The sequence below is a fragment of the Vigna umbellata genome, chromosome 2 (assembly GCF_029865625.1).
Source record: "Vigna umbellata cultivar VRB3 chromosome 2, Vumbellata_1.0, whole genome shotgun sequence".
Classification (NCBI taxonomy): domain Eukaryota; kingdom Viridiplantae; phylum Streptophyta; class Magnoliopsida; order Fabales; family Fabaceae; genus Vigna; species Vigna umbellata.
The window spans coordinates 9,310,904-9,455,082 of NC_142166.1; the positions used below are offsets into that span (position 1 = coordinate 9,310,904).

General features: G+C 31.7%; 9 protein-coding genes, 1 long non-coding RNA gene, 1 other non-coding gene and 3 pseudogenes across 18 annotated transcripts; 9 read left to right on the forward strand and 5 right to left on the reverse strand.

The window, feature by feature from the left end:
• The first annotated feature begins 14,226 nt into the window (after positions 1-14,226).
• On the forward strand, positions 14,227-14,298 carry TRNAD-GUC (transfer RNA aspartic acid (anticodon GUC)). Its single transcript has one exon. It is a non-coding gene; the product is annotated as a tRNA-Asp (tRNA).
• Positions 14,299-19,984: 5,686 nt separating this feature from the next.
• LOC124840037 (UDP-arabinopyranose mutase 3-like) lies at positions 19,985-23,316 on the reverse strand. Its single transcript, XM_047316021.2, has 4 exons — positions 21,192-23,316; positions 20,852-21,102; positions 20,594-20,762; positions 19,985-20,517 (listed from the first exon to the last, which is right to left on the reverse strand). The coding sequence occupies exons 1-4, from the start codon at positions 21,507-21,509 to the stop codon at positions 20,173-20,175; spliced, it is 1,083 nt and encodes a 360-aa protein (XP_047171977.1). The 5' UTR covers positions 21,510-23,316; the 3' UTR covers positions 19,985-20,172.
• Positions 23,317-23,641: 325 nt separating this feature from the next.
• Positions 23,642-24,642, forward strand: LOC124840032 (uncharacterized). The gene is made up of 2 exons (XM_088107588.1): positions 23,642-24,172; positions 24,298-24,642. Exons 1-2 carry the CDS (start codon positions 23,642-23,644, stop codon positions 24,640-24,642), a joined length of 876 nt encoding a protein of 291 aa, XP_087963714.1.
• A 5,606-nt stretch (positions 24,643-30,248) lies between these two features.
• LOC148203349 (uncharacterized) lies at positions 30,249-33,303 on the reverse strand. 2 transcript variants are annotated; one of them, XR_015784084.1, is made up of 3 exons: positions 32,256-33,303; positions 30,737-30,797; positions 30,249-30,502 (listed from the first exon to the last, which is right to left on the reverse strand). It is a non-coding gene; the product is annotated as an uncharacterized LOC148203349 (long non-coding RNA). The 2 variants fall into 2 exon arrangements; XR_015784085.1 differs by having other exon boundaries at positions 32,398-33,296.
• A 1,370-nt stretch (positions 33,304-34,673) lies between these two features.
• LOC124840036 (COBRA-like protein 4) lies at positions 34,674-37,138 on the forward strand. Its single transcript, XM_047316020.2, has 6 exons — positions 34,674-34,809; positions 34,916-34,995; positions 35,113-35,569; positions 36,076-36,223; positions 36,313-36,599; positions 36,700-37,138. The coding sequence occupies exons 1-6, from the start codon at positions 34,710-34,712 to the stop codon at positions 36,996-36,998; spliced, it is 1,371 nt and encodes a 456-aa protein (XP_047171976.2). The 5' UTR covers positions 34,674-34,709; the 3' UTR covers positions 36,999-37,138.
• Positions 37,139-37,402: 264 nt separating this feature from the next.
• LOC124840034 (protein COBRA-like) lies at positions 37,403-40,864 on the reverse strand. Its single transcript, XM_047316017.2, has 6 exons — positions 40,594-40,864; positions 39,886-39,965; positions 39,055-39,511; positions 38,518-38,674; positions 38,103-38,380; positions 37,403-38,010 (listed from the first exon to the last, which is right to left on the reverse strand). The coding sequence occupies exons 1-6, from the start codon at positions 40,694-40,696 to the stop codon at positions 37,727-37,729; spliced, it is 1,359 nt and encodes a 452-aa protein (XP_047171973.1). The 5' UTR covers positions 40,697-40,864; the 3' UTR covers positions 37,403-37,726.
• A 2,774-nt stretch (positions 40,865-43,638) lies between these two features.
• Positions 43,639-48,362, forward strand: LOC124840035 (Transducin/WD40 repeat-like superfamily protein). Its single transcript, XM_047316018.2, has 14 exons — positions 43,639-43,891; positions 44,013-44,096; positions 44,391-44,479; positions 44,656-44,728; positions 44,829-44,912; positions 44,997-45,083; positions 45,919-45,989; positions 46,102-46,153; positions 46,236-46,293; positions 46,363-46,463; positions 46,551-46,705; positions 47,167-47,275; positions 47,621-47,677; positions 47,779-48,362. The coding sequence occupies exons 1-14, from the start codon at positions 43,790-43,792 to the stop codon at positions 47,932-47,934; spliced, it is 1,278 nt and encodes a 425-aa protein (XP_047171974.1). The 5' UTR covers positions 43,639-43,789; the 3' UTR covers positions 47,935-48,362.
• Positions 48,363-49,700: 1,338 nt separating this feature from the next.
• Positions 49,701-52,097, reverse strand: LOC148203350 (transcription termination factor MTERF15, mitochondrial pseudogene; annotated as a pseudogene). The gene is made up of 2 exons (XR_015784184.1): positions 50,079-52,097; positions 49,701-49,995 (listed from the first exon to the last, which is right to left on the reverse strand). The product of XR_015784184.1 is annotated as a transcription termination factor MTERF15, mitochondrial pseudogene (transcript).
• A 9,508-nt stretch (positions 52,098-61,605) lies between these two features.
• Positions 61,606-67,661, forward strand: LOC148203351 (uncharacterized; annotated as a pseudogene). The gene is made up of 11 exons (XR_015784086.1): positions 61,606-61,930; positions 62,319-62,468; positions 62,645-62,812; positions 63,188-63,340; positions 63,452-63,604; positions 63,754-63,918; positions 64,040-64,210; positions 64,647-64,830; positions 64,918-65,128; positions 65,872-66,137; positions 67,233-67,661. The product of XR_015784086.1 is annotated as an uncharacterized LOC148203351 (transcript).
• Positions 67,662-71,466: 3,805 nt separating this feature from the next.
• On the forward strand, positions 71,467-82,603 carry LOC148203352 (uncharacterized). The gene is given in 8 exon segments (XM_088106028.1): positions 71,467-71,814; positions 72,018-73,224; positions 73,226-73,271; positions 76,267-76,461; positions 77,356-78,262; positions 78,703-81,036; positions 81,038-81,272; positions 82,055-82,603. Coding segments are annotated over 7 exon segments (4,866 nt in total). The 5' UTR covers positions 71,467-71,814; positions 72,018-72,105; the 3' UTR covers positions 82,085-82,603.
• A 10,277-nt stretch (positions 82,604-92,880) lies between these two features.
• Positions 92,881-98,399, forward strand: LOC124842253 (uncharacterized). 2 transcript variants are annotated; one of them, XM_088106030.1, is made up of 9 exons: positions 92,881-93,244; positions 93,620-94,218; positions 94,333-95,928; positions 96,009-96,371; positions 96,464-96,545; positions 96,679-96,745; positions 97,485-97,670; positions 97,755-97,815; positions 97,917-98,399. In XM_088106030.1, the coding sequence occupies exons 2-9, from the start codon at positions 94,122-94,124 to the stop codon at positions 98,096-98,098; spliced, it is 2,634 nt and encodes an 877-aa protein (XP_087962156.1). In that variant the 5' UTR covers positions 92,881-93,244; positions 93,620-94,121; the 3' UTR covers positions 98,099-98,399. The 2 variants fall into 2 exon arrangements, with proteins under 2 accessions (XP_087962156.1, XP_087962155.1); XM_088106029.1 differs by having other exon boundaries at positions 93,844-94,218.
• A 15,228-nt stretch (positions 98,400-113,627) lies between these two features.
• Positions 113,628-119,459, forward strand: LOC148203353 (protein LONGIFOLIA 1-like; annotated as a pseudogene). The gene is made up of 5 exons (XR_015784087.1): positions 113,628-114,642; positions 115,175-115,245; positions 115,639-117,750; positions 117,878-118,028; positions 118,519-119,459. The product of XR_015784087.1 is annotated as a protein LONGIFOLIA 1-like (transcript).
• Positions 119,460-125,360: 5,901 nt separating this feature from the next.
• LOC124840038 (transcription termination factor MTERF15, mitochondrial) lies at positions 125,361-127,705 on the reverse strand. Its single transcript, XM_047316022.2, has 2 exons — positions 125,617-127,705; positions 125,361-125,533 (listed from the first exon to the last, which is right to left on the reverse strand). The coding sequence occupies exon 1, from the start codon at positions 127,569-127,571 to the stop codon at positions 126,273-126,275; it is 1,299 nt and encodes a 432-aa protein (XP_047171978.2). The 5' UTR covers positions 127,572-127,705; the 3' UTR covers positions 125,361-125,533; positions 125,617-126,272.
• An 8,850-nt stretch (positions 127,706-136,555) lies between these two features.
• On the forward strand, positions 136,556-142,833 carry LOC124822815 (uncharacterized). 3 transcript variants are annotated; one of them, XM_088106031.1, is made up of 12 exons: positions 136,556-136,676; positions 136,871-137,127; positions 137,516-137,665; positions 137,842-138,009; positions 138,386-138,538; positions 138,650-138,802; positions 138,952-139,116; positions 139,238-139,408; positions 139,845-140,028; positions 140,116-140,326; positions 141,040-141,304; positions 142,405-142,833. In XM_088106031.1, the coding sequence occupies exons 2-12, from the start codon at positions 136,971-136,973 to the stop codon at positions 142,467-142,469; spliced, it is 1,842 nt and encodes a 613-aa protein (XP_087962157.1). In that variant the 5' UTR covers positions 136,556-136,676; positions 136,871-136,970; the 3' UTR covers positions 142,470-142,833. The 3 variants fall into 3 exon arrangements, with proteins under 3 accessions (XP_087962157.1, XP_087962159.1, XP_087962158.1); XM_088106033.1 differs by lacking the exon at positions 136,556-136,676 and having other exon boundaries at positions 136,805-137,127; positions 141,221-141,304; XM_088106032.1 differs by lacking the exons at positions 136,556-136,676; positions 137,516-137,665 and having other exon boundaries at positions 136,805-137,127.
• Positions 142,834-144,179: the final 1,346 nt, after the last annotated feature.

The window sequence follows — 144,179 nt, forward strand, 5'->3', positions numbered from 1 at the left end:
ACACATGTTTATAAAAATACAAGAAAAATTAAAATAGATATTTGGACTTGGACCCAAGTCATCACACGTTATAATAAAAATTATCGTCATTGATATTCGAAGATTAAATCTATGAGTTTTTATAAGGAGAGAATGAAAATGAATCAAAATTTAAAAAATAGACTAAATAAAAAACACATTAAGACAAATATTTAATCCTATAAATAAATTAAAAACTAGTTTAAACATTACTTTCTTCTTAATTAAAAGTAAATGTGTAAGTTGAATAAAACGTCTCTACCTGTTCTTATTTGTGAACACAAAAACCAACACTTATAACATACTTATAGAAAACTCTTTTAAACACACTATTGTAAACTAAAATAGACTCCTTTATTAACATTTGATAACAGTTATTGGTACCTCTTTTCTACAACATTTTCCCAGAAACCATTAAATCTCCAAATATCACGGGTGGTATTGTTTTCCTTTATGCATAAAAGACACATAGCGCTGTGGCACCTAAGAGTACACATGTACGGAGATGTTGTCGTGTCCAAAAGAGGCAAACGGTCTTACAGCAACTCATAAACAAACACCAACATACACACAAGAAGAGTGAAGACATGGAGAGAAAGGTGTTGCATTATTTTAATGACTCGTAGTTTTCTTTGCTGTGATTGCAGCTCAATAGTGCAATATTTTCCAACAAGAACAAGTTAAGGTAATAATATCGTTGAGGCTCTGTATTCATTGACTCATAGGTACATACATGGGTGAGTAGCTAGACTCCATAATGAGAAAACCGTGTAGAGAATGCATAAATTAGGTCTCACGTCTTTTTCATTTCAACATTCACCACTTTGATTGGCCAAATTGGGTATGAAAAGAAAAGGGTAAAAAGTAAAGGCAAAAATCTTGCTTATCCAAATCCCAAAAGAGAATATTCAAAACAATTAAAGAAAAAAGAAAAGACAAAAAAAATAAAATAATGAAATGGTGTTTATGAATGGGAGGAGATCGAGAGAGAAGAAGAGAAAGAGGCATTTTCGACCATTAAGAGGGAAAAAAATAAAAAAATATATATAGAAAATTTCTAAGTATAAAATCTAAACTATTTTCCTTTTTCACGTACATTTATATATATATATATATATATATATATATATATATATATATATATATATATATGAACCTTTACTATTAAAAGAAAATGAATTAAAAAATAAAAATAAGCCATCTTATATAAGTTTTCAATGTAAACAAAAGTATGCGAGTCATCAAATTCCATCACATTTAAACCTTTTTCACTTCTAAGCAAAAGAAAACACTAAGAAAGGTCACTAAAGATTAAAACAAGAAAAAAAAGTTGTAATAGATCCTAAAAGAAAAATGTTGTGAGAAAAAGAGAAAATAAATCATATATACTCATACTTTGCAGCTAAGACCTTTGGTCTGCAGCTTGAGGACTTAAACCCTAAATTGTAAGCTAGGGTGCTTATGTTAAGGGGGAGAAAATGAAAAAGAAAGAGAATAAGACAAAGAAATACTTGAAGAAGTTTCATTTTATTTTGTACAATATGTATAACATTTATGTAGTTTGATTCTTGTTATGTTTCTTTTAGTGAAATTGTTCTCAAACGTATTAAGATTATATCTTATTCATATGATCTAATATAATGAAATTCAGTGTGTTCAAAAGTTTAAAATTTTATAAAACTTGTGTCTTATGATAAGTATTTGTTAGTTTGTATGTCATTTTTCAAAATTTGTTATCTTGTCTAATGAAATTCATTGTGTTGAAAAGTTTGAAATTTTATAAAACTTGTGTTTTATGATGAGTATTCGTTAGTTTGAATGTCATTTTTTCAAAATTTGTTATCTTATCTAATGATATTCATTGTGTTGAAAAGTTTGAAATTTCATAAAACTTGTGTTTTACGATGAGTATTCATTAGTTTGTATGTCATTTTTTAAAATTTGTTTTGTGAAAATTTGATTCATTGATTTTCTTTATGAAAATTGTTGTTCAAACTTTATTGCTAAGCACGAGCAAAAAGGAGGAAATTATTAGAAAAAGGAAACAATCCAACCTTATTTCTTTTGATTAAGTGTCTTTAAACATCCAAGGATAAAACATGAATATGGTTCATATGTAAAACGTAAGATTTATATAAAATCATTTGAGACTTGATATGATTGGTTTGATAGGCCATACAAGACATGTGTTCTCTTTACTTCATCTAATAAGCAACGTACTCATTAAACGATATGCACGCACATGGTGTTTTATGTTTTAAGCTAACATTGCAACTAACAAAAAATTTTATGAACTTATTTTTTGTTTTGAAAAATGTTCTCATCTTCACATCTATTGAGAAGATCATGCAAAGCCCACGTCAATGTCAAACATCTTTGAAAGAACAAGCCAAAGTTGTATACACCAACGCACATTATGATACATCTTATGTCAATTCTAGATGGACTATCTACCTTGTATGGTCTTATTCTTTTCTTCAATTTGGTTGAAAGCTTTCTAATGAAGCCTGATAAGTCATGTTATCAGGATGCTTAAATAATAGGCAAATATTTAATATCTCTTAAAGGGCTTTAATGCACCTTTATGTTCATGTTGAACAGACAAAACTCCAAACATGAAGATTTGAAGTAGAGAATCTAAACATGAAGAAAAAGATTTACAACAAATCTTTTCTAAGTTTTGAATTTAAAGAAATCTTCCAAGTTTCCAAAAATGTTGTCAATTTCATTGGTTAAAGCTTTTAGTGCCCAAATCTCCACAAGAACATTATTATAGAAAAAATCACTTTGAATTAATTTTATTACTCGTTTATAGTAGTATAAATATACAAATTGATAACGTAAATTGGAAAGAGTCAAGGGAACAAACTCCACCAATTTAGTACTAACAATTAACCTAAATAAAGGGAAAGCAAATATACAAAAGCTGACCAATAAAAACTAATTATTATAATTTAAAACTAATTATTATAATTGATATCCTCCCACAAGTTGGACGATCTAGAAGAGAGATGCAATTTGGACAATAATGAGTCAAACCGAGGCCGAAGCATATGCTTTGTGAGTATATAAGCAAGTTGATCATCATAGACACAAAGGACACCCGAAACTTACCTTTTTGAACATTTTCTCGAACAAAATGATAAGTTAAGGCTATATGTTTCATCCGAGAGTGGAAAACAGGATTAGCGCAGAGAGTTGTGGCACCAAGATTGTCACAATAGATAATTGGATTGGTTGTGGGCATGTGACCAAGTTCACTGAACAAGGATAGGACCCATAGAAGCTCAATGGTCGTGTCAGCCAAGGCTTTGTATTCTTCTTCAATTGAGGATCGAGCAACAGAGCGTTGTTTTTGGGAGCTCCAGGAGATGGGAGTGCTATCGAGATACAACAAATAACCAGTGGTGGAGATATAATCATCCTTATAACCTGGCCAATGTGCATCGGAGTAAGCATGAAAAGTTAGAGGAGCAATTTCCGAGATGAAGATGCCTTTGTTGTAAGAGCCCGCCAAATAACGGTGCACCCGTTTGAGGGCAGACCAATGCACCATTCTGGGGTTTTGCATGAACTGCGCAAGTTTGTTGGTGTTGAAGGCAATGTTCGGGCGAGTAAGACTTAAGTATTGAAGACTTGCCACGAGTGTGCGATACTCAGTTGGGGAAGGTAGGAGATCACCAGAATCCTTGAGTAATTGAGCATTGACGGACAAGGGAGTGGATGTTGATTTTTTGTTAGCCATGCTTGATTTATGGAGTAGATTAGTGATGTATTTCCTTTGCGAAAGAAATAGCCCTATAGCGGAAGGAATTACTTCGACGCCCAAGAAATAGTTAAGACAGCCAAGGTCTTCCAGCGAAAACCGAGCAGCAAGGGTGGAAATAAGGTTGGACAACTCTGTAGAGGAACTCCTAGTGACAATGATATCATCAACATATATTAATAAATATAGTGTGAAACCTGATTTTTGGTAGATGAAGAGAGATGCATCCGCAGTTGAATTGACAAAGCCAAGAGAAAGTAGAAACACTCGAAGCACTGTATACCAAGTGCGGGGTGCTTGCTTTAGCCCATATAGTGCCTTTTTGAGGCGACAAACATGATCAGGGAAAATTTTGTTGACAAAACCAGGGGACTGGAGCATGAAAACTTCCTCTTTGAGCATCCCTTGAAGAAACGCATTGTTGACATCAAGTTGGCGGATGGACCATCCTTGATGAACTACAAGTGTGAGGACAATGCGAATGGTGACCTGTTTAACAGCCTGACTGAATTTCTTTATATAATTCCAACCAGGGCGTTGGTAAAAACCTTTGGCGACTAGCCGAGCCTTGTATCGATCAATCAAGCCATCCGAGTGTCTTTTGATTCGAAAAACCCATTTGTAGCCAACCAAATTCGGGTAGAGGACCGACTGACAAGTTCCCAAGTGTTATTGCAGTGTAAGGCGTCAAACTCAGCTTGCATAACTGAGCGCCTATCAGGGTCGTGAAGAGCTTGAGTGATGGTGTTGGGCTTGAGTGGAGAAGAGGGTTGGATATGGAGGTTAAGCTTCTTGAGGGGTTTGACAAAGTTGATTTTAGACCGGGTAATGATGCCACCACCATTGGTTTGGGGTCTCCTATTGGGGTTGACATCGGGTTGGGATGGTGACACAGAACATTGTGGGGATGGTGTTAAGGTTGGAGGTGAGGGAGCGAATTCGGAGTGTCCAGTGGAGGGTTGGGCCTAAGGCAAGGAGTTGGGGAAGGATAAAGTTGAAGGGGCAGCCGAGACCTCCTCCGGTGGGTGTAGAGTGGTACCAACCATGGGTTGGTTTATGGGATGGAGTATGGAGAGCTGAAGTGGGCCTTGTGATTGCTCTACACTCGGACTTGCTTGAGGTGCTAAGGAGCTGTACGGGAATTCAAATTCAACGAACTTTACATGGCGAGAGGTGTAGATCTTTCCTGTGGTTGGATCGAGACACAAGTATGCATGTTAATCAGCCGAGTAACCTATAAAAACACATAGCAGACTTTGGTGCAAGTTTATGGTTAGCATATGGTTTAATCCAGGAAAAACACAAACAACCAAAACACTTTAGCTTATGATAATTCAGGCTAATTTTGAGTAATTTGGAATAGGGTGATTGGTACCCAATAATTGGTGTTGGGAGACGATTTATGAGATAGGCGGTTGTTGTCATGGTGTGAGGCCAATATGTGAGGGGCAAACCCAAGTGGTGGAGAAGAGAGACCAGTTTCAGCAATGTGCCGATTCCAACGTTCGAAAATTCCATTGTGTTCAGGTGTATGAGGTGGGGTGGTGTGATGACTTATTCCATGAGTGCTTCAAAAAGGACGAAGACCAATATATTCGCTACCATTATCCGTATAAAGAATTTTGATGTTGTGATGAAAGAATTTTTCAACAAGCGATTTAAATTTGGGAAACAAGTTTGCACATCAGATTTATGTTTTATCGAATATAGTCAAATATAGCGAGTAAAATGATCAACAAACATGCAATAGTAGCGAAGACCATCAATTGATAAAACAAGAGAAGTCCATACATCAGAGAAAATTATTTCCAAAGGATAAGATGATTTAAGAGTGGATTCATGGAAAGGAAGTTTATGACTTTTGCTAATTTGATATGAGTTGCAATCTGATTGCTGGAATTTATTTGAACCCAAAGAAAAATGTTGCTGAATAAATGTGAAGATACAAGAGGAGGAATGCCCAAGTCTATGGTGCCATGAAGCAGAGGAGTCTGTGCGGACAGAGTGGACAAACGGGGAGTTGGTAAGCCAAAGATAGAGTTCATCCACACACGAGCCCTTATGTGTTGTTTGACCCGTATGCAAGTTTTTCACATGAAAAGAGTTTGGCAAGAAAACAACAACAAAGTTAGTTTGTTTGGTCAACTGAAAGACATAAAGGATTTTCTATTGTATGGAAGGAACGCACAAAGTATGTGAGAGGGATAAATCATTAAGTAAAAGTGTTTCAGAATGAGAGATGTTTAAACCTGAATCATTATCCATAAACAATGAGTCTGGACCCGTGTACGGATGATGAAGTGCTAGATTGGCAAGATCATTGGTCACGTGATGCGTCGCTCCACTGTAGCAGTTGCAGTATGGACCTGAACCTATCCAGGGTTAGCAAAAGAGGAATGAGGAGGCAACATGACACTAGGGTGTTATTGTTTGAAGGTGTGACACTGAGACAGAACATGGCCCTTGACATTGCATCACTGACAGTGACCAAAAAACAGTTTGCGATTGTTAAGGCGTGAAGTTGATGATGCAGAAAATTGCCCAAACCGAGTTTTGTCATAATGGTTGGATCGAGCCTGTGCATTCAAGGCTGTCATGGGAGTATGAACCTATCGTTGAGCAGCAACAAGGGAGAGTTCTTGAATGAGAAGCTTCTCGAGGAGGTCATAAAAAAGAATGGTAGTGTCCCTTGCATTGACGCCGTCAATGACAACAATATAGTTGTCGTCAAGGCCACGCGAGACATGGTCAATCATGTCTTCAACGGAGATAGGAGAGCCAAGTGAGGCAAGGAGATCTGCATTTTGCTTTAGAGAATGCATGTAGGTTGTGATGGATTGGGTACCTTTGGACGCCGTGTGGAGACGCTCCTTTAACTGCTTGAGGTGGCTGCGAGATGCCTTGGCATAGGTGCGCTGGAGAAGAGTCCAGAGATCATGTGATGTCGTTGTTTGAGACACTAGGGATGCCACTTTAGGGGAGAGAGTGGTGAGGAGAGTATCGTATATGAGGCGGTTCTGTCAACGCTAGGGTTGATAAGTAGGATTCGGATTTATCACCGGAGGTTCAACGGTGGTGGAGACCGTCATCGCCGACGCAGGAAAGGATCCATCTGGATATTTGAGAAGATCATAACCATCAAGGAGAGCTTCAATTTGAAGTTTCCAGGTGAGGTAATTGGAAGGAAGAAGCTTGGTGACACTACTGAGGGTGATGCAAGTGAAGGGTTTTGATGGTTCATGAGGGTTGCTAATAGATGAAGAGTTGTCGTTGGTCATGGGAGGCAAAAAGAAAGGAAGGAGCGGTGTCCTATGTTGGAGAAAAAAAAAGAAGGAAGGAGAGGATCGTGTATTAGTCTAATACCATATAGAAAAAATCACTTTGAATTAATTTTATTACTCGTTTAGAGTAGTATAAACATACATTTTGATAACGTAAATTAGAAAGAGTCAAGGGAACAAACTCCACCAGTTTAGCACTAACAATTAACCTAAATAAAGGGAAAGCACATATACAAAAGCTGACTAATAAAAACAAATTATTATAATTTAAAACTAATTATTATAATTGATAGTTATTTGGGTTCAAACAGAAACTAGTAGAGTGCGTAAACCTTGTATACATCATAAGATGTCGCCTCTCTCTATCTAGGTGTCCGAAAATTGTGATATTTTATATCATTTCCTTTATTCAAAAAATTCTTAGCTAGGAGTAATTATTTTTCAAACAATAGTCACGTTTAGCTAAGAGTGATTGTGTTTCAAAGAATACTTTGTGTTTTTAACCATGAGTGCTTATTTTTTAATGAACACTCGACTTTAGTTAAGAGTGGTGTAATTTTAGCTGGAAATGTGGTTGTATTCCAAAGAATACTTAGTTTTAGCCAAGATTGCATGTATTTGAACAGTGCTCACTAGGTTATGTAAGAGTAGTTGATGTTCAAACAATACTTGAGCTTTTAGTAAAAAATGATTACATTTCAAACTATATTATGATTTTTAGCTAGTAATGGTTGCATCTTTAAATATTACTTAGGTTGTGTTAGCCATTAGTGGTTAAGGTATAAATAATACTCATTTGAATCTTTGCACTATTAGTCTTCTCAGTGGAACTCGATAAAAATTTGGGTGTAGTATGTTTACAAACAAACCAATACTAAAATAACTAGGATAAATATTTCTTAACAAGCTTTGAAAAGTCTTTTTCATAATGCTTTTGACAAACTTAAAAAGTGTCTAATTATCTTCATTAGATGATATTCTTAACAAAACTACTTGGCAGATTGTCTATCAAATATAAATTTTGTTTGTTCATGTCTATCAAATAAACCTTTGTAAAAATATTTCCAAAATTTTAAAAATATTATTCAATCCTCACTTTTTGATTTTACTTGTTTTCACAAATATAACGTAAAATTTATTTGCAATAAGTTTTAGAACACAAACACAAATTTGGCTTTTATATATAAATAAATATATATATATATATATATAAAAATAAATAAATAAATAAATAAATATATATATATATATATATATATATATATATATATATATATATATAATCTCTTTACTCGAAGGACTTCGTCGTCAACCTGCCATTGCCTTTCCTTCCTTTCCAAATTACAATGTGTACAAATTTATATCATATTTTTCATTTTTCATACTAAATTTTAACAACAATCACTACTAAAAAAATAACAACAACAAAATTTGACATGTAATGCACGTCATCGTTATTGTCATACTAAACATCATTGTAGAAACTAAAATCTTATAAATATAACATGGTGTTAAGTGTGAAAGGAATTATTGTGGCAATAATAAGTTAGTTTATTGAAGGTTAAAAAATTGAATTTATTATAAATGATATAATATTATGGCACATAGGATTGTTATTAATTTTTTTTATAATAGATATAAACTTCTTATGTTTAAAGTTATATAGCTTCTTTTGATAAAAAATTGGTATGTATTCTTTTTACATGAATTTTGTTTGGTCTTTATGTTTTTTGTTGTTACTTTTTTAACAATATTTTTCATGTGGTAAGAAATAATAATTAGTATGCTTTTAAATGCTAGTTTAGATGAGATGTCATGATAAATAGTGATACCTAAGATAAGTTTTATAAAAAAAAATAAACACAAGTTTCATTTTATTTAATAAATTATAATATCTATCACAAATAAATTTATTACCTTATATAATATTTAAAATATATTTCAACACTAGAATTTATATTTATTTACTTTCGGAGAACCTAAGATATTAACAATTTATTAATTACATATTAATTTTATTTTTAATTTATATTAATAATCTAATATAAAAAATTAATGAATTTCAAATTAATATTCATTTATTCAATTTTTAAACGTATTTTTATTTTTATCATATGAAACTATTTATATTATTCTTAGTTTTTATTATTATTTAAACATATTCATATATTATTATTTTCATTAATATATTTTATTTTTTTTAAACTACTATAAATCATGAGTTTAAATATGTAATTATTTTATTTTGCATCATTTTTAAAATTTCTATTTATATATAAAATATTTATTCTTAATTTCTTTTAATTAGTTTCAGGTATTAAATTGTTTTATTTTATTATTTAAGTTATTTTTAATTCAATTATTATTATTTAAAAACTCGAAAACAAAATAAAAAAAGTCTACGTATATTTTTGTTATTTATTTTCACTTTTATGAATTCTTCATTAAATTATTTATTTTCTTATTCTTTTTAAGAAAAATCACAGGTCAGAACTTGATTCCTGAAAAATTAAATTTAAACCTGTTTTTCGACAATGATGGATTCCAACGAAAATCATAATTCTTCCCCTAAAATCGAAATTCTAATAATTAATAATAAATATGTTTACTTTGATAAATAAAATAGGCTTGGATGTTTTTGAGAAGTTAAAAAAAGAAATCATTCAAATATACCTTCTGTCAAAAAGCGTGTAACAATAGAAGAAAAGACATCACTGGAGAATTTTATTTCATCCAGTGACAAATTAAAGGTGAACAAAAATTAACTTTAAGAAGTTTCCATATGGAAATAACTTTTCTAACACTCAAATTTTAAGGGGCACTTGATAAATATTACAGAGATCAATATAAAAATATTAATAATTTCCTCATATGAAATATTAATTATTTGTATAAAAACATTTTACATAAAAATATATTTTAATTTAATTTTAATCCAAAGATAATAAAATTAGGTTAGAAAAGTATCAAGGATATATTTTCGTTATGTAAGTATACAATCATTCTTCACACAATCTTTTTTGGTTTGAGTTTGAAATTTATAGTCTTCTATCATAATTAAGAAAATTATTTGAATTTATTTTAATTTTGATTACATTAACTAAATATCAATATAAGTATAGATAATACATATTTAATTTTGAAATTAAATATAAGCATAAGCATGTATATATTTGTTTTATTCAGTTCTCATTCTCATTATAATACTTGTTTCCATTCTTACTTGTTCATACTTCAAATTATTAAAACAGATTCAAATTATTAAGTAATCTAAAAGATTTAAATATATATATATATATATATATATATATATATATATTTTTTTTTCGTAATTTATTTTAAAACACAGATTTAATATTTTTACTCTCTTTTATATAACTATTTTTAAATTTTATTATTATTCGATATTTATTAATTATAACTTTTTTATAATTAACATTAAATAATATTTACCATTTTAATATTTAATCCTTGATAATATAATGTTTTATTTGATATGATTTTTATTTTTCATAAAAAAATAATATTTAATTAACATTTAAAACACTAAAAGAACATGTAGTCGAATAGTTTTTCGATAAAACTAAGAATAAAAGAAAATTTCCTATTCAATATATTATAAAAACAAAAATAAAAATAAACTCTTACTTTAAGATGACATGATATAACCACATTCACCTCACCCATTATCAATACACAATACCATTCTACCTTCTATCATTTACAGTTTCCATAGAATAAAAAAAATAAAATAAAATAAAAAAGCTTGGTGTCCCTTTCATAAGAGACTTATATGAGTTATTTTTTATGACTGGAGTCACTTGTTTTTGTTTCTTTTATCTTGAAATAAAGAAAGTTACCTGTTGTTTATCTCATGTCACCAATAATTAAGACAATGGAAATTTTCCTTTACGAAACATGAGTTGAACTGGGAAATTATTGTCTCCTACATGCAGTCGTGTCGAACAACAATTGTTTTCTGAAAAAGTGGTAAATAAATATGATGATGTTTTCTTATAAATTATGCTTCCAACCTTTCTTATATCCAATAAAATATTCGTATCTAATTCCAAAAATTGTTCATGATGTTTCGCTTGGTCGGTCTAATTAACCTCGTCTGGATTCTGTCATTGCTTCCTAATACATATTCTCTATTTGCATGATAGATTCCTTGTGTCTCATCTAAGATCTATCATAACAGCAGCAAAAATGTTCATCATTTATGCATATTTATTGGCTTTTTACTCTAGGGTTTGTCCCCTTATAGTTATCATCAACTTCAACCCATCTTCTTCATGTCAGTATCTCAGAGAACAAGTTGAGTGAGAGGTTAAAGAGATTAACATCTGTCTTAATTATAGCCGATGTTTACCAAAATTATTTTGATTAGCTAGGGCATACAAGATAAGGTTTGATTCCACTAAATGAAAGCATAAAGGAATGCTTTTTACTTTGTTTTACTGAAATTTTGACAAATATATGTGTAATGATTTATGGGAAAGAAAAAAAAATACAGTAAACATCTCTAAAAATTAATAGTATAGTTTATACGAACTTTAATTTTAGAAGTTTTCTCATATACTTTTTAAGATTTTGATTTTTTTTTTTGTAATATGTGTATAGACTAATTTATAATTTTGAAAAATCCTTATTTTCATATTTTTCCATCTAAAAGTTTTCATAGAAGAAGAGTTTGTTTAGACAAAGTTTTTCGTAAGTCTTTTCATAATAGAAAAAAAGAAGAGATGAAGTGAAATTAACTTTTATATGAGGTGAAATTAGTTTATGTTAAAAAAATATGATAAAATGTTTATAAATCAGATTATATATATAAGTTAAATACAAATAAATATTAATTTATTTTATTTTATTGCTGTGTTTATGAAAAAATGTTTGTTAACACAATTCCTTTGTTATCTTGAAAATTTGAAAAAGGGTTTGGTAGGGGAAATTATCGAACTTTTTTTGCTTCTCACATAACATAGTGTATGATAACTTTTTTTGTGTTCGTACGTAGCAGGCTCCTCAGAATTCCATGATTTGCATGTGGTAGGTAGAAGACAAGTTTGAAAATGGGGGCAACATGTTTTTCTCAACTATAAACGTGGGTTTACTTTTTATATTTTACGAAAATAACGTTGTATTATTCAAAAGAAGGTTTAATTAAATTAAAATCTCACATGCTTCAAAAATAGGTTAGTGTATTCATACTAAGGTGGCACCTTATTCAACTAAAGTTATTTAATAATATAATAACTGATATATTTTAATTACTATATCATTTGTTTCTTGGGTTGAGAATATCAGCATACACTGTAAACTGTAATTACAAAAAATTACTAATTTATTTTGCTAATGTTTTCCAACTAAAAAACAATGACGAGTATGTCTTAGAAGGATGGTATAATGTGGTTTATTCAACCTGCTTTGTTTTCTCGTGTTTGAGATGAAATACAGATTTATTATGTTGGCTCATCTTATAATTGACAAAAAGAAAAAGTAAAAGGTAAAAGGTAAAAGATTCATTTCAAGATTAATTACGTATTAACCGTAATATTCCATTTAACTAACACATTCGACAATTATTAAATATCAAATGCATATTCAATTACCTCAATCATTATTGAAGTTTACATAAAATTAACGAAACTAAAGGTTTAATACTAAATGTAATCTCTTTTTTCTGTATTAAAAATGTCAAATATTTTTTTTCCTAAACACTATTTATCCAAATTTACTAAATAAACATAAGATTAGTGTTTACATCAAATCAATATGTCAAAATTAAATTATTCGTGAATAAAGAAACATTAAAAAAATATATTATATAAACTACTTAAAAACTATAATAATTAATAATCATCTTGACTTCAAAAGTATCATTGTCCATTCTTTCATTCAGATACATTGGATGCAGCCATAAAAGAACTCATCTCTCACTTTTTTTATGATTATAATTTTGCTTACTATCATCATTTGCATAATTTGAATAATGAATAATGAACATGAATGAATAGGACAATAAAAATAGAATAAATTAAAATAATTACATTATCCTCAGAAAATCCATACTTCCAACTAAAAACACAAATAATTGCTTTAAAAATTTTAGACAATTGATGATTTCCTACTTGTTAAAGACATGGAAACCAATACTAAATGTGTATTCAAAGGCAATATTGACAATAATGCTCAAGAAATCTCTAACCATTAACTCAATATCTAAAAAAAATCCTTATTCTTCCACCATTCTAACACATTTATTTGCTTCAAAACATTACAAAAGAAAAACTGAAATTATCTACTGATATTTATATACGAATTTTAATCCATATGTAATATAGGTATTATTACATACAAATTCAGAAAAATGAATCACATACGAATTTTACATACAGATTTTTACCTACCGATAATTCGTATGTAAATAAAGCGCATTGTGGCGAGAAAGTTTTCTAAAGACTAAATTTGTATGTAATGAGCTTCAATCTATATGTAATTGGAAATGAATGTTTTCTATCGAAATTACATACAAATCTGTAAAAGATTTTATTAAAAAATATAATAATGAGGTATTTGTCTTACGAAACATTTTCTCCCATTTTAATAACTTCATTTACTCTGCTCTCTCAACGAAGAACTTTCTTGATGGAAGACGTGGAGAAGACCGAGGAGATCGAATCGAACATAGTTTGGATTCTTTGAAGCTTTCTCTACGAGTAAACGCAGTGTGTAAGAACAACCGTAAACAACGAAACGACAATCAATTCGATGAAAAAAGTTAACAAGAGACTCGAAAGAGGAGGAACACACCTACAAAACCCTAAATTCGTGATAATAATCCAGGAGCATAAAAGATTCGAATTGGAGTAAAAAATAAATAAAAAAATCCATATGTTACTCAAAACATATGAAAGTTACTCAAAACATTTATGTAAAAAAATGTTACATTATCTCTACTAAAAAAATACAAAGTTTTATGAAAATAATAAAACTTTTTATTTTATTCATTTCCGCTACCATATAATCCAAGCTTTTAGAGATTTGACTACGAGGTTATGTCTACTTTAATTAATTTTTAAAAACAGAAAAAAAATTTATTATATTTTAGTAATTTTGATTCTCTATTTATTTAATTTTATAACTACCTTAAACATGCAAGTCGTTGTAGTATAGTGGTGAGTATTCCCGCCTGTCACGCGGGTGACCCGGGTTCGATCCCCGGCAGCGGCGCATTTTCGGCAAATATTTTTTCTAATTTACGGCTAATATTTTTTCTAATTTACGGCCCATAATTTCTGGGCTTTTCCTAAAGTGTAAGCTAAAACCCAAAATGAAAGACCGCACAACAAACAATTCCCATAGTTCCTGACTAAAATGTAAGATATCTTAAATTATTGAAATAGATTGATGACAAAACAATCTTTCAAATAACATTTGCTTTTATCTATTGTTTCATAGTATTAAATATAATATTTTTTCTAATTTATTTATGATATTTAAATATATGATTTTAATTCTTATAGAGGTTGGACTCATATTAATGTGTTATCTTTTAAGTGATTTTTTCATAAAAGACTCATCATTAACAAAAAAAAAGTATACTATAAGATATTGAAGGGACTTATTAAACATGTTAAAAGAAAATACATATGAAATAATATTTTTTGTATAAAATTTCAGTTTAAAATGTTAGTTTCGGCCGACTTTCTCGTTATGGTATTCGACGGCACAAGGAAATGCAGATGGAAACGTTGAAAACGCCAAAAAGAAAAGCTGGTTGTGATCATTCACAAACACAAGAAAAACTCTTTAACAATGTCACGTTCACGTTCACTCCAACCATCCAAACATAACGCTAACATTTTCCCTAACTTTTCCTTTTCCTCACAATTTTTTGTTTCGGTAAATATTATTCTTTTAGTAATTTGTATAATTTCTGTCAATTATAATCTCACTCCAGAAGCTTTTGAATATGTACATTGAGATGTATAGGTCTAAATAAATAATGAAATAAACACTTAAAATTAGTTTATATAGAAAAGTTATTTTTCTCTAATTTTTCTCTTTTAGAAATGTTTATAAAAAAAGTTCATATAATGGTGAAATATATAATAAGTATATAATACAAATACCAACTTATAACGCTAAAAAGGTTTTAAGTATTTGTGAAAAAAACAAAAGTATTACGGTGCCGCTTTTGCTTTTAAAATCGTTATATATGTTTTCGTTTTAAAGCAAACGAAATATATAAAAAGCTAGTGATTTTAAAAATTTATAAACTTGGATTGTTAAAAAAACCTAAGCTTATTGGTCTATATGTTAGGATTGTTAAAGAATTGAAGTCTATAAGTTTGTAAAGTTTTTAAAATTGTGATTTAAAAAAAATATTTTATCTAAGAACAGAGGAATATGTTTCAGGTTTTAGAGAATCAAAATCTATAGAATATATATGCTTTAATTGCTAAACAACCGATGCCTAAAAGGAGTTTCAGGCTTTAATTTTTCTAATATTAATTTTCGCGAAAGTTACATATGTGTCCAACTTCATTTTTTAAGTTTTTTATTTTTTCCTTTACTTTCGTTTGTGCTCAGTCGTAATGTCGAAGAGGTCTTCGTTGCCCACTGTCATTACTAAACAGTTCTCGAGGACCTCTATTTCTGTCGCCATTCAACGTTGCTGCTGAATAGTTTTTTGGTTTTATTTTTTGCATTTTTTGGTTGAGTTTATGTCTTCCTTGTGTTCTTTGTTCATTTTTTATAGAATTTGGGGTTTTTTTCTGCCATTTTGTCTTATTATGGTGGAATTCTGTAATTTTTCAAAACGTGTTTAGGATGCTTACGTTTAGGTTCTTATTATTATTTTCAAAATTTATTTTTAATAGCCTATAGTTAATTTATGTAATGGAAAAATTTATTTTTTATATGTTAGATATGTAATCAATAATATGCTTAAATACATTGATTTATTTTGTTTGATTTGAGATTGTTGTTGCATTGAATTAATCTTAGTTTTCTATTTGAAACTCATTACAAAAATTATTTATTATCTTCAAGTTTTTTTGAAAAAATTGTATTTTTTAAAAATTAATATAAAAGGAGACAATACTAATAATTTATAGGTATTGAATCTTGAGTTGTCTAATTAGACAGTTTAAGAAGATTAATCATTTTTTTATAGTTTAGTAATTCATATATAATATATTTTAATATACATGTCTTAAAATTTATGAATATTTGTCAAATGTATTTTGTATTGATCTTTGTATGTATATTTGATTACGATTGATAATCACTTTCATTTCATGTAACCTACAAGGCCAAAGCTAAATGCCGGCAAAATTTCATAAAATTTAATATATGTTGTTAAAAGTTGATATGCACAATAAACTAAAACAAGTTAATCTTCTTGAATGGGATAGGTTCATACCTTGAAAACCAAAGTGAGATCAACATTCATTTAAATATTCAAATGTATGGATCGAGATTAGATTAATTCACCGCGCATTACTGTTAAGTATGAAAGAGAAGTACAAGAATTTATACAATTTGCACAGTGTAATGAGGATAGAAGTGATGATGAAGTGAAATTTAGGTGTCATTGTATCAACTGCTTGAATGGAAAAAAGTTGAATGCAACCGAAATTAGGAAACATTTTATCTATGTTGGTTTCTTTCGAAGTTATACAACATGAACATGGCATGGAGAATTAATAGACTTCTCAACTTCCTCCTGAATTGAACATGTTGATTCCACCATGGAATATTGATGGGAAGAAGACAAATTAGAGGACATGATCTATGATGTTGGAACATAAGCTTTTGTCCAAGCGCATGAGTATAAGACAATGTCTACTAATGCAGAGACTTCATTGTATGTCAGTTCAACTAAATTCACAGGTTGTTAGTAGTATTAAGGCTCATGAATTTGAAGGGGACCAATAGGTGGACCACTAAGGGTTCACAAAATTGTTAGTATTGTTGAATGAAATGCTTCTAGATGAAAATACATTATGCACTTGTAATTGTGATGTCAATAAACTTTTTGTTTGATAGGTATGGACTATAAAAAATACATGCATGTCATAATGATTGCATATTATACAGAAAAGAATTTAAAGGTTTGAAAACATGTTTGAAGTGTGGGTTATCATGGTACAAGTAGAAAACCAATAGCGAAGATAGTGGGCAAATAGAAAACGATGGTCTTGCTTTGAAAGTAGTTTCGTACCTTCCAATCATGCCCATACTCAAGCGTTTGTTTGCGAATCCAAAAGACACTAAAAACCTTAGATAACATGTAGATGAGAGAATATGTGACAAACTACTTTGTCATCTGGTTGATTCAATGCAATTGAAAAATATTGATAATGAATTCCCTTAGTTAGTCAAGAATGTAGAAATCTTCAGTTTGGTTTAGCTACCGATGGAATGAATCAATTTAGTAATTTAAGTGAAAACCATAGTTGTTAGCTTGTTATATTATTCATTTACAACTTATCTCCTAGATTTTGCATGAAGAGAAAGTACATGATATTGTCTGCGATTATATCTCATCTAAGGCAACCCTTAAATGAGATAAATGTTTATCTCAGTCCACTAGTTGAAGACTTGAAGTTGTTATGGATTTATGGGATTGAAATACTTGATGCTTTTGCTTATAAAACTTTCATGATTCATGTAGTGTTATTTTTCACCATTAATGACTTCTCAACCTATGATAATTTGTCAGGGTACAATGTCAAGAGTCATAAAACATGTTCTATATGTGAAGAAAACACTTTAACCCATCAATTGAAACATGAGAGGAAGCGAGTATATTTGCACGATAGAAGATTTTTACAACCTAATCATCATTATCGAAGGTTGAAAAAGCATTCAATAGACATAAAGAGAATGACTATGCACCAATCCCATTAATTGGCCTTTAAATTCATGAAAAAGTTAATAAAGTCAATAATGCATGTAGAGAAGATTGTGTGATAGCTTGATTGATACACTACTTAATATTTAGGGAAAGACAAAAGATAAAATAAATGCTTATTTGGATGTGCTTGAAATGAAGATTTGAGAAGACTTGGCACCATAGGAGGTTTGTAAGTGTACTTATTTTCCCCCTACATGTTACATTGTGTCTAGACAAGAGAAGATGTGTTTTTTCCTTTGTCTAAAGAGTGTCAAGGTACCATAAGGATAATCTTCTCATATTAAGAGTTTAATGTCGATGCAAGACTTGAAGTTTGTTGGTCTGAAGTCTCATGATTGTCACATCTTAATGCAACAATTATTACCGGTGGCTATTCGTGGAATTTTACCCAAAAATGTTAGACAAACTATAATTTGCATGTCTTTATTTTTCTCTTGAATTTGTAGTAAATCCATTGATCCTATAAAATTATATGAACTTCAAGGAGAGATTGTTATCATCTTGTCTCAGTTGGAAATGTTTTTCCCTCCATCCTTTTTTGATATCATGGTACATTTACTTTTTCATTTGGAAAGAAAAATTAAGTTATGTGGACCAATATATCTAAGATGAATGTATCCTATTGAATGTTATATGAAGATTTTGAAAGGATATGTGAAAAATCACTATCACTTAGAAGCTTCAGTGATTGAAAGATATATTGCTAAATAAAGTATTGAGTTTTGTTAAGATTACATGATAAAATAAATCTGATAGGAGTTCCTTGCAGATCATGGTTGAACAAGTGTTTTATAAGTAAAAGCATATGAGGTGTAAATGTGGTAATCAAATGTCTCAAAGAACTGTTGCAAGTACATATGTACATATTGAACAACACAAATGAGGTGATCCTTTACTTATTTACACATAAAACCATTGAAAATTCACCAATAAAAATGTTATTACTGACAAAATTTCAAAGTTACCAATGAAAGTGAGTGTTAGTAATACATCATTTTTTTGTAGTGATTAGGTTTTGGTTATAACCAAAACTGAAACACAAAGGAAATATTAGGTTTTAATACTAGTAGTAACTAAAGATTAATCCTTTTAGGATTTAAAATATTATTTAATTATAAGAATATTAGGTTTCATTCTTGTAATAACTATATTGAAAATTCTATATCAACTAAAGATAAAACTAATTTAAAGTATATAAGTGGATGTAAACCTCACCTTACAAACTAGTTTTGTAAGATTGAGTTAGACTTAAAATTCACTTCTTAACAAACCGAAACATAGTTTTTTTTTTCATTATTTATTTATGTTTATGTTTTCATTACTAAAAGAACTAAAACATAATTGTTTTTTATTTATTATTTTTTTATATGTTTCAATTCTTCTATAATCAAAGTATAATATGGAATTATAGGTTTCCGTTCGTCACTCAAGTCAAAAGAAGTCACCTGATTTATCTTTTGATTGTTGATTCAAACTATAATATCCAAAATAACCAATGTAAAGAACTCTTTCCTATATTTATAAATAGGCGTACCTCACTTTGCATGCAACCTCCCTTTCTAAATTTAGTATAAAGATTAGAATATCATATTTTAAATAAATCAAATATTTAAATATGTAACTTTATAGTCAATATTTAATTATTCGTTTATAATTGGGGCCGATTTTTTTTTTTATAGGTGTGTGGATCGCGCTAAAACTTATATGCAACTTTTAAGTAATCAATTACGTTCTTATGGAACCCCTGCAAAATAATTTGTAGAAGAAAAATGTGTCATATGTTCCTCTTCACTAAAGACGGAAAGCATCACAGTAATGATAATATAAAAAAATATATTATTATTATTATATTATATCAATCATTATAAAAATTATTTAATAATAATTTAAATTAATATATACACAATATTTTAATAATTTATTATTATTTAGTACTTTTATTATTAATAATAGAAATAAGAGTGCAGAAAAAAGGAAAGTGCAAATGGCAGGAATTAGAAGACATTACCAAGAGCAATAACCTGGCTGCCAAATTTCAAAGTTTAGTAAGAAGCTACATTTCAAAGTGATGAAGAAAACATTAAAAAATATACGTTGAGGAGGCAGTGATGAAATTTTATTGTTCTATGGAAAGAGAAAAGAAAAATGAAGACTACAAGCATATCCTAGTGATGAAGAAGTTACTTGGCAGAGCCATTGGGCAATGCATCAGATTTTGGTGCCACAGAAGGGTTTAGTTCCTCCCAAGCTTCAATCCAAGTTACCATGTTATCTGCAAGCTTGTTGAAATACTCATCAACCTTCCCAAGTTTTGCCTTCACTTGTTTCGATAGTTCAACGTAGCATTTCTGAGCAGTAGTGCATTCCTTGGGAAGAGAAACAGATTGGAAAAATGGAATCAGCTCTTCTTGCCAGTAAATTCCTTTGTACTCCTTCTTAAGGTTTACAAATGGGTTGCTCGCTTTGCTGTGCCAGACGTAAGGCAAACCTGTCTTCACCCCGAATCCCAGATGATCACTTATCACCTACAACATGAGAAATTAATCAAACAATCTTCTACAAAAATCTCCCCTTTTCAACATGATGTTTGGAATACAATACCTTCATGCACCAACCAGCCCACATGTCATCATAGCGTCCGATAGGTTGACCATCACCCATGAGTCCAAAGTACATTACAGGACCGATTAATTCACGGTTGAATGCCAGATTCATTCCACACATGGGAAACAGGGTTCCCTTTGGTATGGTCATTACTGCATCCACATACCTTAAATACAAAAACCAATATATTCTAACAAATTTAAGTATTTTTTTCAACTTTTCTTCAAAAAAATTTGACCTAAACATTCATCGTACCTGGTGTTCCTCTCCAGAGGTTTGACAAGCTGAGTTGGGGCATCATAATCAGGAATGTTGAGCCAGAGGCCATGAGAAGCAGCTGTAGGGACACCTTCACGCAGACTAAACGGGTATCCACGGACAAAATCTGTACCCTCTCTAAACGGATCGTAGAGGGTGTTGAAGAAAAACGGGGTTGATGGAGTCAGAAGATTCTTCAGATGCTGTTCCAGGGCGTTTATTTCTTTCCCAGATGGATCTTTTGCAACCTGAAACAGGAGAAAAGAAAATAAAGACTATATATCATTTTTCAAGAAGAATGAGTATGATGAAATCTAAGAAAAAGTGTGATACTGACAAAGCAATCATCGTCGATGGTGAAGATGTACTTCTTCTTGGAGAGCAAGAAGCCGAAGCAGCGGCATGCAGAGTCCTTGAAGGAAATGCAATGGCTCTTGGAGCCCAGAATGCGGTTGATGTCGTTACGGTTGTAGAGTTCGTAGTCGAAGCCTTCGGGGACCTTGATGCCCTTAGAAGGGTCACCGTCCTGCACTATTATGAGGTGGTAAGGCTCAAAGAACGCTCTCCACTTCTCCAAGAACTCCAGGTTCCTTATTGTGGGGATAACTATGTCCACCTCCTCCTTCAGAATCGCCGTCGCTCCTGTTTCCGACATACCTCTCCGATAAACCACAACGTTGTTTCGAGGATGGAGTGGTGGTGGTCTTTGTTTCCAATGCTTTGGATTCAAGGGGTTTTTGTAGACCAAATTAAATTTATTTTATATAAAAGGAAATCCCTATAATTAAATAATTCACTTGCTAATTACTTATAATTACGAGAAGAATTCCTTGTGGTATACGTCATACACAATGTCAACATTGTCTAGGAGAAACCAATTAACGTTAGTGTTCATTAGCTAGCTGGACGTGTGCCTATGTTGTCAGCAACATATTTCTATGAAGATTCTCTCTGACCAATTTCTTAATTGACACTGTAAGCAGATGCGTAAAAGGTTAAATGACCACGTAAAACTTGTATGGTATGATTAACTTAATGGGCAATTATACGTTAATACATATTTTTTAACAATATTTAGATACAACATATGCGTTATTTTTATATTGGGTTTAAAATATATCAATACAATAATAAATAAATAATATATATCCTATTAAAATATTGTAAAAGAATCTATATCAAAATTTTTTTTTTTAATTTTATTATAGTCGAAAGATGACAAATTTTATGCTTATTGCTTAACCAATAACTTTTTTATTTATTTATTTTGAAGGTTTAAGGAATAAATTTTAAAATAAGGTAAGTTGTTGAAAGTTGGCCTGTAGTCAGAAAGTCCCTGATTATGGGCTCACTATGAAGCCCACATACTTGATACCACACAGGTATCTTAAAAGAGATACTTGTAAGATAAGTATCTGTACATGTCAAGGCATCGACGTACGTGACATTAGTATTTCATAGATTATTGGTTAAGTTTAAACAAGACAGAAACAATAGTTATAAATATCCTGTGTTTGGATACAACTTGTTATTTAGTAAGTATTTATAAAAAAAATTATAGCGATTGAAATATAATTATACTATTGAGATTTGATTATATATTTAATAAATATTTTTGTGAATATTTAGGCTAATAACATTGATTGAGTTTTGTTGGAGTTATGTTATTATCCAAGTAACTTGATTGTCGTGTTTGTGAGCATAATTTATTGTCCAGGTAATTTGGATGTTGGTAATTTGGGTGTTGTGTTTGTGAGCATAACTTATGTTACCGAATAGGTAACTTGGGTGTTATGCTTTTGGACTTATTCCTATCTTGATAACTTGGGTATCTTCTTTGTAGACTTATGTTATCATCTAAATAACTCGAGTGTCACATTTATGAATTTAACTAATGTTATCATTTAGTTAACTATGCAGGCTTGATTTGCATTACCATTTAGGTAGGCTTTGTATGTGTTGGTGTTTTAGGCAAGATTTTTATAGTAGAGGTTTGTTTGTGTGTGTGTTGGTGCCTAAGGAAGGAAACCCCATTTATGCTTGTTGTCTTCTTCCTTCTTACAAGTCTTTTCATCTTGTGACTTTTTTTTTATGGTTATTTTTTGCTTGGTTTAATATTGTCCAAGGCGCGCAAATAATCAATTATCACTTTTTCGAAAACCCCATAGCGATCGCAAATAATCAATTATCATTGACAGTTGGGAGCAGATTTTTCAATTTTTGACCCGTAGGCTATATATACACCTTCCTAAACCTCTGAGAGGCTAACTAAGCCACTTGAGAATATAGAAAAGTTCTAAAGAAGTTCTCAAGTCTAAGAATTCATGTCAAGTCTTGTGAATAGGAAAACCTTGCGTTTAATTCATCTAAAGTCGAAGCGGATTTGTTCAAGTTGATTGAGCCAAGTTCTTCCATCGTGTGTCGAAGGAAGGTGTTCTTTGTCTTTTAATCTTTGTATCAATCTGATTGTAATCTGAAACGATGTTTTTGTGAAAAAAGGTTAATCACTCTTTATAGTAATTAACGATTGGACGTAGAATCTTTTAATTCGAACGAAGATAAAATTCTTTTGTGTTGATTTTCTTTGAATCTATTTGATAAAAGTTCTAAAAGAAAATCACCCCTCCACTCTTGGTTATTGACCTTAACACACTCTCTAAAACATTTGCACTACGTGATACCAATCTCAACATTTTGATTTATTATATAAAAATGAATATGTTATGTTGTTTTTTTATTAGTTAAATTTTAATATTTATTATTGTAGGTTGTATTCAATATTATAATATGGATAACTATCCATTTCTCGATTCTCAAATAAATTTTGATTTCATGTCCGAATTTTCTTCTTTCCTAAATGAAGTGGCTAAGGGTGATTACACATATAAGTTTTCCACTGATCAAATCTTCCCCTCACGAGCCGAGTTAATTGAATGGGTTCGAAAGATTGCATTCGACCTTGGCTTTGCTGTTGTGATTATAAGATCTGACACAACAACTGGTGAACCAGAAAGAAAGACATTCATTTTGTTAGGCTGTGAAAGGAGTGAGAAGTATAAGCCAGATGTTCAGCCTAGTGTATCTGGCACAAGAAAATGTGAGTGTCCGTTTAGATTGAGGGGTAAACCTAAAGGACAGAGTTGGGTGTTCAAGGTTATGTGCGGTTATCACAATCATGAATTAGCAGAGACTTTGTATGGTCATCCTTTTGTGGGGAGGTTAAATGTTGTTGAACAATCAATTCTTGTTGACATGACTAAGAGTCAAGTAAAGCCCTCAAATATTCTTTTGACTCTCAATGAACATAATGAAGCTAATGTGAGTAGAGATAAATACATTTAATGGAGTAGATCTTTGGACAATTCTAGCGTGGTAAGTGACATGTTCTGGACACATCCCGATTCAGTGCACTTGCTGAATTCATTTAATATTGTTCCCTAAAGGATACCACGTACAAGACGAACAAATATCGTCTTCTGTTGCTTGAGATTGTTAGAGTCACATCAATTGGTTTGACATTCATAGCCGTCTTTGCATTTTTTTCAAGTGAACGCCAAAATAATTTCACTTGGGCATTGGAAAGGTTCAAAGGATTACTATTGACATCAAAGGGCGGTCCACGCGTTGTTGTCACTGACAGAGACCTTACTTTAATGAATGTCATTGACAATGTATTTCCTGAGACATATCAGATGCTCTATACATTCCACATTATGAAAAATGTCAAAGCGAAATGCAATATGTTAGTAGATAATGTTGAGGCATGGGATGTCTTGATGGAAGTGTGACAAAATGTGATGGACTGTGACGACCAATCGAAGTTTGGTGCTTATGTTCATCGTCTTGAGTATGCCTCTACTGCATGGTCTCTATTTTTTTATTATGTGAACCATACTTGGATCATTTCGTGCAAGACATATTTCGTCAAGGCATGGACGAACAGAGTGATGCATCTAGGCAACTTGGATCTACGTCTGTATACCTCCCCAACACTTGCCTCTTTCCCATGCTAGGAAGGGGCCCATATATCCAACTCTACAAAACATTACTTAAATGATTTTATACATTTGTAAAATATATGAAAATAAATTTGTAAAACTAAAATGTACCTGTAGAATAGTGGAATATCCAGCTACCTGCCTAACATCAGTAAAGCTAACATCTCCTAGTTGCTCATAAGTATGTGTCAGTGTCGTTGCTCCCCTAGCATATCTCGCACGGGCATTCAAGTCTTGCAAGAGAAGGATGTTTGAGACTCGAATCAGAGTGTCACTCTTATTCGTAAAAATTGTACATCCAAGCATATGAAACAAGTAGGCCCGAGCAGTGCACTCCCAAAGCTCTTACTCAATGCACTCCTGGTAACCTCCCGCAGCCAGCTCAGCCAAACTTTTTGGACCGCGTGTCTGTTTCATCTCAGTTGTAGCTTTGGCACGATCTACGCCAAGCAGCTTCATAATATGAGATCGAGTCTCCTTGTACTTTAACTCATCGCCCTCACAAAATTGACCCATGATGGGTAGGTAGAGCACATCGTGGATGTCATCTAATGTGACGTTCATCTCACCTACTAGGAGGTGGAAAGTATTCTTGTCCAGGTGCCACCTTTTTGCAAGGGCAGCAATCAATCCATGATCGGCATACTTATATGATAGGTTCACTAAGAAACCCAACTCCGACATGGAGATATAAGACTCAATAGTCTCATGGTACATTCCAAAATATTTTAGTTTTTTCTCATGGGAGATCACCTTGATCTCCCTTTGATCTTACATAACAACACAAAAATTATATCACAAAAAAAAAACAATTAATGAACAATTAACATTTAGGTTTATGACTAACTTAGTCTTGTCATATGACAAATGCAACGTGCTAGGTATAATGGATAATAAGAAAGAAGATGTCATGTGAACCTCTTGGGAAATTAAGGAGGTGTTTTGCTTAAGGTCCAGCCTTAACCACAATTCGTGTGTTAATTTATTTTGAATTTGTTGTGTTTTTGTTATAATTTATAATTCTTTATATATTATTTATTATGTATTTGTTTTTGTTTAATTTTATTTTATTTGTTTTTGAATTTGTTTTGAATCTGTAATGCATTTGAAACTATTTATTTATTTAAATAATAATTATTATGCCTAAAAATTTTGTTTACTTATTAATTTGTTACTTAATTTATTTTTAATTTTTTAATGTTTTTGTCATAATTTGTAATTATTTAAGTATTATTTATTAAGTAATTATTTTTTTATTTTTTTGTATTTCTTTGTTAGTTTATTATTAATCTTTAATTTTATTATTTATTATTTGTTTCAATATTTATTATTATGTAATTATTTGTTGTTTTTTTTGTTTGTTATTATATTTTTAATATAATTTATTTTCTATATAATTGATTAATAGAAATGGATAAAACTAGAGGTGCATCATCTTTTCGTGGTGAGCCTTCATCTTCATCACATGATGAAAGGAGAAGACCTACGACATCTACTCGTAGAACACGCATTGAAGAATATCGTGTGGATGTCATTCATGAGCATGAGCATGTTGAGCAGGAGGATGTTCAGCAGCTCAATGTTGGTGAGGAAGAAGATGAAGGTGGTGGATTCCTAGGAGGTCCACATGACACCTCCTTACTTACCTATTATACCCAGCACGTTGCATTTGTCATATAACAAGGCCAAGTTAGTCATCAACCTAAATGTTAATTGTTCCTTAATTGTTTATTTATGTTTGTTGTATAATTTTGTGTTATTATGTAGGATCGAAGGGAGATCAAGATGATCTTCCATGAAAAAAAACTAAAACATTTTGGAATGTACCATGAGGCTATTGAGCCTTATATCTCCATGTCGAAGTTGAGTTCCTTAGTGAACCTACCATACGAGTATGCCGATCATGGATTGATCATTTCCCTTGCGGAGAGGTCACACCTGAAGACGAATATTTTTCACCTCCCAATAGGTGAGATGAGCGTCATATTAGATGACATACATAATCTACTCCACCTACCCATCATGGATCAATTTTGTGAGGTCGATGAGTTAGAGTTGAGGAGGCTCGATCTCATATTATGGAGCTGCTTGGCGTGGACTGCGTCAAAGCTACAATTGAGATGAAACAGACACGCGGTTCAAAAGTTAGGTTGAGCTGGCTGCGGGAGGTCTACCAGGAGTGCATTGAGTAGGAGCTTTGGGAGTGCGTTGCTCGGGCCTACTTGTTGCATATGCTTGGATGCACAATTTTTACAAATAAGAGTGACACTCTGATTCGAGTCTCATACCTCCTTCTATTACAAGACTTAAATGCCCCCGTGCGAGATATGCTTGGGGAGCAGCGACACTAGCACATACTTATGAGCAACGGCACTGGCACATACTTATGAGCACCGACACTGGCACATACTTATAGGCAACTAAGAGATGCTAGCTTTACTGATGTAAGGCAGATAGTTGGATATTTCACTCTTCTACAGGTACATTTTAGTTTTAGAAATTTATTTTCATATATTTTAGGAATGTATAAAACAATTTAAGTAATGTTTTTGTAGAGTTGGATATATGAGCACCTTCCTAGCATAGGAAGGAAGCAAGTGTCGGGAAGATACACAGATTTCGATCCAAGTTTCCTAGATGCATCACTTTGTTCGTCCACGCCTTAACAAAGTATGTCTTGCACGGAATGATCAAAGTATGGCTCACATAATCAAAAAATAGAAGTAATAAAAGAGAGGCATACTCAAGACAATGAACATAAGCACCAAACATCAATTGGTTGTCATAGTCCATCACATTTTGCCACACTTCCATCAAGACATCACATGCCTCAACATTATCCACTAACATTTTTCATTTGGCTTTGAGATTTTTATAATGTGAAATGTACAAAGCATCTTATACGCTTTAGGAAATACATTGTCAATATCAAAACAAGGTCTCTATTAGTGACAATAACGCGTGGACCACCACTAATGTCAATAGTAATCATTTGAACATTTCCAATGTCCAAGTGAAATTATTTTGGCATTCACTTGAAAGCAATGCAAAGGAGGCTATGAATGTTAAATCAGTTGATGTGACTTCAACAATCTCAAGCAACGAAAAATAATATTTGTTCGTCTTGTACGTGGTATCCATTAAGAAAACAATATTAAAGTAATTCAACAAGTGCCCTGAATCAGAATGTGTCCAAAACAGGTCACTTACCATATCAGAATCGTCCAAATATCTACTTCATTGGATCTATTTATCTCCATCTAACAACATCATCAAGTGTTGCATATCAGTTCTCGACTCTCTCAAAGATCGTTTGTAAGTGTACATCGTGTTATATATTTGCTTTATAGTGGTCACAATAGTTTCATTATGTTCATTAAAAGTCAAAAAATTATTTGAGGGCTTTACTTGACTCTTAATCATGTCAACAAGAATTGATTGTTCAATAACATTTAACTTCCCCGCGAAAGAATGATCATACAAAGTCTATGCTAATTCATGGTTGTGATAACCACACATAACATTTAACACAACCCTGTTCTTTAGGTGTACCCCTCAACCTAAACGGATACTCACATTTTCTTGTGTCAAATACACTAGGTTGAACATCTGGCTTATACTTCATATACTTCTCACTCTTTTCACAGTCTAACAAAATAAATGTCTTTCTTCCAGCTTCACTAGTTGTTATGTCAGATCTTATAATCACGACAACAAATCCAAGGTCGAATGCAATCTTTCGAACACATTCAATTAAATCGGCATATGAGAGAAAGATTTGATCAATGGAAAAACTTATTTGTGTAATCACCATTAGCACTTCATTTAAAAAATAAAAAAAATTCAAACATAAAACCAAAATTTATTTGAGAATCGAGAAATGGATAATTATTCATCTTATAATATTAAATACAACCTACAATAAACATTAAAATATTAAAATTTAACTACTAAAAAAACAACATAACATATTCAACTACATATTAAATCAAAAAACATATATTATAAACATTACGATATAAATTATCAATTAAATAAAAAAACAACAAAAAATAATATCAATGATATTATAATTAAAAAATTTAACAAATTATCAATTAAATTAAATTCTAAAAATATTATTACATATTACAAATTAAGTAATAAATAACAAATAAGAAAATATTTTAAAATTTAAATAAAAATTACCAAATATAAACATATTATAAATTAAATCAAAAGTTAAAAAAATTAACACATAAAAAAAAGTATACAATAAATACAAAATAACAAAAAATACTTTAAACTAGTTTAGGTGAATTCCCAATTTCTCACCTTTTTAGTTCACTTTTTAAGATTTTAAGTAGTCAAATTTTGAGTTTTAGGTACTTGATCCAATTTGAGTTGTTTCTTAGCTTCATTTAATTAGTTTAAACTTGTTAGGATATGAATATTATATATTGTTAGGCTAGTTTAGGTGAATTCTTAATTTCTCACCTTTTTAGTTCACTTTTTAAGGTTTTAAGTTGTCTAATTTTAAGTTTTAGGTACTTGATCCAATCTGAGTTGTTTCTTAGCTACATTTAACTAGTTAAAAGTAGTTAGGATATGAATATTACATATTGTTATACTAGTTTAGGTGAATTCCCAGTTTCTCACCTTTTTTCGTTCATTTTTTAAGGTTTTAATGGCAAATTTTGAGTTTTAGGTACTTGATCCAATTTGAGTTGTTTCTTAGCTTCATTTAACTAGTTTAAACTTGTTAGGATATGAATATTACATATTGTTAGGCTAGTTTAGATGAATTCTCAATTTTTCACCTTTTTAGTTCACTTTTTAAGGTTTTAAGTAGTCTAATTTTAAGTTTTAGGTACTTGATTTAATTTGAGTTGTTTCTTAGATTCATTTAACTAGTTTAAACTTGTCTGGATATGAATATTACATTTTGTTAGGCTAGTTTAGGTGAATTTCCAATTTCTCACCTTTTTAGTTCACTTTTTAAGGTTTTAATTAGTCCAATTTTGAGTTTTAGATACTTAATCCAATTTGAGTTGTTTCTTAGCTTCATTTAACTAGTTCAAACATGTTTGATATGAAAGCAATCTAGTTCAAACATGTTTGATATGAAAGCAATCGGGGAAAATTGTTCATTTGATGTACTATAATTGCTAATCAAAATGACACCGAGAAAAAATTATGGGACACGTATTGTTTGTAGTTTTGAGACATGACCTCTACATCCTGTAGGGAGGAAGGAAGACAGGCTTCCTTGAACGTGTTTCTACATTCTTGTCTTGTCAAAAATCAACAGGGAAAAATTCTTTGGTGTTTCATGGTTGATTTACGTGTCTGTTTTTAAATTAGGAGACAAATCAAGGTTTCTTGTTACCAACTATCATTCATATTTAATCTCATCCTAATGCATAAATAAGAAACACTTTATATATATTCATCCTTATGTTGCATGCAATTAATAATTAACAACATGAATGAACACTATATCAATACATGTAAACCAAGTTCATCAAAGACCAAAGACCAGAGTAAGGAAAAATGTCGTCAAGCACATGCTATCTTTCTGACAAATCTTACAACTAAAACACAATAATTCCAAGTGTATGACAATATTGGCCACAAAAAGAAAGCAGCACAAACTGAGATTAATTACTACCTGGAACACAAAGAGTAAATTTCAGAGGTATGCTTGATCTTTTGGATCTATTCACAAAACTTTTAGTTATAGTCAACTGCATTCGCTTGTGATGATATATCCAAACTATTTTGAGAAGGTAAGTAGAAAATAACTACACTTCAAGCACAAACTCAGAAGCATTAACATCATATGCAATATCAGATGCACCAAAAGTTACTAAGTTGTGACAAACAACAATTTAAGTAATCTAACCTTTTAAATTGAATCAAAATCCAGCGGAAGCAAAAAGAAATAATTCAAGCAACTCCACCAACTGCAATAACAATTACAAGTATCACTTCTAAATGCTTAAGAAACAGTAATAAAACTCAGTTTCAAATTTGAGTTAGAAAGTATTGGGGCTTTATAAAATGTGAGGTAGTTCTCTGTGTAAACATTGATAGCACAATTTTGGTGTTCTGATACATATTGCATGTCTAACTGGGGAGGTAGATTCATATCACGCAAATACTTTTATTTCAATTTTTTCATGCTATCGCTAAGTGGCTGTTATGAAGGTGACAGATGCTGCATTGAAGGCTGCTAAAAAAGGGCTTCCAAATGCTGCAATGAGCAGCAATAAAGGGACACATTGAAGGTGCCGCATGCTGCAATTAAAGCAGCAAGGAAGGGGCACAAATTAGTGAAAGTTCCAAATAAGTGGTTCTTTTGAAAGAGAAATCCAAATATCAAACAAGGTCAAAACGAAGGAGCAAGAGAAAAACAGTAGCAATTGTTTGTTAACAAACAAAATAAGATCATCATTGTACGACATGACAAGAGGAAATTAAAGTAAAACTCCACATCTTAGGGAGCTATGGGGCAAGTCAAAGTGTTTACTATTGAACACACTCGACCATTATTTGTACTAACTTAAATGTCATTCTTACTAACTCTTAAATTACCTAAAATTAGAGAGTGGCTATTTTTTTATCATTTTTTTGACTTAATAAAGTTTTTTAATAGGCTTTATTTAAAGTTATCTTGTATTTATGATAGACAACATAAACCTAACGAAAATAATATATTTGTGGTCTGTGTGTGATTCATGAGTAGAATCTATAATTGGACTAATGAAAAAGCGTGAGAAACATTTCCAAGTGCATAAATAGACCTGAGTCTGGTCAGCATTTTCATTATCAATAACTGGAGTAGTAGGTGTGACTCATGCTCTCTGCCCTATTCTAATGTTCATCCTCCAAACTAACCCATTTTACACTCTAAATTTACCTACTCTTTATCCCTCCCTCATCATTGATTCAAAGTCTGTTTTTAATTCGGTTCAACACCAATCATTGATTGGCCTTTTGACTTTCAAGGGGCAGGGAACACCAATTTTAGTAGCTAAGTAATAGAAATACACAGACATTATTTGAGCTCATTAATAGCTTGCATGTCTGATTTGATTAGTACAGAATAGTAACAGAAAGAACACACAGTAGTTTAGCTTCCACATCAATTAACACACAAAACAAAACCAAACTTGTGAGTTGATAATGAAGCACCAGAATCAGGTTTTGGATATTCACAACTGCCTGTTACAGTGAAGCTAGGAAAATTCGTCCGCAGGCATTAATTTTAAGATTTTAATGTATAAATTAAGTGTAGTAATCACTTTAATAATTTTATTGTTAAGATTAGTAATATTATTTAAACATTATGTAATGAAACACAGTCCAAGAATCCAATATGTTCAGATGTAGTGATTATATAATGCAATACATGGGCAAACCTGAAATTTCAAATGTCGGACTCAAGTCTAGACCTTATAATTGGATCGTCACAAGCAAAGCATAGAGACCTCACACTAGTGTATATAAGAACATTCTCTCAAGGAATACAACCCATTGACACGAACACAGCACAACACTGACCTTGCATAAATCCCTAAACGCACCACGGCAGCGTCAACAGCCTCCCTCCACCACGGCAGCGGCAAAAAGTGCATCAATCACCGTCCACCAACATTCCCTCAACCGCAGCACCAACCCTTGCGAAAATCCCTCAACGCACCTCGAACGGTTACCAACCCAACGTCCTCACACCGTCAATGGGGTGCGCTCAACCACCTGAACACCAGGACCGAAAGAAGCACCTCAACCTTGGCTGGGAAGAACCAATGCTGCAGCTGCGGGCCAATGCTGCAGCTGCGGCTGGGAACCACCGCGACACCAGGGGGAGAGGATTCGCGAGCGAGAAGGGGGAAATAGGGTTCTTGCTCGACCAAATCGAAATAGGGGAAACAAATCCCAATTTTTGGCCTTTATTGCCATAGATCAGTTGGTATTCAAATTTACCAATGCATTACGGACGATAATTGCTCCGGGTTGTTTTCTCTCCGGAGCTGCATGCGGAAGTGATGCCTCCACACAACAACTACAGCAATAGCTCCCAAGCGTGGTGGAGAAGCTTCGATTCTTGCTACAAAGAAGCTTTAAGAGGGTTACAAACCCGTTTTTCAAGAAGCGTCCGAAACAATTAGGAAGAGGAGGAGCGTTGCCAAATCCCTAACCTAAAAACGAAGTAGCTCGCGCCTTCTCCTTCTTTGATCCTCGTCGTTGTCCCAGCCACCTTGCCCAGCACATGCCTCTGTCTCCCTCGCCGCCTCGCCGCCACCATTCCAGCGCCTACAAACTCTTCGGCTCGGCTGGCGGCGCTGCCTCCTTATGGCACGCTATAATGCCCAGCAGCGGTGATGGATTCCGTCGTGGCGTTGTGGGCCGCATGATATTTTTCCTAATATATTTCTACTATGTTTTCAAATTATACTTATTTTAGTATGTATTTTTAATATATTTTAAAATATTAAAATTAATATAACGTAGATGCACGTTGGAGAGATAATACAAAAATTAAAAAAAAATTACTCACTTTATTGTCCCTTATTTAGTTTTTCTATTTCTTTCTTAATCCCTTATGCTTTATTCACGTATGAAAAGTATGCATTAATAAAGAAAAGTGATTTTAATGGTTGGAGAATTAGAAAATGGGGTCGAAACGAGAGAACAAGATAGTGAACTATGCAAAAAGTTTCCCATCAGGAGGATTTAGGTAAAAAGTGACGAAACAATGTGCAATTTCTCTATTTTAACCTCATTTATAAAATGAAAAGAAAAATTATGGCTCTCGGAACCAAATATATCTTTAATAAAATATTATTATTGGTTTAATTATTATTTTTTCCTCAATATTTTAAGTTATAATATTTGTTTTAGGTTTAATCAAGTCGTATAATGTATCAAATTAATTTAATGTTATTTCTTTCGTTAAATTGATATTAATTTTATTTCAAAGCTGATCATATCTCAATCCTAATTAGTAATTTGGTTTCTATATTTTAGTTGTTAAGTGTTTAAAAAAATTTGAAGTTGGACAAGTTGTACCATCCAGATTATACAATCCAGACATGATAAAACTGGAATTTTCTTATATCGGGTGCAAGAAAAAATGAACGTGCAGGAAGAAGCTGTCCATCTGAGTTGAGTGATAGATAATCAGGTTTGAAGACTATGGCCCAATAACTTGAACTAAGACACATGGGCTACATTTGATTTGTTCAATGTATCAGTTTGATTTTTAAATGTGTTGCGTTGCACCATTATTCGGCTTGTATTAGGATGGTTCCGTTGGGCACATTATATTTGTTTTCAATCCATCGCAAGATGGTAACTCTATACCATATTCTCTAAGGCTGATTGCCATGTTTTATAACAGTGAAAACAGATGATATAGCTATTTGTTCTGTAAACATGAACAATTTATATTCATAGATGTTGATGTTTAGCTCCAGACACAAACTATATCCAGATAAACAACTATTTTAAGATGTAATGTTAATAATCCCAGAGTATAAACAAAATCATAAAAGATCTCCTGCCATAAATCATTCATCAATTTGAGGCAAGTCGTTTAAAGAATGAAAAGTAAGTGAAAACTGGCCAACCCCTTATGTATCCTGAGGCAAACTGAAAAGATATTGGAGTAGAGCTAGTTGCATGCAAACAATTGATAAGAGAGATGCAGACATAACATTTCTTTTGAATGTGATATCACATGGACCTAACAACCACTATGTGATAACATATTCTGCAAATCAGTTCAACAAATGTTATAAATGCACTAGTACATCTGCACTCTTAGCAAGTTGTGTGCCACACCTGAACTAGTGATTCTGTGAACTTCAGACATGGAATCTGACAGTGGTAAACAGCAGCAAAAGGACACATTTGGATGCTTCAAGTTGGTTGCCTTAATTGCTCTATGCTTTGTTTTAGTTTCTCCAGCAGGTAAATTACACAACTATATATGCAAAACACAGGGAAGTTAGAGTTGTAGATATAGTTTTGTTGCTCAGGGATTCATTGTAAGTTATTGATCTTGTTGTGATTGTAGAATCATTTGATCCATTGGATCCAACTGGGAATGTGACAATAAGATGGGATATCATGTCCTGGACATCAGATGGATATTTGGTAACTTCTGATCATTCTATCATAATATGCATGGATTCTATGTTTATGAATATGAAAATGTCTCCAAAAGAATGATCAAATCATGCATAAACTGATCAGTTGTGTTAAATTTTGTAGGCTACTGTGACATTGTTTAACTTCCAATTGTACCGCAATATTATGAATCCTGGGTGGACTCTGGGGTGGACATGGGCAAAGAAAGAAATAATCTGGGCCATGATGGGGGCTCAAGCCACAGAGCAAGGAAACTGTGCCAAGTTCAAGTTGAAGATTCCTCATAGCTGCAAGAGGGACCCTCAAGTGGTTGACTTGCTACCCGGAGCTCCTTTCAACATGCAGTTCACCAATTGCTGCAGGGGTGGTGTGCTTACATCTTGGGGACAGAACCCTTCAGGTGCAGTATCTTCATTTCAGATAGGTGTGGGGCTCTCTGGCACCTCCAACAAGACAGTCAAATTGCCTAAGAACTTCAAATTGTTGGGACCTGGACCAGGATATTCTTGTGGCCCTGCTAAGGTTGTTCCATCCACTGCAATCCTCACAGATGATCGAAGGCGAAAAATGCAGGCATTGAGTATGTGCATACATTACTAATTCCCTTCATTCACTGTATCTCTGATTACTCATGCATTGCTATTATTACAAATGAGTTTAATTTTCACACACAGTTAGCTTAAAAAATTTACACCCAACTAAATCAATCTGTATATGACATTAAAGTATTCAAAAACTAACAATCTTATCATTCATGACAATCTATGATTAGATGACTTGCTAGAAATCCCACATAAAGTAGAAATAAGACCACCGTATGTATATATTTGGACGCAAATTTTGTCTTATAAGTTGGTTTTATGAGGTTGAATTAGACTTAAAATTTATCTTTTTACATAGTATAAGAGTCATAAATTAGAGTCCATTTTAACCAAATTTATTTTTTGTTGAGTTTATTGTTCTATTCATTATCGGTCTGGTGTGAGACCACCCATTATGTATATCTCGGTGTGAGAATGCTTTATACTTAGAATTAGAATTCTAATTGAATGCTTCGATGATTCTATCTTATGGTTTTCTATGCAGTGTCTTGGAATGTGACGTGCACTTATTCACAGTTTCTTGCCTCCAAGAACCCAAGCTGTTGTGTTTCTTTGTCATCTTTCTACAGTGACAAAATCACAGGTTGTCCACCTTGTGCTTGTGGGTGCCAGAATAACGATACCTGTGTCACGTAAGCCGCCCTTGTAATTTTACTTTAGTCTTTTCTCCTTCTAATTAGTACTGACATACAATTTTTATCTTACAATGATGGGCATGCAGGAGAGACTCAAAGATCCTGCAAGAGAATGTCACCTCAACTCATCGAAAATCAGACATCACACCAAAACCATTGTTACAATGCACACACCACCTGTGTCATGTCCGGGTGCACTGGCATTTGAAAGACAACTATCAGGACTATTGGCGAGTCAAGATTGCCATTATCAACTTCAACTATCGATTGAATTTCACCGATTGGTCTCTTGTTGTGCAGCACCCCAATCTCAATAATGTAACCCAAGTCTATAGCTTTGAATACATGCCACTCCTTCCCTATGAGTCCATAAGTGAGTTCTTAGAAATGGACTGCAAATGGTTGAGTATTTTCTGTACTAGTGCTTTAGAAGAGGTTTCCTTGATACTCTGCTTGCTGTTTTGTATATGCAGATGACACAGGCATGTTCTATGGTTTGAAATATTACAATGATCTGTTGATGGAAGCTGGGCCTAAAGGGAATGTTCAGTCTGAGGTGCTCATGAAGAAGGATAAGAACACATTTACTCTCAAGCAGGGTTGGGCGTTTCCTAGAAGGGTCTACTTTAATGGTGATGAATGCATGCTGCCACCTCCTGATTCATATCCTATGTTGCCAAACTCTGCCCACAAACCACCAACAACTATTACATTCATTGCAACCTATGTGGTTTTCACATTATTTTTTCATTTGATTGTAACACATTTTTGAGGTATAAGAGAGGCTCTTTTTAGTTTGAAGCTTACAGCTTAGAGAGAGGAATTAGCTGGCAGATATGCAAAATGGAATTTCTTGTGAACTCTTATACATATCAAATGAATATATTCACTCATAAGGTGACATTTTCTCTTCGGATTGTTAGTCATTCTTTAATTGGAAGAGTAAGGATGAGAACAAACTAACGAGTATATCAACCCTTACTGCAGAGTATATCCACAAATCGATTTTCCTTTGTATATTCAAAGAACTGTTCTTTTTTGCATAGTACTTTTTACATTCAATGTAAACCCATCTGCATATGTTTTGGGATTGTAAAAATGTGAAAATGAGTATTTAACAAATGACTTCAGAAACGTAAGAAGTGATACCTATAATTTCATCTTGGAATCATCATATCAACTCAACACTAAAAATAAATTGGATATTCTATAATCTGAAAAAATAATTATCATCCAAGCAAGTAATTTATAATAATTATACAAATCAAAAGCTGAAAAGATGTGTCACTTATACTGGGTAAAATGCAATCCCCACGGTGAATAAAGGACAGAATTCTTGTGGCAAGCATTTATGCATCTGTGATACTTTTTATTGCCTTGGTAGCAGCCTCTATGCCTTTTTGACAATGGGGATGACTTTATCTTTCACAAGCTGGTGCAGAAGAGAGAGATACAACGCTCCAAGAGAGTAGATGGTTCCTCTATATTCTCTATGATTGATTAAATAACACTTAACAAAGAAGCTAAAGTGGCTATGAGTGTACTTAGCACAGAGAAAACTAGTTTAGGACTTGCATTTGGCAGCCAAGGGTAGGCATCTGGAGGAGGCATAACACAGTTATCCCCGTTGAAATAAATCCTTCTGGGGAATGCCCATCCCTTATCAAATGTGAAGGTTGATTTGTCTTTTCTAAGTAAGATTTCTGATTGAACGTTACCAAGAGGTCCAGCTGAAGAAAGAAAATCATTGTAGAACTTGATTCCCCACAGCATACTTGTATCATCTGAAAACCCATGTCCCAAATCAATTACATAAGACTGGGATGTTTTCTTCACAATATCATCTAGAAATATGTGTATGAAAGAGAGAACTTACTCAAGCCCTCATAGGGTGTAAGTGACTTGTACTGAAAACTGAAGAGCTGGGTAATATTATCTAAATTGGGATGCTGCACAACAAGGTTCCACTGAGAGTAGTTCATTCTGTAGTTGAAATTAGTAATTGTGACCTTCACCCTCCAGTACTCTTTGTAATTGAGTTTCACATGCCAATGCACTCGAATAGGACACATGTGGCTGGTGCACTGAACTAGAGGTGTGTTTGCAGCTTTGCCTGATGCTGATACAACTGAAGCTAAATGCGGTGAATTTGGTCTGTAAGACAATCAGAAAGATAAATCATAAGAATGGGGAATGGTGAAAAAAACTACTCAGGAAAATACTTTGAAGAACTACTACACACAAGAAAGGAAGGTTTCAAATATGTAGGAATAGATAAATTGTATACTTACTCTACGCAGCTGCCAGATTCTGTTTTGTTTTGGCAGCCACAGGTGCAGGTTGGGCAGTTTACTACTGTGTCATTGTAGAAGGATGAGAGGGAAACACAACAACTTGGAGTCTTTTGAGCCAGGAATTGAGAATAAGTGCAGGTAATATTCCAAGTCACTGCCACAAAATATTCAAGTTTAGTTGAAGAGAAGTAAGAATTTGGATTTCTTACTCTGAATAATGTACAAAGCATAAATTATTATTCAGTACATGACTACCAACTATTTATTTCACCAAAATAATATCCATTACATTTCCAGAAGCAATGATGCTAACATGAAAAATGAAAATGAAACGTTGAAAGTGAAAAACATGGATAGAATAAACTTCCGAGACTAAAAGTAATAACAAAAGTTCAAAAGAAACTTCAATAGAACAAGGGCCTGTATGTACATATCTTATATCTATCTAGAAGCTTGTCTTAGAAGAAAGTTTAGAAAGACAAACGAATATAAGAAGGATTTTGATTAATTCAGTGTAATTTTCAACTAACTTACTCATGGCTTGGGTGGTTCTCCTCTTGTCACTGGTAATAAATGTAGTTGGTTTCACAACCTTTGCAGGACCACAAGTGTAGCCAGGTCCTGGTGCTTTGAGGGTAAAATTTTTAGGCAGTTTGACCGTTCTGTTTGTGGTTCCAGCAGAACCAACACTAATCTGGAAAGAACTTACTGCACTACTGGGGTCCTGACCCCATGAATTTAGGACACCCCCTTTGCAACAATTTGCAATCTGCTGGTTGTAAGGAGTTCCTGGCAGTAAATCCACCACTGTTGGATCCTTCTTACAACAATGAGGAATACCTGCTTTGAACTTTGAACAGTCCCCTTGCTCTGTGGTTTGGCTTCCCATCATGTTCCAAATTACTTCTTTTTTAGCCCATGTCCACCCTAATGACCATCCAGGGGACTGAATGTGGCGATATTGTTGAAAGTTGTACATTGTAACAACAGCCTGCTCAAGCCATACAACAAGGTTCAATATGTTTCAAGAAGCAGAAACAGATCACAGAAGCCTAATTTCACTCAAAATCAAATCTAAAAAAATTGGTTTCTGCTTCTTTGACACGTGACGTAATTCATTATCTCAATGAAGTAAGAGGTGAATACAAAATGTCAAAATAGTAATAACCAATTAACCATAGTAAAATTTACCCGCTCAGACAAACTTTTGAGTCCTGTTCAAACAAAGTATGTGCGATTGAGAAGATCCATCAAGTTACAAATAAGTCCAGTCTTACATAGTTCTCATTGATTTTAGAAAAAATTTCAAGGTACGAGTTATACTGAATATGTTTAATATACATTCAAAAATCTGTGGTCACTTACAAGATAGCCATCTGGAGTCCAGCTAATGACATCCCATTTGATTGTTATATTGCCAGTTGGATCAAGCGGATCATAGGCTTCTGTAAATGAACAAGCAATAAATATTGATGAATTTTAAATTAATCTGAAAATTTTTCCAACAAAATACATCTGACTCAATTGCTTTCGAGCTGGAGATTAGAGATTTTAACAGATATAGTAAAACACTAAAACAAAAAATAGATAAAAGTGTAATTTGTATCCATGAGCAACCTCACTTTCTCCAAGTTCAATAAAGAAACGGTCTACTTATCTAAAGTAGTTATCAGATGGGTGTAACTGTACTAATCTATAGTTCTATTAATAGAAACCAGATCACTAATATGCAACAGCTAAGTGCTTAAAATGTAATAGAAAATTCATTTAAAAAGAAATATATTGATTCCATCTTTCACTTTCTTTGATCGGTTAAAGTGCCAAACAAAAAACTATGAACCGACACAAAGAAGTGAGAATCCAAATTGACTTGGACCCGTCAACTAATATACAGATCAATGCAATAAAATGTCCTTCAACTTCCTCGATCACAGTTCTAGCAAAAGAACCAAACTTTTGAGAAAATGGGAACTCGGTAACTCAGAAATAGAAACAGAACCAGAAACCAAATTATCAATGTACATGTAGGAACTAAATTTGAGCTCCATGCAAACAATGAGAGAAAGCCAATACCTGTAGAACTGAATGAGGAGAAAAAGAAGAGCAGCAGGAGCAAGACTGCAAAAGCACCACGAGGGACAACAGATCCAACGGCAGGTAACATTTTGTGTTCCATTTCTTGATGCAGATTTTATATGACAATGTTGCTCAAGTTCAAGATCTGCACCAAAAGGGAGTGAGAGCAAAGTGTAGACCTCTCAGCTCTCTAGTTCCATCACAAAGCAGAAGCTTTTGGTTTAGAAATGAACTGAGTCTGTCATGAAACTTCATGTAATCACTGTCTTTATTGTATAACTGTAACAAAACTGTTTGGAAGATCTGATACAAACAGTCATCACCAAATATCTAGTTTGCCCTTTAATGACAGTTAATCTATTGAACAAAAATGGTTAATTTTTTACAGAGTTAGGTAATAGTGTCTCTTATATTTACAGTAGGCTTTGTTGATTTAGTGCAGAGTTATATTTGTCAGTCAAAAATTAATTAAATAAAAATTAAAAATTTAATATTTAATATACAAATGCATTTGTTTTGTTGAAATTTTAACTGTTAAATTTTCGAACCAAGATGTTGTTTTTTCTCCGTGGCACTTAAATTTGAAAACTTTTTTAGGTCCCATTTGAATACTGAGGTGATTGTTGCACCCTATTTATTTAGGGATATTATGGGAATAAGAAAAGATACCGACAGCAAGAGGAACATGTGAAGGAAAGACAGATGCATGGGTTTAAATAATTAAAAGGAAAAGTTGAAAAATCTCCTTAAACTTGTCGGTGAGATGTTTGCTACAATGTTTTACATTATAACTCTACAACTTGTTCTCAAGGTAGATCCATCCCTCACAGGACCAGAAAACTACATGAGATTACTGAGTCATTGATTGATTAGATAGCAGTTAGCTATGTTTTTGTTTTTTCTGAACATTATTTTAAGACCCCATCCCGTCTCAAGCAATTATACATTACCACTTTTGTACGGACCACATTTGTTTTATGTTTCTCTTAACACTCTTGATTATATAATTAATAGTTTTGTTGTCTAAACTGTGAAGTTGTGACAACTACATGTTTCTTTTTAATGTGCATATAGCTCCTTGGATGAGTCGGCTGTATATTCATCATATTAATAGTAACTGCAAAATGTGGAAATGAGAAATATGTTCGTTTTAAAATTATATATTTTTCATAATTGTTTTATTTATGTTGGAGAGTTTTTGTTTGAGGTAAAAGTCCTAATAATTCTTCACCCATAAATATCTAATTTTTTTTTCCATAGTTTAGGATTATTTATTGATGTAGAATATGAGTAATGTCAACTTTTTTTTTCTTTTCTTTTTTAAAAAATTAAATCTTATTGAAAAAAGTTATGTCAATCAAGGTTCATTGAAGGTGTGATCTCACTCTAAACCTATATTTATTTTAAATGATAATTTTTTTTAAGAAAATATAATATTAACGAGATTTGGATCTAGCTAATACAAAGAATTAATACTACTTTCAACCTAAAATATTAAAACTTTAGATTAAAAATGCCGTTAATTTCTCTGACATTACTCAGATGTGTTTTATTGATTTGGAAAGAATAACCAAATATATAGACTATACAAAGTATCTAGACTCTTAAGGAAAAAAATATATCAATTATTCAAGACATAATCAATTTTACAGAAGTTAAATAAGGTAACTTACAATCAAATATGTTATTTCTTATCACTCGGGTTTTATTAATGTTAAATTTATCTGATGAATCTTCAACTTCTATAAGACTCATCATTTATATAAGACATACTAAATTTTCTTTGACTTTAAAGGTAAAATACTTGAAAGGAAGATTAGAAAAATACTGTCACTTTTGAGACTGTGTAACATTTCAAAATGATGTTTTAGGAACATAATTTCATTTGACACGTTGCTTGTCATCAAGTATATGGTTGTGTCATTAATACCATTTAATTGCCTCTCGCACTAATTCCCCATTTAAAACTCTCTACAGGCACTATTTGCTCTACAAATTTCCTAGGTAAGACATTAACCCTATGCTTAAAATTAATCCATGCATAGTGAATGTACATTGGTTTAGTTAATTGTTATATGTTTAGTCTTTTGGGGTGAATCTACCTATTTAATGTTAATGGTTTGTTTGAAGTTTCGGATAACCAATAACTCCTCTAAGATATCGTTTGCAATTTATTTTAATATCGTGGGTTGTTGTGTAATCCTTCATATAATGTTTCTAAAAATTCTATGCATCATAATAATATGATTGAATTTTTTGTTTGAAGTTTTTTAGCAATCAAAAGGCCTATTAAAGGGTTTAGCACACTATTCAAGTTATTTGGGAGATGCATGACGTGTGATGGATTAAAATAAACAAAGATGGGTTATTAAAGGGTGTTTGGGTTTTTCTATTTGTGGAGGTACTTTTAGGAGTCATTAGGATAACTACATTGTCAGCTTCACTTCTTTTTTGGATTTTAAGTGGTTTAATTCTCTTCCTTTTATTTATTATTAGTTTAAACATTTTTTATAATAGGTATGAATTACATATATTGTGAGTTGTGTAATTCTTTTGAATGGAGTTTATTTTCTATTTTTGGAGCCTTAGTTTGGTTTACTTCTTCGTATATATATATTTTTTTCTTTTTAATGGGTTGATTCATGTGATGACACATAGATAAATTATAAATATCAACTTAAACATTGTAATATCTAACCTCTCTTAAGAGCAATATCCAATACTTATATTTATTACATTTTAATAAAAACCAATATATGCTAGTGAGAGAATGATGTTTCTTTCTTCATTCTTTTAAATTTTTAGAAAATCAAATATGTTTTTTATAATTTTGAATGACAAATAATGTTTTGTTAAAAAGAGTATTGAAGTAAAATATTTAATTGCTTTAGCTAATTTACCTTTCCAAAATCGTGTTAAAGTATAAAATTACTCATTTTTTTTTCTCTGTTTCTCAGTAGTGTTTTCTGATAATTTATGTCTTCGTTTTATCCCACTTGACACGTTTTTTCTGTGGAAAAAACGAATTTTGCAAATAAATTGATTTTCTTTTAATTTTGAAGACCCTTTGAAAGTGGCGGCAGCAAAGTGACCATGGCTAAGCCCTTCCTCCTCCGATTTGGGAACTAACCAAAAAGATCAGTTTTTAGGGTTCTTGGTTTCGTCGAATCGAGGATATTTTCTCTATGCAGCAATGGATAGCAGTAACTCGGAACAGGCCGTGCTTGATGGCAAACTCTACAGAAACATCAATTCTCTCATCGTCGCACATCTTCGGGACAACAATCTCACCCAGGCAAGCCCAATCTTCCTTCAAACATAACCTAACATGTTGAATGAATGCATTTATTTATCTCAGAAACCAATTTTCTTTTTTATTTATAAAGCAAATAAAATGCTTGCTAATTTTTCTTCAGGCTGCAAGTGCTGTTGCTTCAGCAACCATGACTCCACTGAATGTGGAAGCCCCACCTAACAGGCTTCTCGACCTGGTTTCTAAGGTTCTGTCTTATTTCATTTGAGCTTTTACTGGATAAATTTCTCCTAAACACTTTCAGGAAAATGAAATGTTTTGTCCCTTTATTAGCTAAAATCAACTTATCTTGATTTTAAAAAAATTGAATGGAAGTTTTTATTGAACTGAAGTGTATAAGCTGATTTTTGTTTGTGGGATGAGTACAGCTTATTTTACTTTCTTTTTTCTGTAAGTGTTTAGACGGAAATTTGTTTAGAAGGGATATACTTTTTTCTGTGCAGTATGATCCTATCTTTTTGCTCTAAGAAAATAATAACAGGGTCTTGCAGCGGAAAAGGGCGACATCACGAGAGGCACTGATTTCTCAGCCTCACTGCCCCTGCCTCACACTGCAGCTATTGATTTCAGGCAAACTTCCAAAACTACATTTCTATTGACTATCAAATATAATTTGTTGTATTTAATTTCGAGCAAGACTTATAAGTTATTTCAATGTAGCGAATAAGTTATTGACTTGAATCTTAAGTCGGCCATAGGTGACAATATCTCATGCCCTCTTGAAAATTGCGTTTTGTTTATGGTAGCACTGCGCCGGATATGAAAGGTTCCTCAAAGAGCTTCCCGAAGCATGAAACGCGACACCTTTCGGAGCACAAGGTGTGCAATATAGTTTGATATTGTATACATTTCCTGCAATAATAATTCGATGTAATACGAAAATGAAATGTTGTTTTGGACTGATAGGCTTAGTTTCTAGAATATTGCCAGATGTGCTAGGTTTAGTGCTGATGGAAGGTTTGTTGCCACTGGAAGTGCCGATACTTCAATAAAGCTATTTGAGGTGCTGATTTTTTTGTTTAGTATTTGGAAGCTTTGCCTTTTATTTGACACATTATGTGAACTTGATCTTCTGCTTGTCTTGCAGGTTTCAAAGATCAAGCAGATGTTGCTGCCAGAGGCAAAGGATGGTCCTGTGCGGCCTGTCATTCGAACATATTATGATCATATACAAGTGTGTTTGAACTTCCTAATATACCACTAACAGAATTTATGTGGTTATTTTTATGATATTATTGGGTTATGTTTAGATAAATTTTTCCTTAAGAGAAGAAAAAATAAATAAACTTTTCTCATAAGCTAGAATTTGTTATTCATAATTTAAAATAAGTTTGTTAGACAATGATAGATTTCTTTTGAGATGTTAGCATTGTTGAGATACTAAAGTACATAGTGATGCCTAACTTAAATTTTATAAAAAGTAAAAATAAGTTTGTTAGAGAAGTTAAATACGAGAGTGTCCACGGATCAACTGTGCATGACCTAATTTTAACTTATAGAAATTTTGTTTCATTTTATCTTCTTATTTTAGCCTATGAAGAAGCTATGGTGAGTAGTTGGTCATGAGTTCGATCTGTAAACAGTTTCTTTGCATATACAAGTATGAGTTTACGTACAATGACCCTCCTCTATATATACCTTTGCATAGCAAGGAACATTTTGAAGCTAGATTATGCTAGTTTGTTTTCTTCTCTTACATGTGCTTATGGTGAAGTTTATCCAAACAGAGCCTCTTTTTCATATTTATTTCACTGATCCTGTGGAAGTTCGTAGTTGTGATTATTTCTGGCTTGACAAATTTACTTAGTCTAAAGCACTATGTATCAAATTGCCAATTTGTATCTTGGCTGTGGTGGATCTTTTTGACTCTAATACTGGCGAGTTTTGGAGGATGCTTATTTTCTGATTTTATTAAGCTTTACTTTCCAAATTTGAGTTTATGAAATGATCCTTGGAAATTGAAATTGTAAAATGTATTTATTTTTCTTATATAAACATGTATAATGCAGCCAATAAATGATCTGGATTTTCATCCACAAGGTACTATCCTGATTTCTGGAGCCAAAGATCAAACAATAAAGTATGTTTTTGCTCCATAATATCCATTTCATCTGCATTTTATTCCCATGTTTCTGTCCTTTTATTTGAAAATTCTCTTACAATCTGACATGTTGAGGTTTATATTTTTTTAGGTTTTTTGATATTTCAAAAACGAATGCAAAGAGAGCATACAGGGTTATCCAGGTTGTTTTGCCCTACCTTTAGGCATTAGCAATGAGTAAGCAAATATAAGAATTACATATAAACTCCCAAATTAAATATGCAGGACACACACAATGTTCGATCTGTATCTTTCCATCCATCTGGGGACTTTCTGCTGGCAGGTATTTATTTTATCACATCTTGTTTTTTTTCACAAAAAATCAGTGATAATAGATATGAGTTTCTGACAGGAACTGATCATGCAATTCCACATTTGTATGATATAAATACCTTTCAGTGTTATCTGTCATCAAATATCCCAGAGACCAGCCCTAGTGGAGCCATAAACCAGGCATGTAATTATCTTTTCATCAGTATCACAAACTGTGAATTACCTAACACTACGGTGATGCTGATTATTTCTTTGTCTGATTCGTAGGTCAGATATTCTTGTACAGGTTCCATGTATGTTACAGCATCTAAAGATGGTGCTATTAGGTTATGGGATGGCATCACAGCCAATTGTGTGCGGTCAATAACTGCAGCACACGGAACAGCTGAGGCTACCAGTGCAATTTTTACCAAAGATCAAAGGTATGAATACATTTTTTGTGCAAATATTGGACACAGCAAAAACCATGAGTGATACTGCTAGTCACTACCTGCTACATCATGATCTATGCCTGGAAATGTGGTCCTAGTGTTGGTTGATTTTGAACCTTAGCAATAGTATTGTTGACTTTGAAGTAGGTGTTTCCTTTATTCCAAATGGTATCAACTTCAAAATTCGAAATCTTCAATGAAACTCCTGTTTACTACTAAGCCTTTGTTTATCTAAATGAATGGGATTTTTGCTATAGCTGTAATAAAAAAATCACCAACCAAGAAAACATGAGCCATAGGACAAAAGTTGTTGCATTTCTTACTTGTCCGTTGCTTTTGATGAAAGGATATAGCTATTGGTGCCCATCAAGACCAACTTGTTACACTTTCCTGAAGTTCTTAATAGGCTTAGATCTTGTAGACATGTAGTGATTTAACTGTCTGATTTCTAGGTTTGTTCTCTCCTGTGGGAAGGATTCTACAGTAAAGCTTTGGGAAGTCGGCTCTGGAAGATTAGTCAGACAATATCTTGGAGCTATACATACCCAACTAAGGTGTCAGGTACATAAATGATAGATACATAATACGTTCTATTCGGTCAGTTAATCTTGGTGAATTCAGTCATGAAGAACTGCAGACGCTTGTATTTTTAATTTGCACTAAGAGATGTTTATGTTCATCTCTTTTTAGTAAGTTAATTCAGCCTATCAGTTTTAAAATTGCTTCTCTTAATTTATTGTTCTCCATCACAATATACAGGTAATTATTGTTTTGTTGGGTACATCGGGAATAGCAGTTTATTACAGCAGAACCTCTATCCAAAACCTCTAATCGCCTAGCCGTTAGTGCACGTGATATTTTTATCCATATTCTGATAGTTACCTTTGTGTGCACTCTCTGTTGCAGGCTATTTTTAATCAGACAGAAGAATTTATTATATTCATAGATGAACTGAGCAATGAGGTTTGTTCATCCATTTTCTTTTTCTCCATGTTTACCTGTGGTGATGTTAGCTTTATTAATTGGATTGATTTTATTTGAGGCATCCGGGTAATACATTGCAGATCGTTATCTGGGATGCAATGACAACAGAAAAAGTTGCAAAGTGGCCTTCTAATCATGTTGGTGCACCCCGTTGGCTTGAACACTCACCAGTTGAGTCAGCTTTTATTTCCTGTGGAACTGATAGGTCAGTTCGGTTCTGGAAGGAGACTGTATAATAAAGGGGAGGAGGCTGAATGCATTTACGGACAGTATTAAAGTTATCACTGATTAGAAGTTAACTCAGGGAATTCCATTTTATTTTTGTTTATTCTCTGTTATTTGTAGCCTTGCCCTGCAGAATAGTTAAGGCTTTCAACGCTTGGAATCAGAAGATTGCCTATCTCCACCGATGTGATCTGCTCAAATTTTAGAGCGATTCTAACTGTTTCATATTTTCATCAAAGAAGCTTAAAGTTGGTTTGGATGAACCTTGGCGGGTCATTATGTCTTGGAGCTGGGTATACTCACGGCCTTTCCATTTAGGATGTTATGAGTCTGTATAATCCGCATCATAAACGGATGTACCTTAATTTTTATAAACATTTGCCCCGTGAAACTTATGGGTTGGTCTGCACAAGTTTAAATACACTAGTATTATTTGACATTTATTTGCATAATGATAATATATTCAATCTATTAAACAATGCATAAGTTTACAGAAACTAGAAATGTTAGATTTTGGGTTACATTGGACTTGACGCAGGTTGTGGGTTGTGTGTGGTGTCTGTGGTTCTCTGTATAGTTTGTGGTCGAAAATCCCCCATTCAAAATTTTACCAGAAAATTTAAATCCAGAATTCTGACGACTGCCAGAATTATGACTTTAGTCACATAATTGACTAAAGCAATTGTAATTGGATTATTGATGAGTTACATATGAAGAATAAAAGAATATTTTTAAAAGTTTTTTAATTTACTTGTATAAGGCATGCACTGTAGATATGTATTACCACGACCAATTGTAATTACTAGTATTCTATAAAACATCATCCTATGTTTATCACGTCTTCTATCATCAACTTTCATACATGTTGCATCTTCTATGCTATAATTACTCTGAAACATGTTATATTCGTCATGCTTGCGGTAGCTGCCATGCTATATTTGTTATGATTACTCGAAATATTTATATTTTATGCTTTGATACAGTATCAAACAATCGATTCAAAATTTATCATACTTGTTATTATATTTGTTATCGTAATTGTTATCATAAGAAAAAGACTCTAATTATATATATATATATATATATATATATATATATATATATATATATATATAAATCTTTACTTAATTCAATTAGTTTAGGTTCAAGATTTCATGAAGAAACCAAATGAACATTATATTTATTTTAATCTTAAAAAGGTGGTGTAGATGGAAAATTTTGGAAAGCAGACTCGACTTTCAATATACTACATTTTTCTTCCTATATACTCCTAAAAAGATTTCAATATCTTAAAAAGGTTTTTCTTCATATACCAAGAAAACAAATCGTCAAATTCAATATACTCTCCGTACCTTTTTGCATGTTAGATCCAACACATTTAAGGTTTTGATTAGATCAGAATATTGCTTGCTGAGTTTTTTTTCTTTCAATTGTTTAGCTGCATGTGATGTCTCATAAACATTAGAATAAACATTAAACCGTCTTTCTCAACATATAAACTATTTTAAAGTTTTGGTGCATGTAATTGGAACACAACTACATAGAACACACGTTCGAAAGCTTATAGATAAAGTTTAAACGTTCCATTGTTATATCTAGACATCTAGTGAATCCACTAGAATTTAACAATCTTTTTAATTTTTTTACAATCACAGATACAACAAAGTTTAAATTAACTGCAATCAATATATAAAAATAAATAAGTAACATATATATATTATTACTTTATATGATCTTACGTGTAGAATGCCGATAAAAAAATTCTCACATAATAGAATAACGTTATAATGAAATCAATATAAACAAATTTACATTGGAAGGAAATATATGTGCAATTTTAGCTTAATAGATAAATTTATCTATTTTTCTTCTCTTATTATAAGTAAAAATGGAAAAATCTATCTAAACATAACTCAATAATCTCAAAATAGTAACCAAACAAAATTCTGTCACGGGTATATATATCAGAAAATGCAAAGGCACTTATATATACGATCATAATATGTTCGAATGACAGGCCGCTAAGGACCATCCTTTGCCTTTGGTAGAAACATCTGATTGATCTTCGAACCCTGTTAGATAAGCAGAAGATTAAGTTCAGAAACCGTGTCAAATGAAGTGCAAAACATCTAAATCCTAAATAACATATCAGCACCTCAAATAGCTTTATTATTGTATCAGTGCTTCCGGTGGCAACAAACCTTCCATTAGCACACCTGGAACTATTCTAGAAACTAAGCTGATCAGTCCAAAACAACGGGGAAATGTATACACTATTAAAGAATATATCTTGTGCTCCGAAAGGAATCTTGTTTCATGCTTCGAGAAGCTCTTTGAGGAACTTTCATGTCAGACGAAGTGCTGCCGTAAACAAAACGCAATTTTCAAGAGAGCATGTGATATTGTGACCCACGGATGACTTAAGATTTCAAGTAATTAACTCTTTCGTTGCACTCGAATGAATGAACTTCTAAGTCTTGCCCCAAATTAAATACAACAAATTATGTCCGATAGTCAATAGAAATGTAGTTTTGGAAGTTTGCCTGAAATCATTAGCTGTTGTGTGAGGCAGGGGCAGTGAGGCAGAGAAATCAGTGCCTCTGGTGATGTCGCCTTTTTTTGCTGCTAGACCCTGTTATTATTATTTACTTGAAGAAAAAATGAGAGAGACATACTTCCTACAAAGCTCGATTTCAGAAGCACATCAAAGAATCTCAATTGGGCAAGGGCAATTCCAGAGTACTAATATAAGTACGTATCAAGTCAAAACTCAATTTTGATAGTCATTCATTGACTCAAATTCATCCCACCACTAAACCAGAGACTCCATGAATGACCTCACGCTCTCCACATCTTCATCCCTTTCAGCAAACTTCTGCGGTTTAAAAAGTTTCCACAGTCCAGCGGGATGCTTCGTCTTAACTTGAACACCACACCCAGAAAACCTTCCATAGATCTTTTCACACTCCGGGTATGGCTTCACATAAAGATTATAGAACCTAAGCCTAGAAGGCATAATCAAATCCTTCAACCCAAACTCAAACCCAATGGCACCTTTCCCCCTCAAACACTCTACCACACTGTACCTAGCCACAATCTGCTTCTCAAAATTCACACCCAAATATTTAGGCACCTCAGCCAAACACTCTACACTACACTTCATCCTCTGCACAAGAAACTCAACCTTCCTTTCAACATCCCCAACCTCGTAACAAATCACCCTAGGCTCCTTCCAAATAACCTTCAGAGCATCCCTTCGAGTCAAACCATACCCACACAAACAATCCACTCTTAATTTCACCTCAAAACACGCTCTCATCAGACCCGAACCTATAACCCTCTCTTTGATACTTTCCCTGCATTTCAAACTCTCTATCAGTCTCAAACACCGCGTAAGCTCTCCAATTTCCATCCCCAGAATCCTCGGGTCCCGCGAGATCTCGCTCCTCATCTCACGATTGGAAAACCCTAGCTCCTTGATTTCCCGAAACAACGGCATCAGCCTCTGCTCAACACCGAGCGCCAAAACCCTAGGAAAGGAACGGACAACGAGATCAATCTCGTCCCGGGGAATTCCGAACCCCGCGAGAAAATCTATCACGATCGCGATTTCGTTCTCGCTCGTGACAACCACGTCGGGGAACCCTTCCAGAATGCTGGCCACGGTGGCGTCGGAAAACGCGAAATCGGTTTTGAGCGCGTTGAGCTTGGGTGAGAGTTGGAGCGGGTCGAGATGTAACTTTGTGGAAGAGAGGAGAAGGTTGAGGAGGGTGGAAGGGGAGAGTGTGGGGAAGCGCGTTTGGAGATGGGGGAGACGGGATTGGAGGGTGTGGTGGAAGGAATGGTGGAGGAGGGAGGGGTTGGTAGTGAGGAGGGAAACGATGTCGTTTTGGGGGATGCGGAGGGAGAAGAGGGTGGTGAGGGAATGGTGGAGTTGAGGGAGAGGGGCTTGGAGAAGGGAAGGGTTGCGGGAGAGGAAGGAGGGGATGAGGGAAGAGGGGAAACCGTACTTCTGGAATAGGTTCGCCACCGCAATTTTTTTTCTGTACTGAGAGAAAGCGGAAGTGCTTCCGAGGAAACGCGCGTTTGCATATTTCGCGCCCAACGTCATTCTTTGTGCTGCCAAAAGCTCTGTCTGTGGCCTCAACCGTGATTTGTCTTCGTTGTGGTTGTGGTATTAAGCCGGTGATCCCTAAAATTAATAGTATGTATGGGTATATTCGATTAAACCAACTGATAATTTTGGAAGTTAATAAATTCATTAAAAGTGCCTCTATAAGTTAATTAATAATCTAGTTTGTAAATACAAAATAAAATAAGTATATAAATTTTAGGCTTAAATGCTTACTTCGTCTCCGTCCACATTAAGTGGTGAATTTTTCTTTAGTATCCGGTTTTAAAAATGAAGACATTAGGTTTTATGTTATGCAAAATATATGAATAAAGTTCACAAAGAAAGAATAAGTTCAACAAATCATCAAATAAAAAACTGAACAAGAGATAGAAAAAACTGGACAATAGAAGAGAAAAAGTACAACCACATCAACATGGACTTAACGTCGTTGCTATCAACTTAATGGAAATAACTTTATTCATATATTTTTCATAACATAGGAATCCAATATTTTCGTTTTTAAAACCGGATACTAAACAGAAATTCAACTCTTAACATAACCATGAAGTAAACATTTAAGCCTAAATTTTATCATATGAATAAAAGTTAGTCTAAAAGAATATATGTAATATATAATTTTAAATTATAAAATTTAGTAATAGGTTGGTAAAGAATTTTTACGAAAAAAATCACGTGTTTTAAATTTGATAAGTTCATATACAAAAGTTGTATAGAAAATATAGTCTTAATGTTGTATGAAGCATTTATGCTTAAATGCAGACAAAAAAAATTCAACATCTTACAATGGTTCTAAAAAATATTTGAAATTGTTATTTTCATCTTGAAGTTTATATAAAGAATATCTTGTGAAAAAAAAAATATTGAAATGTCTAAGAGAAAGTTTTTAGGGTTATATTTTCAAACAATTCTTAACTTTTTGGTTTGTGAGCAAGAATAATACCGTTGTATTTGTTAATAACTTAAAAGAGTGTTTATTATCTTATAGTCATCTTAAGACATCATTCTATTTTCATTAAGAAAAAAATTGTGATCTTTAAATCACGGTCTAAACAAAGTGTTTAATTAGGTATAATTTGATTCAAAAATGCTAAGTTGTTTAGTCAAAAGTAATTATGTTATAAGAGATGCCTTAAGTTGTTATAGGTCAACATGTCTTGTGTTGACTTTGGAAATATATATATATATATATATATATATATATATATATATATATATATATATATATATATATATATATATATATGGGGTTTGCTAACGCGCGTATGCCTGTTTTTAGTTGGTACATTTTAGCAATGTATACCGGGTTTTAGTAGACAAAAATACCCTTATATATCATGGATTCTAAGTTTTAAGGTTACGGGTATTTTAATAATTTTCATTCTCAAAACTTAAAAAAAAAAAATTTCTCTTTCATCTCTCTCACTCCAACCTTTTCTCTGTCATCCCTACTGTAGCCCCAATTGAAAAAATCAGAAATACTTGCCTTTAAACAATTTGACTTTGTAAAGAGTTGAGTCATTGACATATTCACCTTCAGGCAAAGGTTCATTCAAGATCTCTTCAATTTCACCATCTTCACTAATTTCTCTAATTTCATCATCTGCATATGTTGAACCATCATCTCTAAAAAAAACCCTCCAGGCCAATTACCAATTCTTTCGAATGTCATTATGCTTGTGAAAATTAGATAAAATTATATACGACAAAAATTATAAAATGAATTATAAAGTCATTTTTTGTAAGAAATTGTTTAACAACGAGTGTTTCTGATTTTTTTCCAGGCCAATTACCAATTCCTCTGATGTCATTATGCTTGTGAAAATTAGATAAAATTATATAAGACAAAAATTATAAAATAAAAACTCATTATAAAATCATTTTTTGTAAGAAATTGTTTAACAACAAGTATTTTTGATTTTTTCCAGTCAATTACCGATTCCTTTATGTTTGTGAAAATTGGATAAAATTAGAGGAGACAAAAATTATAAGATCAAAACTCATTATAAAATCATTTTTTTGTAAGATTGTTTAACGACAAGTGTTTCTGATTTTTTTCAATTGGGCTACAGTAGGGTGTTTCTGATTTTTTCAATTGGGACTACAGTAGGGATGACAGAAAAGATTGGAGTGAGAAAGATGAAAGAGAAAGGGTTGAGAGGAATGAGATAGGTAAGTAAGGGTTTCGGGGGTTTCTTTTTTTTTTTTAGTTTTGAGAATGAAAATTATTAAAATACCCTTAACCTTAAAACTTAGAATCCATGGTATATAAGGATATTTTTGTCTACTAAAACCCGGTACACATTGCTAAAATGTACCAACTGAAAAACAGGCGTACGCGCGTTAGCAAACCCATATATATATATATATATATATATATATATACACACATATATAAAGGATTATAGCAAATACTTTTTTCAAAGCTTTGTATAAAAAAATATCTTGTTAAGAAAAAGTTAAATAAAACTAGAGTTGTCAAAACGTTTCCAATTTTAACATTCAAAGCCTTAAATCTTTTTGTGCCATAAGCTTTATAAGAACATTGTTTATATTTTATAGTTACCTAAAAGTGTTTATAATCTTTATATTCATCATAAAACATTGTTTGATCGAAGTTATAGCCATTAATCAAGACACAACCTTTTCTACCTAAGAATGACAATGCAAGGCAGGCCATGCAAGCTAACTCGCGTGCCTATAAGAAAAAATGCGAGGCAAGCTAAGTAGTTTAGTCTATTTGCCCATTTAAGCCCACCCTGCATAACCCACAACTCACTCAAGTTAACAACGAGTTGGCCCGCATTGACTTATATTCCTGAAATCCATTAACACCAACATAACACGTCGTATGTCTTTCTTCTAAGAAACTTGCTCATTTTCATTTCTTCTCCAATCCATCCAAAAGTAATTTGATCATTCACATTCAGTCCATCCAAATATTATTTTAGCCATTTATAGCTAAAATAACTCAAATATTATGTTAGACATAAGTGGTTGTATATTCAAATAACATTCTAAGTTATTTTACCCATAAAATGGCTAAGGTCGAAACAATACTCGCTTGTATCTTCATAGCCTTAGTATGTTTAATAAAACTCAATCAAGTTGATAAAGAATTGAATGTACTATGGAATTTAAAGACGAACCAGTATAAAAAAAATCAAGAGTTTTCCTTTCCTTAATCCTTTTATATTGCATGTAATTTATTAACTATTCTAAGCATGAGAGATTTGTTAAAACGTCTTTCAAAAGGCTTTTTACATGACATGTTGCTAAAGTTGAAGTTGTGTTTGACAACTCTTCATAAGACACAACTCTTAACATTCTTGCTTAATAGTGTGTTTGTCTTGCTTCAAATTTCATTTGTATGAATCTATTGAACACAATTTTTTGAAAAACTTTTAAAGTTTATTAAAACACAACTCAACTCTTCCTTATTATGATTTTGACCTATTTTCATAGTTTTTGTTTGTACCTTTATGTTTTAGGAAAGAATCCCAAAAAAAAACTCCATTTTTTATACATTGAAAACTAGTACAAAATTACATAACAAATATGAATAAGAATATGGAAATGGGGAGGTTTTATAAGAAACTATGTGATTTTATCACAATTTATGATCACTTTATTAGATGTTAACCAATTTATACATAAAATAACATTTAATTTACATAAATGGTTAAAAGAATAATATGTACATAAAAAAAATTAGTATAATAAGAAGACACCCCATATGAACATGACTAATCACACTATCTTTCTTAATAAAGGTAGAAACCATCAAAGAAGGCAAATAAAAAGCTAACAATATGATTATTTTGACTTGGTTAAGAGAAACGAAGGAATGAATTGTCCCTGATTTATACAAAATATCAACCAATTCACAGTTTTTAGGAAAACTTTACATTGATGTATATTATTTGTTTTCCACTTCAAGTAAACCTATCAACTAGTTCCTTGTTATAAAAGGAGTGGAAAGGTATGAGAGAATATATGAAATGGAATTCTGTGAAGGATGAAGAATATGTTTGACAATTTCAAGCTTCCAAGAGAACAAACTTCTAATTCCCAAGGATAGTTTATCATGGAAGAAGTTTAAGTTTGTGTTTTGTAGTCAATGATGGAAATACAAATATGACTCTCACTTTTTTTATACGATTTGAAGGAAAAAAGAAACGTGAATTTGTGAGATTTATGAGAAACAGGTCTTCGTGAAGAGAAGAGGAGAGAAAGACAACTCCTAACATGCTAAATTACCTATTTATCCTTGAGTTTCCATTCTTTCATTTCACCCTTTTCACTATATATTTTTTTGTGTTTTTTCAATGTACATGAAATGCATGAAAGTTGTGTAGCATATAAAGATTCATTAACAAGATTCCTAAACATGAATAGTTCAAATTTGTCGTTGACCATGACCATGGTAACTAAAGCTTTCAATACACCATTAAACTCATGAATAAGTGGTTGGGTTTAAGGTATTTATGTTGTGAGAGTTCAAATTTATGGTGCATCTTGGTTTCCTTTACTTGTTAAATTTATTGTTATTCTAGTGTATTTACGAATGTGATTCCCATATGATTTGTTTACTTTGTACGGTGCATTTGTGAATGTTGATGTTGGCTTCGGTGAAGGCCCAATTATAATCAAACGTGAGATGTGTGTGAGGTAAGAACAAAGTGATTATGGTAGATTTTCGCATGCAAGAAAAGTGATTGATGACCAAAGAACACGAGAGAATTGATTTTGAACCATAGAGAATTGATTATCCTATGTGTATTTTTTATGAAAAATGATTCTCTCGTCTCTTTTTTTTAAGCATAGTTGATTATTCTTTTTTCTCTAATGTTAAAATTGATTATCTTTTGTTTTCATCTCCTTCTTACTTTTGAAATCGTAATAAATGCTTAAAAATGCAGCTTACATTGCATTTTCTTGGATGCACAATTTCTCTCCTATGTCACTTGTGCTACATCTAAGATGATGCACCTCAATGTGGAGTTGCTCACACAGTGTCCCTAAAAACCATAGTTAAACTCGAAAAATGGTAACATTATAGCATGTCATTGTTGCTTTCTTCTTCTTTTTTGCTCTTGAAAACTTATTTTAGACCATTACTTTAAACTTTTGCATATTGTAGTGATTATGATGAGCTTTTAGCACCTCCATAATAAAAAAAAGTAAATTAAAAAAAAATTCTCTACTAGTATAAAATCATTTTATACAAAACAAAAAGTCTAAATAATGTGTTTAAAATAATGTAAATGGTTATTTTTGTAAGACAACTAATGTCATTATTTTTCTTAAAAGTTGTTATAAAAAATACTTTTTACAATATATTTATTTTTTTAACATTTAAAATATATTATAAATTTAAAATATTTTCATTAGAAAAAAACTTTTAAAAAATTATATATAAAAGGTTGAAAATTCTATTTTATTTCAATATAATTTCATCAATTTCAACTTTTTTTATTTTAAATAATAATTCACATTTGATTTTATCATAATTTACACTAATTACATTTTATTTTATATTATCTTTTTAATCAAGGGTAAAATTGTAATAATCTAATTTTATCAATTAAAATATTTTTTAAATCTATCAAGCTCATCACGTCACGCACCAATTTTCATAATTTTTTCTCTCATATTCCTTCATTTCTCAGTATCTTTTTCTTAATCCAAACAACATTATTTTCACATCTTTTTTCCCTTAAATTCACTTTTATAAATCCAAACACAAGTTAAAGGAGTTCTCCTTTGTGACATTTGCGAGCAAAAGATTTGCTAGAGGAACATCAATTCTCATTAGATTCAAAAGTAATTAGAAAATGCATGAGAAAGTTATTTATGGATTGGATAGTCTCCTTTATACTCTAGCCTAAATGAAGCTAAAATTCAATGCTACTTAAATGAAATGGAAATGTAATCTCGAGGGCACTCTCTTATTGGAGTAGCTTGCAAGACAAGTCTTTCTGTTTATTTGCAAGCAAGGAAAGAGACTTGCAATGCAAGCTTCCCATATGATGAGGTGACACCAACGTAAGCTTCCTAATAACATGTGATGTGACACATTTCTTACACCATGTGGTGCCTACTTGCTTTTCTTTAGGGTGGAGCTTGGTAGACCTTAATTAGTCCAAATTAAGGCTCAATTTTGAACAACAATAGTGATATGCCTCAAATAAGAATACTTTATCATTTCCTTTCTCAATTAACTAATAAATAACAAATTATTTAAAATTTTTTATCTAGAACTTATATCTTAGAATAAATAAAATAATCATTTCAATCTCACATGAAATAGTTCAAGAAAAAAACATGTATTTATGAAAAATATCACAAGAGTTAGATTCTCACAACTCAATATCCTTGTATGTCTCATAAATTTGATATTACAACATATAAAGGAGAAAATGATGACATAGAAAAATCACACACTCAAAATAAAATTTTGATCGATACGATTTGAGGAAGAGAAAACAATACATTAATGAAGTGCATAGAAGGGAGAGGAGAACATTGTAACCATGTGCCTTAAGTAGCAAGATGCCTTTTCTCTCTCAATACTCAATTTTGTTTTGTATAAAGTGAGAAAATAAATCTATTTAGGACAATTTATACTTAACACACGAAGGTTAATATCCTAAACAAACTCCTAATTGAATGAATTACTAAAAATACACTAATTCCATCCTTTAAAAGTTTGATATTTAATGTTATTTTGAATTAAAAGCATATAAGTTTTTACAAAAATTTGCAATATAGAAACACAATCTATGTCTATTATTAAATAACACATACCACATATCTATTGTATTTAATATTTAATATTTTTTCTACACAAATTATTTTGGAATATAAGAAATAAACATAATATGAAAATGAAATCAGGGATTGAAAACAAAATTAAAGAAAACAAAAATATTATTTTGTAATAGGGGTGACAAAATGGGTTAGTTCAACTGTCTTGACCCAATTTACCATTAGTTTGCCAAAACTGAATTGAGTCGGATTGATTCATTAGAACAAAACCAACTAGAATTTATAACCTGTCTCGCTAAAGGTAAACAGGTAGACAACCCACCCATTTTTGTTTTTTTACTTAATTTTTATTACTTTTTTAAAATTATTATTTTTAAAATTGTTTATATATATATATATAATAAATTTTAATCATATAAATATTTTTTAAGTTTTTAATTGTTAATTAATGTTTTTAATTGGATAAATTAAAATTATATTTACATGTTAAATTATTATATTATAACTAATAATTAGAACTTTGAAAGTATTAATAATTTAAATTACAGTAATATTATATATTTACATCTCTAAAATAATATAATATAAAAAAATAATCTTTTTAATTATATTTTATTTTTATTTTTAATTTATAGAAAAGAATATTGGGTCACTCCACTTGCATTTTGTTTGACTTGTTAATTTAGTGGACTAGACAAATCGCGTCAAAACAAATTAATGGATTAAAAGTTTTAATCTGATCCACTCCATTCTAAACCCCTTTTATCATTGTTCACTTTCTTATCTCTAATTTGCATCCTCTTATTATAATTTATTAAAAATTTAAATTAAAGTTTAAATAATTAATCAATTCAATTCATTAATTGAATTGAATGAAAAAAAAGTCATTAAATTAAAATACAAATCTAATCAAAATAATATATTATCAAATTAAGATTCAATAGATTTTAAATTTTATTTTATAAAATCAAAAACACACTTTAATATCATAAATATCAAATTCAAAATTAGAAAAAAGAAAAACAAATTTAAAATAATAAATAATCGACACAAATTTTGGTTAGGTGAATTAAGCTTCAAAATTTAGTTTTTTTTTTTATGAATAATAAAGAACAAAAAAAAACACAATGAAGAAACAATTCGAAAATTGAATGACAAAATAGGAAAAGACTATTTATAAAACTAAAGAAATGAATTCCCTCCATTTGATTACAACACATATATGTTATACATGAACTCTCATTAATTGTATGCATAAACCTAAATATGAGTTTTAATTAGATTCCTAAGATGAATTAAAAATTCTAAGTTAAAACAAAAAACATGAAATCTACTTAAATTCCTATACAAAATTACAATAAATCTATTTGTAAAAAAAATCACATAGACGAACAAGTTTATAACAAAAGAAAAGGTTATTATATTAACTGAAAATTCAAAAATAAAAAAGTTATATACATGAAATTTAATTTATTATTACTAAACTAATTATTTGAAAAATAAAATAAAATATATTTTTAATATACAATAATATATATATATATATATATATATATATATAATCAAAATAATCGACCTCAAATTTAAAGAAATAGTTTAAAAGGTTAAAATTTAAATTTTGAAATACATTAAAAGTAATCCGTTGAATGAATTGAAAATTATTGAAAAAATTTCTAAATGATTAAGGAAATTTATGAAAATATTATATTAATCTTTTACACAATTTAATAAACAAGTTCAAAATGATTGAATAAATTTATCAGGACAAACGGTTTTAAAACTGAACTTAGAAAAAGCAATTCACTTATATTCCTGTAAAAGACTAATCAAGGTGTTGTATAAAAAATGTTTAAAACACCATTAAAGAAAATACACCTAATTTAAATTGTATTTTTTTTCTATTGTGTAAAACAATTACTATTATATATACGGAATTTTTTTGAATTCTTCTTTTTTTATCTATATTTTTTTAATTTGTTTTTTTAATTATTATTATTTTAGATTGAAATAATTATATTTCTATTTTATTATTTAAATGATTATTAATTTATTTTTTAAAATTAAAATGATTATTTTATTCTCTTAAATTATTATATATTTAGATTCGGTTACTTTTTAAATTAACTTAATTCTTTATAATAAAAAGAGGTCCACACATGTACGTATATTTCCCCTAGTTATTATTATTATTATAATATAGAAGCAGTCCTATATATTTATTATCTAAAGAAAAAAATTCAATTAAGTCATTTATTATATATAGGGAATACAATGAATAACTGGACAGTCAAAAATAACTATTGAGGTACTATCCAATATGTTAAAGTTACAACTATATTTACAAAAATTATAAGCCTTAATAAATGCAATCTTATAATAATAAATTAAATCAATCAATACAAACTGTGTAACGTTCAAATCAAAGCACTACATGACAAAATTATAGAAAAGAAAAATCATTTACACTTAGAATATAGTTTTTCTATTACAGGAAGTATAATTTACAAATTAACAAATATGTAACCTTGTAAGAAAAATAAGATTGAAGAAAATAATAACAAAATTAAAATTCCAATATCTTCTTTCTACCCTTTCTCTGTTTTCTCTGATCAGATTCTGGAGAACTCACTCTTCAGTCTTTACCCCCTCCTGGTTTGTTTTCTTTAACCCATTTCCACTGTTGCATTATATACATTTTTTTTTTCAATTTTTGTTGTGACAGTGATATCAGTGATACACATTTTATTTATTTATTTATTCTATTTTGCATGAACGAAAATAATCACAAATCCCAAAACCTCTTTCTCTATTCTTTAAACATTCACACACTTTCTCGTGTCTCTCAGGTTTGGGAAGATTAAAATTTGAAGACAAAAAAAGTTTGATTCTTTTTTAGTGGGGTAGTGCGTTTTGTTTTGTTTAACAATTTTTGAAGAGGAGGGGGAAAATGAGGTGGGAAAAGGTAAAGGGAACAGGAGGAGAAGGACCAGGGAGGAGGTGGGGCCACACGTGTAACGCTGTTAGAGATGGCAGACTTCTTTATCTCTTCGGTGGTTACGGCAAATTTAACTGTCAGACCAACCAAGTTCACGTATTCGACACTCGTAAGTACCACAATCTTTCTCTATTCTTGTGTCTGTCTTTTTGTTTTTTTAAATCTTGATATGGTTTTTAGTTTTAAGATTGATTTTTCTTCTTAATTTTGATTGCATTGTCATTTTCTGCCTGTTACTGTTCACTAAGCATGGGTAGTTTTTATTTGTTGGGTTCTTTCATCTTTTAATTTTTTATATGGGTCCCTGGTTCTTTTTTTGAATCTTTATATGATCAAATGCTTTCACTATTTTGGGACATCCTATATCTTTTAAGTTGAGTGCATTGTTTTTTATTCCGAGTTGAGTGCATTGGGTTGTTTGCATTATTTTTGAAGTGTTTCTATTCATTTATTCTGTTATCTGCAGCTATTTTATGGCTGATGTTGGTGATTTGCAGTGAGGCAGAGTTGGAGTGAACCAGCTGTTAAAGGGACCCCACCTACTCCTAGGGACAGCCATAGTTGTTCTGTTGTTGGTGATAGTCTTTTTGTGTTTGGGGGTACAGATGGGACCAGGCTGCTGAATGATTTGCATATTCTAGACATTTGTGAGTCATTATTCTGATATTTTTAATGTGGGAAGGGAATGTTATTGGACTAAGTTTTACACCATAGTTGTGATATAATACATCTGAAAGAGTTTAGGGTGATCTAATTATGTACACCCTGTAGTGTACAGTAATTGTTTAACTTGATGGCACTCACTGCTGTTGAACTGTCTTAGCTTCACATACATGGATTTTTCCAACTGTGAGAGGGGAAGCACCAGAGGCACGGGAGGGTCATGCTGCTGCAGTTATTGGCAAACGACTATTTGTATTTGGTGGTTGTGGGAGATCTGCAAATAATACTAATGATGTGTACTACAATGACCTTTACATATTAAATACAGGTGACTTTTCTTTATCACACACTACCATTTGTTTATCTAACTAATTCACTTTTCAATTTTTACCCTTCACATTCATGAGACCTCACACAATATCATAGGTTCATACAGTGTGACAAAATTGTTAAAGATTTCTTATCTTAATTATTATATTCTAACACATGGTGGAACTTGGAATAGTCACACTTTTTGTCTTGCTTCTAGAGGTTCATAATAATTTTAGTTGTGAATGAAATGCAACGAAGGTTGCACTATTTAGTTGATCTAATATTTACTCTGTTTAATAATTCCATTTGCATTAGTACTTTGCAGTTTTTTTTTTATTATGGATAAGATGAGAAATATACTTATGATTTCTTTTCATCTATTCACCTGTAGAAACATATACATGGCAGCGTGCTACAACATCAGGCACTCCACCATCTCCTCGAGATAGCCACACTTGTTCATCTTGGAAAAACAAAATTATTGTGATCGGTGGTGAAGATGAACAAGATTATTATCTGTCTGATGTTCATGTTCTAGATACTGGTATGTATCCTTTTATGTAACTGTTATACTTTTGGTACACTTATTGAATATTTGTGCAAGAAAGGGGGTATTTATCGGAGTATAATTTACTAGCATTTTCTGTAAATGCAGATACTCTTATCTGGAGCAAAATGTGTACCTCTAGCCAATCATTGCCACCTCGAGCTGGTCATTGTACAGTTTCTTTGGGCAACAGTTTGTTTGTTTTTGGGGGCTTTACAGAAGCTCAATGCCTATACAATGACCTGTATATGCTTGACATTGGTATGTCTAATACAGATGCTTGTTTATAAGTCTGATAAACACTTAAACAGGAGCTCAAATTTTTTCACTGTACTAGTTTGTAGTAAATATTTATTGTTTGTTCATGTGTTAAAGTTGTGCCCTTATTTTTCATTCCTTATTGGAAACAGAGACTTTTGTGTGGACGAAGGTGGAAACTACACCTAGTGGTCCTTCTGCTAGATTTTCTGTAGCTGGTGACTGTTTAGATCCACATATGGGGGGTGCTCTTGTGTTTTTGGGAGGTTGTAATAGAAATCTGGAGGCCCTGGATGATATGTATTACCTATACACAGGTTGAGCAAAGAGTAAATTTTTTCCTGTTAAATATACTGAGGAACATTTTGATTATAGAATTTCTGCAAATTAAGAAGTTTGTGACAGAAATGTGTTTCTAATATATTTCTGGCTTTTTAGGTATTGCACAGGAAAGAGAACTCAGACCAGAGAAGTTATCCTTAAGGAAGCAATTGAAGCTGAAATGTCAAGAGCAAAATCTCAATCTTGTCCAAAACCCAGTTCTGTGTGGATATGGAGTGGATGCTGGCAGTAATCATCCTATGTCAATCTTAAACTATAGCCAACAAAGTGAGAACCTGCTTATATATGAACTTCCTGAGGAATATAACAAAATATTTTGTTTTTCCTTGAAGTGATATGTGTTTCCTGTCATTCTTTGTATTGGATTTTGGAAGTCCCTCCTGTGTATATCACAGCTTATATTACATGCTTTCTTGTAATGTATTTATTTGGTCTTTTGCCATATTTTTAGTTGATAATGATAAGGTAGTGAGGATTAGTGTTCTTAGCTGCACTCCTAAATAGAGTTAGTTTCTCTGACCAGTTTGTGTGTTTCTTCTGAGACATGCACACTAGTTGTGGCAAGTTGATATTTTGTAAAGTTTTGTAAGTTCTAAAAAAGGAAAATATTCTTTGGTTATGGGCCTTGATTAAAAGAATGAAAAATGGTGTTTGGGTATTCCATTCAAAGTGGGAATCTAAGTATCCAGCATCATGTTTACAGGTAAACTAAATATCCCAGTAAGGCAATCCCTGCCTCCTGGAAAGAGAATGTTTCATGCCAAAGTTACGGAAAAAATCTCAGCAGGATATACTATTGAAACTGTTATTGATGGAAAGCCTCTTCATGGAATTCTGTTTTCAAACAAGCCAAACATTCAAAGTCCAGTTGCTAATACTTCCAATAGGTATGTCCTTCTCTTTACAATTTTTCACCACCCGAATCTCCCTTTTGAAAAATTTGGTTTTAACATAGTGTTTGATTCTCAAAACAGGAAAAGGTCTGCTGGTGAAATTGAAAATGTTGATTTAAATGACATGCTTACACAATCAGACAATGTAACAACTTCTGCAGTGCTCAGGCAAGAGAAAATAGAAAATCAACCGGAAGTACGGGGAGAGAGTTCAGAATTTCTTGAACGCCATAAAGAAGCAGATACTATTGTTGCGTCAAGTACCCGAACAACAGCTGCGGACTCCTTAAAGGTCAAGTATTTTTTTTTTTTACTTCTGTTGAATAAAATTCTATGTGGACCAGATTATTGGCTCTAAAATTTTATTTAGAGGCCCCAACAGGGAATAATTAAAAATTTAAAATTGACAGTTTGGGTTTTGTTATTGGAAGGATGTTAACTATAAATGTGACCTTATACACAGTTATAGATTCTGTTTGCGAGGTGAACTTTATGAGAGTACGAGTTTTTTTAGTGGCTGAATAAAATTTTCATGTGTACAGTGCTTGTTTGCCATAGGTGTTTTACCTGTAGGCACTATGGCCATAGATTCATGGGACTTGCACATGATTGTCTGTGGTGTAACCACAGGCTCCGTATGCATGCAAGAAAAGCTATGGATTGCCACTAAATATTAACATTTTCTGTTTCCTATGTGTTATGGATTGAATCCTTTTCTGTAACCTTAGCTGAGATATAGTTGGTCATGATCTAGTTTATTTAATACCTTGGTGGGATGTCTGTTCCAACACTGGTGTTTTTTCCTTTTTTACTGTATGTTAAATTTTGTTCAATTCTAGATAGTGATCTTCCAAGATAAACATTCTTAGATTTTCCACACAAGGGAGACCATTTCCTTGGCTCTAGTGGTGTATGTGAATGAAAATTCACCTGCCAGTTAATGCGCATGAATCTAATAAAGATCATCCCTGGGAATGTAACGTGAGTCTTTGGTGAGGTTTCTTTCTTACCTGCACATCCATGAATATCCTGCAGGATTCTGTCAACCCAGAACCTGAAGCTGTTTCTTTGAATCTAAATGATGAGAAAAATGACTCATCAAAACCCTTAACTTGAGAGCTTGAAAAACGATGGATCCAATGATGAGACAAGTTCCAAAGGCGAAATGCAAATTGGAGATGAAATAAATGTGCCAGTTTCCAATTGTGAAATTTCAGGACAAACGAGTGATGCACCAAACTCTAATGCTGATGTCCTGAAACCTGCAGCAGCTGAGAGTTCTGTTTCTCCACCAAATCAAGGTATGGAACTATTGAGAGAAGTTAGTGAAGATTCTTTGGCTTGACCTTTTTTGTCGTTAGCATGTTGGATAAAATAGCATCTCCTTTTCATTTCAGATACATTTTCATGCAAGTTTGAGTTAAAACTGAATTCACTTGTTAAGTTGTTACTCTGCCCCCCACCCACAAAAATGAAAGAAAAAAACCTCTGGAATTTTGTCTTTTGCATTTCTTTGAATGAAATGGCATTTCCTCTCACATATGGCAACATTTTCAAGTGAGTTTGAGTTAAACCTAAATGATTCGATTGGTAAGCTGCTGCTTCTCTCCTCCCACAACAAAAAAGAAAGAAAAAATGAACCTCTGTCCCAATATGCTTTTGGGATGAGAGATTTACTTTTATAAATGGATAGGGGGCTAATCATCATGGCATTTTTGCCTATTAACTACCTCTTATTAAAAGAAGTCATCATTTTTGCACTTGAAAGCAACATCAATGATTAACCTTTTTGTTTTATTTCAAATTTCTGTTTAAACGTAAAGGCAATCATGAAAGTATCAGAGATAATATATATTTGAGCATCAGATAGATGTCTGTGTAATGTTAAATGAACTCTTGTAATGCAGAAAACTTCAAAATCTGGAGTAAATTTTAGTTAAAAACACCCATCCATTTCCCTGAGAGCATGTTACTGTCAGAGTATATGTACACAGTTGATTCCAATACAAGTTTTTAATCAAATAATCAGGACTCAATATTTAATATATTAAATTCTAAGAAATTCTATTAAAAAAATTGTAAGAAATTTAGACAATTTGAAATCTACATGATGCTACTACTACTTATTTTAGGAGCACTTTGTTACTGATGGTAAGAAATCTCGATTACCTCAATGTTGCAGCACTGGGTTGTTTACTTGTATTGTTTTATAGTCTTGTTTACAGCATACCACATTTAAACACTTGCAATAGATAAACTTACCTGACATGACATGGTTTTTGAATTAAGATTTTCAGACAATTAATAGTTATCACTTCATAATAGCAATTGAAAATTTGAAAATTATTGTATGACATATTGTGAGTTTGAGCACAGTTCTTGTTGTATGAATACAGGTGTGACAGATGATTGCACAACTCCAAGGACAGAAGGCCAAAGTGAACAAGAAAAATTAACATGAATTCTGGCATTTTACATTCCTTTTATGAAGGTTGCAGCAGATGCACATAACAGTTTAATAGAGAGAAACGTGCTAACTGGTGGGGATATACTGTTACCTACACAACATATAATGATCTTAAATTGTTCGGCAAGACAATTGTTACCTTAGGTATAGATAGTGTTACAAGTTTTTGTCTGTAACTCTTCATTCATTAGGAGAAAAATATTAAGAGGCTGACTATAGGTGCCAACTTGTAATATTTTTTTCTTGTTTTCATTTATCTTGTCTTGGTAGTTTTGAGGCGATTTTTTATTTTCATTTGGCAAGATGACTGTTTCAGAATTTGTTTTGCAAATCACCAATTCAGTTTTACTTTGACTCATGGTTGTAGCATGATTATGAAATGTATAGATTAATTTTATTTTTAAAAATTATTAAAAACATAAAAAAATATTTTTTTACTTAAAAAAATTATATTGACCGCATTTCATTTATTTTACTTTTTGTGAAAAGCACGTCTCATTAAGACAAAACATATTTAGCAAAGTTATCTTTTTTATTTTGAACATTTTTTAGTTTTATTAAATTATAGGATTAAATATGCCTTTTCACCTTTAATCCGACATAAAATTAAAATTATTTTTTATCTTAAATTTTAACAAGTTTGGTCCTCAAAATTTAAAAATTTAATATTTTTGTTATGTACGACATTTCATACTTGCATTGAAGCAATTTAATTGCAAATGTTATGAATCAAAATGTTCAAATCTACAAATATATCTAACCTTAAATTGTATTACCCATTGATTTGAGCAACTCCATGGTTTTAAAATTTTTATTAATCCCAACGATTATAACTCCGTTAACACCAAAAACATTTCGTACTACTCTTCTAATCATTCTTCGTCACTTTGAACCCTTAGTAATTTCTTTTAGTTTTACAAAGGTGCTTCTCAACAATTGTTAAAATCCCATTAAAATATTTTTTTTCACTTTTTTTCTAAAATATATTTTTATGTACATAATGTACTTTTGTCATTAATACAATCATTGAAAACTGATAAGTCTTACTAAAAAAGAAAACAATGAAAAGAAAAACTTGCCAGTTTTATGACTACATTCATCGCATAACGAACTCTACAAGTTAATGTATGTATGATAATATTATTATATTCACAAATAATAATTAAGATTGGTTCATATATAAAAGAATGAAAATCATAACAAACTTTTAAGTAAAATCTATCATCAGAATCATTTACTATTTTTTCATTTATTTGTTTTTTTTTTCAATCCAAACAACTTAACTTTATATTTCACTCTCTTTTTTTTCACTATTCCATCAATTCACCTAACAATTTGTTAGTGAAGATACGGTGCATGCATATTTTTCATGTTTATGTTTGGTAAGTTTTCATGCCCAATTTAATTTATTAAATGTACTTGAATAAGAAAGGTGTCAAAACCAACCATGCAATGTGTATTCAAGACAATTATTATATCATAATTATAATAAAAATTGTTTACAAATATATTGTGTTATTTATAACAAAAATTGAAAACAAATGTGATTGTGGCTACTATCACTTATATAACAAAATCACTCATGACTAATACTTTTACAATCACTTCAATATATTTGAGTGTATACAAAGATAGTGCACAACTAGATAGTATATGAATCACAACTACCTATAGTCTATTGTACTATATGACTTTACATTCGAAACATATGTACATTGAAAATGTCAACTTTGTATTTTATTAGAAGTCAAGGAATCATTTGTTCATATCCAAATTGGCACAAGACACACTTTGACAAATGTTAACGAATGCACATCCTTAGACAAATGTACTAAGATAATACAAAGATAGATTTGAAGAGTTGAGTCTATCCATGATCTTCATAATGATTTGAGCATGAGTTGAACCATCTAACCACACCCATACAACACCAACAATGTATGTATGTTGTCTAATCACATATCTTACTACTCGCAAGTGAAACTCCTCATAAGTTAGATTCACATTCCTTCTTCCCATTCTTGGACAGTGTTTATATAGTTCATGCTTATTGCAATTTAAACACATTATTAAAATGTATTCATGTCAATAACACTAACTTTTCCAAATAATATATACAAATTTTTGTAAGAGCATAACTAATGTCACACTTTTAGAAAAAAAGTGTATCCCACGATATGTAATAAGTAAGCCTTTGTTGCACACTTCCATCTTTGGTAGGGTGCAACAATCCTCATATACCTCCTTAAGCGAGTTAGTCTCACATGGAAAAACACGATAATGTCTCATATCTATCATAACATCATTCAAGTCTAACCCTAGCAACTTCATCAACAAAATTGAAGTTGTAATGAAATTTAACTATCACAAATGAACAAAAACTTCTATTGAGCATAATCTAATGTAATGGTCATTTCATCACCTTTCCACAAAGACAGAAAACAAACCCTTATTTGCAATCTCACAACTAATGTTGCTTAATGACAATAATAAAGAATTAAGCACTGCACCCTAAATTTGTTAACGAGTCCCTCCAAGCTTATTTGACTTGCAATGATGAGAAATTGATTTCAGTTTTTCTTGATCCTTAAAATAATAATCTTGTTTGACATCATAAACAATATTCACCATCACCGAATATAATACTTAACTTACAATTTTTGTTTCTTACCCTTACCATTCCATAGTTTAATCACTATATGATTTGGAAAACTGATTAATAACGAACAATTTATATGTTCTTTAAGGAATTCATCTTATACATAAAAAGTTATTGTATTTATTAAATCATCATCGTTTTCACCTAATTTTATTTAGAAAACTCTTCTACATAATGACTCCAAAAGTATCTACTTACCACTTTGAGATGAACCTCCTCTTATTTTAATTATCAATATACATATTATAAAACCATGATATATGTATAACATAAATTTAATTTAGAATTAAAATAAACACATCTTTTTCATATGCTCCACATAAAACCCTGAAAAAAAAAATAACCTTCAAATTTCAATATATTTATGATAGAAAAACAAAATAAGTGGAGAAAAAAATCATAAAATATTTGACATTTAACCGAACTAAAATAATAAAAATAAAATTATTTCTTTTTATTTATTTGAGGGAAAGATAAAGTTGAAAATATAAAAGTTTATTGTCGAGCTAAATTAATATTAACATTTTAATTTTCTAAGTACTATTTGAAATGTGTATTTAATTATCTTTTATATTTTTAACGTTTCTATTATTTTGAAAATATTAAAACAGTCTAATGAAAATTATTTTAACAATTTTTCTTAAATAATACAAAAACTAAAGATAACGAATAATAAAGAAAAATATGTTTTTATATTAGTTAGTAAAGGAAATACTTATCTAATTGAACCCTTAACCTTAAGAGTTAAAATTTTTATGTAAAAATATATAAAACAAATAAAAATAGTAAAAAGAGTAAAAGTAATAAATATAGACCTAACATCTATTTTATTTGTTGAAATTGATAATACACAAAAAAAATTTCTAATAAAAAATAAGAAAAAAAGTAATATGTGTGAATTTTATAAATATAAAATAAATTAAACAATTAGAAAAAGAAAAAATAAAACAATATATATATTAATATTAGATTATTTAATTAATTATAAATATTTTAATAATTTAAATAAAACAAGATAATAATAAAATATATATTGACAGATTAAAACGAGACTAGATAAATATTTTTTAAATATCCGTTTTTATATTTAATTAAAAAAATCGAATATTACTTATATTTTAGGGTTAAATATGTTTTTAGTCCCTAAACTATTGACCGTTTCTGGTTTTCGTCCCTCTTCCAAAGTAAGGTACAATTTGGTCCTCAATCTTTAAAAAACGTGTTTTTTCGACTAAAACGAGGACTAAAAACAAAATTTTGAAGACTAAAACGAACGTTTTTTTAAAGAATTAGGACCAAATTGTACCTTACTTTGGAAGAGGGACGAAAACCAAAAACGACCAATAGTTTAGGGACTAAAAACATATTTAACCCTATATTTTATACTGATAATATTATTCAATTAATAAGAAAATGTTTCATCAAATAGAAGAGTTTGAAGAATACCGACCTCATTTAAACTCTCTTTAGGAGAGTCTACTATTTCTTTTTCTAAAAAAAAAAAAAGTGTTTTTCTCGTAGTAACGGTTCTGGGATGCGTTCGGAGCAATTGTTTTTTCAGACATTAATCTATTGTCACTTCCTAATTTCTTCTCCTTCCTTCTTCTCACTAATCACGCACAATAACAATTCCGCGAATCCAAATGTACTTCTTTCCATCCCCTATGCTCTCATAGCTTCCTAGCTAGGGTTTATTTCCCACTCCTCACTCACTCCCAGCAAAACCCTACCCTAGCGATTCCCATTACCCACCAGCTATCATTCCTCTTTGCTCAAACTGTGGCTTCTCTGAAATCGACAGACCAAACGGTGCGTCTTGCTCGCGGCAATTTCCACGATTCAAATATGAAGAGTAAGGGGAGCTGGTTTATCGTGTTTGTAGGAAAATGTTACGAAATAATATGTGACCTTTTCTTGAATGCATTATATTTCTTAATTCGAACCATATATATCCCACTTGCTGAGTTAGTTAATAATACTCTGTTGCTTCTGGTTGTTTTGCTTGCTTTGCTCCTTAGTTGTTTCATTCACTTTATCGTTGCACATGTTTTTCAGGGTATCCGATATTGGAAGCAGTGAAGATTGTGATTTTGGAGTTTCTTTGTTGCTAGTTTATGTTAAATAGAAAGTTTGCATTCGAATTATGTATAGTCAAGTGAATCGTGGTTCTCATATCGGGCAGAGTCCCGTCCCTCCGGTGCTGCCGCCTCCACCACCACCGCCTCAGTATCAGCAGGCTCCGCCGCATTTCCATCAGTTCCCACCCCCTAACGTTGGTGGTCCTCCTCCTCCACCGCCTAACGTTGGTGGTCTACCACCACCACCACCACCCCCTCATCATGTTTATTTAAATGGACCTCCCCCTCCTCCTCCTCCACCGCGTCCTAATTCTTCTTCCCCAATTCCCATGAACCTTCCCGTTCAAGGTTCACATAATGTGATGCCAAATACTGGACAATCCTACCCTATCCCTTCTCAATTACACCAGGGGAACACCGTGACACCGCAAACATCTTGGGCTCCAGGACCACCGCCTAGAGTATTGCCACCACCACCACCACCTCCACCTCATCCTCCCTCGGCTTCCCAAGGTCAAATTTTGTATAACCCTTCTTTCCATGGTCCACCTCTGCAGCCCGGTGATGTTCAGAATCTGCATAATGCTCCTCCACCACCACCCCATTCAACAGGTTATTTCCATTCAGCTGTTGGGAATTACCGAGTGCCTCCTGGTATTCCCCCACCGTTGCCATTGTCTCCACCACCTGCTCTTCCCGCTCCACCGCCTCCTCCTCTTAATGCTCCGGTAACCTCCTCCTCCTCCTCAAATGTTGCAGATGACCCTAAATCTGTGAAGACTGTGGATTTGGTTGATGGAGTTGTAGCTTTTCTTCCATCTGGTATTGCACCTGTACATGGTTCTGATTCTAAACGGGACGGTCCAAATTGTAGAGAGGTTGCTGATGCTGAAAAAGATGAGGATCTTCCCCCACCTAAGCCAACGGAAGAAAATACTGTACTGAAGATAGAAGCTTTGTGTCAGCTTATTGCTGAGAAGGGAGCTGATTTTGAAGATAAGATTCGTCGAGATGAATTCCAAAATCCTGAATATGTATTTTTGTTTGGCGGAGACCCAGGAACTGAGGCTGCAATTTCTAACACTTATTTCCTGTGGATGAAGAAGAAATATAATTTAGATACTGGATGGCATGAAAAGAAAAGGCAACCAGAGAGATTGTACTCTTCAGGTGAGCAGTATAACCCTGCATGTTGCAACTGGGAGTGCTGATTCTGACATGGAAATGGAAGGTTAGTTTTCTTATGATCCTGAAATTGAAAACTAATATTTAACACTTTTTATGTTTGAGGTATTAAATTATGACATCTCCTGATTCTAGTCCAGCATTGGTTTGGGTATGCTGTTACGTATTCTTAACATGAAAGTCCTTGTAGTTTGTATTGATTTTGTTATAATTATAGAAATAAGGAACTAATCCTATGTAATAAAAAAAAATCTAGATTGTATATGTATTTTAGAAGTGATTTTATTTATTAGCCTAACGCATAAACAAATATCTGTTGAAACTACTAGGACACTTCTTCTCAGTCATCTTCCTCACCATTTTTGGGGGTCCTTATGACATGTTCTGTCATTAACCGAATGTCATCTGTCTTTAATGACAGGGTACCCTGTATGTAGTCTTTCTCCACATGTTCTTGGCACCATATGTTTCGTACATAACCTCACACTTGATTGTGATAGACTTTCTCCTCTGTCATTCAAATATGTCTTCGTGGGATATCATTGCCTTCAAAAAGGGTATCGATATTTCCCTCCCAGTATTTATAGGTATTTTGTGTCTACTAATGCCTCTTTCTTTGAGTCTGTTCTACATTATCCTATTGTTCGTTCCAATGATGACATTTGTGGTCACTTTCCGACTGCTATCATTCTTCCTTCATCACCATTAGATGACTGTTAAAACATGGGATGCTTTTCCAACACCTATTTAGGAATATCATCGCCTATTGAAATTCCAGTACGATATCCCTCTTCGATGAGTAAAGATACAATGGAGGCCAAGCTCGATCCCTCCTCGACACCATCTACCGCATTGGACTCAGTGTTATAATCAATCTGTTATGGTAGTGCCATGGCGGAAATTGGTTGTAGATTTATAGCCTGTGGCCACAACATGGTGGTGATTGTGGGTTTCTCATGGCGGCCGCTTTTTGCATCATGAAATGCAAAGATAGAATGGAGATGGCCAAAAAGGCGGCAGGCATGCAACTTCTATCTGAAAACGAAGGAGGTAGATGTGCAGCAGTGCATGAGAGAAACCCTAATGTGTAGCAACGGATGAGTATTAGTATTATCTGTTTGTCTATAGTATTGTAATGATCTGTAATTTGTTTTAATTATTTTTCAGGTGTCTTTTTTTCTTTCATTTTCTAGATTAGTTACAATTATAGGATGATTAGTTACAATTATAGGATGAATAGTTACAGTTTATTTTATCTTCTGCACAAAACTGAGATGATTGAGGCTCATCCTGTACCTGTGGCATCTACCTGCAAACTCTCCAAGATTGATTCTACTTCTTTTTCTGATCCTTCTCTATCATTCTGTTGTTGGATCACTTCAGTATGCCACTATCACTAGGCCTGACATAAGCTACGTTGTCAGCAAAGTTTGTCACTCTTTTTGTGCAGCCTCTTCCTCCACTCCTTTCTCCATCACCTCCATGTGTGATGCTGATTGGGCATCTAATGTTGATGACCAGAAGTCTACATCTGGTTCTACTAGTTTCCATGGTCCCAACCTGATTTTTTGGTGGTCTCACAAACAGCGAATCATTGCTCGTTCCAGCACTGAAGCTGAGTACTGTATCATGGCCATGAATTTGTTGAATTTTTCTAGATACAGGCTCTTTTGATAGAGTTCCATATCCCCTTTTCCACTCTGGTCATCCTATGTGACAACCAAAGTGGTGTGGCTATCGCTCATAATCCTGTTTTTCACTCCAAGACTAAACATATGAAGATTGATGTCTTCTCTGTTTTTGATCAAGTGTTGTCCAAGCAGTTACAGGTTTCTCACATCCCAAGTGTTGACCAATGGGCTGATGTTCTTAACAAACCTTTTGTCCAACTATTGTTTTCATTTTCTTAGAAGCAAACTCAATGTGCAAGTTCTTTCAAATCCCTCACCTTGAATTTGAGGGGGAATATTAGTGATATTTTTTTGTCTATAGTATTGTAACTATCTGCAGTTTGTTTCAGGTGTCTTTGTTTATTTTATTTCTTAGATTAGTTACAATTATAGGAAGTTACATTGGTTTGTAACTGCTGCAAACCTCTCTCAACTGCTATGCAACTTCTTCTCTTTTATATGTTTTGCTACAGAACAGAATTGTAATTTATCTTTTAGAGACTGTTAATACAGCCTGCACCACCTTTCCAGTCCGTGAGAGGAACCTATTATTCTCTTTGTTTTCTCTTAATCTTTTGTCGGGTTATCAAGGCCCAATAAAAAAACATTACAGTTTAACCTACCCTACCTACAATACAATAGCCTCTTATTCTTTGTTTTTCAATCCCTGCATTTCTGTTGATGCTTCTGTTTGCCACTAGTCGTTGTTGAGATCTCACTACTGCCACCACTGACATTATTACAATTATATTTGTATGTTTTTTTTTTCGAATTATCTATATGCATATTGTTAAGAAGTGAACTTTAAGTGTAACTCAATCCTACAGAATTGGTTTGTAAGGTGAAGTTTGCACACACATATATACTCTAAATTGACTTTATTTCTAGTCGATGTGAGACTTCCAACACACTTCTCTCAAGCCGAGGTTTATACATCTCATGCATGGGACTAGACACTAATGGGTGGTCCTACAACGACTTGATATTAGATGGAACAATATGTCCAACAAACAACAAATTTCGTTAGGATAGACTCGGAACCTGGCTCTGATATCATGTTAATACGTGGACTTTATGCCCAACTCAACCCTACAAAGCCAACTTGTAAGGTGAGGTTTCACATTGATTAGAGATAAGACCAATTTAGAGTATATAAGTGGGTGCAAACCTCACCTTACAAGCTGGTTTTGTGGGGTTGAGTTAGACTTAAAGTTCACTTCTTAATAGGAGGGACCAAACCTTGTCTCCCAATACCTTTTTGGATTACTTTGTAATTTTTATTTGATAAATAGTTCAAACTATGACACAAATAAAAATTCATATTAGATGAGCCTGATCTGGTTTGTTTTATTTCTCTATGGATGGGTTAAGATGATATCACACTTTCTGACAAGGACCAAGGTTCAAACTTTGCAACTGAAGCCCTAAATCGAGATGATGAAGTGCATAGAGTGAATCAGAATCTAGCGCAGGTGCAGAAATTATCAGAGAATGACCCTGACAGGGTCATCTCATCCTGCAGTCCATCATACTTTGGATCCATGGGAGTCAGCAAACAGAATGAAGGTTTCATTTCAGAAAAGCCTTTTTTCTCTATGTTTAATTACTTTTAGATACTTTTTAATCAAGTTTCTATTTAACATGTTTTTCTTTATTCAATCAAGTCAGTAATGCTGGTGATAGACATATGTCAAAAGTTTTGGGACACAGAATTTAATTTAGTACTTAAATTTAATCAAAAGTTTCTATTACACTGAAAGTTTAAGTACTTAAATTTGGTATTTAATTTAGTGTTTTGATATCTTTCTCGCTTTAAACACTGAATTTAACTTGACAGTTTGAGGATTGACATAAGAAACTGTAAAAAAGACTTGTAGAAATTACACAGAAGTCCTGTCAATTGATGGACTGTGGTAACTCAACATTCTCGTTTTTTCAGGCATAAAAGAGTAAATACAAGAATTGAATTAATTAGTAGAACTCCAATATTTTGTCTGATACACAACTCCCATAAGTTCCGATGATTATTAATTATTTTTACTATTTCCAACAGATTCATGCAGTGCACTGAATTTAGTAATTATTTGCAGAACAGAATTTCATTTAATATCCATGTAGTTTTTTTTTTTGTCAACTTGTTTCATTTCATTAAATATTTTTCCGTAAGTTAGAGGTGAATAACTAACTATATTTCTCCTTATATAATTGAAGGGAGGATAGGTTTGCCAACTCATTGTTCATGATCACTATATGTGGTTTATTTGCTCCTTTTTCACTGAATTAAAAAATGATTACTTTGATCTCATTTTTTATGTAGCCGGTCAGAATTCAGAAGTGGTAGAATATTAATAGAGTTGACTTTGGTATTAGATGTCAAATTCATTCTATGGCTAACTCTAATATATTGCTTTATTAAAACAAAATATTGTTTGTGTTAATAAAGCTCTTTACTAAATACAGGACCCGAGATTTTATCTGATCTGGAGCACAGGAAATCTGTAAGACCAGTTACCAAGGTTCCAAGTCTTGAGAATGACTCCACTGAAGTGGCTGAGTTATCCTTGGGCAAGGCTTTGGAGGAAGCTGCAACTTGTGTTGATGATGATTTTGTGTGTACTGTTCCTTCTGATCACAATAAAACCTCTACTACTAATAGGGATTATGGGACACTCCTAGCGAGTGGCAGCCCTATAAGACTTCTTCAAGATTATGCTTCTGATGACACTTCAGCTAATGGGGATGAAAGCAATGCTGCAGATGCTAACGTTTTCACATTCTCAGAAGGTGTTGATACTGGTGTTTCAGCAGTCCATAAAGATTCTGGGAGTCATATGGAGATTGGTATTGGATCTAAGAGTCCCGCCAGTACTCAAAAGGGGTTTGGGTCACTCTCCAGAACATCACAGGGTGGTTTAGAAATATCTACACATTTATTACAAGAGTCTAAGAAAACTCGCAACCGAAAAAAATCTGTCTCACATTGGAGTAGTGATGGATGTGTTGACCATAACCTTGAAAATCAGATGTCTGTTAATTTTGCTTCATCGGTGGAAGCTTCCAAGGGCAAAGATAGATTAGAGGATACTGCCATTGACAGTGGTAGTAGAAGTGGTAATGCTGAAAAGGAAGATGAGAGGAAAACCTCAAAATTTGAACTAAATGTTATGAAAGTAGATGAATTCGGAAGACAACTAAGAGAAGGTCTTTCAGATAGTGATTCTGATGATTCATTCCATCACCGGACACGGAGGCTTAATAAAAGAGATAGAAGAAGCTGGAGCCGCAGCCAGTCTCCTCCAGACAGGAGGAGTAGGAGGAATAGGAGGAGTCCTCGGAGGAGAAGAGATAAAAGAAACAGGTCTCGCAGGTACATACTGCTGTTGTGCATTGTAGAATGTCCTTAATTACCTGCTGTTAATGTGGAATCTTATGCCCAAACAATTTGTATTACAATGTACAAGTCTTCCTTTCCTAGGTTATCTGTTCTATGGATGAAACATAAAATCTCTCATGCTAATAGAATCAATTGTCTTTCTTTGCATTTCAAATCTTGATTCTTGATATCTTTAACAATAGCTTTGATGCAATTAATGGAAAATAATAGAATATATATACACGCAGATAGAATATTATAGCATGTGATTGTAATATGAGATTTATGTCTAACCTGAATTCTCATTTGATTCCGCTAGAGTTTAATTCTCTTTTGATTCCGTGAGAGTCACTTGATAGTGATTCTTCTTGACAGCTTTCTATCTTTGTATAGAATACTACTATATATAATTTTTCAAATTTTGTTGGTTACAGCTGGTCACCCCAGCACCGAAGAAGCAGTAGGTCACCGATCTCAAGACGGTCAGGTGACTTTCGTGGTGAGAATGTTAAAAGGGACAAGGATAAGTGCTTTGACTTTCTTCGAGGAAAGTGCTATCGGGGAGCATCTTGCAGGTACATTCACCATGAATCTGACATGAATGCTACTTCAAGGCGCTATAAGAATAAACATGATCTGGAAGTCAGTTATTGTGGAAAAGAATCAAAGACTAATGGAGACATGACGAATATTTCTTCTAAAGTGTTTGATAATGAGCATGATGGAGTTAGAAGTCAGGATGATGATCTTAGCCTGAATGTGACTAGCCAGGAAGTAGTGCAGAAAAAAGAAGATTCAGGGAGGAATGTTGTTGCATCAACTATCATTCATCTTGATGGCCAATCAGTTAATAGCAATCTAGGTAAATCTAAATCTATCAGAGAGGTTGCTCCTGAAATGCAGGAAACCATTGATGTGAGGGAGGATCCAAGGAATTCAATCCATGGGAATGATAGTTCGGAAGCAGGTGATTCTCAACAGCAACACATAGTTGAAGGCTTTAACCCTGATGCTTTAGGCCATGATAATACTTCTAAATCATCTGGTACATATAAAGATGTCATTCCCTCAGGAGATGGTCTTTTTGCTCAGAAAATGCAACTCAGTGTTTCTGCTGCTGGAATTCAGGAACAATCGTGTTATCCATCTCAGCATGTAAATGCATCCTATGTGACTGATGCATCACCTGATAAAAGATCAACTGTTTCTACTAGTGTTACTGAAGTTCCTGACAGTGTCACATCAGAGCAGGCTTCAAAAGAGTTACCTCCACAGTGTGACTCTTCAGTGGAATTTCCACGTCATAATTACCAGGTGTCTGCACCTGTTGTTTCACATTCCCCTGGCGAAAATCCTGCGCACATGCCACAAATTTCAAGGCAGTATAATGTGATGCAACAAAGGGCATTCTTTCCTTTCCAATCCACTGCCAGAGAAAAGTTTGAACCTTACCCAGCTCCTTTACACATGCAGAATGCTCACTTCAATGTACCACCTAATAGCTCTTGGACATCATTGCCATTGCCACCACCACTGCCACCACTGCCACCGCCACCATCACTGCCACCGCCGCCATCAACAATGGTGTATGATCCCAATGTAAACTTAGGAGTTGTAAAATCATATATTTCTTCTGAATTTATTCAGAGTCAAATGCATTCAAGAACTGACTTTGTTTCCCAGACTTCCATGAAGCCTTTACCGAGTTGCTCTGAGAATTCTGATTTTCATGATAAAGCATACCCTCCTATGCAGGACCATTCACGGACTTTTATGCTTACTGAACCTTTCTCTCCAAAGCAACTTCCTCAAGGGAACCCAGCTAGTCAATTACTTTCAGGATCTAGTCTCAACGGAGATGAATTTCATAATCAACTTCCATTGCAGGATTCAAAATTTTCCAGTGCCACATCATTTGGCAGCTTGCAGCCTCAACAAAATCAATTTTCCTGGAAATCGGATGTGAACAGACTACAACCTTCTCTGGGTGGCAAGTTACCTGCCGAAGGACATTTTATGACATCCTCACACATTGATTCATCATCACAAAAACAACAATCAATGTACAATTTTCAGTGTTCTGTATCCGAGGCTAATTTGGGTGTGCCTGGGGAGACTGCTACTGTTTCCAGATATCCACCTGATTTTCTGGATAGCAGTCATTCAACTTCTCTTCCACCATTTAGTGGATCAAGAATATCTGCTCACTATAATCCTTATGCATCAACCTTTGAGAAACCACTAAGTTCCAAATTTAGTTCAAGTATTTTTAGACAGGAAAGTGAAATAGTCCATGGTAACAATTATGCTTCTTCTAGATTGAACCATACTACGGTAAATGGGGAGGGTGATGGTGGGGTTGGATCAAGACATTCGGCATCTGCACCAAAATCGGGTAGAGCTCTTGGTCAGATTTTGCCTAGGTCTGGTGGTGACCAATATGATCCACTTTTTGACAGCATTGAACCATCATCTTCTTTGAGAAAAACTGATTTTGATCAGAAGCAGGAAGTCACAGGTGAATCCAATGTCAGCCTAAGGCCCAAAAGTTCTTACATTTCTTTGGATGTGGATGAGAAAAACAAGGAGGAGGAGGTTGGGGCTGTTGCCTCTACCACTTCTCAAAATAATGATGAGTACAGTGAGACAGCGGATGCAGAAGTTGGTGCTATTGAAAATGAGAGCGTAAGTGATGATGTGGATGTTGCAAAAGTGACTACAAAGGAGGTTGATATTAATCGGGTCAAGTCTCCTGGAAAAAGAAAAAAGTAAGGATTCCAGATCAATGAAATTGTTCAAAGTTTCCATTGCGAACTTTGTAAAGGAGGTTTTGAAACCATCATGGCGACAAGGTAATATGAGTAAGGTTGCTTTTAAAACCATTGTGAAAAAGACCGTGGATAAAGTGTCAGGAGCCATGAAAGGCCACCGTGTACCTAAGTCCCAAGCGAAGATAAGTCAATATATTGATTCATCGCAGCGAAAGTTGACTAAACTTGTGATGGTAATTAATTGATTTTCTCCATCACTTATTTTTATTTTTTTCCCTTATCAGAGCCAAGTAGATAGCTGCTATGGGTATGGTTTTGTGTTTTTGCATCCCTTCGTGAATCTATACTGAGAATTAACAGAGGTCTACATTTTATAAACAAATATGTTCACTGATAAAATGACAAGAGGCTTGATGCACAGACTACCCTGTTTGTCTTGGAATATTATTGTATTTAAATGAAAAGAAAAAATTCTTTGTAACACGTTTGAAAGGATCAGCACTGTTATTTTAACTGCATTTTAGATGTTTCCTTCAGTGATTTTAATTGAAAAGTTGCTTCTATGCTGAAATGTGACTGATTACATAGATCCACAATAAGACAGATTTTAGTGATCTACTGAACTTCACCTGTGGTCTAACTTCCAAAGATTTTTATATGCAAGAAGAACTACCATTTTCTTTATTTTAAAAAAAGAAATTGGAGATGGGAAGCATTATATTTGAATTGCTTTACAAAAAAATTTTAGCCACGGGTCAAATTTTAGACAGATTTTAGTGATCTACTGAACTTCACCTGTGGTCTAACTTCCAAAGATTTTTTATGCAAGAAGAACTACCATTTTCTTTTATTTTAAAAAAAAAATTGGAGATGGGAAGCATTATATTTGAATTGCTTTACAAAAAAATTTTAGCCACGGGTCAAACTGGGATAGTTGATTTGATTATAACAATATGCCTAAGTGGTAATATTCAAATTGCCTTTAGTGATGTTCTATTCCCTACATTTTCGGCAGGGTTATGTTGACAAGTATGTGAAGGTATGAAAGTGAACTATGCCAATGTTTCTCCAACATTCAAAGTCAATGGGCATTTCAACAGGAGGGCATGGCATCTCAACAGGGAACATCGGTACTTCCCTGGAGTTGTCTACTCTCAATATTAAAGGCGCACTGGATTGGTGTGAAAATGGTTGGTCAACATTCCAGTTCCTGAAGAATTTTTGGTTGCCCCCGATATGTATGTATTGTATTTCTCCTTGTTACTCTTGTGATTTGCTTTTTATGTTATAGATTCAACTCCGTGTTATTTTGAAGTGTTATGATGAATATCACGAAGTTGGAATTAGTTTACTCTTGTAGCTTTTTTTAAGCTAATAGCTAGAAGGAATTGCATGTAAAAATACTATAAGAAAACTGTAAATTTGTGTTGGTGCCCAATTGTTTCTTTTTAACGTTCCAAACCATCTTGTGGTTTGGCAGACACTAAGTTTTTCCTTTTATTGGTGACCTCATCAAATATCTTCCCCAAACAGAACCATGGAAATAGAAGCAGCTTTTCTTACAGAGACGCTGTTAATCAAATTTGTTTTTAATCGCGGAGAATTTGGGATGCTTTATTACATTCTGGTTAATTATAATGCAAAATGACAATGGTCTCTTCATTTATCACAGAAACTGGCATTCAATTGGAGGGGGAGTTGAACTAAGTTCTCCCCTGGTCAGAAAGCCAGGCCTAGAGTTTACAGGTCTCTTCATTTAGCTTGTCACTTAAGTGCCAACATCACTGGTCTTTGCTGTAAATAGGGCACTAGAGTTTAGCTTGCTTGTGAAAATTTCTCTAACGGAAATATTTCTTGTAAACCTTTTTTCTTGACATAATTTTTTCATCTCTTCGTGGAAGATGATATATTGGTTTGAAATTTTTATTGTTTCCAATGGTAGATGAATCCAGATTCAAATTGTGAATTTTTCCTTGATTTGATTCTTTATGATTAGTAAAATTGATAATGAAAACAGATCCTCCCTCCTAAATATGTTCCACTAGACATAGCAAATCATCGTCAGAGGCGATTGCCTGAGGACAATGTTCCAGTTTTCCCCTTTATTTTCTTCTTTCTCTTCTTTCCCTCCCTCACTAGATTTGTTCTACTGGCCACACTGTCAGTTGTCAGAGGTGATACTAGGTGTTGATGCTCTGTTTTTTTGTCAATTTATTTTTATATTAAGTTGTTAAGAAATATGTTTAAAATAAACTTACAAAACAAGCAAAAGTGAAATTCAACTTAGCTGATCAAAGTATGTTCACGACGCAACATGTTACTAGTGATGACATTCTCCTGTGCAAGATGGTACTAGCACCAGCAGGTGCCATTGAATGTCTATATATAATCGAAAAAGGATGGGTGCTATTTGATTATAGTGGCCCCGAATGAGACTTAAGCATATGTCTATATATAATAGATAAGGACGGATTTGTAACAATAATAAAAAAAAAAACAAGAATAAGATTGAAAGAAAGCACTTTTATTCATTTTCAAATCATTACAATTGTCTTGATTCCAAATCAAGGAAGAGCTTTTGTATCACATTTCCTTTTTCTCAAACAAAAAATTAATCTGTTTCAGATAGTGGGTGAATCTCTGTCTTGGTAAACACATTTTGGGATTACCCTTTGAGACTATCTTCTCGATTTTGACCTTCACAACTTCAACAATGTCTCTCATGAAGTGTAGTAATGTTTGTGTTTGGTCCTCCTGTAAATTCTGATGATCAACAAAATGGACAACACTTTGGCTATCGAAAAGTATGGTCACACATTCCTACACAATACGGAACTAAGCTATTATCCCCCTTCAACCATAGTGTCTCTTTTACCCCATTTATGAGTGTGATATGCTCAGCTTGGATAGTAGATAACCACCATTGATTGCAAAGTTGGCTACATTTTAGTATCAATATTTCTTGTATAGTTTGTGTCTACAAACCCTTTTAGCATCTCGCTACGAGTGGATTGTCTATACACTAGATTAGATGATACAATTCCTCTCGCATACCTCAACACCCATTTCAAAGTCTTTCAATGAGTACGTCCATGATTTATCATGAACTTACTAACCACACTCACATCAAGTGTGAGATCCGATTTACTATACATTATCCTATATATTATGCTACCTACTTCATTAATATATGAAATGGTCTTCATCTTCCTCTAACATTCTTTAGAATTAGGAGCTTGGATAATTGAGAGCTTCCAATGATCTTAAACTTGTGCATCTGAAACCTCTCAACCGCCTTCTACTAGTATCCTTGTAGAGATAGATGTAACTTTCCATTTGTTTGATCCCTTCATATGTTCATCCTAAGTATTTGCGTCGTGATATCTTTCATTCCAAAGTTTGAGGTTAATTTTTCTTTATTTCATTTTTACATTGCTTAGCTATAAGGATATTGTCTACATATAAGATCAAGAGCAATGCACACCTTCCTTCTCTTTATAGAATGTAGATACAACTATTATAATTGCTTCTATGAAATATTGTCTTGTATTGAAGACTATTAAATATCTTGTACCATTTCCTTGGACTTTTGTTTCAATTTAGAGATTTCTTTAGAAACACGCATTTCCTTGATATTCTACAAACCCTTCAATAATATATGCTAAAGAGTTCTCTCCACATCCAACAATTTTGACACTATATTATATTGGTTAGCAATTGGCATCAAAATGCTTATTGAACAATGTCTTACCATAGATGAGAAAGATCTCATTATAGTTTGTCCCCTCCACTTATAAAACCTTTTGCCATTCCTTTAGACAATTTGATTCATATCTAGAATGCTCCACCTCAATGTGAACTTTTTCCTTGCCTTTTTCTATATCCAACTATTTTGACACGAGATTGTACTACTACCAATTGACATCAAAATGCTTATTGAACAATGTCTTAACACAAATAATAAAAACTCATTATAGTTTGCCCCTTCCACTTGTGTAAAACTTTTTCCCACTCCTTTAGACAATTTGATCCATAATGGGAATGCCCCACCTGAATGAGTTTTCTCCTTGCCTTTCTTTGGATCTCTACATAGTATAGCTATTCAAGTCTCGTTAAATTTCCAACAACATCCATAGCTTATACTTCTTCACTCCTTTTGCGTATCTAATGAAGACACACCTCTTAACTCCTGTTTCCAATTTATTCTTCTTGACATGTGCAAATGCCAAGGTGCGAAAATCCCTAGATTATCATAATATGCCAGCCTTCTACTCCTACCACCATGGAAGTTTTGCAATGTTGAGCAGATGATGGACTCCTTATTAGATAAATGATAACGTTTGCAACTTCTCCAATAAAAGGACTTGGGCAATTCAACTCTTAGCAACATACACGTCACCCTCTCCAAGATAGGTTTGTTCATTTTCTCAGTCAATTTATCTTGTTGTGTTGTACCCACAACCATCTTTGGTCTCCTTATACATTCTTTCTTGCAAAATCATTAAACCCCTATGAAACAAACTCCAATTCATTGTTTGTTATAAGTACTTTGAATTTGGTACCTTGTTGATTACTTATCATGGTGTATCACTTCCTAAATCTATGAAAAGTTTTGAATCTTACTTTTCAAGATATAGATCCACATATTCCTTAAAGAATCGTCAATGATAATGAGGAAATAAGACCCTTCACCATGGGTTTGAGCTCATGTCGGAGCCATAAGTTTGCACGAGCATGCTTAAGCAGTTTATTAGACAAATGCTTATGATTCTCAAACTTCATTTTATGAGACTTTCTCAATATACAATGATCACTAGAGATGACAATGAATCGAGTCGGGTACAGATAACGTCTACTTATTACCTGACCTGCATGAAAAAACTGTCTCATTACACGTCTTGTTACTTGCTAGATATCTGCATAAAAAAATCTACAAATTTTTTTAACTAGCGAACACTCATTAGATACCTACAAATATTTAAAAAAGAGTTATTTTATGAGTTTTTAAATGAGGTTCAAATTAAATTTCAAAAAAGAAACAAACAAATACTATTTTAAACATACATCCGAATATAAACACATGATAAAAGGATAAAATTATGTAAAAATATCAATCATATTATTTACTAGGATTAGTGAAGAACAAAACACTTCATATTAATAAAACTATAATAGAAAAAGCACTTGTTTTGAGAGATAGATTGACTTGTGTTCTACAGACAAGACAAGATTTTATGCAATGATGGATACACAAAATGAAAAGGCACTTCATTCAAAGACAGGGATCTTACTTTCTCTCTAATTGTGCATATTGTGCTATTGAGGCATTTGTATTATGCAATAAAAGTCAGATGGGCATATCATTAAACACCTTGCGGGCAACATCAAGAACACTAAGCCTTAGATATTGTTAGATATATTATGTTTATCTTTATCTTTTATGTTTAGTTAGTTTGTTATTATTTCTTATTTGTATTTTGGATTTAGTCCATATTTCTTCTTTATAAATAAATGATTCTATGTGTATATTCAACAAGGGAGATTGATGTTATATATAATTTTCACTATATTCAATATGGTATCTAGAGTTTAAGGTTCTTTTAAGAAAATTTTTTTTTGGTTGCCTTTACTAGTACACCTATCTCTGTCAGCGACGACGTTGTTTATCGCTACCGGCGACAACGTCATCTACTGTTTGTCACTATCGGAGTTCCAATTTCGCCTGACGATCACACAATTTTGATCGTCTCTGTCAGGTGACCACCATGTCGTTAATGATGCCTTCATCGAAGCTCTTACGTGCTTTCAGTGCCTTTTGAAGTTGTGGATTTGCTCCCTTTATTTGTTGTGCATGATAAGTCTCGTTTCCTCTTAGCCAACAATTCAAAGCATCAATGTCGCTCTTTTTCCTTAAAGGTTTGTCGTGCGTGGTCGCACGTGCCGTTTCGTCTCAGGAAGCTATTCAAAGTATCGAGGTTGTTATTTTTTCTTTTTCAGGTGTCTTGATTGGATAATATAAGATTTTTAAGGTTTTTCTCTCCTGTTTATTCATGGCTTCTTTCGTTGCAATCTCTTCTGACCTCCTTTTTGTTACCATTGCGTTTGATTCATCCATATATGTTTTTTCTCTTGTGGCAAAGATGATTATTGTAGGCTTATTTATAGCCGTGGTGGCTTTTCAATAATGACCTCTTTACCCAATATATATCAACAATGCATTCCTTAATAGTGATTTGCAAGAAGAGATTTATATGGAGCAACTTCCTAAATTTGTTGCTTAAGGAAAATTTTCTGGGTTGGTATTTTGTGTTCTATGTTGTCTTCACATATCATTAACAATTTAGTGTCACTTGAGTACAAAAATAGATATTTTCACTAAGTCTTTAATTATATTAGTAACAAGTTTGGTACATACGATTTGTATACATCAGCTTGTGAGGGAGTGTTAAATATATTATGTTTATCTTATCTTTATCTTGTATGTTTAATTAGTTTCTTATTATTTCTTATTTGTATTTTGGGCTTAGCTCATATTTCTTCTATTATAAATAGAGGATCTTATGTGTATATTTAACAAGAGAGATTAATCCTATATACAAGTTTGACTATATTCAACAAATACAAATGGATTAAGGAAGTAACCACATACACATAATGCTCACTAGTACAAAAACAACGTACAACGTCGAATATTTTTGGCCTTTCACGTCGAATTCGAGATCGACGTCATATCGAGAGACGTTAACTTGACGTCGAACATAGAACAATTCGACGTTAATCAAATTAACATCGAATTTTGTCAATATTCGACATTAATCAATTTTTTGTTTTGTTTTTGTTTTAATTAATTGTGATCCTTTCTTACAACTCTACGATACCTAAAATGCAGAAAAACAACAAATTTCAGTTTTTGATATTTTATAAAGCATGAACTATGAACGTGTAGTGTAGTATCAACAACAAACAATAAACAAGTTCAATCAAACAACTGCAACAAACAAGTTCAACCAAATAAAAACAACAAACAAGTTAAAAAAAAAACAAACAAGTTCAACAAATAAGTTCTTCAAAACGAAAACTAACCTTCAAAAGTAGGTTCGTCGAAATAAAGTATTGCCACCAGTGAGAGAGAAAACAGAATGTGCTTAAGAAGGACAAAAACACGAAAATAATCGGTCAAAACAAACGAAAATCATACCTAAAGTAGTTAAATAACATGCATTTATAACAAATGAAATAAAGATTACATGTGATGGTCGTCAAAATTTGTTCTAGAAAAGTTTGAGTAAAGAAGAAGGTATCGCGCGCTAAGATAAAGTGAATGAATTTTCAATCTTCCGCTCAAATTTTTATTGAATTCACTAACCTTTTAACGTCTAACGTTGGGGCATTCGACGTTTTATATCCTTTTGATGTCTAATTCTAGCAAATTCAACGTCATACGTAAATACATTTTCACCTTTGGGCCAAACATTTTATCAAAATTTACCCAATATAACAAATTGACGTCGAATTACAAATCTAAACGACGTCTAATAATTGCATTTATTTACAAAAATGTCACTGGTCATTTTTAACGTTGGTTATTCAGTGGTTGGACGTTGAACGCGCGACGTTATACGCTGTTTTTGCACTAATAGCTTAATCAAACACCCACCTACTCTAACACATTTCAATCATTTCGATATACATCATGCTATTGGTATTGGGTTCAATCACTATCTATGAGAAACTCATACCCATCCACCCAAACATGATTAAGGGAAGATAAAAAACAAGAAGAAACTCGAATAGTAGTAAATCTTTGACACTTGGAATGTCGTAAATCTCTAACAATAGAGAATGAAAAATGCTTTCCAAAATACTTGTCTAACACTTGGACGACGATAGAAAGTGAAAATAAAAAGAACCTAACACGTTAAAATGAATTCTAAATTACCTGCTACCCCCTACTTGTACACAAGTATCAATTATTCGTAACAAATATTATTTGCGAGTACATAAGGGTGTAAGTATTTTTGTCATCTTCAGTGATCACACAATTATAACTCCTTCAACCTATCACCTCCTATTAGGTTTTGCTTCCTTAACTCCATCAAACCCCTTATATTAGGGCCTCAACTTTAGATGCCAAAACTTTGTCTTATGTTGCATCATCTGACTAGTCACATACACATTTATGGTCAAAGTTGAATCCTCTAATATATAAAAACAATATTTTTTCAACCTCCTCACAATTATAAATGCTCCCTTTATAATTTTTCATAATTTTCTCAATTTTGGTCATGAAACCCATAAGATTAAACATACTAAATAACAAAATATTTGAGTTATGGAACATACCTCACTTCTTGCAATAACATTTATGGGTTGTTAAACGTCTTTAAATTGATTAACCTCATGCCTTGCGCCTAACATGCTTGATTGTTCTTCAAAAGAACCATTTTTTTCTTTCAATTTCAAAGAATTCCAAGGTCTCAAATGTGTTGAGTGCATCTTGAGTCCATGACTCATTACTTTGTGTAATAGACACATGCGCCATTAACACCCCTGCAACCTCATCTATCAAACATTATCACAATATCAACATATTCCCTGTTGGACAATATGACTTGAAATGACCTTCTTATTGCAATTATAACACTTAATATTTGTCATTCTTTAGCCAAATACTTTGATGATTTCTTTCCCTTCCACTCTTTTCTCTTCTTCCCCATTGACTTTAAAACATTTAGACTTAATTCATTATCGTCAATTTTAGATTCTTGAAGCTTATGTAGCCATTTAGTCTTAATTAAGATGTCCACCTCCTCTAACTTAATGTTTTGTTCCTTTCGATGGGGATTTCCAATCATCAACATCAGAAGTTCAATTTGCATCACACATATCTATGAGAGAAAATGTTGTAGATGAAAACCATAGGATATAGTACTTTAAGATACCTAAAAACCTTTCAACAGCAATCCAGTGTGATCCCCTAGATTAACCATAATCGGACAAACCTTATTACAACTGATATCAAGATGGTGAGAGTAGCATATTGCAATGCTCGTACAACTAATCGATAAAGAGTGGGATAAGAAAAAATATCATATTTTGGTTTTATTCAAAAGATCTCATATGTACTTGCTCGCATGAAAGTTATTACTTTAAAATTTATATAAAACAAAAGTATAGAAATGTAGACATAATTAAAATTTTTATTTTTAAATTTTATTTCTTAAGAAAACAAAAGGTTTAATTAGTCATTTGGTTTATGTTTTTGTTCAAAATGTCAAATTAGTTCTTTAGTTTTTTAGTCCATGATTTGTGAAAATTGATATAATTTGGTTTTCATTTGTGAAAAATTATCACTGGTTTTACATTAACACTAACATTATATTAATTACACCAACAAAACAAAGCATCCTTATTTTCAACTTCAATTTTGATGAATATTTTTTCATCTATTTCAAGAAATTTAACAGAAAGAATTAAATTATATCAATTTTTCACAATTCAAGATTAAATTGCATAAGCTTTCATAAATCAGATCAAATTGATACTAAAAAATATTGGAAGAAGTAACTCAACATTTTTGAAGGAGAAAATGGATGGAATGACTAATTAAACCAAAACAAAATTAGTTATTACATCTATAACTTTAATGTGTGTATAATAAATAACTTGTTCTATTATATGATTTTTATAATGAATAAATTTATATAAAATAATAATAATAATATATTATTTATAAGAAATTATAAGACACCATAATAAAAAAAATGTGGACACCCGTTTGCATATTGTGTTGTATTTCACTAATTTGTGTGTATTCACTTTTTTTTACAAGTAAAAATGTATTAAATAATGTTATCAAAATGAAAAATATTAATAAATGAAGAGCTTTTATATTTCTTTATTATGTAAATTGTTCTTTTATTGTGAATAATTATATAAGTTTAAAAATAGTTACTAAGAGTAATATTGAAAAATAGTTTTTTATTTTTAATAATTATTTCAATTTAGAATTAAGTTAGTTATTAAAAAGGTAAAATTGAAAAAAACGGATATTTATTTGAATTTTAAGAAGTAATCATTCAAAGAATAAAACTAGAAAGAAATTGTGGATAAAAAAGTAAATCCAATCGTATAGATTTTTTTATCGTAAATAATTATTTAATTTTAAAAATTGTTACTATAAAATTGAAAATAATTTTTTATTTTGAATAATTATTTAAATTTTAAATACTATTTTTATTAAAATAATAAAATTGAAGAAAAAATTAGAAAATATGAACACTAAAAGAGTAAATTACCTTTGTTGGTATAGACAAAGATAATAATAATAATAATAAAATATTATTTATAAGAAAACATAGACAATATAACAAGAAAATGTGGACACCCATTTGGATGTGGTGTATTTTCACTACTGTATGTGTCAACTTTTTCTACAGTTAAACTTTATTAAATTTTGAAATAACTTTTCATAATTAAAATGAAAACTATTAATTAAAAATAAAATAATTTTTTATAAATAGTAGTTATAAAAGTAAAAAATTTATATTTTATTATTTAAATTTGTTTTTATTATAAATAATTATTTGAATTTAAAAAGAACAGTTATTAAAATAATAAAATTGAAAAATAATTTTTTTAGTAATTATTTGAATTTAAAAAAGTGGTTTTTATAAAGGTAAAATAAAAAAAAGTGTTTATTTAAATTTTAAGAATTAATAATTTAAAGGTAAAATTGAAAAAGAATTGTGGACACCAAAAAATGAATCCAATGATATATAGGTTTTTTTTTATGAATAATTATTTAAATTAAAAAAAACAGTTAAATTGATTATTTTTTTTCTATAATTATTTGAATTTAAAAAGATGTTATTAAATGATAGAATTAAAAAAAATTAAAAAAATTGAACACTACAAAAGTTAATTTCCTTTATTAGCTGTATAAATTATGATTAATGACTAATGGAAACATATTCGCCATGGGTGTTAACTTTTCTTTCTTGTCATAGTAAAAGTTTTATTACACTATAATTTGATTACTAATTTTTAAAATAAAAATATCAAAAAGTTATAAAATACATTTTATATAAAGATAATTATAAAAAAAAATTCGTTATCATGTTAGTGCAAATAATTTTTTTATTGTGTAAATGATTTGTTTAATATAAGTATTTATTTGAATTAAAACTTTTTCTACACATGTATAGCTAAAAATATTTTGTTTATTTGTTTTGAATAATTATTAAGTTGGAAACACGTAGTTACAAATAAGATGAAACTAAAACAAATTGTTTATATAAAACTAAATTTTCTTTATTAACAGTACTAGTACTTATTCACTTTTTTTAATGATAGTAAAAATTAATAAAATTATTATAATTATTGTATTATTTATTATAATTATAAAATTTAATATAAATAATTTTATAATTTTATTATAAATAATTTGTACTTATTTTGTAGATAAATTTGTAATAAAAAATGGTAAGCTTAAAACAATCAAATAAAAAATAATTAAATTTAAAAATATTACTTAGAAAAGTAAAATTAATAAAATATTTATTTTAATTTAAAAGTATATTTAAAGGATATAATTAAAAAATAAATATAGAAACAAAAATGAGAAATCTAATTATATAAAGATATAGATATATTAATAATGTAAATATAAATAAACTGAAAATAAAATTGTATACATAAAAGAATAAATATTCTTTATTAATAGTATAAATAGATATAGAGAATCTATCTCCTAAGATCTAAGTTATTTTATTGTAATAGAAATGACCTACAGAGGACATGTTTCCACTACTATAAAGAGGTTTTTTTCTTTTTTTTTTTGTAGGTTTTTTTTTGTTCTGAGAAAAAAGTTCAGAGGACCACCGTGTCGTTTTTTTCCCTCCAAAATATATGATTGATGGGTAGCTTGCACCGGCACCGGTTATCCCTAATAAAAATGAAAATTGTAATAAGCTTTGTTAAAATGCATAAAATGTTGCGTGTGATTGGGTAACACCTTTATAAGATCCCTAATTGCTGCTGTAGCTGCTGTTTAAGAACCACAACAGACTAAATCCTCCGGTGGTCACTGTAACCTTCTCAAACCCTAAAACTGTAAAGATCGCTTCGATTAGTCAAATCCATCGCGGCTGGTTCAGCACAAAATCCGTCTCCCTTTGTCGCTGCGTTTAGAAGCTGAATCGAGGTTTCTTTTGTCAATCACTCTCTCGCTCTTCATTTTTCAATGACACTCTGTATGAATCTGAGCCTTCTTTTTATTAGTTGTTGTGTTTTTGGGTTTTCATTTTCAGCAGAAAGAAGGGTTGCTAGTTTGTTTCATCTTATGTTGTTTTATGTAAACAGTGGAAATAAAAAAGAAAAGATGTTCATGTGAAACTCGATAGGAGAGTAGTTGTGTCCAGTTAATTATGGATTCGTAATAATGACAAAAAAATATCTTTTTTTGTATAATGTTTTTTGGGTTTCTGTTTATGTAAAGTTTCTGTTTTGGCTATTCAGTTGTCATTTCTTGGTGTGGATTGGTCAATGTATGACCAAGTTTTTAAAAATGAATTTGCAGTTTTGATTTTGGCCGCAGTGTCAAGGTTTTTGGTCACCTGGGAAACCCCATGGCGGTTACAGTGTGTTCAAACATTTTTTCTGTAATTTCCTGCAGTATCAAGGGTGGAGTTGAAACCACATCTGCCGCCTCAATTTAAAACTTTGTTTAGAACACCATTTGGAGATCTGAAACTCTGTATGGCTGTTTTGGGCTGATCTCGTGTTGACTGACTATTCTTGCAGGCTTTTAGGGGAAGTGACTGAAAGAGGCTTTGGCAATAGATTGGAGTATAGGTTAGATTCAGTAGGTACATTCAATTAGAAAAATAAAGCTTATTGTAAGATATATAGAGACAAAGAAACGAGGATTTGCTGGGTGGTTATGTAACATATATTTAGACATATAGAAAGGTGTTTTTGCAGGGTGATTTTAGATTATCACTATTAGTTTGGCAGTGTATTTGGAGCCTCTGCATCTTTCTTGTCTAGGAGGTGTTTTTCCATTTTGGGATCCGAGATTGATGGATGTAGTAAATGATTTTCATATGGGAGGTTCAACCAGTACAGAGGATGTAAATTTGTCACAGAAGCGGAAAACACCAAAAAGGAAGAAACAAGGTAATGCTGTTGAGTATGAAGATCCTGATTTTTCACTGGATAATTCTTCACCAAAGATGGATGCTACTATAAATCACCCATTGTCTAATATCTTAACTTGCTAAATAATTGTAGAATTTAATTCGACAAAGCAGAATGAGAAGAGCAAAAGGAAGAAGACAACACATAATCCTATTGCAACACATAATCCTATTGAAGGCAATAATAGCGGCTGTGGCACTTCAGAGAATACTTTTTCAGCAAAAGATTCTGTTCCTGCATTGGATATGCAGTCAGGACATCCAATTCAATGTCTTTCCACTGATCCAATAACAAGTCAATCTTGTGAGGATGTGGGTTTTTGTCAAGGAGGTCATGAAGAAAAAGAGCAGAAGATGATAAATGCAACTGCAGAAAAAGCTTCCTCACCTGCATTGGATATGCTGTCAGGACATCCAATTCAATATCTTTCCACTGATCCAATAACAAGTCAATCTTGTGAGGAAATGGATTTTTATCAGGGAGATCAAGAAGAAAAGGAGCAGAAGATGATCAGTACAACTGCAGCAAAAGCTTCCATACCTGCATTGGATATGCTGTCAGGAAATCCAATTCAATGTTTTTCCACTGATACAATAACAAGTCAGTCTTGTGAGGAAGTGGGTTTTTGTCTGGGAGATCATGAAGAAAAGGAGCAGAAGATGAGCAATACAACTGCAGCTAAAGCTTCCACACCTGCATTGGATATGCTTTCAGGACATCCAATTCAATGCCTTTCCACTGATCCAATAACAAGTCAACCTTGTGAGGAAGTGGGTTTTTGTCGGGGAGGTCCTGAAGAAAAGGAGCAGAAGATGATCAATGCAACTGCAGCAAAAGCTTCCACACCTGCATTGGATATGCTGTCAGGACATCCAATTCAATGTTTTTCCACTGATCCAATAACAGGTCAATCTTGTGAGGAAGTGGGTTTTTGTCTGGGAGATCGTGAACAAAAGGAGAAAAAGATGATCAATACAACTGCAGCAAAAGCTTCCTCCCCTGCATTGGATTTGCTCTCAGGACGTCCAATTCAATGCTTTTCCACTGATCCAATAACATGTGAATCTTGTGAGGAAGTGGGGTTTTGTCAGGGAGATCATGAAGAAAAGGAACAGAAGACAATGGATACAACTGCAGAAAAGCAGCATAACGTTTCAGAAGTAAGCTGCAACCACACTTCTGTTGCAGCAAGTCCGGAGCCTTTTTCGAAAGAGTGTGTGCCAGAAGTTGTAAAATTGAGTCCTGAGCATAGCATAAATGATAACATTTCCAACCTGGAGGATAAGAATAGTTTTGTAAATGATACAATTATGATGAAGGAAGATGTTGATGACCCAGCAGATTATGAATTGTACGATAAAAACATGTGTTACAAAGCCTGTACAAGGAGACAAATGGTTGATGCTGATTGTAGGAGAAGCAGTGGTGACCATAGTCCTGAAAGTGCTAACAAGGAACAGACTTTTCAGGATCATGACAAGGATCATTCACACCAATTTTCTGATGGATCATTGAGAGTTGGCTTGATGGATGGAGAAACAAAACTTTCATTTGATCAAGTTACCTCATATAGTGGGGCTGCAGCTGAGGAAATAAAGTTGAGCACTGACATTCCTGTGGAGCATCTCGAAGCAGATGGTAGACAACAGGATGATACAGAGATTACAAGAAGCAATCTGTGTTGTGGAGGTGATGTTTCTGATTTAAGATTAGACATGGTAAGATATGATCATTTAAAGATTTTATAATTCTCATTGTTGGTTTTGCAGGTGAGCAAATAGAGTTGAACACTGACAACATTGATGAGCAAAGGTCTATGACTGTCTCATCTGCAGTTGGCATTCATGTGGAGCAAGTTGAAACTAATGGTAGACAGCTAGATCATGCGGAGATTACAAGAAATAATCTGTGTTGTGTAGGTGATGTTTCTGATTTAAGCTTAGACACAGTAAGAGATGGTCATTTAAAGATTTCACAATTCTCACTAGACAGAAGTGGTTCGGGGAACCCAAAGAAGAAGCTTCTCATCCTTGATGTGAATGGACTGCTTGCTGATTTTGTCAGTATCTATGACACTAGAACAAGATATAGGCGAGAACGAGAGCCAGATTTTATACTGAAAGGGAGAAAAGGTAACATGGTCAAATATCTGGTTTCCTCATTTCAAATTTCATATTTTGGTCTAGGTTGAAAATTAGTGCCATGTTATTTTTTCCTTTTGCAGTCTACAAGAGGCCCTTTTCCGAGAATTTTCTACAGTTTTGCTTTGACAGATTTCATGTAGGAGTATGGTCTTCTAGAGCCAAGTATTTTCCATTCTATGACTCTTTTTTTATTATTTTAACCTAGGCTTGAGTTGCAATCAAAGACTTTCCGAATTGTATTTAAGCAATAGAAAAGTGGTCTTTTTACATTTTTTTACTTTGCCACTATTGGCAGGTGCAATGTTGATGAAGCAATCAAATTTCTCATGGGGAAATCTGCATCCAAACTTCTCTTTTGTTGGGTAATCTGATCTATAACTCTTTTTGTATCTTTTAGTATTATTTTAGGGGCTTTTGGTAAGGTATATAAGTCTGCAATAAATAATTTATTTTCCTCCAACCTAGTCTTAGGAATTAGGTACATCTTCTATCTAGGTGTATTCTATTACAATTTTACTCTATATGGTCTTTTGTTTTATGTGGGCCAGATGTGGAAGGGTTATTTGGATTGATTTGTAATTCCCTGCATATCGAATTAAATAGGAAATTTTGTTAATCAAAACAAATTGTTAATTTAAAAAATTGCTGTCTGTCACGTATTTAATTTTTCTCATTTAATATCGTGTGTCTCTTCAGTACGGCTTGTTATATTTTTTCTTCCTGACTGACTCCTATGCCTTCTCTTCTGCAGGCTTTTCCATATCATTAGTTTTATGTTTTAATTATCAGTACCCAAAAAGAGCGTACATTGGCGGCATTTAAATATATGGAGTTCTTACATGATATTTTAATAAACGTCAATCAACAAGAAAATTATATTGCACTGCCAGCCTTTTAATTATGGCTGTCTTTTGTGAGTGTGTATGGATTTTGGTTTAGGCAAAGTGGATGCAGTGGTAAATCATAATTACATTTTAGTAAGATAGCTTGTGTTTCATCATTATAAATGCAGTTTTAGCCTGTAAATGGCTACAGTTATCTTCATTCCTTCTTGTAATTTCTCTAGACGCTATTAATCTTTTTGTATAATGTGATGTGCAGAATCAGTCCCACTGTACTACAACTGAATTCACTACTGTTGAGGATTTACACAAGCCCCTTGTGTTGAAGGAACTTAGAAAATTGTGGGAAAAGGAAGAAGCCGATCTACCATGGGAGAAGGGAGAGTTTAACGAGTCCAACACATTATTATTGGATGACTCCCCTTACAAGGCACTAATGAATCCTGTAAGCTCTCTTCTTTTGTCTTCCTTTTATGCAGTAAGCTTTACTTTCTGCTGTTGTGATTTCAACCTTGCAATTTATTTTCAGATGCATTCAGCTATATTTCCTTATTCTTACCGATACTTCTACACCAGAGACTCAGAATTAGGTAGGACAGTGTTCTGCTCATCTTCCTCTCCAGTATAACACATGTACCATTTTTCAAATAACAAATGCTTTAATGATACTGATGTGAAATTGTGTTGACAGGACCAGAAGGTGATCTTCGGATTTATCTAGAAGGGTTGGCTTTAGCTGAGAATGTAAGAAAGTACGTGTCAGAAAATCCTTTTGGGCAACGGCCGATAAGAGAAGCAAATCCATCGTGGGGTTACTACCGTAGAGTTATAGAATCAGTTCAAAAGAAGCGATCAGGCACTGCATTTGTTTAATCACTCTGATGAATGAAATGACGTTCAGTTTTGATTTAAAATAGATCAGTTTTGTTTACTTACTACTTCTTAAGCCAGAATGACTAGCAGCAGGGCATATAGTTCAATTGTTTTCATCATTTTTTTACCTTCTTGGAACGCTTTTGGTTTGCCGTTGGAAATCACTGACCACTGAACTCCAGTTTAGAGCTGTTCAAAATTGATTATTATGTAAAACTTGGATTAACAGAATAAACTAGAGTCTCATTTGAAGCTACTTAAGGTGGCATTTGGATCCTCAAAAAGAATATGCAAGTCTATTAGGTATTATTTCCTTCTTCCATACATATCCTTTTTGGACAAGGGAGCTAGTTGATTATAAAATGATTTTGAAAGTTAAATAAATTAAAATAAAATGATATTTAATGACTGAAATTTATTTAAAGCTTTAGAGGAGATTTCAGTCCATAGTAGTCATCATTTTCAAGGTAAGAATTACTACTGCTTTTGACTTCTTCAATAATTCTTCATTCTCATCATCAAACCCTCAGGAAGCTTTTATTTTGGGTTTAGACTTTCCCTTAAAATTCAGGTTCAACTCTTGGATACTTCATTCTTCTTCTCTGCAAGGAATTCAAGTTGAAAGTTCTTCCACCACCGATTAATGTCAATTGATCCCTGCATTAAGAAAAAAACAATGATATCCAAAGGCATCAACTCTATTCCTAGTAGCTGTAGTTTTTGGATGGTTTAGATTAATTCTAAAAAAAAGAAAGTATTTCCAATAACATTTCAAATCTAAAATTAAGAACAGAGATTCCATCATTATCAGTGGACTATGTTTCCAACATACGGAATTTGGTTTATCAAGTGTTTTGTATCTTTGTCGCTTGCTCAATGGAATTTGGTTTTTAGATTCCATTTCTCTTTGGACCACATTTGCTCATTGTGGTGAAAATCTGCACTCAACTCCAACTTCCTGCACGACGAATCAATTGTCTTGACTTCTTCTACTGTAACCAAAGCCCATAAATTTCAATTCACTTCTCCTCCCAATGCAAATATTCTAAATTCAAAGTTTTTAAGAGCTCTTTTTTCATACAAGTCACTTAAGTTTGATAAGTCATGTTGTATATCAAAAGGTTACCAATCAAAAAGTTGTGTATCTATTAACTTTTGTTTAAGATCTTACCATATCTTCAAAAGGATTTACAACAACTATTTTCCTTTCTATATATATTTAAATAAGATCTCTTTGAGGAAAAAATGTTAACAATAACATAAAGTTCTTATATTCTTTATCAATCCTTTTGTCTTAGTTTGTGAGTAAGAAAGTTGTGTGTTCATTAGAAACTTAAAAGATTGTTTTTCATCTTATATTCATCTTAAGACGTTATGTTATTCTTTTTTAGTAAACAAAACATGTGATCATTAATATCATAGTTACTCTTTTTTAATGAATGAAACATGTTATCGATAATATCATAATCTGTGTAAACAAAATATTTAGCCAAAAATAATTTAGTTCATTCATGTTTTATCGAAAAGATTACATATTTAAATAATACTTGATGTTTAATTAAAAGTTGTTACATTCAAAATAATGTTGTGTTTGATTGAACCGATCACAATTACATAAATAATATTTCATATTTAACTAGAATAACTTTGTTCTAAATAAAACTTTATATCTTTAATAGAAAGTTATTATAAATAATACTTTATGCTTAATTAGATTGAAATAAATAATAAAAACTATAAAGTTATATAGCTTTATGAGAGAGTCACTTTGTATTTGACATATCTCTCAATTTTTTTCTAAATGGATATTTTGGATCTTGATTTATCCATAAACTAATTGTGAGAGTAATTGTTTAGAAAAATTGGAGTCAATAACACAGAATAAAAAACTCTGAGACGTGATAGAAAGTTAAATCATGGAATCAAATCAACCAACAACTTTGGTTTAGTTTTTCCTATACTCAAACTATAAAAAGCAAAAGAAGTTGAACGAACAATTTAGTCAGCTTTTATTTAATTTGTAGTCCTACTTTACTTCAAATCCAAGATTGAATCTAAAATATCCCAATTTACTTTTCACTTTCACAGCCTTAAAAAGCCAAAGGTAAAGTAAAGTTCCAATTTCCCAATATGCCATCGTGCACTCCAACAAGATCAAAATCTTCCTCGTTGGCTTAAATTTTTTAAAAAACAAAAAAAATTAATCTTTCCATAAACTAAAACTAATATAGACATAAGTTAATTTGTAAAAACATTTTTTGCAATTCAAAAAAAATCATTTTAACTTACAAAAAATACTATTTCGTTTTTTCTATTTATTTTATTTTTAATTATTTTTTCATCATCATAGATTTTTTTTTTCAATTTCATTCTAATATTTTGATCATTTTGACTTTATTCGAAATTTTAAAAAAATTAATATAATTATTTTCGTTAAATTAATGACGAGGGCATCATTATAATGACATATATGATTCCATACACATATCATATGTCAATCTTATTCCTAATCAATAAATAAACCTCGAGTGATTAAGTATCATTAGTTGTATTACAAACATGGCATTATATATCATTATAACAAAATCATTGTCAACTTGACAAAACAAACTACATCACATTGTAACTTGTTTTCTAAAAGGATAAAATTAAAGAGTCATTATAACAAAAACAAGTATATATTATTAAACATTTATAGAGTTGTTCAAACCCTATTCTTCTATTGAGCATGCACATTGTTTTGTTGAAAAAAAAATGAAGTTTTTGAGTTGAAGGCATAGGCATAGCTATAGGAAGTTTTTGTATAGTTGATTGAGGTGAATCTAATAGTGTAAAGAGATGATGATTAGAAGTGGGGATGCTTGGTTCCAAAAAGGAAAAGCATAATGTGGCAATGAAGTAGGGTTTTGGGTAATGTTAGAATGAGGATGGGTTAGTGATGATTGGTTTAGGTTAGTTGGTTGTGCCTGAAACACTCCAACATGTCACATGTGCCTTCCTTAACTTTGTGATGTGGGGTTCTTTTGCTAGCTATGCTTAACCCTCTTTGTCCCCAAATATCATTATCTCTTTCAATTCCTACCCACATAATTCCATGCAATCATATATACATCTCTTCATGCACATACATTCCAATAATTCAAATCAATCCTTCTCCAAATCTATACTTATCATTTCATTTTTCCAACATGCCTCATCTCCTTCCTAACAGCTGGACTCTTTTCATCCACCCAGAGAAATTTTTTTTATTAAGAATTTAAATGTATGATAAAGTAATAAGAGAGTTGAAACATATACTATAAAAAAAATACATTTAATTATTGTCTTAAAGTTTTGAATTAAAAATAATATTAATTCGATTTAACTTAAATTGAATCTTTCTGGTAAACTTTTCTTTGAGAAACCATCCAAAATAAATAATAAAATGAAAATAAAAAATATTGAATGATTTGTTTAGGTTTATGTTATTTAAGAAATTGATGAAGGACTCAAATGGGTTGTGAGCAGTACACTCCGTCCAACATATCCTATAAACATACTTTCTACTGAGAAATGTATATTTTGGGAACTAAAATGATTGAAAATAGAAATGAAAAACATATTTCGCTCTCCAAAAATAGATTTAGAAAGAAAATATATTTTATCCACCCTTTAATTATATGTTTTGATGCAAGCCAAATTAATCTGATGTTATTTTTTAATCAGTAAGTATTTTATTTAAGTGTGTTCTCAAATACTTGAGAATGGTAGAGATTAAAAAATTTAATATTAATGAGTTATAAATTTATAAATAAGTGTATGTTGAGATCGAAAAATTATTTTTAATTCAAATCGTTAAAATAATAAATGAATATTTGTTTTATTAAAATATATTTTTGTCTCATTTATTTTTAATTTATGAGACTTTTTATTATTATCTAACACTCTTAAATTTATAATTAAATTCTTAACCTTTATCCAATAATCTAAAACTCCCCTATGATGGAACTTAGAGCACACCCACTAATAATTTATGAGATGGATGATAGAAAAGTTATGAATAAATGCAAATGCTAACAAACCAAAATTCCAATCCATTAAAAGCATGTTTATAGATAATATGAACACGTTTTAAAATACTATAAGGTGATATTTCATTTTTTGTTTATACAAGTTAATTTTCAACTTTTTTTTCTTGATCTTTTTTTGTTAGCAGTTGCATGTTACATTATTTCACTAGTATGTATCTTTTTAGTCATCTATACAAATCTCTACTAACCAGTGATCATAACAGTATCTTGATTGTTCTTATGATATTTCTATGTGTAGATAAAGTATCCTACAAGATGGGAGAAGTTTCGCTGGTTAGGGTCTTGTGAGTTGTTAGATCAGGTAAGAGAAACTAGTTGTTTTAGTGTGGGTGAGTTTGATAAATCTAATGTTTTGCATGTTGATGATTGTTTTGTGCTTGATTGTTTTTGCTCGCTTTTGTGTGATTGAAAGAGTTTATAATCTGAGTAATTGGACAAATTGGTACAAGTTTAAAATTGTTTTGAACCAATGCATTAAGAAAAAAGTACCAATTTGATCAATTAACAAGTTCAAATTTTCTCAAAAACACAAAATGAAATTGTTGATATCTGGTATAATGTTAAGGGATGACAGACTAACCCTAAACACTAGCCTTGTTGTACAAGTCTAACAACATTTTAGCTCCAAGCCACTAAGCGTTTGTATTTTGTGAATGCTTTAGTGTTGTGGTTAAAGGACACCGTTGAGCGCAACTTTTGTACTGTATGTCTAAAGCATTTTAGCTCTAGGACGTTAAGCGACAGAAAGTACCTGAGCGTAAACTTTTGCGAGAAGAATGATGTTGAGTCAGTGTTGTCGTTGAGCACCACTCTTTGAGAAAGGTTTAGGGTTGAGCGCCACATCTAAACGACAATTTATATCATTGGATATGTTTTCTTCTTTGATTGTTTGATGATAGGGTGTGGATGTAGTGATGGTGATGAAGGAATTTCAATGAGAAATTCTTTGTGGTGATGAATTTAAAGTATGAATTGACATATGAGATTCAGTAAGAGGATATTTTAACACTTTAATAATCATACACTTAAATAGAGTAGAATGTATTATGTTGTGAAAAGTAGGAGAATGTCTTAGTCTATGGATATTGTTTGGTCTTAGGAGCAAAGAGAATTAACCTTGTGCATGGTCGGGTGATAACTCCTTGAGGCTATGGCTCTGTAGAACTTAGAAACCACCACAAGTGCACACCTTCAATGAGTTTCTATATCAAGAGCATGTATCCGAATAATGAAGTTTAGCAACTGTGTGTATGTACCTACATGATTTATTTAATCCATGCTTAGCTTATAGTTGATGATTTAATTATCTTAAGATAATTATTTTGCATACTAGCATACCTTGTTGTTTCTTTTGTATTTTTTGTTTTATTTGTTTTTGTTGTGATGATCACTTCACGGTGTGAACAAATGAAGAGTTAGATAATGATATACCTTAAGATAATTATACAACTTTGTTCATAGACTAACTAGATGAGTTAACAATAAATTAAATGAATGTGTCTGTAACATCCCAAAATATAGTGTTTAACCATATTGTAGTTATCACATAATTAATATGATAGAACAATTATATCTATAATATAAAGTCTAACTTACAGTCATCCAAAAATAACCATAAAATTTTAAACTTTATTTACAAGCGGGATAAACCAACACTATCTATAAAGCTAATATAAAACAAATTTACTCAGCAACATCTCCGCCATCAAGAGCCTGCTCCACTGAAAGCTCCTCACCCTCTGCTCACACCCACAGGATGATCATTGCAAAGAAGAAAACATCGCAACATACAAAACACAAGTATAAACAACAGGGTAAGCTAGTTTAAATAAAAGAACAATCATTATATTCATCAACTATGTTATATACACTCACACATAATTATTCACCAACAAAAGACACTTTATGCATGACACTACAATGACTTGACTGTCCGGACTTAGAATGATTGTCAAGCTATGGCAGGTTATGCACTTGTGGTGGCTTCTACTGCTTTGCAAAACCATTGTCAATGGGTTCTACCCTACCACACTCACAAGGTTAGTTTGTTTTGGGTCTTGGGGCATACTGGAAGCCCCCAAGACTAAGACCTCCTGTACTCCTCACGACATGGATCAATCCTCTCTACATGAGAATGAAAGACCATTGGAGTTTCAAGATAACCCCCAAGACTGAGCTCCTGCATTCATTCTAAACATACTGAATCTCACCAAGAGAATTCACTTTGAAACTTACTTTCACCACTTTGAATAAAAACTCATAACTTTGATACTCATATAACTCAATACACACCATACATAATTCACAATGAAGCAAAACATCATTAAATCAATCAAGGACAAAGAAAGAAAGAAAAAAAACTAAAACCTAGACCAGTCGCTGAGCAACTACACTCGAGCGACTACAAAGTTCTCTCGCATAGTGAACCAGCTCACTATGCGAATACACAGCAGTACCTCCAGACTCCAAACCACTCACTCAGCGACCCCGCTCGCTAAGTGAATAAACTCACAGTTCTCCTAGACCTTAACCTCTCGCTCAACTACTCTACTCGTTGTGTGAATCCCCCAACAGTGGTCAAGACCCCCCATGCACTCACTTTGCGACATGGCTCGCTAGGCGAATAAAACTCCCAATGATCCCAGACTCCAACCTCTCGCTTAGCGGCACAACTCACTAGGCGAATCTCCCAGACAATGGTCTAGACTCTCAACCATTCGCTGAGCGACTCCACTCGCTCAGCGAGTCTGCATAATTCTGCAGCACCAAACTACAGAATTATGAATATGCACCCAATTGACCTATTGAAAATACTTTTCCCAACTTCTAATCCTCCTATCGTGTTGTGGACTTAATTAGACTTGAACAATTGTTTCTAAACCTTACTAACCTCATTCTAAAGTATTTCTAATCACATTAAGCTTCAAAATCTAACAACCTCAACCTTTGGACCCAATTTGCATTCTACCACTTTAGCACTGTTTTAAGAAACTTAGGGACTTGAGCAAGTCCTATTTCACTTACCAAAGCTATCCCAACAGACCAATTGAGCATTTAACCTTTAATTCACATTTTCACTACTCCACTTCCTCAAAACTAACTTTAAATCATTACAATGTGATTCTATTCACAACCAACTAACATTATCACAAATTTATAACATTTCATATAGCCAATAATCAATCAAACATCATCCAATTCAGTTCATTATCACAGTTCATCAATGCACACTCACAACAGTCAAATTGTACATGATACATTTACTCTAAAAACTTAAATTTAGTTCAGTCAACACAATAAACGTAGAATAATCTCACATACATACTAAATCACTAATTAAAACGATAATCTAGCTTCCCTTACCTCAGTGTAAATCTTCACAGCTCTAGAAAACCCCAAATGATGTTTGCACCGCAAGGAAACTCTAGAAAAACCTACAAATCACCAATTAGTGATAGGAAACAACCGTTGGAACCTAAAATTGAGCTAAGAATCAAGAGAAGGAGACTCTAATCACATGCAAAGACCGATTCTTTGTATGATCACAGATTAAGAAAAAGCTAAGAAACAAGAACGAAACATACCGACTCAAATCAAGAAATTGATCGGTTGTAAAGGTAGCCCTCGAAGCCAGGATCGCCTAAACACCTCCTGATCGTCGAACAGATGGTCTAAGGGTGAGAAAGGTTAGAGAGAAGTGAGAGAAAACAAAGAGAAAAAAGTTTAGATGGATAAATAGTATTTTAGATAATGAGCGAACTTTAGTAAATTATATTTATATTATAAGATTATTTTATAATAAAATACTCGATCTCATTATTTTAATACACCTATCTAATCTAATACTCTATTTTCTAGATTCCTATAGTGTCCATGTATTGATTAGTCGAGTGTATCAACACGTCTATCAACACATATTGAACAAGTTTGTCAATGCATTAATTAGACAAGTCTAACAACACATTACATCAATATGTTGATATACTGTTGATATACTAATTTATATTTTTAGCAAATTAACTCCACATATTTTTGCATATCCTTTATACTTTTACGATTTATATTTTTGCAAAAAGTTTATTATTTATATTTTTATAAAGATATTAACTTTTGAAACCTATATTGATATTTTTATAATCATATTGCCTTTCAAACCTATTATTTCTAAAGTTGGTTCTACTTAAAACTTAATTATAAACTTAAAATCATTTATTATTTTTCTAATCTTTAAATCTCTTTTAATAAACATACAAACATTAACAAGTAACACAAATTTAAAACTAGTTTTTCAATTAAAATTTTTCCAACCCACGTTATTAATTTCCATTAACAGTTTCGTGGCAAACTGTATTGTGAACACGAGGCTCACGTTTTGCATAATCTTTAATTTTAATAATAATAATAATAATAATATATATTATTATTATTATTATTATTATTATTATTATTATTATTATTATTATTATAATAAGACATATGTAAGATGACGAGGGATGTTGGAGTGATAAAACAAAATGAGTCCTTTGGACATTTATGGGATTAAGGGGTCCATTGGAGCGTAGATTAATTATTCTCTTCCACGATATTTATATTATTCAAATTGAGTGAAAATACATTTAAAAGATATTAAAATTATTATAGTGATAATTATAAAAATAAACATGAATATTTTTTTATAATTTTATTATAAATAAAATTTATTTATTATATAAATAATTTTTTATTATAAATAATTATTTAAATAAAAAAAATATTAAATTTAAAAAGCAGTCAAATTTAAGAAATTTAAAAATCTTCTCTATTAATGTTTTAGATTATAGTTATAAAATAAATATAAATAATTTTTATAATTCTATTAAAATAGTTAAAATTTTCAAATTTAGAAAATAATATTTAAAATATAAATTTTATAAAAATATATGTAAACAATTTTCTTTAATGATTAATGTTATAGATATTTAGTCTTAATATTTAAATTTTTTATTTTTGTGAAGAATTTATTTTATCTTTAATTGACATAAATTTTTCAAGATCTATGAAAAATATTTTTTTTTTTTATTTGAGAATTTATGGTGGAATTGTGCATAGTGTGTATTGAAAGTGAAAGAATAAAAAGCAGAATGGAGAAGGTGTAGGGAGAATTGGAATGCAATAGGTTAGGTGGGGAGGCATGTGCCCGAAGAATCTGACACGGAATTCTCAGTTTCCTCAATAACACACTTTTTCATCATTCTTTCTCTTCTGCTTTTTCAACTCAATTCAAATCTACATGCTTAGCAATAACACAAATGGAAAAATACTCCTAGATACTTCCAACTCAATTATACATCAATAATTTTATTTATTTTTTAGCATCAAACTCTAATTATTACAACTTACTTATATCATTAAGATTAAATTAAGTCAAATATTTAATTTAATATCTATAACCATCACAACTTCTCAATTTCATTCTTATTAACAAAATTATTAAATTAACTTAGAATATTTTCAATATTCTGTGATCTATTAAAACAATTTAATTTAAGGTGACTCATATTGGAACAATGCATATGCATAAAATTTGTTTCTGACAGTGAAAAAAAGTTAGCGATCCAGACTTTTATTTTCTATTTGTGCTCAATTTTCTTTTCAATTTTTTTTTCATAGATATTGTATCTTATATAAGCTACATAGCCAAATTTTAAGGTATCAGAACCGTAGGCTCCAATAAAAATAAATATCAAGATATTATACTTTTTACCAAACAGATTAAAAGAATACTAATGATAAAGTTGGTATGCATATAAATTACTAATACCAACCACTCTCTTGTGTATCTAAATGTTTTTCAAGGCAACATTAATAATAATATCACTTACTTTCACAATTTTGCTCTTTATATCTTTTTTAAGGATATTTATTAAAGAATAAATAGTCAGTTCAGTAAAAAATATTAACATGTCTTATTTTTAGTATAATAATAATAAAATAAACTAGTTTTAGTAGAAAGATTAATTTCTTTAGTTTCATTTCAATTTCATTAACAAATAAGATAATATACTATGTGTTTTATCTTTAATAATTGTCAGCAAAAAAAAATGTAATGTTAATATATAATAAGTATTAAAGGAACTACTAAAGTTTTAAATTTACAAAACAAATAGTAAAAAAAACTCCCTTCATAGTTAATTATATATTAATAAACACACAGGACAATTTAAAGACTAAATATGTGTTTAATTACCTAAATCATTAACTAAATTCAAACAAAACTGACGAAATTAAAATTGTAACTAAGGTTACTATTTTTTTATTATATTAAAAACGAAATATGATAGTAAACGTTGAACCAAAGACACTAATTACCCTTTGTAAATAAATATAGTAAATAAAGCATGGTGGAACAAAACCAAAACTAATATATTTTCAAGTATCTCAAACATATTCTCCAAACAAAATCCTATGTAATACAAGAAGACAAACTATCAACCGAATAAAAATCCTACATCATATCCACACACAAGTTGACCATATTGTCCATCACACATTAATTTCCTTTTATAGATATGTGGGAAATTAAAATTCAAACATTTACTTATGGCAATGTAACAATTCCATCTATCATGATAACACTATCAAACAATATTAGGGTTTTTAAAAGAAGAAACCTCTAACATGGAATCACTTTCGAACCATAAGGGATTCCAACCTCTTTTCATAATAAGTTCAATACCAAACACAACACCAAAAATCCCAACCTTCAAAGCTATATATCAATACTCATATAAGAAGAAAAATCTTTTATATATCCTCTTTATTATCTCTAAAATATTCGCACAAAGTAATAAAACCAAAGTTACTATAACAATCCACATCCCCATTATGTTTGAACATAAGTAATCGGAGGAGACTTTCAAACAATCATTGGTATATAAACTTTAAGAGTATGAGTATTGACAATAAAAGTTCTTAAAATGAAGAATTTGTTGATTCCAACATTAGCCAATTGGAGGATGATTGATAAGTGGACATTATTTATTATTTTAGTACAATATTTTACTTAATAATGTATGTATATGAAGATATGTCTGTAATTCTCGGTTAACTAACCTTATTAGTGTTAGAATTGGTGAATTTGAAAATGAATGATAAAAATTTAATATAAATTTTTTTTCTTTCCAAGAACATGCTTCTAAAAGGAAAAATACTACCTAATCATATACGGTGAAAAAGATCTTTGTTTGATGGATATAGAATATAAAATGATATATATATATTTATGTTTTATGATTATATATTCTATATAAAAAATCTAAATAGTTGAAAAAAATGTTCCAACAATGAGTTATTACACCATGAGATAAAAGACAAAGATTAAAATAATAATAATGAGATGACAAAAGATAATCTTCCTATAAAAGTTGTGTACTATTTATGATCACTCCAAAGATAAAGTGTTTATTTACAAATTCAAATGACTATAAAAATATAAATTAAAATAAAGAGAGAAAACACTTAAGTGTAGATAATTCACTAGAAAAGAAAAGTGCTTCAACATCTCTATTATTTATTTTCAATATCAATCTTAAAAGAAAAATCTAAGTATAAATTTTTAATATAGAACAAAAATTAAGTCAATTCTCTCAAATAACTCTAACTCTTTATATAATATATATATATATATATATATATATATATATATATATATATGGGTTTGCTAACGCGCCAGTTAGTACATTTTAGCAATGTGTACCGAGTTTTAGTAGACAAAAATACCCTTATATATTATAGATTCTAAATTTTAAGGTTAAGGGTATTTTAATAATTTTCATTCTCAAAACTAAAAAAAAAAGAAACCCGCAAACCCTTGCTCACGTTCTCATTCCTCTCAACCCTTTCTCTCTCATCTCTCTCACTCCAACATTTTCTCTGTCATCCTATGGTAGCCCCAACTGAAAAAAAAGAAACACTGTTAAACAATCTTACATAAAAAGATTTTATAATGAGTTTTCATTTTATAATTTTTGTCTTATCTAATTTTATATAATTTTCACAAGCATAAAGAAATTGGTAATTGACCTGAAAAAAAAATCAGAAACTGTTAAACAATTTCTTACAAAAAAATGATTTTATAATGAGTTTTCATTTTATAATCTTTGTCTTATCTAATTTTATTTAATTTTCACAAGCATAATGACATCAAAGAAATTGGTAATTGGCTTGGAAAAAATCAGAAACACTCCTTGTTAAAATATTACAGGCGTACGTGTTACCAAACCCATATATATATATATATATATATATATATATATATATATATATATATATATATATAAATTTCTAACAAAATAAAGAATTAACATGTAACTTATTTATATAAATTTTCTCATTATTTATTCATTAAATATTCATCTTAAAAATAAATTTAGTTTGCGTGAGTTCGATGAAATTTTTTAGATTGATTGATTCAAATATAATATATATATATATATAGTGTTGTTTTTATTCAGGCTTGCAATATTACGTATTAACTAAAATTGTATCAACCAGAGTATATGTGTGTTTTTTATGAAAATATTTACGTCAATATAGATTCGAACTTTCAAGACAAAATAAATGAAATGTCAAGGGTTGTTTTTATTTAAGTTAGCAATATTATAATTTTCAATTTGAATATATAAAAATTCTTATATATGAACTAAAACCACTTCAACCAGACAATACTTTAATATAATTAATTTCTAAAATCATACTAAATAAACATTTTCAATTCTTTATGATTACCAACTCATATATTCCATTCATTACTTCCAATACATTTGAAACGATGAAGTGAGTTTGTATATTGAAATTGACTTTCTAAATTGTTTCAATTAAAACAAATTTTCAAAATGATTTTATAAATGAATGATTATAAAACAATAAAAACATATGTACCTAAGAATATTTAAAACTCCATGTTATAGTAAAGCTCTTAAAACATGATAAGCAATCACACTGATAACTCTTCTATTATTTTTTAACTTTTAAATAAAAGAAATAAATATATAATATAATATAATTTTGATATTTCTTATATCTCTTCTATATCTTCCTTATATTCAATTAGACTTCTTTTATTTCTTCAAATCTCCATGTTAGTCAATTCACTCACCTTCACTATTCATCTAGGTATGCAAATTCTTGCTAATAACAATATGATAAAAGAAGAGACTTAATGATATATTTTAAAAATGTATAACGTATTTTAAAGATGTTTATAAAAATATAAAAATATAATATGAAAGGGTGTGCATACATATTCAACGGTCAACACCATAATCGAATTAAATACTTATATTAGCAGAAACTGCTTAGGACTTTTTGGTATTGATAATAATGGCCTCCATGTATGGTAGGGTGTTTTTAATGACAAATCAACTCATCAACGACACAATAAATTGGATTGGTTGGCACAGAAAAGAAAAAACAATGCTAAAAACCCTAAGAGAGAGAGTCACGTTAACATGAATGATGTAAGCCAGAAAATTTTGTTATTTTCAGAAAATTATTAACAAATATTTGTCTTTTTATCACTTTAGAAAAAGTGATTGTGAATATTTTTGTAAAATTGTTCTGACACTTATTGTGAATATTTTCTCCAATGATGCTTCTACCTCCATATTGTTAAGAAATAAAATGGAGTATTAGGTTAATGAATGGACTTTTTTGCACAATTTGACTAGTTGCTAAGCAGGTATATAATGGGAATAATTATATTATTAAATGTACCAAAATTGCCATTATTAGGTGTAAATGCATGTGTTATGAATTGAAGTTTGGTTGGGTTGTTTTTTTATAAGTAATTTAGAAGAAAGAAATGTAAAATATTTTTTATGGGTTGAAATTAATTTATGTATGTGTATACGAGTTTTTCATATTGACTTTTTAAAAGATAACCTTTAATACTTAAGTAAATTTTAAATTATAAAATAGTTCATCTCATTTCTTTATCAATATTTATCAAAGGAATTGATCTAAATAGTTGGGTGGGAAAACTTTACAATGTTATCCAACAAATAAAACTTTATTCATTATTTTAAAATATTAACAAAGTGTGATAGTTATTATTATTTTTTAAGAAAACCTGGCTGAATAGTCTGATTGAAAAAAAAGTTAGAGAACCAAGGATTAAAAACAAAAATTCAGTTATTCAATTTTAAATAAAAATTTCTGTAAAAACCAAATAAATAAATTTTCTAGAAATTGAATATAGTTAGTGTTAGATGGAGATGTTAAAATCACCTATTCAATTAAATCGTGTTAGAAAAAAAAAATTAAATACGTGTTAAATAAATAAATCACGGACTCTGCCTTTAAAAATACAAATGATGAAAGGGTATTATAGTGATTCACTACCTGACAACTGTTTGAAAAAGAAAGGCTGAACTTTGCACTTTGCAGCTGGTAACTGGTAATAAGAGAGGAAGCATCATTTTTTGTTTGATACTAAGTTCATTTTTTTTTCTGTACTCAGATAAATTAAAAAGAATTCAGTTTATTTATTCAATACTACACCAATTTTAATTTTTTTAAAAATAAACATCTATTTATAACTTTGAACTATTTATACTGAATAGAATACTAATTCAAATGAATAGAAGATTGAAATTTCTTGCATTAAATGTTTCTTCAGTACTTTTTCTTGTGTAACAATATTCGACATCTCTTGTACAATTAAAAACAAATAAATTCATTAATATCTGCAGGATTAATTTGCCACTCCAAATTGTAAATTGTTAAAATAATATACTTAATAAAACATTTTCGAATGGATGTTATATCATATTCGGATGGATATTATATCATATTTTTTTATATACAGTCAACTCATTATATAAATTATTACATACTATTTTATAATATATAATAAAATACATTAAACTTAAAAAATAACATCGTAATTTATAATATTTAATTAAATTGTAGTGGTTTGTACAATGTTAGTAATCAATTAGTATACGATTGCACGAGAGTTGGTACCTTCGGTTTTTCAAGAACATAAAAAAAGAAAGGTTATGTAAGAATATTATAAAATAACAATTAATCATACAATTACTATATTATAAATTTAAGTTAAAGATAAATGATTTATTAATGTAAAATATTAAATTTTGTCATTAATGATGAAGAATAGTTAAACTGATTTAAATTAAATTAATTGTGACGATATGTTGAAGAAATTGGTTTGTGTAACACACACACATTCCACCCACTCTGTATTCTGTTTCTATCCTGACAGGATCACATGCACATGCAGACAACTCCACACCCGCACATCTTCATCCCACATGGATGGATCATGCACTTGTGATCTCTTGGGAGAGTCTACGTGACATATGACCCACACAAACATTTCACCCTTCTTCCTCTCCCCAATAACACATTAACAAATTCATAAAAATACAAAAACTAAATTAAATAAAGGAAAAACCTTTCTGCCAGCTCTAACCAGATTGCTATTGCACATTCTTAAGATGCCCAAAGGAAAAAATAATATTAAGAAAAAAACACCCTTTTCTCTTATCTCTGTCCCTCCTTCCATTCAGACAGACACCCTTTCAATTGTTTCTTTCTCTGCCTCTTCTCTGTCCACTGTAAGACTGTGTTAGATTATCATTCCCTCTCTCTTTATCTGCATTGTTTGTGGCTGTTGACGGGTTTTGTGTGGTTTCCTTTCTGAAACTCATCAAGGTTTTCTTCCAAGCCCGGGTGCCAAGGGATTAAGCTTTCTGGGATATTCCTTTTCATCTTGCATTTTCGCTTTTGTAAGCGAGGAGGTTGTGGGATAACTTTGACAACCAAAACATGAATTGTATGGTTCAGTGAGATAAAGTTTTCACCTTTCGTGTTGTGAGGATCCAAATCTGTATAATTTGGGGAAATTTGCTGGATGGTGTTTTCTGTATTTTTATTGGAAATTGTTTGCCTGCAACTGGGAAAGCATCTATCTTTCTGAATGCTTCCCTTAAGACTACAGAACTGTGGAAACTGTTTCATTCTTTTTGTAACTGACAGGGTTAGGACTGGATATAATTGACGAAAAGAGAGGAGATTCTTTTAATTTATCTTTTGAGCACAGTGGATTTTGGTTCAGGACAGTGATGGTCCCTGTGGGTTTGTGAACTTCTGGATTCTGTATTCTTCTATTTTGCACTAGAATAATATTCCTTTTCGGAAATGGGTTTGAGCTTAGCAGTGTTGTGTGAGTAGATTTAAGAGTAATAAATTATACAGCTTTATGAAGAGGGTGTAACTGATTGTGGTAGTTGGGGGGTCTAGTTCAAGTGAAAAGGAAAAAGGTTGATATGGCAGCAAAACTCCTGCAATCTTTAGCAGATGAAAACCCAGATCTGCAGAAGCAGATAGGATGCATGACTGGGATTTTTCAGCTTTTTGATCGTCACCATGCTCTCACGGCTCGCCGCATTGCCCAGAAGAGGCTTCCTTCTGGTATTCCCCTAATAGGAACAATATTCAATTTTACTAATTCAGTTGTGTTTTTTGTTTTTCTCTGTTTTTCCCACTTGGCAATCTCTGATATAATTTATCATTCAAGTCGTTGACTTTAGTGATAGTTCTGATTACTAATTGATCTTATCACATGGATGCTAATCTTATATCAGTATTAGTTGCATTTGTGTATCGTAATTTTTTTTCTTTTTTATGAATTAGCATCTGACTTTCCCACTTTGGAAGAGAGAGGGGATGTCTTTTGCATTTCTTTTCACAATTTTGTATCATCTGGTTACTCCATTGTATTTAGTAACAGAACAAGGCCTTGAAAGATACTTTTTGAAAGAGATTTTATTTTTATAGTATTGACTGTAAGTTCAATATAAATCTTTGTTGTTTTGTATGTGGTGATCCTCTGTGTGAAGTGGTCAGTTAATGTGATTTGCATTACTATTGTTGGCTCTTGTCATATGTTTCAATTTCATTGGAATAATTTCCAACTTGCATCTAATGCTTATGTTTTCCTTAGGTAATTCGCACTTCAGTTATGGAAGCTTGGAAAGAGATTCTAATAATATACACCATCGCCAAACAACAACAGTACGAACCTTCTTTTTACCCACATTTTTTACTGTTTTGTAGTTAAAAATGATTGAATTAGGCTTTAAATTGAGGGAGAAAAGTTTTATTACGATATCAGTGTGCATTCACTGATTCTATGATATGCTATCCATCACTTATGATTGATTTAACTGCCATTTATTGGAGACAAATGTAGAAGGTGAAGACTTGAGCATATTTTAATCATTTTCTATATTTATCATCTCATCTCATGGACTTCTGCACAATAATTTCTTTTTCTTTTTCATGAAAAAAAAATTCATGTATAGTCGACAGATACTTTCTGATGTTGATGCATTTATTTTAACTATCAAGGAATATGACAGTTTTCACATGAAACTGAACTTATGGAGCAAACTGAATTCATTGCAGGATACTAGCAGCTTAAACAAGGGTGTGAATGAAAGGCAGAGAATTTCAACCGAATCATCAAGAGCATCATTCTCTTCTTGTTCATCATCAGTGTCCTCTTTGGACTGCAAGGCTGAAGGAGAGGCTCCATTTGACCGGATTATTTTTCCTGAAACTCCTTCAAGGGATGCAGCCATGAACCAATCAACCATCTCTTCCCATTTTGGATGTAACTCCCTTGACCTGAGGGATGTGGTGAAAGATTCTATGTATAGGGAAGCCCGAGGGCTTTCAGTGAAGACTACAGGCAAAGAAGAATCTGCCATTAACGCCATGAAGCACAGGGATTCACCTCGTCCTATGCAGTTGCCCAAATCTGTTGATGGATCTTATAGAGGTGGAATAGATGGAAAACAAAGTGTTCCTATTGATCTAAAGGAGTCTATCCGAGTCCTTGCTAAACTTAGAGAAGCACCTTGGTATTATGCAGAAACTAAAGAACTTCCAAGATCATCACATGATGTAAAAGATGGACCCTGGCATTCGAACGCAAAGGATGCTTCTTGGTTTGGTAATGAAGGAAAAGAAATAAATCGTTTGTCCTTTGAATCACGAGAGACCATCAAATCCACACCAAAACTAAAAGAGCTTCCTAGACTTTCACTGGATAGTAAGGAAGGTTCATTACGCCCTTACAGTTCTGATTCAGCTACTCACCCATCAAGAAACATTTACAGTGGCACACCCACATCAAATGACAAATTCTCTACCCTACAACAGCCTTCAACAATCCCCCGTCGTCCACCTGGTGTTGTGGCAAAACTAATGGGCTTGGAAGCATTACCAGATTCCTCTTTGGCTGGTGACACTCAACCATGTTCAACTGAAACATACTCAGCACAAGATAATAGTCAGTTTCCAAGATCATCAAAACAAGGACTAACCAGGCCACTCCGAGTTTCTCATTCTCCAAAAGTTTCTTTGAAAGACCCAATTTCCCCTCGTCGAAAAAATCCTGATCTAGTTATGAAACCCATCTCAAGTTCAAGGTTTCCCATTGAACCAGCACCATGGAAGCAGCAAGATGGAAATCGAAGCTCCCAGAAACTGAATTTAAGGGGTGTAAAAGCTCCAGCGAGAGCACCAGATAGCTTTCCTTCAGTTTATAGTGAGATAGAGAAGAGGTTGAAGGATCTTGAATTCAAACAATCTGGAAGGGATCTCAGAGCATTAAAACAGATACTTGAAGCAATGCAAGAAAAGGGACTATTAGAGAGCAGAAAAGAAGAACAAGCTCCAAATGTTATTGGAAGTCAAAATGACTATGACCAAAGAGCTACCAGCCAAGATCAGAATACCAGGTCATTAAGGCAACAAAACTCTCAGAGAAACAATTTTCTACCATCCACAATCAAGGGAACTGAATCAGCAAGGGCTTTTGAATCCCCAATAGTGATAATGAAGCCAGCAAAGCTTGTTGAGAAAACTGCAATTCCTGCTTCTTCAGTCATTCCTATTGGTGGTCTTTCTGTTTCCCAGAAACACCAGAATGCTGGTGTATATTTAGATAATAGAACCAGCACATCTGCTACTCGAGTAGCAAAAGATCAGTCTCCCAGGAACATTCATCGGGATGCTTCTGCCAGTTCCATTGATAAGAAAGCAAATGGTAGTAAGACTACTAGATCTGCACAATCTCAATCTAGGTCTCAGCAACATCTAAAAGAAAATAGCCAAAGTTCTGTGAAGCACTCAGGAACCGTGAGCCCTAGATTGCAACAGAAGAAGTTGGAGTTAGAGAAGCGATCTCGTCCACCTGCTCCACCATCAGATTCAACCAAACTCAGAAGGCAATCTGGTAAGAAGGCAACAGAGTCAGGTTCACCAGGTGGGAAACAAAGACCCAAAACTCTGAACTCGCGGCATAATGATGAGCAACTGAGTGAGATAAGCAACGAATCAAGAAGTTTAAGTTGCCTGGGGGATGAAATTTCTTTGCAATCAGACAGTTTAACTGTCAACTCAAAGATGGAAGTCGAAGTCACAAGTAGTTTAAAGTCTGTTGAAATTGATGACAGCCAAAGTCCTTCTTTGAAGGCTGTGAAGCAATTGATTTCAGAGACAGCGCCAAAAGTAGGAGCCATTTTCATCTTTATAATCAAGCTTTCTGATTAGCACAATGTGATAAAATTGAAAATTTAAGCAAATAGTATATTCCTTTTACCAGTTGATAATGTGTATATCTTGCTTACTGTTCCAGAAATCAACTCCAAGATTGGATGAGGATGAGTCGGTTGCAGAACTTGGAGGAGATGCTCCGGAACATCCAAGTCCTATCTCAGTTCTTGATGGATCGGTGTATAGAGATGATGTGCCATCCCCAGTAAAGCAGATATCTGAAGATTCAAAAGGTATAGTTTCTGTCTTATAGATAAAGATACTAAATAAAATTGTAGGACGAAATCTTAATTTTTTCAGAATCAGATCAGCATTAGGATGAATTGCAGATTTGTCTCACTCTTATCCATTTTATTTTTGAGATGTTTACACAAGTAAAAAGTTGAAATGCTTTGTTAAACGAGGGACTGACAAGTGGTATCAATACGATAAGTCGAAGTTGATCAGATTGGATCATTTGTTTTTTATTGAGCCTCAAGTGATATGAAGTGTATGTGCATCTAGAATTAGTTGCTGTCAAAGGTAACAATGGTATTGGTACCACCTAGAGAGCAAGCACATCCGTTACACATTGAAAATTATTATGGGCCATGCCATTAAGAAAACTTTGGCTTGTAAATTCTTCCTTGCCTAATGTGCATGTCCTGAGGATTTTCCCAATAGATATCACTTGTAATCATGTGAAACTTTTTCACCTTCCTAATTATAATATCAAATTTGCAGGTGATGATGCTCAAGAATCCAAAGAAAATGAGATTAAAGATCAATGGAACCCAGCAGAAAGCCTTTCATTTCACAGCATGGGATCAGGAGAGATCAATCGAAAAAAATTACAAAACATAGACCACCTTGTTCAGAAGCTTCGACGGCTGAACTCCAGTCACGATGAAGCTAGAATTGATTACATTGCTTCCCTATGTGAAAACTCAAATCCAGATCACAGATACATCTCTGAAATATTATTAGCTTCAGGCCTCTTACTCAGAGATTTGAGTTCCGAGTTGCTGACATTTCAACTTCACTCTTCGGGTAATCCCATTAACCCTGAGTTATTCCTTGTCTTGGAACAGACCAAGGCAAGTAGTTTGCTTTCAAAAGAAGAAAGCACCGCCGAAAAAGATTCTAACATGAAGCTGAACAAAGAGAAATTTCACAGGAAATTCATCTTTGATTCTGTGAATGAGATTCTTGGTGCCAAATTAGGCTCATCCCTAGAGCCATGGTTTCTGCCTAACAGTAACAGACTCACTAAGAAAACCTTGGGTGCTCAAAAGCTCCTCAAAGAACTATGCTTTGAGATCGAAAAAATTCAAGCCAAGAAGCCAGAATGCTGCTTAGAAGATGAAGATGATGATCTGAAAAGTATGCTGTGTCAAGATGTTATGCTTGGCTCAGAAAGTTGGACAGATTTCATGGTTATTTACCTGGGATTGTGTTGGATGTTGAGAGACTTATATTCAAAGACTTGGTTGATGAAGTTGTGATTGGTGAATCATCTGGTTTGCGAGTCAAGCCATCAGTTAGGCGCAGGAAGCTATTTGGAAAGTAGTTTGTTCAGTTATTCCCTTTCTCACTGATGTTAGATTTCTATAATTTTCTTGTCATTTGCTTATAAAATATTCTTGGTTCAAGGCATATAAGTTTTCTTATTAGAGCTTTGATTATTTTTTTTTTGCTAAGATGTAAAGAAATTTGAGATACCATGGATTTATGGCATACATAATACATAACAAACTAAAGGTTCCTTATTTAAAACATCTTTGTGTTTCTCTTTTCTTCCATATTGAGTTGATGGAAATGGTTCCTAATTTTCATGCCATGAATACCTTGCAACTTAAGTTACTATCTAGATTTAAATAAATAATTATTATACTTATATTGGCATAAATATTTTGATCTCGTGTTAAATATATAGATAAAATAACATTTATACATTTTTCAACTTTTTATAACAATTCTTTTATGTACTGTTCAAGGAACAACAAACGTAAAAGGTTGAAGAAATTTAAAGAGGAAGAGACTATTTTACGTAAAAAGAGAAGAATGATAGAAAACCTAACTGTTTTATAATGTATCAATGTTAAGTAATAATTAACATTTTAAAAAATAAAATACTAAAAACTGTCATAACTTTTATTTCACATCAAAGTTAGTTTAATCGTATTAACACGTGCCACGATTGTTTTTTTATTGATATCACCTTTTCTAGAAACACCATATTTAATAAATGCTTCGTTGATCTTTTTGTTATAGTTTCTTTTGAGCTAATATTTCTTTGAGGTGTCCCAACTTTCTTGATATGCATAGTAGTATCTTTCACATCTTCTCGATTTCCACATTTTATACTTCATATTTCCACTTATGTATGAGAAAATTTCACCTAACAACTAGAGAATGTTTTTACAAATGATTGCATATTTTCTCTTAGATAACTTATGATGGATAATGATACTTTGAAACTAAAAAAAATACACACCACCACGTGTTCTCTTTTTAAAGGTTCAGTTGTCAAATAATAAAAAAACAAAATGACATGGAAATAAATTGAGACAAGAGTTTGAAGTGGTGCATTTCACTTTTTCAATTCAAAATCAAAAGTTACATTTGGGATGAAAAAAATACTAGAGAGAGGAGTCCAGGCCACCGAAAGTCGCGTGAAGAGGTTTTGGAGTTTAAGGGACTTTCTACCGTTCATCGGGAGCGTCGTCGTTGATCATTCACCGGAGCACTTTCCAGCGTGTTCCACCATTTCAAAACTGCCCAGCCCACCAAAAGTCGCGTGAAGAGGTTTCGGAGTTTGAGCGAATTTCCACCGTTCATCGGAAGCGCCACCGTTGACCGTTCACCAGAGTACTTTTCGACGCTGTTCCACCGTTTCAAAACTGCCCAGGCTACCAAAACATACATCCCAAGTCATTGAATGAACTTAAAAAACAAAAAGTGTAGGTTCAGTACAAGGCTAGTAGCACAATTCAAATAAGTGGGGAGTTTAGTCATGACTTCTGCACATGAAGGTAGACTTTGTCCTGAATACATGTCTCCTATTAATAAAATTATTAATGATGTCGAAACAAATTTATTTTCAGTAAGTATGGTGTAGCATTAACAAAACATACATCCCAAGTCACATAATCAACTTAAAAAAAATGTGTAGGTTCAGTACAAGGCTGGTAGCATAGTTCAAATAAGTGGGGAGTTTAGTTACTACTTCTGCACATGAAGGTAGACTTTGTTCTAAATACATGTCTCCTATTACAAAAATGATTAATGATGTCAAACACATTTTTTTAGCAAGGATGGTGTACAATGAACAAAACATATGATCATGTACTCTAGAATTGTTGTTTCCCATTAATTTCAATTTCTTTTGTCTTTTGTGTTTGTCATTATTGTACTGAGGTTGTTGAAATTAACCTTTTATGGAGATGATACTGAAATCTGTAATTGGGGAAGAGCATTTGAAGTACGAACATCATACGTAGTTATTTGAAAGGAAATTTTCTTCATTATAATCATGGTTGTTTAAATCAATGGAGTGTGAGACAAAACTGTTTTATGTTCATTCTGTCATAGTAAACCATCTTTGCTGAAAATAAAGTTGTTTGGACATCATTAATAATTTTTTTAATAGGAGACAAGTATTCAGAACAAAGTCTACCTTCATGTGCAGAAGTCATAACTAAACTCCCCACTAATTTGAACTATGCTACCAGCCCTGTAGTGAACCTACATTTTTTTTTAAAGTTCATTTAGTGACCTAGGATGTATGTTTTGTTCATGGTAAACTATCCTTGCTGAAAAAAAAAGTGTTTGGACATCATTAATAATTATTTTAATAGGAAATGTTATTCAGAATAAAGTCTACCTTCATGTGCAGAAGTCATAACTAAACTCCCCAGTTATTTCAACTAAGCTATCAGCTCTGTATGAACCTACAATTTTTTTTTGAAGTTGATTTTGTGACTTGGGATGTATGTTTTGTTGATGCTACACCATCCTTGCTGAAAAAAAATTTTGTTTGGACATCATTAACACTATTTTTAATAGGAGACATGTATTCAGAACAAAGTCTACCTTCATGTGCTGAAGTCATAACTAAAATCCTCACTTATTTGAATTGTGCTATTAGCACTGTATTGAACCTACACTTTTTGTTTTTTAAGTTCATTCAGTGACTTGGGATGTATGTTTTGTTCATGGTACACAATCCTTGCTAAAAAAAAGGTGTTTGGACATCATTAATACTTTTTTTAATTGGAAACATGTATTCAGAACAAAGTCTACCTTCATGTGCAGAAATCATAACTAAACTCCCCACTTATTTGAATTGTGCTACCAGCCCTGTACTAAACCTACACTTTTTTGTTTTTTAAGTTTATTCAGTGACTTGGGATGCATGTTTTCGGTGGCCTGGGCAGTTTCAAAACGGCGGAACAGTGCCGGAAAGGGCTCTGGTGAACAGTCAACGGCAACGCTTCCGATGAACGGTGGAAAGTCGCTCAAACTCCAAAACCTCTTCATGCGACTTTTGATGGGCTGGGCAATTTCGAAACGGTGGAACAACGTCGAAAAGTGCTCCGGTTAACGGTCAACAACGACGCTTTCGATGAATGGTGGAAAGTCTCTCAAACTTCAAAACCTCTTCACACGATTTTCGGTGGCCTAGGCTCCTTCTCTCTCTAAGGTTTTTGCAATCCCAAAATATAACTTTTGATTTTGAATTGGAAAAGTGAAACGCGCTACTTCAAACTCCTGTCTCAGTTCATTTCCAGATCATTTCGTTTTTTCTTATTATTTGACAACTTGACCACTAAAGGAGGACATGTGCAGTGTCAAAAGTTTGTCATTTTTTGAATGTCAAATATCATTATCCATAACTTATATTGATTTGCTTTTGCATTTTCATATGAAAAACATATTTGAAACAAATATTATTAAAATTCTTCACCAACAATTATAAAATATCTCAAAGTTAACATTTACATATTTATATTCTCAAATTATTTATATAATGATTAATTGAGAATCACTTCTTACAAAAATATCTTTAATATCTAATGATATTAATATTTCTACATTCTCACTAGGACTATGTTCAATTATTCTTTTTTCAAAAACCTTTCTTATAATTTTTTTATTATAACGAATATAAATTTACACAAATACATAAATTAATCCTAATTATTTCTTCTCAATTTTTTCCAAGATTAAGAAATTAAAATTAAGAAATAAGTATCATTTGTTATTACTTCTAGCTAGACCTATTAAAGATGTTAATAGAAAGATTACTCAAAGAGAATATCATAGTTTAAGTTTCTTTATAGGTGGATTACTTAAAAAAAGAAAGATATAATTTCATACTACAAATATCAATAATACAAGAAGAAAGAATAAAATGTCTACAAAGAATGTAAGACCATATTGCAAGTAATTTTTTTACAACATAAATGAGTTATACAAGACACAAGTAGCCTATCTTTGAATGTTTGCTAAAATATCATTTATGATTTTAATGATAGTGAGTAATATTAAGTTTTTGTTAAATATAATGAGTTTGCTAAGTGTGAATTAGTTAAAGTATCTCAAAAGATACATGCTCAAGATCAAACACAATCTAATGAAACAATGAACTTCTAAATCACAAAACAAGAAGAAATATAAGTGCTTAAAGTTCTAAATGTGTAGAAGAATATATGAGACCTACAAAACATAAGACAACTACGTCAAAGATTAGACAATCATACAAAATAACATATATATACTCCAAAGCTTACATCTTTAGACACATGGAAGAGCATATTGAAGATTATATATATGTATTACAACTTTTGAAGTAGATGTTAACACATAAGCAACCTAAGTGTGAGTGTTGTATGCTCATTTCAATGCAATCAATACAACAAAAGATAACTACTTAAATAAACAGTAATCATACGAAATAGCATATGCACTCCAAAGCTTATATCTTTTAGACACATGGAAGAACATCTATTGAAGACTATATATATATATATATATATATATATATATATATATATATATATATATATATATATATATATATATATATATATATATATATATATATATATACTTTTTAAGTAGATGTTGACACATAAACAACCTAAATGTGAGTGTTGTATATGTTCATTTCAATCCAATTAATAAAATAAAAGATACTACTTATATGCTCATTTCAATACAATCAATACAACAAAATAAATAGTTGTTTAGATAAACAATGTAATTATTTCAACAAAAGCAGAAAAACAATGAAAATGTAAACTAAAAGTTGAACACCTCTAATAAAATATCGACTCAAAGGACAAAGTAGTAAACATTATATTGCAACATATTTTATAATGAACATAAACTCAATTGATTACTAATGAAGAAAAAAATAAGAACAAAGTAAAAATAAGACAAATGAAAAATACAATCATTACACAACAAAGCTAAAGCTAAGGACGTGTGTATAAAATATGTACTATCAATTGTTTTATTGGAGAAATTTTCTACATTATACAATTTGGAAATAATGTGAAAACTACTATCACATCCATTGTTGCTTGAATTCTTTGAGAAAATAAATAAAGAAGTTATTGAAAGAGGTAACTAAGGTCTGTCCAAATATTCACTTTCAATTAAGCTAATTAGAACAACGGATTGAATAGAATATAAATAGTGTTTACTTGTTATTTAACTTTTAATCTTATCTCGATATCCAATGAATTTTAAAAAATTTATAGATATTTATGAATATCCACTAATATTTTTTTAAAAAATATTTTATAAATTTTAAAATAAAATCTAAATACAAAAATATAAAATATAACATAAATTAAATTAAATTTTAATTTTAATTAAATTTAATCTAATAAAATATAAATTGAATTTTAATTTTAAATAAATTTAAAATATAAATTAAATTTTAATTTTAGATATTCATAAATATAAATATTATACTAATTTCTAATCCATTTATAAATATCCATTTATAAATGAATATTAGTGTTGGGGAGCAAACAAAGTCCCACATTCATAAATTTGTGAGGGCTTGACCCAAAGCGGACAATATTTTACCCGTGTGCAGATATGTGTGTATATTCGAAACTTCCCAACAATTAGAATAAAAATTATTCATGAATAATAAATATCTATAAATATCAATTATCCATCATAAATTTTATCCAAAAATATCTACCTACTACATCTTTTTGTAAATCTAATTTTCAAAGAAAAAGAGATACATACATGTAAGGACACAAACGAAATATAAATGAAATATATCATTGAGGGTTTGGAGAGAGGCTGAATGAAGGGTTAAATATGTTTTTAGTCCCTAAACTATTGACCGTTTCTGGTTTTCGTCCCTCTTCCAAAGTAAGGTACAATTTAGTCCTCAATCTTTAAAAAACGTTCGTTTTAGTCGAAAAAACGAACGTTTTGAGGACTAAAACGAGGACTAAAAACAAAATTTTGAGGACTAAAACGAACGTTTTTCTAAAAAATGAGGACCAAATTGTACCTTACTTNCTCTTATTATAAGTAAAAATGGAAAAATCTATCTAAACATAACTCAATAATCTCAAAATAGTAACCAAACAAAATTCTGTCACGGGTATATATATCAGAAAATGCAAAGGCACTTATATATACGATCATAATATGTTCGAATGACAGGCCGCTAAGGACCATCCTTTGCCTTTGGTAGAAACATCTGATTGATCTTCGAACCCTGTTAGATAAGCAGAAGATTAAGTTCAGAAACCGTGTCAAATGAAGTGCAAAACATCTAAATCCTAAATAACATATCAGCACCTCAAATAGCTTTATTATTGTATCAGTGCTTCCGGTGGCAACAAACCTTCCATTAGCACACCTGGAACTATTCTAGAAACTAAGCTGATCAGTCCAAAACAACGGGGAAATGTATACACTATTAAAGAATATATCTTGTGCTCCGAAAGGAATCTTGTTTCATGCTTCGAGAAGCTCTTTGAGGAACTTTCATGTCAGACGCAGTGCTGCCGTAAACAAAACGCAATTTTCAAGAGAGCATGTGATATTGTGACCCACGGATGACTTAAGATTTCAAGTAATTAACTCTTTCGTTGCACTCGAATGAATGAACTTCTAAGTCTTGCCCCAAATTAAATACAACAAATTATGTCCGATAGTCAATAGAAATGTAGTTTTGGAAGTTTGCCTGAAATCATTAGCTGTTGTGTGAGGCAGGGGCAGTGAGGCAGAGAAATCAGTGCCTCTGGTGATGTCGCCTTTTTTGCTGCTAGACCCTGTTATTATTATTTACTTGAAGAAAAAATGAGAGAGACATACTTCCTACAAAGCTCGATTTCAGAAGCACATCAAAGAATCTCAATTGGGCAAGGGCAATTCCAGAGTACTAATATAAGTACGTATCAAGTCAAAACTCAATTTTGATAGTCATTCATTGACTCAAATTCATCCCACCACTAAACCAGAGACTCCATGAATGACCTCACGCTCTCCACATCTTCATCCCTTTCAGCAAACTTCTGCGGTTTAAAAAGTTTCCACAGTCCAGCGGGATGCTTCGTCTTAACTTGAACACCACACCCAGAAAACCTTCCATAGATCTTTTCACACTCCGGGTATGGCTTCACATAAAGATTATAGAACCTAAGCCTAGAAGGCATAACCAAATCCTTCAACCCAAACTCAAACCCAATGGCACCTTTCCCCCTCAAACACTCTACCACACTGTACCTAGCCACAATCTGCTTCTCAAAATTCACACCCAAGTATTTAGGCACCTCAGCCAAACACTCTACACTACACTTCATCCTCTGCACCAGAAACTCAACCTTCCTTTCAACATCCCCAACCTCGTAACAAATCACCCTAGGCTCCTTCCAAATAACCTTCAGAGCATCCCTTCGAGTCAAACCATACCCACACAAACAATCCACTCTTAATTTCACCTCAAAACACGCTCTCATCAGACCCGAACCTATAACCCTCTCTTTGATACTTTCCCTGCATTTCAAACTCTCTATCAGTCTCAAACACCGCGTAAGCTCTCCAATTTCCATCCCCAGAATCCTCGGGTCCCGCGAGATCTCGCTCCTCATCTCACGATTGGAAAACCCTAGCTCCTTGATTTCCCGAAACAACGGCATCAGCCTCTGCTCAACACCGAGCGCCAAAACCCTAGGAAAGGAACGGACAACGAGATCAATCTCGTCCCGGGGAATTCCGAACCCCGCGAGAAAATCTATCACGCTCGCGATTTCGTTCTCGCTCGTGACAACCACGTCGGGGAACCCTTCCAGAATGCTGGCCACGGTGGCGTCGGAAAACGCGAAATCGGTTTTGAGCGCGTTGAGCTTGGGTGAGAGTTGGAGCGGGTCGAGATGTAACTTTGTGGAAGAGAGGAGAAGGTTGAGGAGGGTGGAAGGGGAGAGTGTGGGGAAGCGCGTTTGGAGATGGGGGAGACGGGATTGGAGGGTGTGGTGGAAGGAATGGTGGAGGAGGGAGGGGTTGGTAGTGAGGAGGGAAACGATGTCGTTTTGGGGGATGCGGAGGGAGAAGAGGGTGGTGAGGGAATGGTGGAGTTGAGGGAGAGGGGCTTGGAGAAGGGAAGGGTTGCGGGAGAGGAAGGAGGGGATGAGGGAAGAGGGGAAACCGTACTTCTGGAATAGGTTCGCCACCGCAATTTTTTTTCTGTACTGAGAGAAAGCGGAAGTGCTTCCGAGGAAACGCGCGTTTGCATATTTCGCGCCCAACGTCATTCTTTGTGCTGCCAAAAGCTCTGTCTGTGGCCTCCACCGTGATTTGTCTTCGTTGTGGTTGTGGTATTAAGCCGGTGATCCCTAAAATTAATAGTATGTATGGGTATATTCGATTAAACCAACTGATAATTTTGGAAGTTAATAAATTCATTAAGAGTGCCTCTATAAGTTAATTAATAATCTAGTTTGTAAATACAACATAAAATAAGTATATAAATTTTAGGTTTAAATGCTTACTTCGTCTCAATCCACTTTAAGTGGTGAATTTCTCTTTAGTATCCGGTTTTAAAAATGAAGACATTAGATTTTATGTTATGCAAAATATATGAATAAAGTTCACAAAAAAAGAATAAGTTCAACCAATCATCAAAGAAAAAGCTGAACAAGAGATAGAAAAAACTGGACAATAGAAGAGAAAAAGTACGACCACATCAGCATGGACTTAACGTCGTTGCTATCAACTTAATGGAAATAACCTTATTCATATATTTTTCATAACATAGGAATCCAATGTTTTCGTTTTTAAAACCGGATACTAAACAGAAATTCAACTCTTAACATAACGACGAAGTAAACATTTAAGCCTAAATTTTATCATATGAATAAAAGTTAGTCTAAAAGAATATACGTAATATGTAATTTTAAATTATAAAATTTAGTAATAGGTTGGTAAAGAATTTTTACGAAAAAAATCACGTGTTTTAAATTTGATAAGTTCATATACAAAAGTTGTATAGAAAATATATTCTTAATGTTGTATGAAGCATTTATGCTTAAATGCAGACAAAAAAAATTCAACATCTTACAATGGTTCTAAAAAATATTTGAAATTGTTATTTTCATCTTGAAGTTTATATAAATAATATCTTGTGAAAAAAAAAATATTGAAATGTCTAAGAGAAAGTTTTTAGGGTTATATTTTCAAACAATTCTTAACTTTTTGGTTTGTGAGCAAGAATAATACGGTTGTATTTGTTAATAACTTAAAAGAGTGTTTATTATCTTATAGTCATCTTAAGACATCATTCTATTTTCATTAAGAAAAAAATTGTGATCTTTAAATCACTGTCTAAACAAAGTGTTTAATTAGGTATAATTTGATTCAAAAATGCTAAGTTGTTTAGTCAAAAGTAATTATGTTATAAGAGATGTCTTAAGTTGTTATAGGTCAACATGTCTTGTGTTGACTTTGGAAATATATATATATATATATATATAAATAAAGGATTATAGCAAATACTTTTTTCAAAGCTTTGTATAAAAAAATATCTTGTTAAAAAAAAGTTAAATAAAACTAGAGTTGTCAAAACGTTTCCAATTTTAACATTCAAAGCCTTAAATCTTTTTGTGCCATAAGCTTTATAAGAACATTGTTTATATTTTATAGTTACCTAAAAGTGTTTATAATCTTTATATTCATCATAAAACATTGTTTGATCAAAGTTATAGCCATTAATCAAGACACAACCTTTTCTACCTAAGAATGACAATGCAAGGCAGGCCATGCAAGCTGACTCGTATGCCTATAAGAAAAAATGTGAGGCAGGCTAAGTAGTTTAGTCTATTTGCCCATTTAAGCCCACCCTGCATAACCCACAACTCACTCAAGCTAACAACGAGTTGGCCCGCATTGACTTATATTTCTGAAATCCATTAACACCAACATAACACGTCGTATGTCTTTCTTCTAAGAAACTTGCTCATTTTCATTTCTTCTCCAATCCATCCAAAAGTAATTTGATCATTCACATTCAGTCCATCCAAATATTATTTTAGCCATTTATAGCTAAAATAACTCAAATATTATGTTAGACATAAGTGGTTGTATATTCAAATAATATTCTAAGTTATTTTACCCATAAAATGGCTAAGGTCGAAACAATACTCGCTTGTATCTTCATAGCCTTAGTATGTTTAATAAAACTCAATCAAGTTGATAAAGAATTGAATGTACTATGAAATTTAAAGACGAACCAGTATAAAAAGAAATCAAGAGTTTTCCTTTCCTTAGTCCTTTTATATTGCATGTAATTTACCTTAACTATTCTAAGCATGAGAGATTTGTTAAAACGTCTTTCAAAAGGCTCTTTACATGACATGTTGCTAAAGTTGAAGTTGTGTTTGACAACTCTTCATAAGACACAACTCTTAACATTCTTGCTTAATAGTGTGTTTGTCTTGCTTCAAATTTCATTTGTATGAATCTATTGAACACAATTTTTTGAAAAACTTTTAAAGTTTATTAAAACACAATTCAACTCTTCCTTATTATGATTTTGACCTATTTTCATAGTTTTTGTTTGTCCCTTTATGTTTTAGGAAAGAATCCAAAAAAAAAAAATTCCATTTTTTATACATTGAAAACTTGTACAAAATTACATAACAAATATGAATAAGAATATGGAAATGGGGAGGTTTTATAAGAAACTATGTGATTTTATCACAATTTATGATCACTTTAGATGTTAACCAATTTATACATAAAATAACATTTAATTTACATAAATGGTTAAAAGAATAATATGTACATAAAAAAAATTAGTATAATAAGAAGACACCCCATATGAACATGACTAATCACACTATCTTTCTTAATAAAGGTAGAAACCATCAAAGAAGACAAATAAAAAGCTAACAATATGATTCAGTATTTTGACATGGTTAAGAGAAACGAAGGAATGAATTGTCCCTGATTTATACAAAATATTAACCAATTCACAGTTTTTAGGAAAACTTTACATTGATGTATATTATTTGTTTTCCACTTCAAGTAAACCTATCCACTAGTTCCTTGTTATAAAAGGAGTGGAAGGGTATGAGAGAATATATGAAATGGAATTCCGTGAAGGATGAAGAATATGTTTGACAATTTCAAGCTTCCAAGAGAACAAACTTCTAATTCCCAAGGATAGTTTATCATGGAAGAAGTTTAAGTTTGTGTTTTGTAGTCAATGATGGAAATACAAATATGACTCTCACTTTTTTTATACGATTTGAAGGAAAAAAGAAACGTGAATTTGTGAGATTTATGAGAAACAGGTCTTCGTGAAGAGAAGAGGAGAGAAAGACAACTCCTAACATGCTAAATTACCTATTTATCCTTGAGTTTCCATTCTTTCATTTCACCCTTTTCACTATATATTTTTGTGTGTTTTTTCAATGTACATGAAATGCATGAAAGTTGTGTAGCATATAAAGATTCATTAACAAGATTCCTAAACATGAATAGTTCAAATTTGTCGTTGACCATGACCATGGTAACTAAAGCTTTCAATACACCATTAAACTCATGAATAAGTGGTTGGGTTTAAGGTATTTATGTTGTGAGAGTTCAAATTTATGGTGCATCTTGGTTTCCTTTACTTGTTAAATTTATTGTTATTCTAGTGTATTTACGAATGTGATTCCCATATGATTTGTTTACTTTGTACGGTGCATTTGTGAATGTTGATGTTGGCTTCGGTGAAGGCCCAATTATAATCAAACGTGAGATGTGTGTGAGGTAAGAACAAAGTGATTATGGTAGATTTTCGCATGCAAGAAAAGTGATTGATGACCAAAGAACACGAGAGAATTGATTTTGAACCATAGAGAATTGATTATCCTATGTGTATTTTTTATGAAAAATGATTCTCTCGTCTCTTTTTTTTAAGCATAGTTGATTATTCTTTTCTCTCTAATGTTAAAATTGATTATCTTTTGTTTTTCATCTCCTTCTTACTTTTGAAATCGTAATAAATGCTTAAAAATGCACCTTACATTGCATTTTCTTGGATGCACAATTTCTCTCCTATGTCACTTGTGCTACATCTAAGATGATGCACCTCAATGTGGAGTTGTCCCTAAAAACCATAGTTAAACTCGAAAAATGGTAACATTATAGCATGTCATTGTTGCTTTCTTCTTCTTTTTAGCTCTTGAAAACTTATTTTAGACCATTACTTTAAACTTTTGCATATTGTAGTGATTATGATGAGCTTTTAGCACCTCCATAATAAAAAAAAGTAAATTAAAAAAAAATTCTCTACTAGTATAAAATCATTTTATACAAAACAAAAAGTCTAAATAATGTGTTTAAAATAATGTAAATGGTTATTTTTGTAAGACAACTAATGTCATTATTTTTCTTAAAAGTTGTTATAAAAAATACTTTTTACAATATATTTATTTTTTTAACATTTAAAATATATTATAAATTTAAAATATTTTCATTAGAAAAAAACTTTTAAAAAATTATATATAAAAGGTTGAAAATTCTATTTTATTTCAATATAATTTCATCAATTTCAACTTTTTTTATTTTAAATAATAATTCACATTTGATTTTATCATAATTTACACTAATTACATTTTATTTTATATTATCTTTTTAATCAAGGGTAAAATTGTAATAATCTAATTTTATCAATTAAAACATTTTTTAAATCTATCAAGCTCATCACGTCACGCACCAATTTTCATAATTTTTTCTCTCATATTCCTTCATTTCTCAGTATCTTTTTCTTAATCCAAACAACATTATTTTCACATCTTTTTTCCCTCAAATTCACTTTTATAAATCCAAACACAAGTTAAAGGAGTTCTCCTTTGTGACATTTGCGAGCAAAAGATTTGCTAGAGGAACATCAATTCTCATTAGATTCAAAAGTAATTAGAAAATGCATGAGAAAGTTATTTATGGATTGGATAGTCTCCTTTATACTCTAGCCTAAATGAAGCTAAAATTCAATGCTACTTAAATGAAATGGAAATGTAATCTCGAGGGCACTCTCTTATTGGAGTAGCTTGCAAGACAAGTCTTTCTGTTTATCTGCAAGCAAGGAAAGAGACTTGCAATGCAAGCTTCCCATATGATGAGGTGACACCAACGTAAGCTTCCTAATAACATGTGATGATGTGACACATTTCTTACACCATGTGGTGTCTACTTGCTTTTCTTTAGGGTGGAGCTTGGTAGACCTTAATTAGTCCAAATTAAGGCTCAGTTTTGAACAACAATAGTGATATGCCTCAAAATAAGAATACTTTATCATTTCCTTTCTCAATTAACTAATAAATAACAAATTATTTAAAAAATTTTATCTAGAACTTAGATCTTAGAATAAATAAAATAATCATTTCAATCTCACATGAAATAGTTCAAGAAAAAAACATGTATTTATGAAAAATATCACAAGAGTTAGATTCTCACAACTCAATATCCTTGTATGTCTCATAAATTTGATATTAAAACATATAAAGGAGAAAATGATGACACAGAAAAATCACACACTCAAAATAAAATTTTGATCGATACGATTTGAGGAAGAGAAAACAATACATTAATGAAGTGCATAGAAGGGAGATGAGAACATTGTAACCATGTGCCTTAAGTAGCAAGATGCCTTTTCTCTCTCAATACTCAATTTTGTTTTGTACAAAGTGAGAAAATAAATCTATTTAGGACAATTTATACTTAACACACGAAGGTTAATATCCTAAACAAACTCCTAATTGATCGAATTACTAAAAAAACACTAATTCCATCCTTTAAAAGTTTGATATTTAATGTTATTTTGAATTAAAAGCATATAAGTTTTTACAAAAATTTGCAATATAGAAACACAATCTATGTCTATTATTAAATAACACATACCACATATCTATTGTATTTAATATTTAATATTTTTTCTACACAAATTATTTTGGAATATAAGAAATAAACATAATATGAAAATGAAATCAGGGATTGAAAACAAAATTAAAGAAAAGAAAAATATTATTTTGTAATAGGGGTGACAAAATGGGTTAGTCCAACTGTTTTGACCCAATTTTCCATTAGTTTGCCAAAACTGAATTGAGTCAGATTGATTCATTAGAACAAAACCAACTAGAATTTATAACCTGTCTTGCTAAAGGCAAACAGGTAGACAACCCACCCATTTTTGTTTTTTTACTTAATTTTTATTACTTTTTTAAAATTATTATTTTTAAAATTGTTTATATATATATATATATTAAAATTTTAATCATATAAATATTTTTTAAGTTTTTAATTGTTAATTAATGTTTTTAATTGGATAAATTAAAATTATATTTACATGTTAAATTATTATATTATAACTAATAATTAGAACTTTGAAAGTATTAATAATTTAAATTACAGTAATATTATATATTTACATCTCTAAAATAATATAATATAAAAAATTAATCTTTTTAATTATATTTTATTTTTATTTTTAATTTATAGAAAAGAATATTGGGTCACTCCACTTGCATTTTGTTTGACTTGTTAATTTAGTGGACTAGACAAATCGCGTCAAAACAAATTAATGGATTAAAAGTTTTAATCTGATCCACTCCATTCTAAACCCCTTTTATCATTGTTCACTTTCTTATCTCTAATTTGCATCCTCTTATTATAATTTATTAAAAATTTAAATTAAAGTTTAAATAATTAATCAATTGAATTGAATGAAAAAAAGTCATTAAATTACAAATACAAATCTAATCAAAATAATATATTATCAAATTAAGATTCAATAGATTTTAAATTTTATTTTATAAAATCAAAAACACACTTTAATATCATAAATATCAAATTCAAAATTAGAAAAAAGAAAAACAAATTTAAAATAATAAATAATCGACACAAATTTTGGTTAGGTGAATTAAACTTCAAAATTTAGTTTTTTTTTATGAATAATAAAGAACAAAAAAAAAAACACAATGAAGAAACAATTCGAAAATTGAATGACAAAATAGGAAAAGACTATTTATAAAACTAAAGAAATGAATTCCCTCCATTTGATTACAACACATATATGTTATACATGAACTCTCATTAATTGTATGCATAAACCTAAATATGAGTTTTAATTAGATTCCTAAGATGAATTAAAAAGTCTAAGTTAAAACAAAAAAACATCAAATCTACTTAAATTCCTATACAAAATTACAATAAATCTATTTGTAAAAAAAATCACATAGACGAACAAGTTTATAACAAAAGAAAAGGTTATTATATTAACTGAAAATTCAAAAATAAAAAAGTTATATACATGAAATTTAATTTATTATTACTAAACTAATTATTTGAAAAATAAAATAAAATATTTTTTTAATATACAATAAATAAATATATATATATATATGGGTTTGCTAACGCACGTACGTCTGTTTTTCAGTTGGTACATTTTAGCAATGTGTACCGGGTTTTAGTAGACAAAAATATCCTTATATACTATGGATTCTAAGTTATAAGGTTCAAAACTAAAAAAAAAAAAGAAACCCCCAAACCCTTACTCACCTCTCTCATTCCTCTGTCATCCCTACTGTAGTCCCAATTGAAAAAATCAGAAACACTTGCCATTAAACAATCTTACAAAAAAATGATTTTATAATGAGTTTTGATCTTATAATTTTTGTCTTATCTAATTTTATCCAATTTTCATAAGCATAAAGGAATTGGTAATTGACCTGGAAAAAATCAGAAATACTTGTTGTTAAACAATTTCTTACAAAAAATGATTTTATAATGAGTTTTTATTTTATAATTTTTGTCTTATCTAATTTTATCTAATTTTCACAAGCATAATGACATCCGAAAGAATTGGTAATTGGCCTGGAGGGTTTTTTTAGAGATGATGATTCAACATGATGAAATTAGAGAAATTAGTGAAGATGGTGAAATTGAAGAGATCTTGAATGAACCTTTGCCTCAAGGTGAATATGTCAATGACTCAACTCTTTAGAAAGACAAATTGTTTAAAGGCAAGTGTTTCTGATTTTTTCAATTGGGGCTACAGTAGTGATGACAGAGAAAAAGTTGGAGTAAGAGAGATGAAAGAGAAAGGATTGAGAGGAACGAGAGATGTGAGTAAGGGTTTGGGGGGTTTCTTTTTTTTTTTTAAGTTTTGAGAATGAAAATTATTAAAATACCCTTAACCTTAAAACTTAGAATCCATGATATATAAGGGTATTTTTGTCTACTAAAATCCGGTACACATTGCTAAAATGTACCAACTGAAAAACAGGCGTACGCGTTTTAGCAAACCCCATAATATATATATATATATATATATATATATATATTATATATAATCAAATTAAAATTTAAATTTTGAAATACATTAAAAGTAATCCGTTGAATGATTAAGGAAATTTATGAAAATATTATATTAATCTTTTACACAATTTAATAAACAAGTTCAAAATGATTGAATAAATTTATCAGGACAAACGGTTTTAAAACTGAACTTAGAAAAAGCAATTCACTTATATTCCTGTAAAAGACTAATCAAGGTGTTGTATAAAAAATGTTTAAAACACCATTAAAGAAAATACACCTAATTTAAATTGTATTTTTTTCTATTGTGTAAAACAATTACTATTATATATACGGAATTTTTTTGAATTCTTCTTTTTTTATCTATATTTTTTTAATTTGTTTTTTTAATTATTATTATTTTAGATTGAAATAATTATATTTCTATTTTATTATTTAAATGATTATTAATTTATTTTTTAAAATTAAAATGATTATTTTATTCTCTTAAATTATTATATATTTAGATTCGGTTACTTTTTAAATTAACTTAATTCTTTATAATAAAAAGAGGCCCACACATGTACGTATATTTCTCCTAGTTATTATTATTATTATAATATAGAAGCAGTCCTATATATTTATTATCTAAAGAAAAAATTCAATTAAGTCATTTATTATATATAGGGAATACAATGAATAACTGGACAGTCAAAAATAACTATTGAGGTACTATCCAATATGTTAAAATTACAACTATATTTACAAAAATTTTAAGCCTTAATAAATGCAATCTTATAATAATAAATTAAATCAATCAATACAAACTGTGTAACGTTCAAATCAAAGCACTACATGACAAAATTATAGAAAAGAAAAATCATTTACACTTAGAATATAGTTTTTCTATTACAGGAAGTATAATTTACAAATTAACAAATATGTAACCTTGTAAGAAAAATAAGATTGAAGAAAATAATAACAAAATTAAAATTCCAATATCTTCTTTCTACCCTTTCTCTGTTTTCTCTGATCAGATTCTGGAGAACTCACTCTTCAGTCTTTACCCCCTCCTGGTTTGTTTTCTTTAACCCATTTCCACTGTTGCATTATATACATTTTTTTTTTCAATTTTTGTTGTGACAGTGATATCAGTGATACACATTTTATTTATTTATTTATTCTATTTTGCATGAACGAAAATAATCACAAATCCCAAAACCTCTTTCTCTATTCTTTAAACATTCACACACTTTCTCGTGTCTCTCAGGTTTGGGAAGATTAAAATTTGAAGACAAAAAAAGTTTGATTCTTTTTTAGTGGGGTAGTGCGTTTTGTTTTGTTTAACAATTTTTGAAGAGGAGGGGGAAATGAGGTGGGAAAAGGTAAAGGGAACAGGAGGAGAAGGACCAGGGAGGAGGTGGGGCCACACGTGTAACGCTGTTAGAGATGGCAGACTTCTTTATCTCTTCGGTGGTTACGGCAAATTTAACTGTCAGACCAACCAAGTTCACGTATTCGACACTCGTAAGTACCACAATCTTTCTCTATTCTTGTGTCTGTCTTTTTGTTTTTTTAAATCTTGATATGGTTTTTAGTTTTAAGATTGATTTTTCTTCTTAATTTTGATTGCATTGTCATTTTCTGCCTGTTACTGTTCACTAAGCATGGGTAGTTTTTATTTGTTGGGTTCTTTCATCTTTTAATTTTTTATATGGGTCCCTGGTTCTTTTTTTGAATCTTTATATGATCAAATGCTTTCACTATTTTGGGACATCCTATATCTTTTAAGTTGAGTGCATTGTTTTTTATTCCGAGTTGAGTGCATTGGGTTGTTTGCATTATTTTTGAAGTGTTTCTATTCATTTATTCTGTTATCTGCAGCTATTTTATGGCTGATGTTGGTGATTTGCAGTGAGGCAGAGTTGGAGTGAACCAGCTGTTAAAGGGACCCCACCTACTCCTAGGGACAGCCATAGTTGTTCTGTTGTTGGTGATAGTCTTTTTGTGTTTGGGGGTACAGATGGGACCAGGCTGCTGAATGATTTGCATATTCTAGACATTTGTGAGTCATTATTCTGATATTTTTAATGTGGGAAGGGAATGTTATTGGACTAAGTTTTACACCATAGTTGTGATATAATACATCTGAAAGAGTTTAGGGTGATCTAATTATGTACACCCTGTAGTGTACAGTAATTGTTTAACTTGATGGCACTCACTGCTGTTGAACTGTCTTAGCTTCACATACATGGATTTTTCCAACTGTGAGAGGGGAAGCACCAGAGGCACGGGAGGGTCATGCTGCTGCAGTTATTGGCAAACGACTATTTGTATTTGGTGGTTGTGGGAGATCTGCAAATAATACTAATGATGTGTACTACAATGACCTTTACATATTAAATACAGGTGACTTTTCTTTATCACACACTACCATTTGTTTATCTAACTAATTCACTTTTCAATTTTTACCCTTCACATTCATGAGACCTCACACAATATCATAGGTTCATACAGTGTGACAAAATTGTTAAAGATTTCTTATCTTAATTATTATATTCTAACACATGGTGGAACTTGGAATAGTCACACTTTTTGTCTTGCTTCTAGAGGTTCATAATAATTTTAGTTGTGAATGAAATGCAACGAAGGTTGCACTATTTAGTTGATCTAATATTTACTCTGTTTAATAATTCCATTTGCATTAGTACTTTGCAGTTTTTTTTTTTATTATGGATAAGATGAGAAATATACTTATGATTTCTTTTCATCTATTCACCTGTAGAAACATATACATGGCAGCGTGCTACAACATCAGGCACTCCACCATCTCCTCGAGATAGCCACACTTGTTCATCTTGGAAAAACAAAATTATTGTGATCGGTGGTGAAGATGAACAAGATTATTATCTGTCTGATGTTCATGTTCTAGATACTGGTATGTATCCTTTTATGTAACTGTTATACTTTTGGTACACTTATTGAATATTTGTGCAAGAAAGGGGGTATTTATCGGAGTATAATTTACTAGCATTTTCTGTAAATGCAGATACTCTTATCTGGAGCAAAATGTGTACCTCTAGCCAATCATTGCCACCTCGAGCTGGTCATTGTACAGTTTCTTTGGGCAACAGTTTGTTTGTTTTTGGGGGCTTTACAGAAGCTCAATGCCTATACAATGACCTGTATATGCTTGACATTGGTATGTCTAATACAGATGCTTGTTTATAAGTCTGATAAACACTTAAACAGGAGCTCAAATTTTTTCACTGTACTAGTTTGTAGTAAATATTTATTGTTTGTTCATGTGTTAAAGTTGTGCCCTTATTTTTCATTCCTGATTGGAAACAGAGACTTTTGTGTGGACGAAGGTGGAAACTACACCTAGTGGTCCTTCTGCTAGATTTTCTGTAGCTGGTGACTGTTTAGATCCACATATGGGGGGTGCTCTTGTGTTTTTGGGAGGTTGTAATAGAAATCTGGAGGCCCTGGATGATATGTATTACCTATACACAGGTTGAGCAAAGAGTAAATTTTTTCCTATTAAATATACTGAGGAACATTTTGATTATAGAATTTCTGCAAATTAAGAAGTTTGTGACAGAAATGTGTTTCTAATATATTTCTGGCTTTTTAGGTATTGCACAGGAAAGAGAACTCAGACCAGAGAAGTTATCCTTAAGGAAGCAATTGAAGCTGAAATGTCAAGAGCAAAATCTCAATCTTGTCCAAAACCCAGTTCTGTGTGGATATGGAGTGGATGCTGGCAGTAATCATCCTATGTCAATCTTAAACTATAGCCAACAAAGTGAGAACCTGCTTATATATGAACTTCCTGAGGAATATAACAAAATATTTTGTTTTTCCTTGAAGTGATATGTGTTTCCTGTCATTCTTTGTATTGGATTTTGGAAGTCCCTCCTGTGTATATCACAGCTTATATTACATGCTTTCTTGTAATGTATTTATTTGGTCTTTTGCCATATTTTTAGTTGATAATGATAAGGTAGTGAGGATTAGTGTTCTTAGCTGCACTCCTAAATAGAGTTAGTTTCTCTGACCAGTTTGTGTGTTTCTTCTGAGACATGCACACTAGTTGTGGCAAGTTGATATTTTGTAAAGTTTTGTAAGTTCTAAAAAAGGAAAATATTCTTTGGTTATGGGCCTTGATTAAAAGAATGAAAAATGGTGTTTGGGTATTCCATTCAAAGTGGGAATCTAAGTATCCAGCATCATGTTTACAGGTAAACTAAATATCCCAGTAAGGCAATCCCTGCCTCCTGGAAAGAGAATGTTTCATGCCAAAGTTACGGAAAAAATCTCAGCAGGATATACTATTGAAACTGTTATTGATGGAAAGCCTCTTCATGGAATTCTGTTTTCAAACAAGCCAAACATTCAAAGTCCAGTTGCTAATACTTCCAATAGGTATGTCCTTCTCTTTACAATTTTTCACCACCCGAATCTCCCTTTTGAAAAATTTGGTTTTAACATAGTGTTTGATTCTCAAAACAGGAAAAGGTCTGCTGGTGAAATTGAAAATGTTGATTTAAATGACATGCTTACACAATCAGACAATGTAACAACTTCTGCAGTGCTCAGGCAAGAGAAAATACAAAATCAACCGGAAGTACGGGGAGAGAGTTCAGAATTTCTTGAACGCCATAAAGAAGCAGATACTATTGTTGCGTCAAGTACCCGAACAACAGCTGCGGACTCCTTAAAGGTCAAGTATTTTTTTTTTTACTTCTGTTGAATAAAATTCTATGTGGGCCAGATTATTGGCTCTAAAATTTTATTTAGAGGCCCCAGGGAATAATTAAAAATTTAAAATTGACAGTATAGGTTTTGTTATTGGAAGGATGTTAACTATAAATGTGACCTTATACACAGTTATAGATTCTGTTTGCGAGGTGAACTTTATGAGAGTACGAGTTTTTTTAGTGGCTGAATAAAATTTTCATGTGTACAGTGCTTGTTTGCCATAGGTGTTTTACCTGTAGGCACTATGGCCATAGATTCATGGGACTTGCACATCCGTATGCATGCAAGAAAAGCTATGGATTGCCACTAAATATTAACATTTTCTGTTTCCTATGTGTTATGGATTGAATCCTTTTCTGTAACCTTAGCTGAGATATAGTTGGTCATGATCTAGTTTATTTAATACCTTGGTGGGATGTCTGTTCCAACACTAGTGTTTTTTCCTTTTCTACTGTATGTTAAATTTTGTTCAATTCTAGATAGTGATCTTCCAAGATAAACATTCTTAGATTTTCCACACAAGGGAGACCATTTCCTTGGCTCTAGTGGTGTATGTGAATGAAAAGTCACCTGCCAGTTAATGCGCATGAATCTAATAAAGATCATCCCTGGGAATGTAACGTGAGTCTTTGGTGAGGTTTCTTTCTTACCTGCACATCCATGAATATCCTGCAGGATTCTGTCAACCCAGAACCTGAAGCTGTTTCTTTGAATCTAAATGATGAGAAAAATGACTCATCAAAACCCTTAATTGAGAGCTTGAAAAACGATGGATCCAATGATGAGACAAGTTCCAAAGGTGAAATGCAAATTGGAGATGAAATAAATGTGCCAGTTTCCAATTGTGAAATTTCAGGACAAACGAGTGATGCACCAAACTCTAATGCTGATGTCCTGAAACCTGCAGCAGCTGAGAGTTCTGTTTCTCCACCAAATCAAGGTATGGAACTATTGAGAGAAGTTAGTGAAGATTCTTTGGCTTGACCTTTTTTGTCGTTAGCATGTTGGATAAAATAGCATCTCCTTTTCATTTCAGATACATTTTCATGCAAGTTTGAGTTAAAACTGAATTCACTTGTTAAGTTGTTACTCTGCCCCCCACCCACAAAAATGAAAGAAAAAAACCTCTGGAATTTTGTCTTTTGCATTTCTTTGAATGAAATGGCATTTCCTCTCACATATGGCAACATTTTCAAGTGAGTTTGAGTTAAACCTAAATGATTCGATTGGTAAGCTGCTGCTTCTCTCCTCCCACAACAAAAAAGAAAGAAAAAATGAACCTCTGTCCCAATATGCTTTTGGGATAAGAGATTTACTTTTATAAATGGATAGGGGGCTAATCATCATGGCATTTTTGCCTATTAACTACCTCTTATTAAAAGAAGTCATCATTTTTGCACTTGAAAGCAACATCAATGATTAACCTTTTTGTTTTATTTCAAATTTCTGTTTAAACGTAAAGGCAATCATGAAAGTATCAGAGATAATATATATTTGAGCATCAGATAGATGTCTGTGTAATGTTAAATGAACTCTTGTAATGCAGAAAACTTCAAAATCTGGAGTAAATTTTAGTTAAAAACACCCATCCATTTTTCTGAGAACATGTTACTGTCAGAGTATATGTACACAGTTGATTCCAATACAAGTTTTTAATCAAATAATCAGGACTCAATTTTTAATATATTAAATTCTAAGAAATTCTATTAAAAAAATTGTAAGAAATTTAGACAATTTGAAATCTACATGATGCTACTACTACTTATTTTAGGAGCACTTAACCTTGTTACTGATGGTAAGAAATCTCGATTACCTCAATGTTGCAGCACTGTGTTGTTTACTTGTATTGTTTTATAGTCTTGTTTACAGCATACCACATTTAAACACTTGCAATATATAAACTTACCTGACATGACATGGTTTTTGAATTAAGATTTTCAGACAATTAATAGTTATCACTTCATAATAGCAATTGAAAATTTGAAAATTATTGTATGACATATTGTGAGTTTGAGCACAGTTCTTGTTGTATGAATACAGGTGTGACAGATGATTGCACAACTCCAAGGACAGAAAGCCAAAGTGAACAAGAAAAATTAACATGAATTCTGGCATTTTACATTCCTTTTATGAAGGTTGCAGCAGATGCACATAACAGTTTAATAGAGAGAAACGTGCTAACTGGTGGGGATATACTGTTACCTACACAACATATATTGATCTTAAATTGTTCGGCAAGACAATTGTTACCTTAGGTATAGATAGTGTTACAAGTTTTTGTCTGTAACTCTTCATTCATTAGGAGAAAAATATTAAGAGGCTGACTATAGGTGCCAACTTGTAATATTTTTTTCTTGTTTTCATTTATCTTGTCTTGGTAGTTTTGAGGCGATTTTTTATTTTCATTTGGCAAGATGACTGTTTCAGAATTTGTTTTGCAAATCACCAATTCAGTTTTACTTTGACTCATGGTTGTAGCATGATTATGAAATGTATAGATTAATTTTAATTTTAAAAATTATTAAAAACATAAAAAAATATTTTTTTACTTAAAAAAATTATATTGACCGCATTTCATTTATTTTACTTTTGTGAAAAGCACGTCTCATTAAGACAAAACATATTTAGCAAAGTTATCTTTTTTATTTTGAACATTTTTTAGTTTTATTAAATTATAGGATTAAATATGCCTTTTCACCTTTAATCCGACATAAAATTAAAATTATTTTTTATCTTAAATTTTAACAAGTTTGGTCCTCAAAATTTAAAAATTTAATATTTTTGTTATGTACGACATTTCATACTTGCATTGAAGCAATTTAATTGCAAATGTTATGAATCAAAATGTTCAAATCTACAAATATATCTAACCTTAAATTGTATTACCCATTGATTTGAGCAACTCCATGGTTTTAAAATTTTTATTAATCCCAACGATTATAACTCCGTTAACACCAAAAACATTTCGTACTACTCTTCTAATCATTCTTCGTCACTTTGAACCCTTAGTAATTTCTTTTAGTTTTACAAAGGTGCTTCTCAACAATTGTTAAAATCCCATTAAAATATTTTTTTTCACTTTTTTTCTAAAATATATTTTTATGTACATAATGTACTTTTGTCATTAATACAATCATTGAAAACTGATAAGTCTTACTAAAAAAGAAAACAATGAAAAGAAAAACTTGCCAGTTTTATGACTACATTCATCGCATAACGAACTCTACAAGTTAATGTATGTATGATAATATTATTATATTCACAAATAATAATTAAGATTGGTTCATATATAAAAGAATGAAAATCATAACAAACTTTTAAGTAAAATCTATCATCAGAATCATTTACTATTTTTTCATTTATTTGTTTTTTTTTTCAATCCAAACAACTTAACTTTATACTTCACTCTTTTTTTTTCACTATTCCATCAATTCACCTAACAATTTGTTAGTGAAGATACGGTGCATGCGTATTTTTCATGTTTATGTTTGGTAAGTTTTCATGCCCAATTTAATTTATTAAATGTACTTGAATAAGAAAGGTGTCAAAACCAACCATGCAATGTGTATTCAAGACAATTATTATATCATAATTATAATAAAAATTGTTTACAAATATATTGTGTTATTTAAACAAAAATTGAAAACAAATGTGATTGTGACTACATCACTTATATAACAAAATCACTCATGACTAATACTTTTACAATCACTTCAATATATTTGAGTGCATACAAAGATAGTGTACAACTAGATAGTATATGAACCACAATTACCTATAGTCTATTGTACTATATGACTTTACATTCGAAACAT

Excerpts from the sequence above, each read along its gene's own strand:
- LOC124822815 (XM_088106031.1), top strand. The coding sequence starts at position 136,971 with ATGAGGTGGGAAAAGGTAAAGGGAACAGGAGGAGAAGGACCAGGGAGG. Across the intron at positions 139,117-139,237 it reads TATGTATTACCTATACACAG|GTATTGCACAGGAAAGAGAA; the intron begins GTTGAGCAAAGA and ends CTGGCTTTTTAG. Across the intron at positions 139,409-139,844 it reads CTTAAACTATAGCCAACAAA|GTAAACTAAATATCCCAGTA; the intron begins GTGAGAACCTGC and ends TCATGTTTACAG.
- LOC124840032 (XM_088107588.1), top strand. The coding sequence starts at position 23,642 with ATGGATAACTATCCATTTCTCGATTCTCAAATAAATTTTGATTTCATG. Across the intron at positions 24,173-24,297 it reads ATGAACATAATGAAGCTAAT|GATACCACGTACAAGACGAA; the intron begins GTGAGTAGAGAT and ends TGTTCCCTAAAG.
- LOC124842253 (XM_088106030.1), top strand. The coding sequence starts at position 94,122 with ATGGATGTAGTAAATGATTTTCATATGGGAGGTTCAACCAGTACAGAG. Across the intron at positions 95,929-96,008 it reads AAGCAATCTGTGTTGTGGAG|GTGAGCAAATAGAGTTGAAC; the intron begins GTGATGTTTCTG and ends TTGGTTTTGCAG. Across the intron at positions 96,372-96,463 it reads TATACTGAAAGGGAGAAAAG|TCTACAAGAGGCCCTTTTCC; the intron begins GTAACATGGTCA and ends TTCCTTTTGCAG.
- LOC124840038 (XM_047316022.2), bottom strand. The coding sequence starts at position 127,571 with ATGACGTTGGGCGCGAAATATGCAAACGCGCGTTTCCTCGGAAGCACT.
- LOC124840037 (XM_047316021.2), bottom strand. The coding sequence starts at position 21,509 with ATGTCGGAAACAGGAGCGACGGCGATTCTGAAGGAGGAGGTGGACATA. Across the intron at positions 21,103-21,191 it reads CCATCGACGATGATTGCTTT|GTTGCAAAAGATCCATCTGG; the intron begins GTCAGTATCACA and ends CTCCTGTTTCAG. Across the intron at positions 20,518-20,593 it reads GGGCTGGTTGGTGCATGAAG|GTGATAAGTGATCATCTGGG; the intron begins GTATTGTATTCC and ends CTCATGTTGTAG.
- LOC124840034 (XM_047316017.2), bottom strand. The coding sequence starts at position 40,696 with ATGGAACACAAAATGTTACCTGCCGTTGGATCTGTTGTCCCTCGTGGT. Across the intron at positions 39,512-39,885 it reads GGACTCCAGATGGCTATCTT|GCTGTTGTTACAATGTACAA; the intron begins GTAAGTGACCAC and ends TGGCTTGAGCAG. Across the intron at positions 38,011-38,102 it reads TACACCCTATGAGGGCTTGA|ATGATACAAGTATGCTGTGG; the intron begins GTAAGTTCTCTC and ends ATGGGTTTTCAG.
- LOC124840035 (XM_047316018.2), top strand. The coding sequence starts at position 43,790 with ATGGATAGCAGTAACTCGGAACAGGCCGTGCTTGATGGCAAACTCTAC. Across the intron at positions 46,294-46,362 it reads TGGGGACTTTCTGCTGGCAG|GAACTGATCATGCAATTCCA; the intron begins GTATTTATTTTA and ends AGTTTCTGACAG. Across the intron at positions 46,706-47,166 it reads ATTTTTACCAAAGATCAAAG|GTTTGTTCTCTCCTGTGGGA; the intron begins GTATGAATACAT and ends TCTGATTTCTAG.
- LOC124840036 (XM_047316020.2), top strand. The coding sequence starts at position 34,710 with ATGGAATCTGACAGTGGTAAACAGCAGCAAAAGGACACATTTGGATGC. Across the intron at positions 36,224-36,312 it reads AATAACGATACCTGTGTCAC|GAGAGACTCAAAGATCCTGC; the intron begins GTAAGCCGCCCT and ends ATGGGCATGCAG. Across the intron at positions 36,600-36,699 it reads CCTTCCCTATGAGTCCATAA|ATGACACAGGCATGTTCTAT; the intron begins GTGAGTTCTTAG and ends TTGTATATGCAG.